General features: G+C 42.7%; 1 protein-coding gene, 1 non-coding gene and 1 pseudogene across 6 annotated transcripts; 1 reads left to right on the top strand and 2 right to left on the bottom strand.

Moving 5' to 3' along the window:
* Window positions 1-3,337: 3,337 nt before the first annotated feature.
* On the bottom strand, window positions 3,338-3,441 carry LOC131478676 (small nucleolar RNA U13). The gene has a single exon (XR_009244606.1). It is a non-coding gene; the product is annotated as a small nucleolar RNA U13 (small nucleolar RNA).
* Window positions 3,442-5,218: 1,777 nt separating this feature from the next.
* TAF1 (TATA-box binding protein associated factor 1) lies at window positions 5,219-108,524 on the top strand. 5 transcript variants are annotated; one of them, XM_058658678.1, is made up of 39 exons: window positions 5,220-5,470; window positions 6,616-6,730; window positions 8,196-8,312; window positions 11,584-11,703; window positions 12,825-13,066; window positions 14,174-14,392; window positions 14,799-15,017; window positions 15,355-15,562; window positions 18,953-19,129; window positions 19,454-19,581; window positions 19,673-19,780; window positions 19,905-20,078; window positions 21,172-21,345; window positions 22,266-22,370; window positions 24,381-24,581; window positions 24,756-24,897; window positions 25,257-25,387; window positions 26,027-26,107; window positions 35,904-36,053; window positions 36,229-36,348; window positions 37,911-38,086; window positions 41,624-41,802; window positions 44,461-44,674; window positions 45,777-45,942; window positions 49,813-50,024; window positions 55,559-55,667; window positions 55,885-55,983; window positions 56,256-56,433; window positions 63,409-63,476; window positions 63,890-64,012; window positions 65,249-65,341; window positions 65,425-65,509; window positions 88,362-88,429; window positions 88,679-88,795; window positions 93,272-93,397; window positions 95,723-95,879; window positions 96,485-96,662; window positions 103,102-103,145; window positions 108,221-108,524. In XM_058658678.1, the coding sequence occupies exons 1-39, from the start codon at window positions 5,351-5,353 to the stop codon at window positions 108,238-108,240; spliced, it is 5,463 nt and encodes a 1,820-aa protein (XP_058514661.1). In that variant the 5' UTR covers window positions 5,220-5,350; the 3' UTR covers window positions 108,241-108,524. The 5 variants fall into 5 exon arrangements, with proteins under 5 accessions (XP_058514658.1, XP_058514661.1, XP_058514660.1 ...); XM_058658675.1 differs by lacking the exons at window positions 103,102-103,145; window positions 108,221-108,524 and adding an exon at window positions 99,268-100,804 and having other exon boundaries at window positions 5,219-5,470; window positions 44,464-44,674; XM_058658677.1 differs by lacking the exon at window positions 103,102-103,145.
* LOC131478528 (non-histone chromosomal protein HMG-14-like) lies at window positions 31,782-32,142 on the bottom strand (annotated as a pseudogene).
* Window positions 108,525-121,896: the final 13,372 nt, after the last annotated feature.

The following is a 121,896-nucleotide window of genomic DNA, read 5'->3' as shown; positions in this document are numbered from 1 at the left end:
AGTGGAGCTGCCGGGATTAGAACCGGCGCCCATATGGGATCCTGGTGCATTCACAGCGAGGACTTTAGCCACTAGGCCATGGCACCAGCGCCCCAACACCCCAACTCTTGAGCTAACCAGCAGGGCTAGTATTTCCACAGGGTTTGGCCCACACATCCCCCACAGAATTTACCCCCGGAAACTGTTCTCTTATGTGCTGTTAATGTCATGTCCCTGCCTAATGTGATTGGTCTCTTGCTCCATCATTATGTCAGGATATGATCCTGCTAGACAAGCCCAGAGCCTTAGGTTTTGCATGGACTGCTGTTCAGTGGTCAGCATTGTTCAGTGATAACAAGTTCTACACAGGACTCAAAGGAGGCTGGTATATCAGTCTTATCCATGAAGATCATCTGGTCCCTCTCTCCCAAACTTCCAGGTCTCAGTACCATCGCTTACCTTCAAAGGAAAAGTTACTCCGTCGTTGGGAGTCTTCAGGATTGATTCACATCCCAGAAGCACAGTGGGCTCAACATGGAGCTACCTAAGCAGCGATTCAAAGCCCCAAAACCCCAGAGCTCACCGCCGCGTGTATGTGGTGGCTGGAATCAGGGCTTCCAGCATGAAGATGGATTCGGCATGGCACCCACCAGCAGCCAATAGGCTGCTGGAAGTTTTAACCCCCAGACCCCAAGGTCACCCCCTCCCCAATCCCATCCACCACACAATGATGGTGGTGGGTGGGGCCCGGGCCCACCCTGTTCTCCAGACTTTCCCCTTCGGTGCACTCACCATGAAGGGAGCAGCCTCTGGAGCTCGGGCAGGCCTGGGGACAGCTCACCGCATGTACGCGGTGGCTGGAATCAGGGCTCCGAGTATGAAGAAGGACTTGGCCTAGCACCCACCAGCAGCCAACAGACTGCTGGAAGCTTTAACTCCCAGACCCCAAGGTTACCCCCTCCCCAATCCATTCCACCACACAATGATGGCAGCAGGTGGAGCCCAAGCCCGCAAAACTTTTTAATTTCAAAGTCAGGGTTACAGACAGGCAGGGAATGATAGATTTTTCCATCTGCTAGTTCAATCCCCAGATGGCCACCAATGGGCAGGGCTGAGCTAGGTCAAGATGAAGGCAGAAATCAGAGGTCGGGAGCTTTATCTGGGTTTTCTAAGTGAATGGCAGGGGCCTAAACTCTTGGACCACCTGAAACAAAGCAGCAGGGAGCTGAATTGGAAGTGGGGTGGCTGGGACGTAAACTGGTGCTCATATGGGATGCCAGCATCACAGATTGCTGTATCCACCTCCACTACAACCTTGCCTCGGGGAGAGGATATTTATAAAGATATGTGACCGTGGGGCAGAGGGCACAGGTATGGGGTCAAGAATTTTCTGGAGAAGCCTTTTTATATAGTTCTGACTTTGAATAATGTAAGGCTCACATAGTCAAAAATAAATTCTATTAAGAGATACAAATATGTTGGGAAGTTAGAAATATGAAATGAGCAAGAACCTTGTGACACCAAATTTGAATCGGAGGTTTAACCAGCGTATACTCTTTATTTATGCTGCTTCCACTGAAACAGGGAACGATACCCCAATTTTGGATTCTAAACATGATTCTTAAGGGAATGAGGGCTCTTAGGAGAAATGGCTGATTAAGTAGAGGATGTACAGAAAAAGCCTGAACTATTGTATGCCAAAAAGCAGGAAAGTGCTCAATGAATAGCGGTCAGATTGAGAGGATGTAGGAGTTGTTCCCACAGGACATATCGGAGGAAGGGACAGTGTTGTGCTCCAGCAGCTTATGTATTCCTGGCTCAGAACACTGCTTAGAGTCCTGGCTGCTCTGCTTCCTATCCACTTCCCTGCTCAAGTGTCTGGAAGGCAGCTGAAGATGACCCAAGTGCTTGGGACTCTGCCACCTGCACAGGACACCCAGATAGAGTTCTGGAATCCTGGATTCAGCCTGGCTCAGCCCCAGCAACTGTCATTCAGAGAGTGAACCAGCAAATAGAACCCACTTCCCCCCCACCCTGTCATTTTATTTTAAGATTTATTTATTTTTATTGGAAAGTCAGCTATACAGAGAGGAGGAGAGACAGAGAGCAAGGTGCTTTGTCTGCTGATTTACTCCCCAAGTGACTGCAATAGCTGGTGCTGAGCTGATCCGAAGCCAGGAGCCAGGAGCTTCTTCCAGGTCTCCCACGTGGGCACAGGATCTCAAAGCCTTGGGTCGTCCTCGACTGCTTTCCCAGGCCACAAGCAGGTTGCTGGATGGGAAGTACGGTGCTGGGATTAGAACTGGCACCCTTTATGGGATTCCGGTGTGTTCACGGCGAGGACTTTAGCCACTAGGCCACCAGGCCAGGCCCCTGTTTTCTTCTTTTAAAAATCAAAATGACAGGGCCTGGTGTAGTAGCCTAGTGGCTAATGTCCTTGCCTTGCATGTGCCAAGATCCCATATGGGCGCCAGTTCTAATCCCAGCAGCTCTGCTTCCCATTCAGCTCTCTGCTTGTGACCTGGGAAAGCAGTCGAGGATGACCCAAAGCCTTGAGACCCTGCACCTGCGTGGAAGACCTGGAGGAAGTTTCTGGCTCTAGGTTTTAGATCGGCGTAGCACCGGCTGTTGTTGTCACTTGGGGAGTGAACCATCGGACGGAAAGATCTTCCTCTCTGTCTCTCCTCCTCTCTGCATATTTGACTTTGCAATGGAAATAAATAAATCTTAAAAAAAACCCAAAATAATAATGGTGATAGGTTATAACACACTGAAGTAAAGAAAAATACGAGAAATAAGGTAAACAAAGGGAGAGGTTTTTTTTTAAATATTCATTCGGGGGCCGAGCCAGATCCCATATGGGCGTTGGTTCAAGGTCCAGCCGCCCCACTTCCCATCCAGCTCCCTGCTTGTGACCTAAGAAAGCAGTAGAGGACGGCTCAAAGCCTTGGGACCCTGCACCCATGTGGGAGACCCAGAAGAGGCTCCTGGAACCTGGCTTTGGATCAGCTCAGTTCCGGCCACTGCGACCATCTAGGTGAGTGAAGCAGCAGATACAAGCTTTCTTTTTCTGTAATTCTGCTTTTCTAATAAAAATACAATAAATATTTCAAAGCATTTATTTATCTGAAAGGCAGCTACAGAGTGACAGCAGTGCCATTCATCTGCTGGTTCTTCCCCAAAATGCCTGCAAAAGCCAGGGTCCTGAGGGCTCAGCTCATCACCTGCTGGATGGGAAGTGGAGCAGCAAGGCCTGGAAGCGGCGCTCACACAGGGTGCCAACGCGGCAGGCAGCAGCCTCAGCACCAAAACCCAGCCCCCAGGGGAAAGTTCTTTCTTCTTTTTCTTTTTTTTTCCACGTCGGATGGGTAACGTGACAATGTCGTAACAAGGTTGGAGGGAGGCACATGTCACACAGCCGTGTGTCAACCCAATCATCACGCTTAGGAACCACAAAAGGAATTCAAGGTAAAAGTTCTTTCCTGGGGAATTTCAGCTAATCAATGTAGGAAGTAATTAAGAATTAGAGAAATCACTCTTTTGCACTCTCCTAATGTAAGTGACTCAGGTAAGGACTATCCATGGACAATAAGGGTGATGGGGAACAGGCCAAACAAACTCAAATTATCATCCCAAAGATCATTAACTCATTAGAGTTGACACTTTACCTCAGTAAAATATCTAACCTGATAAAGCAGCAGACATTTAAAACATGCGATGGTTTCAAGAAAACTTTCCTGTACTGTTCTAAAAGTACTTAGTGAAATGCAAGGCAGATGGATTCCACACTAAAGGAAGATCACCAAATACAACAAACCTTGAACGGACACTGTGTTGGATAAAATGTAAAATGCGACAAATCAGAAGAAGTAGGGATATACAAAGTATGGAAAGTAGGATAAATAACACTGACTTTAAAATATACATAGTGGGTCCTGCGCGGTAGCCTAGCTGCTAAAGAGCTTGCCTTGCATGCGTCAGGATCCCATCTGGGCGCCGTTTCGCATCCCGGCTGCTCCACTTCCCATCCAGCTCCCCGCCTGTGTCCTGGGAGAGCAGTCGAGGACGGCCTAAAGCCTGGGGACCCTGCATCCCCTGTGGGGGACCTGGAGGAAGCTCCCGGCTTCTGGCTTCGGATCGCTATGGCATGTCTCTCCTCCTCTCTGTATATCTGCCTTTCCAATAAGAAAAAAAAAAAATCTTTAGGAAAAAAAAAAGTAGGTTTCCTCCGCACCATGGAACATTCTATTTCGTGAAAATACAAGATTTATATAGTCACCTACTGAGTGTTTTTTTTTTTTTTTTTTTGCCTCAAGTGGCAGCATCAGGTCAGCCCATGCCTGCCCCGCCTCTGTCCCTTACATTAGCGGTATTATCAGTCCTGGCCACACTCCTTGTTAATGTACCTGGGAGAGCAGCACATAGCAAACCAAGTGCTTGGGACCCTGCCACGCAGGTGGGCGCCCGGCAGTGTTTCCAGGCTCCTGTTTTCTGACTGGGTCAATGTGACTATTGACATTTGGGGAGTGAAACAGTGGGTGGAAAACTCTCTCACTGTGATCATGCCTTTCAAAATCTGTGTGTTTAAAAAAGAAAACCACTTTTCTGGATCTTTACAATGGGTTGCAGGCATTTTTCTTGGCTCCTAAAAATAGACCTCTTTGATGTAACTAGGGTATTACTATCCAACTCTTGTCTTTTAATATTTTTAATCAAAAAAATATAAAAAAATACGGTGAGCATTTAGCCACTGAGCCATGGTACAGACCCGGGAACTACTTCTATGAGGAAATGTCTACTCAACTAAATTTACGCAGGTACCTTGGGCAGAGCTGAGGACTGTCTGCACAATTTACATGAAGTTTTCGTCTGGAACGCAGCGTCGCACAAGTAAGCTGAGCCACAACGGACAGACCGGTTCGAACTTTCACTTCCGTATTTGGTTACGCCATGACCTGGGGACATTGCCCACGTGATGCCACTGGCGCCTTGTCATTGGAGGAGAATCGGACGCTCTTTTCCGGGCGCAACTGAGAATGCGCCTAAGGAAATAAGCCTCAGGGGGCGGGACTAAGCATTTCTTTGACCAATCGCTTCCCACAGAGTCGGCGTTCTGGTCGCGTGCCCTCCAATCAAAAGCCGTTAGTAAAGTAGCACACCCTTGTTTCTGAAAGACATCCGGCTCTTCCGGTTATTGTCGGTTTTTTTTCCTTCGCTACGTAATTTTACATTTCTCTTCCGGTGGTATACGTGATAGGGTGAAAGGGTTCTATTAGTCATTTTTGTGCGACGAATTCTTTTAACTTCCGGGCCAGGGCCCAGATTGTGTTTGCCGCTACCTCTGGCTGCTGCCAGTGGCGGTATCGCCATCATGTCAGACACGGACAGCGATGATGATTCTACTGGAGGCGGCCCGTTTTCTTTAGCCGGTTTCCTTTTCGGCAACATAAATGGAGCCGGGCAGCTGGAGGGAGAAAGCGTCTTGGATGATGTAAGGGTGGGCGTTGGGCTGGACTTGGGAGTGGAGCCGTAATGGAGGGGAGGTGCGGTAAGGGGAATAGATGGGGTTCATTCGGGAGTGGCCGTGTAAGGAGAGCGCAGTTAACCTGAGAGAATCCCATCTTGAAGGAGTCAAGAGGAGGGGGTGCAGCCTTAGGATGCAAAGGAGAAAGAACAGTGGGCTGGCCCTCCCTGGGTGCAGGGGTTGGGTGAGTTGAGCTAACGTTCTGCCTAATGTGACAGAACAAATGGGTGGTTTAACCAGGTGAGAGAGTTTTCCGGCCGTTACCGTGGGCACATTTTGGAGACACTGCTTTTTGGCGACTGCTTTCTGCCGTCGCTGATCTGAGGTGGCTTTAGAGGCGGGGGAGTGGCCTGAACCTGCAGCCGATCCTGTGGTTTGGGTACAGGTGTTAGAAACGCGAATGTTGACCGCACCAGGGGCAGACCTGTTACGTCTCCGTGTATTATTTGAGTACCTTTCCTGGCGTGTTCACTAGCGTTCAGGATAAATTGTTTCCTGTACTTTCGTTTAGATGTTCTCAGCGATTAAAGCTAGCTGATCATTATTCCTCCTCCCCTGCAACAGAAGCATACAAAAGGCTGCGGGGCGCGGGTGATCTCCTGTACTTCCAGTGTTTTCACTTGTCTTGTTCTCTATTCAGAAAGTTACTGTTGCACTCCTTGCATCTGTTTGGTGGTTCTTTGAAGATGTTTTTATATTGAAAGTGCGGTCCCCCTTCTCCTTTACCTGGCTCTCCCCCCATCCTCCATCTTGCCCCTTCTCGTGCCCTGGCAGTCCCCCCCACATCCTGCCACCATGGCAGGAGATGTTTTCCTTCTTGCTATCTTCTGATACACCCCGCTCCCGTTCTTGCCCTGTTGGAATAAAGGACCTCTTAAGCAAAAAAAAAAAAAAAAAAAAGGTGCAGCAATGCAGTTGGGCATGTTGCTTTAATAAAGCCCCGATGCATGTGCAGTTCAGTGTCAGATGTACATTGCATTTCTTGAGTATGATGCCCCTTTGAGTACACTACAGAGCTTTTTTTGTATGTGTGTGGCTTTGGTGGTGGAGCAGAGGAATAAGCCTTGTGTCCTTAGTTGCGATCTTTGATTCTGCTGCTGTCCTTTCTGCAGGAGTGCAAAAAGCACCTGGCAGGCCTGGGGGCACTGGGCCTTGGCAGCCTCATCACCGAACTCACTGCAAATGAAGAATTGTCTGGAAGTGATGGTGCTTTGGTAAATGATGAAGGTGAATTCTGGGTCATGGGGAATGAGGTGGGGAAGGAGGATCGCCACCAACCATATGGGTACTTTTTATGTTTTTTTTTTTAAACATTGGTTAATTGATTAGAAAGGCAGAGTGGGGCCCGGCGGCGTGGCCTAGCGGCTAAAGTCCTCGCCTTGAACGCCCCGGGATCCCATATGGGCGCCGGTTCTAATCCCGGCAGCTCCACTTCCCATCCAGCTCCCTGCTTGTGGCCTGGGAAAACAGTCGTGGACGGCCCAAAGCTTTGGGACCCTGCACCCGCGTGGGAGACCCGGAGGAGGTTCCAGGTTCCCGGCTTCGGATCGGCACAGCACCAGCCGTTGCGGCTCACTTGGGGAGTGAATCATCGGACGGAAGATCTTCCTCTCTGTCTCTCCTCCTCTCTGTATATCTGACTTTGTAATAAAAATAAATGAATCTTTTTTTTAAAAAAAAAAGAAAGGCAGAGTGACAGAGTTCTTCTGTTCACTGCTTCACTCGGATAGCCACAAAAGCTGCAGTTGGGCCAGACTGAAGCTGGGGGCAAACAACTGTCTAGGTCTCCCACATGAGTGGCAAGAACCATCTCCTGCTACCTGTAAGGGTATACATTACCATGGAGCTAAATCATAAGTGGAACTGAACCTTGATCCCAGGTACTTCACAATGGGATGTGGGCATTCCAAGTGGTACCACAATGCCCATCCTAATCTGTGTACTTTTTTTAGGTTTACTTTATTGGAAAGTCAGATATACAGAGAGGAGGAGAGACAGAGAGGAAGATCTTACATCCAATGATTCACTCCCCAAGCGACCACAACAGCCAGAGTTGAGCCAAACCAAAGCCAGGAGCCAGGAACCTCTTCCAGGTCTCCCATGCGGGTGCAGGGTCCCAATGCTTTGGGCCGTCCTTGACTGCCTTCCCAGGCCACAAGCAGGGAGCTAGATGGGAAGAGCAGCTGCCGGGATTAGAACCGGTGCCCATATGGGATCCCGGTACGTTCAAGGCGAGGACTTCAGCAGCTAGGCTACCACGCTGGGCCCTCAATCCATGTACTTTTAAGTGAGAATTAGCTAAGTCTGATGTGATGGCCTAGTGGCTAAATCTTTGCCTTGCAAGCACAAGGATCCCACTGGGTGCCGGTTTTTGTCCCAGCTGCTCCACTTCCCTTACAGCTCCTTGCCTGTAGCCTGGGAAAGCAGTGGAGGATGGCCCAGAGCTTTGGGACCCTGCACCTGCATGGGAGACCCAGAAGAAGCCCCTGGTTGCTGGCTTCGGATCAGCTCACCTCTGGCCCTTGCAGCTAGTTGGGGAGTGAACCAGTGTACAGAAGATCTTTGTCTCTCCTTCTCTCTGTAAATCTGTCTAAACAATAAAAAGAAATAAATCTTAAAAAAAGAATTAGTTGAGGTAGTAAGAGTTAACTACTTGCTCTTTGTTGAGATACCCTCTCCCTCTTCTTTATAGGATGGATTAGGAGTACAGAAGATGCTGTAGATTACTCTGACATCAACGAAGTGGCAGAAGATGAAAGCCGAAGACATCAGCAGGCAATGGGGAGCTTGCAGCCCCTTTGCCATCCAGGTGTGTTTTTGGTCCGCTGTGTTTTGCCACAGTCTGGCTTGGCCTGTGGTTCTTGCTTTTTGCTGTCATTGGTGCTCTCTGTACCTTTACTTTTCACCCTTTGACAGCTAAGTAGCTGCTGTCCTTTGTGTTCTGGAGAAGTTTTACCATGCTCAGGCTTTTGTTCCTCATACTGTTCAAATACCTGCTCAATGACAAGTAAGAATACTTTCCTTCTTGTCACTTGGTATTTGAGTGCCTACAGGGCCCACACATGACACTGTTTTTAGATGTTTCTTCAAAGCGAATGATGGTGGCATGAAGCCATTCTTTATCTTAAGGATTTCATTTAAAAAGGTTTATGTGTATGATCTCCAGGCCCACATTGTGGTACAGAGAGTTATGCCACTATGCCACTTCCCTGCAATGCCAGCATCCCATATGGGCATTGGTTTAAGTCCTGTCTATTCCACTTTTCTTATAGTATGCTTCTATGGGAATTTCAGTTCATTATCCTCAGATATGTAAACAACTACATAGTGTAGTATTGTAGATGCTCTGTAAATTTTACCTGGCTTTAGAAAAGTGGTTGTTACTCTGAGTTTTTGTTTTTAACATTTTCAAAATTTATTTGAGATACAAAGTTCCAGTTTGCTGGTTCACTCCACAAATGCGTGCAGCTGATGGCTGAAGTCGGGTATTGGAAACCCAATTCAAGTGTCCTGTTATAGGTGACAGGAGCTCAGCTGCTAACCCATCATTGCTGTCTCTCACAGTAGACACTAGGAGGAGGGTAGAATCTGGAATCCCGATGTGGATATTGAGCCACTCAAGTACTCTGATGTTGAAAAAAGTGATTGAAGGATCACTTTTGAGTTTTAAAGAAATATGCAGCAGTAAGCATCTCAACTGTTTATTTAACCACTAGGACAGTTCCTGTCCTGTTTTGTAGTCTCTATTAACAAGAGTTAAGTGACAGAGTTACTAGTAGACTGTTCTTATGGGTTACATGTCTAGAAACCAGGGTATGGAGAAGGATGACAACAGTTGTGGAAAATGATAGCCAGGACCAAACTTGAATGTTAGCGGTGAGGCATCTGTTTTGACTTGGTGAAGAAGTATGTTGAACAAAGTTGATATTAAAACCAGTCTCAAAATTCTTTGATTCTTAAAGTTGTATTATTGAGTAAGTCACTTAATGTATGTGTCTCTGGGTAATTCTTTTTTTTTTTTTTTTTTTTTTTAATTATTTATTGTTTAACTTCAGTAATTACATTGTATTATGTGACACAATTACATAGATACTTGGGTTCTCCCCACCCCTCCCCAAACCCTCCCACCATGGTGGATTCCTCCACCTTGTTGCATAACCACAGCTCAAGTTCAGTTGAGATTCCCCCATTGCAAGCGTATACCAAACACAGAGTCCAGCATCTTATTGTCCAGTCAAGTTCAACGGCTTCTTAGGTAATTCTTGTTTTGCAGCATTATTGGGAGGATGGTATATGAATAGTTACAAATGCCCAGCATATAATAGGGGGGTCAATAAAAATGGAAGTTGGTATAATTATTTCTGTTAATGATTGATTGAAAACACACATTGCAGTTTAAAAGATCAGTGGAAGAGAAAATAGACTATATAAGCTGGGAAAGTGAGGTTGGATGTGGGATTGCAAAAACGAACTAAAGAGGTGAAGTTCAAGTGTTTTATAAGATATAATTGGAAATGGGCCTGGCGGCGTGGCCTAGCGGCTAAAGTCCTCGCTCTGAAAGCCCCAGGATCCCATATGGGCACCGGTTCTAATCCCGGCAGCTCCACTTCCCATCCAGCTCCCTGCTTGTGGCCTGGGAAAGCAGTGGAGGACGGCCCAATGCATTGGGACCCTGCACCCGCGTGGGAGACCCGGAAGAGGTTCCAGGTTCCCGGCTTCGGATCGGCGCGCATCGGCCCGTTGCGGCTCACTTGGGGAGTGAATCATCGGACGGAAGATCTTCCTCTCTGTCTCTCCTCCTCTGTGTATATCTGGCTGTAATAAAAATGAATAAATCTTTAAAAAAAAAAGATATAATTGGAAATGTTCTTTAGGCAACAAGTGTGGTAGAACATCAGATGTGGTAAATCAATAAGATGTTTAGACTTGAGTTTAATTTTAGGTAAAGATGGGCCCGGCGGCGTGGCCTAGCAGCTAAAGTCCTCGCCTTGAAAGCCCCGGGATCCCATATGGACGCCGGTTCTAATCCCGGCAGCTCCACTTCCCATCCAGCTCCCTGCTTGTACCCTGGGAAAGCAGTTGAGGATGGCCCAAGGCTTTGGGACCCTGCACCCGCGTGGGAAACCTGGAAGAGGTTCCAGGTTCCCGGCATCGGATCGGCGCACACCAGCCGTTGCGGCTCACTTGGGGAGTGAATCATTGGACGGAAGATCTTCCTCTCTGTCTCTCCTCCTCTCTGTATATCTGACTTTGTAATAAAATAAATAAATTAAAAAAAAAAATTTTAGGTAAAGATGATTCCTGAGAGAGGATTTGATGTGTGTGAGAATAATGAAGTTTTCAGGACCAAGCATTGAATAATGCCAGTGGCTAAAGAATAGTACTGCAGAAGATAGATGGGAAAAAATGTGTCAGAGGCTTGTGAAGTGAAAAGATAATCCATTTGACGCAAATTAATAGAAAAAGGCGAAAAATGTTCAGTTTTAAATTCCACAGGATAAAAAAAAATAAGCAATATAATCAGAAAAAGAAGAAAGTTTGAACAGCTCTTGTAAATACCCAGTATGTTTGAGATATGCCTAATATTATGGTGTTGGCTATGTCATGATGTCATCTCTTTCTGAAGACAGAAGCAGTATCTTTATATTCTTTTTTTTTTTCTTTGAGGTGTATTTATTGGAAAGAGTTACTCAGCAAGGGAGAGGGAGAGAGATCTTCCATCTGCCAATTAATTCTGCAGATGGCCACAATTTCCAGGGCTGAGCCAGGCGGGAGCCAGGCACCAGGAGCTTCATGTAGGTCTCCATGTGGGCCCAAACAGGTGGACCATCTTCCGTTGCTTTTCCCAGGCCATTAGCAGGGTGCTGGATCAGAAGTGAAGCATTTCGTACTCAAACCAGCACCCATATGAGGTGCTGGTATTGCAGCTCGTGGCTAAACACACAGTGCCACAATGCAGGTCCCTCCTTCGGATTCTTAAATGATACGCATGTGGTGCTTTAATTTGAATGGCAGGGAAGCTCAAGATTGTTGTATAAATGGGATTCTGATGTGATCACGTGACTTCTTGGTTTTATTAGATTATGATGAAGATGACTATGATGCTGATTGTGAAGACATTGACTGCAAGTTGATGCCTCCACCACCACCACCCCTAGGACCCGTAAAGAAGGAGAAGGATCAGGATGCTATTACTGGTGGTAAGTTGGAGACTGTCAATTTTTGTCTAAGGAAGTCATTTTCATTCATAAATTCAGACATTTTGGCATATGCATGGATTATTTTTAAAAATTATCCTACTAGGAAAACAAACATCAGAAAATTCTTCATACTGTCTCAGATTTTATTATTGAAGGGAAGTTTTGCATTTAAAACATTTGATAATAGTATTTTTACATGTTTTCAAAAAGTAGTTTAGGTTATCAATTCTCAAGTCTGGCTTCTTAGAAGAATCACTTTTGAGTCTTCTGAAGAAATACGAGTATCTGATTCTTACTCCTAGAGTCTGAGTCTAAAGATCTAGGTTGATCGCAGCAATTTTAACTTGTTTCCAAGTCATTTCTAATGCAGCTTGTCTGTGTAATGGTGGAAACTACCTGTACAAATGATTTCCTTTAAATGAAATGGTTTAATGGATAAGATAGCTTAGAATGCATGCATGTGCATCATAGAGTGTCAGCTAGCAGGGATTCAGAAACTTCAAAGGCTTGCCTGCTTCATCATCGGAAAGACATTTTTCTGGAGGCCGTTGTGGGGCCTGGTCATCACCCTGTTTTCTTTAGGGTAGAAACTTAGGGAAGGAGAAGCACCTTTGATCTGCTGTGTTTTGGTTTACAGTAACTTAAATTCCTTCTAAAGGAATTTGAGGTATTTTCAATGTTAGGCTGCAGGTTACATATGAATTGTTAACTTTGTGTCATAGACCTTATTTTATGCCAAATAATCTTTGTTGTCAACTTGTTTGTTTAAGAAAAAAGCCCCGGTGTCTGGGTTCCCTGAACTGGGCATAACAGGGCCTGACTGGTGTGAAGTATTATGTAATTTTGCTTTTGATCACGATGTTAGTCTCTTATAGAAAGTAGTGAATGTAGTAATAGTGTTTGTTTTCTCTCGTCACAACCCTAGGGTACCAGGTACAAGGTGAGTTGGGGATTGTGGGAGCTAATGAGTTGGAAGGAGTTTTCTGGGTTGCATAAAGTAGTGTGGGTGCTTGGGACTATATCCCCTGCCATTGAGCATATAGTTTAGAGTGGGTGTTGGCTGAATTTGAGGAAATATGTTCACAGTTACATGCCAAAGGGATTTCTTTTCCTTGTTGCAGTGTCAGAAGATGGAGAAGGCATCATCTTGCCCTCCATCATTGCCCCTTCCTCTTTGGCCTCAGAGAAAGTGGAGTTCAGTAGTTCCTCTGACTCAGAATCTGAGATGGGACCTCAAGAAGCAGCACAGGCAGAATCTGACGATGGAAAGCTGACCCTCCCATTGGCCGGGATTATGCAGCATGACGCCACCAAGCTGTTGCCGAGTGTTACAGAACTTTTTCCAGAGTTTCGGCCTGGAAAGGTACCTTGTGTAGATAATCCCCATGTTACTAACTTTTTCCAAATTGAAAGCTCTGTTAAGATGCTGAAAATGAAAATGGATAAAAAAATTAAGGATTTCTTTATTTAGTGACATTATTGGCTACTTAAGAGCTGTTTATACTATATTGAGTCTTTTTTTTCATACATTGTTTTAAATTGGAAAGTCAGATATAGAGAGAGGAGGAGAGACAGAGAGGAAGATCTTCCGTCCGATGATTCACTCCCCAAGTGAGCGCAACAGCTGGTGCTGTGCCGATCCAAAGCCAGGAGCCAGGAACCTCTTCCAGGTCTCCCACATGGGTGCAGAGTCCCAAGGCTTGGGCCGTCCTTGACTGCTTTCCCAGGCCCGAAGCAGGGAGCTGGATGGGAAGTGGAGCAGCCGGGATTAGAACCAGTGCCCATATGGGATCCTGGTGCGTTCACAGCAAGGACTTTAGCCGCTAGGTCATTGTGTCGGGCCTGAGTCTTTTAGAAATCATATACACTAATATATGTTGTTGTATGCTGATAAATGTGTTATAGCTGTACTCATTGGAAATTGTCCTGTGGTTTTACTTTGAATTAATTGTTAAGAGACCACTCCTTTACTTTTTTTTTTTTTTAAAGATTTATTATTATTGGAAAGCTGGATATACAGAGAGGAGGAGAGACAGAGAGGAAGATCTTCCATCTGATGTTTCACTCCCCAAGTGAGCTGCAACGGGCCGGTACGCGCCGATCCGATGCCGGGAACCAGGAACCTCTTCCGGGTCTCGCACGTGGGTGCAGGGTCCCAAGGCATTGGGCCATCCTCGACTGCTTTCCCAGGCCACAAGCAGGGAGCTGGATGGGAAGTGGAGCTGCCGGGATTAGAACCGGCGCCCATATGGGATCCCGGTGCATTCAAGGCGAGGACTTTAGCTGCTAGGCCACAACGCCGGGCCCCATTCCTTTACTTTTGTGGCAGATATTATAAATCCAAATGGAGAACACCTAGGATACTTCCCATACAGTTGAAAAGGTCTTTCAAAAGAATTTCCAGGCAAGGGGCCATTTTCATAGCTGATATTTGAATTTCCAACACATAATAGTGTGTTCTATATTCCAGGTTTTACGCTTCCTTCGGCTTTTTGGACCAGGAAAGAATGTCCCATCTGTTTGGCGGAGTGCTCGGAGAAAGAGGAAAAAAAAGCACCGGGAGCTGATACAAGAAGAGCAGATCCAAGAGACAGAGTGCTCAGTAGAATCAGAAGTTGAGCAGAAGTGTTTATGGGACTATGACTACGCTCCGCCACCACCTCCAGAGCAGTGTCTTTCTGATGATGAAGTAGGCAAAATAGAGCCCTGGGGATAAGGTTTAACAAAGGGAAATACATTAAATCTCTCTAACGTATGTCAAAATTATAGGTAGCGCCTTAGCAGGCACAAGTTTGTGCTAATTACCAGTGAGTAATCAGTAATTTTATCCCAGTTGGCTGTCCCCTTTTACTATAGGAAAGTATAGGGCGGGGCAAGGGGAGGAGGTCAGATACACTGTACTAGTAAATAGGAAGATTTGTATGATAGGCCAAACGCTTTCACTGTAATGCCAGGCAAAGATTCCTGTTGAAGAATCTTTGTTGTGGCTCTTCTGAGTTCCCCTTTGTGACTTGTAATTTCCTGTAGCCTTAGAACATCTGGGATTGGCAAATCTATCCCCTCTCCCACTCCCCTCCAACTTTGTTCTGTTATAGATCACAATGATGGCTCCTGTGGAGTCCAAGTTTTCTCAGGCAACTGGAGATATAGATAAAGTAACAGATACCAAACCAAGAGTGGCTGAGTGGCGTTATGGGCCTGCTCGCCTGTGGTATGATATGCTGGGTGTCCCTGAAGATGGCAGTGGATTTGACTATGGTTTCAAATTGAAGAAGACTGAACATGAACCTGTGATGAAATGTAGAGTGGTGGAGGTAAGCAACATTGATACATAGGAAAGAAATCAGTGTGTCCAGGGCTGTATACAGCTTTTACTACCTTGTTTTTTCAGTTGGGTAGATACTGGAGAGGGTGACTTTGGTGGATTTAGGTGCCTAAGCCTTTTGTTTATTGTGTGTTGTGTCACCCTGGTTACTTGGGCCATAGTCCAGGCATTTTGTTTGTGTGTAAGTTTTGTTCCAGACCAGATAAAGTTCAAAATGGGCAGATACAACTCTTATGAAGTGCCTCATGTATCTCTGATATGAAATTTGGATTGGAAACTTTTACTAGTGATCAATTGGATTTGTTATTCCTTTTCTACTTTTACAGGACTTGAAAAAACTTGAGGAAAACAATACTACTGATCTTCTGGCTGATGAAAACTTCCTGATGGTGACCCAGCTGCATTGGGAAGATGACATCATCTGGGATGGGGAGGATGTCAAACACAAAGGGACAAAGCCTCAGCGTGCAAGCTTGGCAGGCTGGCTTCCTTCCAGCATGACTAGGAATGCCATGGCTTACAATGTTCAGCAAGGTGTGCTTCTGTGCCTGGTGTCTAGCACACTACCTTTCACCTTGGTTATTTAAGTAAGATTAAATATAAGGTTTTGGGCTGCTGAGTGTTAGTGGAATGCTTTAGTGTGTAAGCCTTGATTCCAAGCTGTAGTAGTTTTTTTGACCCATAATGGAGTCTGGTTTCTTATTAGGAAAATGTGAAAGCCAATTTTACTTTAACTTTTTTTTCTTCAAGATTTATTTATCTTCTGTGCGCTAGTTCCCTCCAGACAGCCACGATGGCCATGGCTGAAGCAGGCCAAAACCTGAACCAAGAAATCCATCTAGATCTTCCATGTGCTGGTAGGGGTCCAAGCGCTTGGGCCATCTTCTGCTATTTTCCCCAGCTATTAGCAGAGGGCTGGATCTGAAGTGGAATGGCTAGAACATGATTCTGAGCCCATGTGGTAATGCCAGTGTTGACGAGTAGTGGCCTTCCCCGCTGCACTACAATGCTGGCTCCTGAAGTTAACTGTTTAAACTATATAGTACATTTTGGTTTATAAAACTCTTTTTAATTCTTAGATTTTGTTTAATTTCTTCTTAAATAGGTTAAAAATATGTTCCATTCTTAATGTAAAAACCTTTGAAAATATAGTCTAGTGTCCCATAAATCACTGGTAATCTGTATAGAAATTGTCAACTGTTATCTTTTTGGCCTATTTTTAGTCTTATGTCTTTTCTAAATGTTTCTAGTTGAACTATTCTTTTTTTAAAAAAAAATTTATTTATTTATTTTTATTGCAAAGGCAGATATATGGAGAGGAGGAGAGACAGAGAGGAAGATTTTCCATCCGATGGTTCACTCCTTAAGTGGCCGCAATGGCTGGAGCTGAGCCATTCTGAAGCCAGGAGCCAGGGGCTTCTTCATGGTCTCCCAGGCGAGTGCAGAGTCCCAAGGCTTTGGGCCGTCCTCAACTGCTTTTCCAGGCCACAAGCAGGGAGCTGGATGGGAAGTGGGGCTGCCGGGATTAGAACCGGCGCCCATATGGGATCCTGGCATGTTCAAGGCAAGAACTTTAGCTGCTACGCTATTGCGCCGGGCCCTGTATTTGAATTTATTGTATATGTATAGTTTTGTGTGCTGTGCCTTTTATTTACAGATATTTTTTGTGTCATATGAAGTTGTTCCTAAAATAACATTAACACAGGAAGTTGATTGGATAATAGGATATTAAAGCATATTTTATATTTCATTTATTTTTAAAAATATTTATTTATTTTGTTGGAAAGGCAGATTTAGAGAGAAGGAAAAACAGAAACATTTACCGTCTACTGGCTCAGTCCCCAAGTGGCCGCAACCGCCAGAGTTGAGCCAATCTGAAGCCAAGAACCTGGCGCTTCCTCCGGGTCTCCCACATGGGTACAGGGTCCCACGGCTTTGGGTCAACCTCCACTGCTCTCCCAGGCCACAAGCAGGAACTGGATGGGAAGTGGAGCAGTCGGGACACGAACTGGTGCCCACATGGGATCCCAGTGGATGCAAGGCAAGGATTCAGCCACTAGGCTGTCACACCAGGCCCATGATATTTCATTTATAAAAATTAAACAAAAGCAGACTGCATGAACTTGGAAAACTGTCTAAAAGGAACTATATGAAAGGATTAGTTTATTTCTGGTTTGTAAGATTGAAAACAGTTTGTTTTCTTTGTACCTTTCTGTGTTTTCTGAATTCTCGTAAGTTAATCTGAATTCCCTTTGTAGTTCAGAGAGAAAACAAAGTGTAAATTTTATGTATCTAAAAGAAAGGCTTATTGCGTAGTAGGAGGACTTATAGATAATAATTTAGTTTTTGTTTTTAAAAAAGGATTTTGAATTTTCATCATAAGTTAAATGGTCAGATTTTGAGTAGATAGGTTTACTCTGATTGGACATTACATAGTGTTTACATGTATTGAAATACTTCATGGAAATCCATAGAATGTAAGACTTTTTAATTTTTTTATTTTTAGAACATAAGACTTTCTTCTGTGTCAGTTTAAAATAAAATTGCAGTGGGCACAATGGCTCAATTGCCTAATCTTACACCTACATATGCCAGCATTTTATATGGGCACCCGTTTGTATCCCGGCAGCCCTGCTTCCCATCCAGCTCCCTGCTTGTGGCCTGGGAAAGCAGTAGAGAATGGCCCAAAGCTTTGGGCCTGTACCTGCATGGGAGACCAGGAAGATCTCCTGACTCCTGGCTTTGGATCAGCTAGGTTCTGGCCATTTAGCCATTTGGGAATTGAACCAGAGGATGTAAGATCTCTAAATCCTTCTGTGTATATGGCTTTCCAATAAAAATATGTACATCTTTTAAAAAAATATATATGTATATAAATCTTTTTTTAAGTTCCTATTTAATAAATAATTAAATTGAAAAGACCAGATTTTTCCCCTCTCGTCCCCCAAAACACTTTTTGGGTGTGTATTATACATGTATTCCATAGTTTTTTATTTGCTAGTGTTTATCACATTTGTTTTAAAGATTTATTGATTTTTATTGGAAAGGCGGATATACATAGACGAGGAGAGACAGGAAGATCTTCCATCCGATGGTTCACTCCCCAAGTGAGCACAATGGCCAGTGCTGCGCCCATCCGAAGCCGGGAACCTGGAACCTCCTCCAGGTCTCCCACACGGGTGCAGGGTCCCAAAGCTTTGGGCCGTCCTCGACTGCTTTCCCAGGCCACAAGCAGGGAGCTGGATGGGAAGTGGAGCTGCCGGGATTAGAACCGGCGCCCATATGGGATCCCGGCGCGTTCAGGGCGAGGACTTTAACAGCTAGGCCATCATGCCGGGCCCTGTTTATCACATTTGATATACCTTTTATTTATTGTTAGCTTATTTTCCATTTTGCCTGTTAACCTAATTTAAACAGTTCCTTGATAAAATTTAGACTGTTTGATGTATGTCTCTTAATGTATAATCTTGCAATATCCCAGTTTTGTCTGAGATTTTTTAATATTTTTGTTTATTTGAAAGGTAGAATCAGAGAGAGGAAGACACAAAGCTCTTCCCTGTGCTGGTTCACTCCCCAGATGGCTGCAGTAGTCAGGGCTGTGCCAGGGTGAAGCCAGAAGCCTGGAGCTTCATCTGCATCTACCATGTGGGTGCAGTGATCCAGATACTTGGGCCATCCTCTGTGCTACTTTCCCAGGCACATTAGCAGGGAGCTGGATCAGAAGTGGAGCAGCTGGATCCTGCATTGGTGCCCATATGGGATGTCAGCACTACAGGTGGTGAACCCACCCCCAGTGCCACCACACCAGCCCCCGTGATATTTTTTAAAGTAAAAATTAGTATCCATTAGGTTCCTTTTCAATGACCACATGGTATCCTGAGTGAAAGGGATATAAATGTTTTCTTATTTCCTTTTGTTTTTTAGGTTTTACAGCTACTCTGGATGATGACAAACCTTGGTACTCTATTTTTCCCATTGACAATGAAGATTTGGTATATGGACGTTGGGAGGACAATATTATTTGGGATGCTCAGGCCATGCCCCGGCTGTTAGAGCCTCCTGTTTTGACACTCGACCCCAATGATGAAAATCTCATTTTGGGTATGTTATTGATAGACACATACATGTTCTTTTCCAACCGGATGGCTTGCTGCTGATGTTAATTGAGGTCTAACCTGGAAACTTTTGTTGGAGGGAGGGAGTTGTGGCTGTTGGATTTTAGTATTTGTGTATTATTTAGAGAAGCTTTATGTTGGAATGTTGAAAAGTTAACCCTTGTGTTATTCGGGGTATAGTTACTCAGAGTGAATCATGTTCTGGGGGTGGGATGAAAGATCTCTAATAAAGCAACTGCAGATATGTCATTAAATAATTTGGCTCTTCAGGGGATAGCAATTCCAGTGTGATTCTTTGTTTCATCCTCAGAGATTCCTGATGAGAAGGAAGAGGCTACCTCTAATTCCCCTTCCAAGGAAAGTAAGAAAGAATCATCTCTGAAGAAGAGCCGAATCCTTTTAGGGAAAACTGGAGTCATCAAGGAGGAACCACAGCAGGTCTGTGAAGAGAGGAAGGGCTTGGTGTTTAGAATAAAGAAAGAAAATAAAAAGGGAAATCTAATAGGTTTATTTGATGATCTATCATCAGAACATGTCTCAGCCAGAAGTGAAAGATCCGTGGAATCTCTCCAATGATGAATATTACTATCCTAAACAACAAGGTCTTCGAGGCACTTTTGGAGGAAATATTATTCAGGTACAGATAGTGTCTTTTGTGATGAAGGGGAACACACAACATTATTCTTGGTACAAGATGTGAGATGAGTTCTACTTAGGCTGGAGTTAGTGCTTCATTTTAACCTTTCTGTCTCTTGTTTCAGCACTCAATTCCTGCTGTGGAATTACGGCAGCCCTTCTTTCCTACCCATATGGGGCCTATCAAACTGCGACAGTTCCATCGTCCACCTTTGAAGAAGTACTCCTTTGGAGCACTGTCTCAGCCAGGTCCCCACTCAGTCCAGCCTTTGCTGAAGCACATCAAAAAGAAGGCCAAGGTATAATTGAAGTCTGGTTAGAAAAACAATAGCTATAAATATACTTGGTTACAAATTGAGAAATGTTTTAAAATATTAGATTGTTTTCTCAGATATGATAGAGTTTCATTTTGGTTATTTGGGAGAACATTGTTTTTTAAACATGTATTTATCTTACTTGAAACAGAGAGGGAGAAAGGGAGATGTTCCACCTGCTGGTTCACTCCGCAGATGGCACTGGCCGAAGCTGGGCCAATCCAGGAAGAAGCCAGGAGCTTCTTCTGGGGTTCCCACATGGGTGCACAGATCCAATTCCTAGGCCATCTTCCATTTCCTTCCAAGGCCATTAGTAGGGAGCTCGATCAGAAGTGGAGCAGCCAAGACTCCATCTGGCAGATGTATGATATCCTGGTGCTGCAGGCAGAAGATTAATGTGCTATGCCACTGCACCAATCCCTGAGAATATTCTTTGGAGATGCATATGAAGCTACTTAAACGTGCAGTGTTCATAATGAATTCAGCTTTCAAATATGGTTCAACAAAATGTGTAGAAACAGTTAAAAATGAATGTGGCGGGCCCGGCGGCGTGGCCCAGCGGCTAAAGTCCTCGCTTTGAAAGCCCCGGGATCCCATATGGGCTCTGGTTCTAATCCCGGCAGCTCCACTTCCCATCCAGCTCCCTGCTTGTGGCCTGGGAAAGCAGTTGAGGACGGCCCAATACTTTGGGACCCTGTACCCGTGTGGGAGACCTGGAAGAGGTTCCTGGTTCCTGGCATCGGATCGGCGTGCACCGGCCTGTTGTGGCTCACTTGGGGAGTGAATCATCAGATGGAAGATCTTCCTCTCTGTCTCTCCTCCTCTCTCTGTATATCTGACTTTGTAATAAAAATAAATAAATCCTTAAAAAAAATGAATGTGACAAGATAGAACCAGTTACATCTGAGGATGAGATAATAGATATTGATGGTATTTTAAACTTTATGACTTTTTTTAATGGTGAACTTTAAAAATAGCAAGTAGAGTCCTTGCTGATGGGTTTAACTTGAATTGAAGGATATTCTTATATGTTTATTGTACTGTTAGGAGTTGGACTTTATTTTCTTTGTTCTGACAGATGAGAGAACAAGAGAGGCAAGCATCAGGTGGTGGAGAGATGTTTTTTATGCGTACACCTCAGGACCTCACAGGGAAGGATGGAGATCTCATTCTTGCAGAGTACAGTGAGGAAAATGGACCCTTAATGATGCAAGTTGGTATGGCAACCAAGATAAAAAACTATTACAAACGGGTGAGTGTGCTTAAAAAATTTTACTATAGCTATAGCTAGAGAGCTAGTGATAATCTGTAAGCATGCACTTTTTTCTTACGTTTTTCTGAAGGTAGAGGGAAAGATTTAGTCAGACACAAAACTTCCTTCCTCTGATTTACTCCTTAAACACTTCCAGTGACCAGTAATGGGCCAGGCTGAAGCGGGGATCCTGGAACTCAATCCAGGTCTCCCAAGTGGGTGACAGGGACCCAAGTATTTGAGCCATCACATGCTACCTTCCAGAATCTGCATTGGCAGTTAGATGGAATCAGGAGCTGGACCCAGAGATTGAACATTGCATTCCAGCATAAGACATTGGTGTCTTCATTGCTAGATCAGTTGCAATCCTCAATCCATAGCTTTATATATATATAATATCTAAAAACACATATGTGTTATATATAATTATATACTATTTATATTGTATATATCTTTGTATTTGGGAGAATGGCATTGCAGTTAGTCATATAAGTAGGTACTATGATCATGGAATACTTTGTGTAGGTTTATTTTTTTTTTTAAAGATTTATTCATTTTATTACAGCTAGATATACACAGAGGAGGAGAGACAGAGAGGAAGATCTTCCGTCCGATGATTCATTCCCCAAGTGAGCCGCAACGGGCCGATGCATGCCTATCTGAAGCCAGGGAACTGGAAACCTCTTCCGGGTCTCCCACGCGGGTGCAGGGTCCCAATGCATTGGGCCGTCCTCAACTGCCTTCCCAGGCCACAAGCAGGGAGCTGGATGGGAAGTGGAGCTGCCGGGATTAGAACTGGCGCCCATATGGGATCCCGGGGCTTTCAAGGCGAGGACTTTAACAGCTAGGCCACGCCGCCGGGCCCTGTGTAGGTTTATTGATTGTACTTGTAGTAACTGGTTCTCCTGTGTTCCTCTTAGAAACCTGGAAAAGATCCTGGAGCCCCAGATTGTAAATATGGGGAAACTGTTTACTGCCATACATCTCCTTTCCTGGGCTCTCTCCATCCTGGCCAATTATTGCAGGTGAGGCATTCTTTCCTGTTTTTACTTTTTCCTGAGGAAGTTCGCAAGTGAGGAACTAGCATAGAAGGAAGTGATTCTCGTTGATTCAGAAACTATTCTTACTATCAAGTATGTGGAAGATAGATCTAACACAAAAATGCTTTGTAGGAAGTCTTTTAAAACTGACTCCAGTGTATGTTATTTTTAGGCTAAATATAAGGTTTAGAAATATGTTTTTATATTCATTTGAAAGGCAGGGTGACAGAAAGAGATAGAGAGGGAGGACACTAGCATCCTCTGTATGCCTGTAACAGTTGGGGCTGGGCCAGACCAAAGCCAGGAGCCTAGCATTCCCACCTGGATTTCCTACATGGATGGCAGGGATCCAAGTACTGGGCCATCGTCTTCATCCTTCCCAGGTGCATTAGCACAAAGCTGAGACTCAGGTTCGGCACTGATAAGGGATGCAAGTAACCTGAGTGGTGGCTTACACAAGGCTCATGTTCTCCTTTCCCTCATGTATCAGGTTTACTCTATTGTTAATATTCCTTACTCTCCTAAAGTATTTGAAAAACCCACTTTTCCCTTTATCCTTTATATCTGCATTCCATTTCTCACCAGGATTTATTTTACTTTTTTCAATTTGAAAAAGAGAAAGCTTTCATTCAATAGTTCACCCTCCAAAAGGTGTCATTGGCCAGGGATGGACCAGGCAGAAGCCAAGGGCCAAGAATGCATGACAAGTGCTCAAGCACTTGGGCCATTTTCTGTAGCTTCCCATGAATTGACACTCAGACATGGCACGCCAGCATCATAAGCAGTGGCTTAACTTGCTGTACTACAGCAGTAGTCCTTCCTACCATGTTTTGGGTATTACCTTTATGCTGTTCTTGGCGATCCTGTTCTGTAACTTAATTGTGAAATTTTCTGCCAATTCATGTCCCCTCCTTTTATTTTAAAGATTTATTTAATTTTATTGGAAAAGAATAATTTTACAGAGAGAAGGAGAGGCAGAGAAAGATCTTTCATCCCCTGGTTCACTCCCCAAATGATTGCAAGTGCCAGAGCTGAGTTGACTTGAAGCCAGGAGCTTCTGGGTCTCCCACATGAGTGCACAGTGCCAAGGTTTTGGTCATCCTAAGTGCTTTCCTAGACTAAGCGGGAAGCTGGAAGGGAAGTAAAGCAGCCGGGACACGAACCAGCATTGGGTGCCGGTGCTTGCAAGGGGAGCATTAGCTAACTGAGCCGTTGTGCTGGGCCCCCATCCCCTTTTTGTAACTGCTTTTGTAGTTTCTTAAATTCGTTTGGTTTCTACTTAAACTGGCTCCAATGTTTCTGCTCTGCTGTCTTTCTGGTTTCTTTTATTGACTCCGTCCTCTCTAGCATACTTTCTACATGATTATTTTTTGTTTTTGTTTTGTTTTTTATTAATTCACTGGTATAGTCCATAGTTTTTTTTTAATCTCACCTGTTATAAGAGGCTATGTTGGAGTAGTAAAGTACTTGCTGGTTTATAAAGGCACTTGAGGTCTAAGATAATATTTTAGTTTATAAAATGATTTTCACATGTACTTTTGTGTGAGGCATAGGCATTGTAAGTATATCCCATTTTGTAGATGAAGAAAATATAAGCTTAGAAAGTTTAAAGTTTGTTTATATAAATAAGTTACATGTTTAAAAAGTAACAATAAGTGGGGGGGATTGGGGAGGGGATAAGGGAAATCCCAGGAGCCTATGGAACTGTATCATAAAATGACAACAATAATAAAAAATTTTTAAAAAGTAACAATAATTTGTCAATGTATAGTTAATGAGTCCAAATCTTGATTTTTTTCCTACTAACTCTAAAAGAGATAGTGGCTCAAAAATTGCGTCTTTCCACCCAATACTCAAAAAATCATTTACTAGATACGGATTTGAGATGGCAGAAGGAAGATGGAGAGCAGCAGGCTTGCTTTTCCTATATCATTAGCTGACTGCATTTTCTGGAGCTTCTTTGTTTATAGTTTTTGTGTTTTTTACTTCTTTCAGGCCTTTGAGAACAACCTTTTTCGTGCTCCAATTTATCTTCATAAAATGCCAGAAACTGACTTCTTGATCATTCGAACAAGGCAGGGTTATTATATTCGGGAATTAGTGGATATTTTTGTGGTTGGCCAGCAGTGCCCCTTGTTTGAAGTTCCTGGACCTAACTCCAAAAGGGCCAATACACATATTCGAGACTTTCTACAGGTAAGAATGGGAGTATAAGCAGAGTAGGAGTGGGAAAGCTGCAGTGCACATGGAAAGGAATTTGGGGATGTGTCAGAAAAGATGAGAACAAATTGGAGGTTAGGGGAAGGGACCTTGATCAGATCTTTTCATCCCTTACTGTGCGCAATGAAATGCATTTGGTTTGTTGGGCAGGTCTTTATATACCGCCTGTTCTGGAAAAGCAAAGATCGACCACGGCGGATCCGAATGGAAGATATAAAAAAAGCTTTTCCTTCCCATTCAGAAAGCAGCATCCGGAAGAGGTTAAAGCTTTGTGCCGACTTCAAACGCACAGGTCATCATTCGTGATTAGTTATGTATCTGTCTTTCTAAGAAATGAATTATGATGGCTTTTCAGTTAAAGGATTAATATACTGCTAATAAAAGATATTGATAGTCATGCAAAGAATAAAATAGCACATAGTCTAACTGTGGAGGGTCTGATTGCTTTTCTGATATTGTTGCCAGGAAATTCAAAATGATTTTTACAGGAGATCCAGCAGCAAGGGTGTCCTTGGCTAGATAATCATACTAACTATGGCCCAACCTATTACAAGGGCATTACCTGGTTTGGTATTGGTTTCCTGTAACTTTTGCTGCCAGTGAATGTCAGGGCCTATGGAATTCAGAATGGTCTTTCTGTATCTTTTCTAGGCATGGACTCCAATTGGTGGGTGTTGAAGTCTGATTTTCGTTTACCAACCGAAGAGGAGATTAGAGCTATGGTGTCACCAGAGCAGTGCTGTGCTTACTATAGCATGATAGCTGCAGAGCAGCGGCTGAAGGTGATCACCTTCTTCTTAAGTATTGCATATGCCTGTGGGCTTTGTTTTCAGAGAAATGAGAGAAGACTGGCTTAGAGATGATGGTTGCTAGATGATTATCAATGGCTTAAAAAAAAGACCAAGTAAATTAAGTACTTTCTATGTTTTTGAGTTCTGGAGAAAGCTACAATGTAGATAAATATCCATAAAATGTGTAATGAGGAAGTTAGGGCATACTGTTTGGCTTAGAAATGGTTGCTGGTCCCTTAGGGTGGTAAATAATGTCTTCTTTACAAGAGAAGTATATAAGCACAGAAAGTACTTGTCAGCCTCTCGGAGGAGCAGAGTTACCTCTGCATGTGTGATTTAGAGATAGGATGTCCTTGTTAGGCTATTACAGAAAAGGTTCAGCTTTGGTGGGGAAACATAGCTCTGTTCCAGTAAGTTAATGCATGTTGCTAGTGAGCTTCCACGTAGAGCTGAATCACCAGCTGGGAAGCTCCTTGCGATGTGGTAATAATGTATCTTCTAATAGCTTAAGGATGTACAGTTGTGAACACATGACAGAATCTGTTCTCTGCAAATACCTTTTTTGTTCTGCACTTGGTACTCAAAAATTTGCATTTTAATTGATTTATATATGAATTTGTTTGCTGTCAGGATGCTGGCTATGGTGAGAAGTCTTTTTTTGCTCCAGAAGAAGAAAATGAAGAAGATTTCCAGATGAAAATTGATGATGAGGTAAGACTTTACATTAATTCTTTTCTTTTTTTTTTTTAAGATTTATTTATTTTTATTGGAAAGGCAGATATACATAGAGGAGGAGAAATAGAGAGGAAGATCTTCCATCCGATATTTCACTCCCCAAGTGGCCACAACAGCTGGAGCTGTGCCGATCTGAAGCCATGAACCAGGAGCTTCTTCTGGGTCTCTCACATGGGTGCAGGGTCCCAAGGCTTGGGGCCATTCTCCACTGCTTTCCTAGGCTACAAGCAGGGAGCTGGATGGGAAGTGGAGCTACCGGGATTAGAACTGGCACCCATATGGGATCCCTGCGCGTTCAGGCCGAGGACTTTAGCCGCTAGGCCACGCTGCCTGGCCCAATTCTTTTCTTTTTAAACATTTATTTATTTTTATTAGAGAGTCAGATTTACAGAGAGGAGAGACAGGAAGAAAGACCTTCCATCTGCTGGTTCACTCCCCTAGTGGCCACAACAGCTGGAGCTGAGCCGATCCGAAGTCAGGAGCTGGAGCTTCTCCTGGTCTCCCGTGCAGGTGTAGGGTCCCAAGGCTTTGGGGCATCTTTGACTATTTTCCCAGGCCACAGGCAGGGAGCTGGATGGGAGGTGGAGTTGCCGGGATGTGAATTGGCGCCCGTATGGTATCCCACAACTTGCAAGACAAGGACTTCAGCCACTAGGCTACTGCGCCAGGCCCTTACGTTAGTTCTTGTGAATATGTCTCACTTTACCTTTTTAAATACTAATTTGAAGAGTGAGAGGAAGAAACCATTCTTCCATCTCTGGTTCACTCCCCAAATAGTTGCAACAGCCAAGACTGGTCCAGGTTGAAGCCAGCAGCTATAGCATTTTCCACGTGAGTGTCAGCGGCCCTAACTACTTGGCCGACTTCTGCTGCCTTCCCAGGCTCTTTAGCTAGAAGCTGGACTAGAAGCTGAGAAGCCAGGATAGAATCCAAACTGTTGCTCATATAGGATATCAGTGTTGGAAGTGGTGATCCCCTCATTTATCCTTTTTTTTAAGTTGCTTTTGAGATCAAAGATCAAATTTAAATATAATAAACCACATATTGTTTTCAAATTTTTTTATTTTTGACAATCTTTACATAGTTAATTAGGGCACAAAGGTTCAAGGGCTACAGGAAAGTGGGTAAGACTATTATTTCCACATTTTTTTCCCTGTATCTGGCTGGGGTAAAGGGAGAAACAAACCACATATTTTACAGATACTATTTGTTATGTTTTGACTTGTTCTTATATCTAGGAAATCCGTGCAACGAGATAATAAACAAGTCTGTCACCCCTAAAAGTTTTCTTTGTGGCCTTTTGAAACCTTATTTTTTTTTTTTTTGCCTCCCTTTTTCCTTCTGTCTTCTCTGTTTCCTGACAATTAGTGATCTAGATTTTGTCAATGTAGATTTCTTTGCCTTTTCTAGAAATTTAGGTCAATAAAATAATATAGTATATACTCTACGGTTTAGTTCATTGGTATTCAGTATGTTCACACATTATTTTGTAATCAAAGAGCAGAACAGCTCGCTGTGATTTTGCTTTACCCTCAGCCTCCCGCAGCCACCATTCTATTTTCTGTTTCTGTGAGTTTGACTATTACAGATAGCTGATAACATTGGACTCGAGAGTTTTTTTCTTCAATGACTGATGATATTGTCCTTAGTGAACAATCTGATATCCTCAAGGTTCATCTGTGTTTTTACATGTGTCAATTCCCTTTCTTCTTTTAAAAATATTTATTTATTTTTATTGGAAAGGCAGATATACAGAGAGGAGGAGAGACAGAGAGGAAGATCTTACGTTCAATGATTCACTCCCCAAGTGACTGCAATGACTGGAGCTGAGCCATTCCAAAGCCAGGAGCCAGGAACTTCATCCGGGTCTCCCACGCAGGTACAGGGTCCCAAGGCTTTGGGCTGTCCTTGACTGCTTTCCCAGGCCACAAGCAGGGAGCTGGATGGGAAGTGGAGCTGCTGGGATTAGAACCAGCACCCATATGGGATCCCGGCACGTTCAAGGCAAGGACTTTAGCCCTTAGGCCACTGTGCTGGGCCCCAAAACTTACTTTTATAATCACAAATGAAAAGAGAACAAACCCACTGATTTTTATTGTGCTGTGGCCATCTAGCACGTGAGCTTGTAAGTGTGCAGAGGTTGTGGAGTTTTGATTTATAGATTGCATAATTTCTAGTTACGCATGTAGCACCGAAAATGTCTCAGCCTACAAATGTCAGCAGATGCCATCACACAGGAATGGGTCCAAAGTTCCATTCTGCTCCTTCACTTCTGCACAGTGACCTTCCAAGCCCAGGCCCCTGCCCTTGGAACCCCGGAGTTTATAGCACTATAAGGCAGAGTGCAGTGCACACAGAGGGTGAATACAGTGTGAATCACTTCATTTGGCTTGACCAAAGGTGACTTACATAATAGAGACTTTGGAGTGGGCATGTGGAATGCTGGCTAAGACGCTACGTGGGAAGCCCAGATCCCACAGCAGAGCGCCTGGGTTCAGCTTCTAGCTCTGCTAATGTCCGTCCGTGCGGGAGGTGGCAGGGGGACAGCCCTCCATGGGGGAGCTCTTAGCTCCTGGCTCTGGCCTGGCGCAGCCCTGCCTGCTGTGAGCCTTTGGGAGGATGTTGTTGTTCATTCCTTAATCTTGTTGGTTTTATTTTTTTATTTTTTTATTTCATTTTATGACACAGTTTCAAAGGCTCTGGGGTTCTCCCAACTCCTTCCCAAGCCCTCCCCCCATATTGAATTCCTCCATATTGTTACAGTAGTACAGTTCATATCCAGTCATGATTCCTTCATTGTGGGCATGGACCATGCGGAGAGTCCAGCATCTTACTGTCCAGATAAATTCAACAGTTTCATTGGGAGACCATCCTTAGTCTGAAAGTAGAGCTGGTAGAATATCATCTCCTCCAATGAGATGTCACTACACAACTTCAACAATAGGAAGAAACATTGAAATTAACATCATGAAGTTAATTAACATGGTATTGAGTGACCAATATGTTAGAAAATGCAAGTGCTTAACCACATCCTGTAACTACTTCCTTGGTATCTCAATTTTAATATATATACAATCCGCTGCTATCAAGTTTTTTTTCTCCCAAGCTAACATGTTTTTGAGTTTAACCTAAATCAGAGTGGCACAAGAACAGTGGAAGGAACATCCATCATATATGTAACAGCTGAGTACAAACTTAACATCAGAGTTTCTATGCAGTTACATCTTGTTTAGCATTAACAGTCATAAATTGATAAAGTTTTTTGGGGAGAAAATGAAGTCACAATTTAAACTTTGCAGTATATAGTGGTTAAGCATGGTTTTACAGAACTTTGCTTTTTAACAGTTGAAGAATAGAAAAGTTTTAGGCAGGTGAGCAGGGAAATCCTCAACAACCCAGTGAGTGAGGAAGAATTTAACTCTATATCCTACCTAGTAAAGTCCAGGAGAAGCAAATAGGGAGCCTGACCAGTAAGTACAGGCTGAGTAATTATAGGCTAGTTGGCCTTTTCCCTGGCTGTTCCAGACTTTCTATATCTTTATGTCTCTCTCTGTCTATCTGAAAAGCCAAATGGGAAGCCTGATCAGTAAGGTACAAGCTGCGTGATTATCAGCCAGCTGACCTTTATTCGTCTCTGTCTATCTGAACTAATTTTGGGGCTCACAAGCAACCCTGATGGTCGGTGTAAGAAAGGCCTGGGAGCCAAGGCTGGAACTTAGTAAGGACCAGAGAAAGCTCCTCTCCTGAGTCCAGAAGGAAATTACAATCCTTTTATCTCTGAGTGTCACCCGGGGCTCCTGGCTGTAGTTCTGATGTCACCAGACCCTATGAGAGGGCTTGGGGCTGCTACCATCCTGTGTGGGAAATCCAATAGGAAATGACTAACCTCAGCGTTCTGAGCCTCCAAGGGCATTCATATTCCCTGTGACCTCCTAGGCAGTCGGGATACAGTTCTCGGTGTCCATACTGACAATCCTCGACGAAGTATCCATTGCTTCTGTGGCGAAAGCACTTGGGAGGCCTCCGGGAGTTTCTGGGACTAGGATACAGACCTCCTCTTATCCCCCTGTGCCACCCTGAGATCCTCTCCTGCTCTGTACGCACAACCTCCTTTTAAGAGGGTGTCAGGGTTTTTCTTGGATCCCACCACACATTTCTATGGCTCCTCTATTATCTAAGGCTGTTAAGAATTTGTTATCTATAAGTAATAAGTTACACTTAAAGTCTTCCTCAAACATTCTAAGAAGGTGGAGAATTTCTCTGCACTTCTAACCTGTAGTGGAACAAGAGGAATATTAAATTTAATTTTTTTAAAAGATTTGTTTTTTTATTACAAAGTCAGATATACAGAGAGGAGGAGAGACAGAGAGGAAGATCTTCCATCCGATGGTTCACTCCCCAAGTGAGCGCAACAGCAGGTGCTGTGCTGATCCAAAGCCAGGAGCCCAGATCCTCTTTCAGGTGTCCCACGCGGGTGCAGGGTCCCAAGGCTTTGGGCCGTCCTCGACTGCTTTCTCAGGCCACAAGCAGGGAGCTGGATGGGAAGTGGGGCTGCCGGGATAAGAACCGGTGCCCATATGGGATCCCGGCACATACAAGGCGAGAACTTTAGTTGCTAGGCTACGCCGCCGGGCCCAACAAATTTAGTTTTTCAGTTCTTAGAGGCAGTTCCACTGAGGGTTCCATCTTCTCCAGGGGCAGCGTTGTATTCAAGGGAGTTGCTGCACTTCCAAGGTCAGATGAGCCATAGGGAAACCCACAGTTTTGAGGATCCATCAGGGAATTCTAGGGACAAGAGCATAAACTTTCCCGTGGATTATTAGTGTTCCAGAATATCAATCATTCAGTTGTTTTATCAAATGCATCATGAGGTCAGGGACAGTTGTGCTTGATGCACCAATCTCTTAAAATCCTCCATGTCACCCGGTGTTGGGAGGAGTCTGGCCTCTTTCTCCTCCATTGTCTCCTTGATGGTGATGGCTCTTTCAGGATGAGGTCCAGTAAGACAATTTTGTGCACAATTCTTAACATACACACGGAAAGTCTCAAAAAGCATGAATTGTCATTTTAAAAAAGTGATTTCTGTGACTTTCCAGCTTCAAAAGTGGAGGCAGCTTTTCCTTAAGGAGTCTATCAAGTATCTTCAAAAGTTGCTGTCACATAAATTCCACCCATTCATAATTTGGATAGCACATACATGACATATTTAGGGTTTTCAATCTTTCATAGTATGCTAACAAAATCACTAGGAAAAATGGATTGCTGCAGCCAAAGGCATTATAAGGACACTAATGATTCTGATATCAACAAGAAGTGGTTTTCTGTAGGAAACAGCTCTTACTGGACAACATGGGTGAAATGGCTGAAAATAGTGAAGACAGATTAAAAGCACAATTGTGACTCCAAATTTCCATTTAGTATGCATTGTATTGTAGGATATGGAAACCAGTTGCACCTATGGAATATTAAGCTGACACCCAAGACAGTCAAAGCTCTCATAGTTCAGTATCCCACTATTTTCTGGTTGAATCAAAAAATAAAAGAACCAGCAAGTGAATTTTACTCCCTAAAAAATCATTTACACCTAAAAAGTGGGATGATGTGGGCTTCCCTTCTTAAAAATGTTTCTAGAGCTACTAATAACTTGCATTTACAAATTAGTTGATAAAAATATTCCTCTGGATTGTGCAAGAGAGAGGAAACCATTGGTAAGATAGGGTGTAGGATAATAATCAACCTTGGCTTCTTTCTCTTCTGCTTCATCAGAGACTGGCCTTTCATCATTTTTCGTGGCTCCATTTTCTGCCTGCAAGTCTAGTTTCTTGGTTGGCCACCTCGCTGTATCCCTGTTGCTTCTCTCTTCCCCTGTGCTTATACTGTTTTTGTCCAAATAAGTCATCCTTGCTGCCTGCCTTCTTGGGCTTTGCAGGAGGTTTAGCTGACAGCCTCACCATTCTTTTGCGCTCTCCCTTTGCTGCCCCTTTTGCACAGCTGTCCTACCGCTTCGGCATCTTGGCAGCAGGGAGGGCGTGTGATGGGGTGTCTAAGGGCGTGGTGCAACAAGAGCCTGCACGAAGCTCAGCTTCCTGGCCACTGCCCCTCCTCCCTGATAGTTTTAGTTTTCGTTTTCCCAATGATCAAGGTCTTTTTGTGCACTTGTTTTTTTTTAAAGATTTATTTATTTTTCTTGCAAAGTCAGATATACAGAGAGGAGGAGAGACAGAGAGGAAGATCTTCGTCCAGTGATTCATTCTCCAAGTGAGCCGCAACGGCCGGTGCTGTGCCGATCCGAAGCCGGGAACCAGGAACCTCTTCCGGGTCAGCCACACGGGTGCAGGGTCCCAAAGTCTTGGGCCATCCTTGACTGCTTTCCCAGGCCACAAGCAGGGAGCTGGATAGGAAGTGGAGCTGCTAGGATTAGAACTGGCGCCCATGTGGGATCCCGGCACATGCAAAGCAAGGACTTTAGCCAGTAGGCTACCACACCAGGCACAAGTTATTTATTTTGATTCTTAAGGCTTTTGGCCAACGTCCACAGCTTTCCCAGGCCACAAGCAGGGAGCTGGATGGGAAGTGGGGCTGCCGGGGCATGAACTGGCACACGCATGGTATCTCAATGCTTGCAAGGCAAGGACTCAGTCTCTAACCATCACACCAGGACCCCCATGTTTAGTTTGTTGTTGGGTGCTTGTTCTTACTGAGTTTTGGGAGTCTCTTTTTATGTATCCTAGAAAGATGGTTATAAGGAGTATGATTTACAGTATTTTTTCCCAGTCTGTAGCTTGTTGTTTTTTTAGTTTTAAATATTTTTTGAAAGACAAGACAGATCTTCTTTTTTCTGTTTTGCTCCCCAAATGGCTGCAACGTCTGAAAATTCCATCCTGGCCTCCCACATGGATGGGAGGGGGTCTCTGTACTCTGCCCGTTTTCTGCTGCCTTCTCAAGAGTGCTAGAGAGCTGAATTGAAAGTGGAATATCTGGAATTGGAACCAGCACTGTGATATGGTATGCTGCATTTGCAAGTGGTTGCTGGACTCACTGTGTCAGCACTCTTGCTACTGTGGCTTATCTTAATTAAGAAGTCTTATGGAAAACTGAAGTATGGCTTATCAGTATTCTTTGTTACTGTCTCAGTGAGTTGTCTAAGAAATATTTGTCTAACCTCAAGTCACAGTTTCAATTTTGTTTTGGATCCTGTATTTAGATCCACTTTCCAGCAGTTTTACATGGGATTCAAGGTATCAGTTAAGATTCATATCTGTGTATGACTTGCCCATTATTGCAGCATGTTTTTCTTTTTGGTAAAGATTTGTTTATCTTTTGGAAAGGTATATATACAAAGAGGAGATACAGAGAGAAAGATCCTCTGTCTCTTAGTTCACTCCCCCAGTGGCCGCAACGGCCGGAGCTGGGCCAATCCAAAACCAGGAGCCAGGAGCCTCTTCCGGGTCTCCCATGCGGGTGCAGGGTCCCAAGGCTTTGGGCCATCCTCTACTGCTTTCCCAGAACACAGGCAGGGAGCTGGATGGGTAGTGTATCAGCGACATGAACCTGCACCCATATGGGATCTGGATGCAAGGCGAGGATTTAGCCACTGGGCTGCTGAGCCAGGCCCTTCTGTTTTGTTTGTTTTAGTACTTGAAGAAGTTTGAAAAACAAAGAGATCTTCCATTTGTTGGTTCATTCCCCACATGGCTACATTGACCAGGTGCTTCTTCCAAGTCTCCCACATAGATGATAATTGCCAAAAACAATTGGGCCATCTTGCACTGCTTTTCACATTATATTAAAAGGTAGCTGGATTGGAAGTGGGGCACATAAGATTCAAACAGGTACCTATATGAGATGCTGGCATTGCAGGTGACAGCTTTGCTTGCTGTGCCACAACATTGGCCCCTGTCTTCCAAATGTTTGCACCTATTACGGCCCCTGCCTGAAATTCCTTTTTTTTTTCCTTTAACCTTCTACCATATTTCATTTCCAGATTGTATTTCATTTTTGTTAAGTTTTATTTATTTTTATTTGGAAGACAGATTTATAGAAAGGAGAGACAGATTATCTTCAGCCTGATGGTTTACTCCGCAAAATGGCTGTAATGGCCAGAGCTGAGCAGATTCGAAGCTAGGAGCCAGGAGCTTCTTCTGGCCTCCCATGCGGATACAGGATTCCGAGGACTTGAGCCATTTTCGGTGTCTTCCTAGTCTGTAAGCAGGGAACTAGAGCACCCTGGGCATCAGCTCTTGCCCCTGAGGAATGTTGGCACTAGCAGGTGGGGAATTAGCATGTTGAACCTCTATCACCAGGCCCTCAAATTATGTCTTCTTGGAACATTTCCCTGGTTGTTATTCTCATTCCCTCTCTGGGTTCATATTGGGTAGAATGGTCATCCTTCTTTAAATAACACCTTAAAGTTTGCTGCCATGGTGTTGATTATATAGTATTTAACTTATTCTTGAATAGAGAATTGATCATTTTCTAGTTAATCATGCATATTATTAACTGATTTTTATGGGTAAACATATTGACTCCCTTGTCTCAATTTTCTGCTTTGTAAGATCAGTAAATAAAATTTGGGATCCTTGGAGCGGGCAGATCTTTTTGGCTAAATCAGTAGCAGAGGTAAATTGGTTTTGATTTAGTGCTGCTTGGATTGGGGCCAGTACTTGCAAAGCGTGTAGATCATCTGAGAATAATAGTGACATTTTAAAGAAGCCATTTGAGTATTTCAACAGTCAAATGTAGTCATAACTCTTTTAAAAAAGTTATATTTTTATTGGAAAGTCAGATGTACAGAGAGGAGGAGAGACAGAGAGGAAGAGTTTCCATATGCTGATTCACTCCCCAAGTGGCCGCAATAATCAGAGCTGAGCCAATCTTAAAACAGGAGCCCGGCACTTCTTACGGGTCTCCCACACAGGTGCAGGGTCCCAAGGCTTTGGGCTGTGCTTGACTGCTTTTCCAGGCCATAAGTAGGGAGCTGGATGGGAAGTGGGACTGCCGGGACACGAATCGGCACCTATGTGGGATCCTGGCATGTGTAAGGCGAGGACTTTAGCTGCTAGGCTACCGTGCTGGTCCATTCATTACTCATAAGTTTGTATAGCATGAAGGTTGGTGTGATGCTTTCATAATACTCAATAAAGCCCAAAAGATACGCGGCTGAAGAGGTGTCACTCTTCCTCTTACTTTAACCCTGTACCCTGTCTGAACTTTTTTTTTTTTTTTTTTTTTTTTTTTTTTTTTTTTTGGTAACGATATACTTATTTGAGGTACAGAGAGAGGAGGAGAGACAGAGATTTTGGTTCCACTGATTCACTCCCCATTTGGCACAAAGGCCAGAGCTGGACCAGTCTCAAGACAGGAACCAGGAGCTTCTTTCAGGTCTCCCATATGAATGCAAGGGTCCAAGCAATTTTGCCATTTTCGTTGCTTTACCAGGCTATTATCAAGGAAGTGTGTTGGAAGGGGAGCAGACAAAACTTGAACTGGCACTCATATAGGATGCAGGTGCTGCAAGTGATGGCTTTACTTACCCTGCTGTAAGGCCTCCACCCTGGCTGAACTTTTGACTTCTAGATAACATGATTTCAACGTCATAGGAAAGAAGAACTTGAGTTTAGGCAGCCATATTTTATTGTTGATCTTTGTGGCCAATATAAGAAACCATGAAATCATTCATTATGTTGCTTCTGTTCTAGGCAGCAGTTAGATACTCAATACTTAGTTTCTATAGCTCTGAGAAACTCTTTTTCTGTCTTTTCCTGTGTTTCAGGTTCGCACTGCTCCTTGGAATACAACTAGGGCATTCATTGCTGCTATGAAGGGCAAGTGTCTTCTGGAGGTCACTGGGGTGGCAGATCCCACAGGATGTGGTGAAGGATTCTCCTATGTGAAGATTCCAAACAAACCAACACAACAGAAGGTGAGAGTGTCTGAGTTTCTTTTAACAAAAAATCAGTGGAAGAAGAAATGTGGGTTAAAGAGCAGAGATGAATGGAGTGGAAAGCCTGGGGAGAGGTTGAGGTGGCAGAATAATGTAAATATTGACTGCTAAGATTCTAAGGAGCCCTAAGACTCCCACTCTTTCTTTGATCTAGGATGATAAGGAGCCTCAGCCAGTGAAGAAGACAGTGACAGGAACAGATGCAGACCTTCGTCGCCTTTCTCTGAAAAATGCCAAGCAGCTTCTGCGTAAATTTGGTGTGCCAGAAGAAGAGGTAGGTGTTGGAAAGGACAATTTAAAGATCCTAAATATGTTAGATTGAACAAGGAAGGCTGGAAAGCAGATGTAAGAAATTATCTGGAGAACTTTCTAGTGTAAATTGCAGTACTCCAGATCTTGTCATTTTTGGCTTTTTAAGAATTTTCTGTTTAATTTGCTATAAGATGATGTCTTTAAGTAAAAAAGTTTAGTTGAGAGTTAGTTGTAGAATTACCCAAGTCAAACAATGACAGCAAAAAATCTCAGTGAATGGGAATTTGGGGATTGCTGTGTCAGCCAATGGACATTGGGAGGGTGGCTTCATCCTTGAATCGATGAAATCGACAACATTTCAGAACTATCCAAACCGCTTGGGCAGAACCTTCGGAATATGTACACATGGAGACCGTGGGTTGATATGAAGTGGCAGTTCCTCATCCCTGGGTACTAGGACGTTTGGAAAGTGATGAGTGGTTTCCCCTTTGTCTCTCCCCTTCCCCCAGAAACAATAAGAAGAAATAGCAAATTTGGAAACAATAAGTTCATGCAATTTTCTCTAAACCTTGATCCTTCCCACCCTGATCAACCATGTAATCATTATAAACAATACAATTTAAGAAAAAAGAAAGTTAGTTGTAGAAAGAGGGAGGGAAAGAAAGAGAGGAAGAGAGATCATCTATCTGTTCATTACACTGGTGTTTGCAATGGCCAGGGCTGGGACAGGCCAAAGACAGGTGCAGGAGCTTTATCCAGGTCTCCCTTGTAAATGGAAGGGGCTCAAACACTTGGGCTATCCTCTACTGCTTTTCTCAGACCCATTAGCAGGGAGCTGCATTGGAAGTGGAGAAGCAGGGACTGACCAGCACCCATATGACATGCTGGTGTCCAAGGTGGTGGCTTTACTTGCTATGTCCCTTCATTGGCCCAAAATCTCAGTGGCCTGAGTTGAGTCGCTCCGAAACCAGGAGCCATGAGATTCTTTCAGGTATCCCACGTGGGTGCAGGGTCCCAAGGCTTTGAGCCGTTCTATGCTGCTTTCCCAGGCCAGAAGCAGGGAGCTGGATGGGAAGTGGAGTAGCTGGGACACAAACTGACGTCCATATGGGCAAGGCGAGGATTTAGACAGTAGGCTATCAGGCTGGGTCCCCAAGATGATCTTTGTAAAAAAATATTTATTTATTTGAAAGTCAAAGTGAGTAGGAAGGAGAGACAGAGAAGACAACTTCCATCCATTGGCTCACTTCCCTGTGACTATAATAGCCAAGGACTGGGCCAAGCTGAAATCAGGAGCTTTTCTGGGTCTCCCACATGGATGGCAAAGATGCAAGTCCTTGGACTATTTGCTGCTTTTCCAGGCACATAGCAGTGACCCATGTTGGAAACAGAGCAACAGGGACTTGAACCAGTTCATGTATGGATGCTGGCATTGCAGGATGGCAGCTTAACATGTCATACTACTGCACTAAACCTTTGGGATGATTTTTATTATTGTACTATCTCTTATTGTGTGCCTTGATTTACATTTTGAAATCTCTAAGTGGTTTGTATGGGTATATTTGTGGATGTGTTTTCTCTTAGATTAAAAAGTTGTCCCGCTGGGAAGTGATTGATGTGGTGCGCACAATGTCAACAGAACAGGCCCGTTCTGGAGAAGGACCCATGAGTAAATTTGCCCGTGGATCAAGGTTTTCTGTGGCTGAGCATCAAGAGCGTTATAAAGAGGAATGTCAGCGCATCTTTGACCTGCAGAACAAGTATATTAACATTGCTAAAAATCCAAGCTGGAAAAGGGAGGGGTCATAGACACTACTGTTTAAAAAAAGATACAGATGCTTATTTTTTTGAAAGGTGAATTTATTGTGAGAACGTGACAGATCTTCCATTCATTAGTTTGTTCATTCCCCAAGTGGCCTCAGTGGACTAGGGCTGGGCCAGGGAAGCCAGTAGGCTGGAATTCCATCCAGGTCTCCCACATGGCTAACAAGGGCCCAAGCACTTGAGCTGTCTTTGTTGTTTCCCAGGCCTGTTAGCAGGCAGTTGAACCAGTAGTGGAGCAGTTGGGAGTTGAGCTGGTGCTCATATGGGATGCTGGCATTGCAGGTGGCAGCTTAACCTACTGTAGCACATGCTGAACACCCTTGACACTGTTTTTATGCTAAAAGAGGTAGTCAACTAAATTTTTGATGAAACTGTGAGGTCGGGTATCTGAAATGTCAAGATGGGTGTCTTTTTTCTTTTTTTTTAAAGATTTTATTTTATTTTTGTTGGAAAGTCAGACATCCAGAGAGGAGGAGAGACGGAGAGAAAGATCTTCCGTCCAATGATTCACTCCCCAAGTGACCGCATCGGCTAGTGCTGTGCCGATCCAAAGCCAGGAGCCAGGAACCTCTTCCAGGTCTCCTACGTGGGTTGCAGGGTCCCAAAGCTTTGGGCTGCCCTCAACTGCTTTCCCAGGCCACAAGCAGGGAGCTGGATGGGAAGTGGGGCTGCCGGGATTAGAACTGGTGCCCATATGGGATCCTGGCGCGTTCAAGGTGAGGACTTTAGTTGCTAGGCCACTGCACTGGGCCCTAGGTGTCTTTTAATAATATCACTAGAGTACCAGTTTCCTGCAAAGATTTTGAATGGCCAAAAGTGCTAGCCTCAAGCTCTAGGTCCCATTGAAGCTCTCAGAGTCTACTTGGGCCTTGAGCCAGAACCATGTTAACAGTGATAGAATTGTTTTCTGAAAGCGTAGTTCTGAGAGAATAGTAATATGCTGTTTGCAAACAACTAGTGTACCGATTTGTTTCTCAAGCTATTTCCAGGAATTGTAAAAGAGGTTTTTTTTTTTAAAGATTTATTTATTTTTATTACAAAGACATACAGAGAGGAGGAGAGACAGACAGGAAGATCTTCTGTCCAATGATTCACTCCCCAAGTGACTGCAACGGCCAGTGCTGAGCCGATCCAAAGCCGGGAACCTGGAACCTCTTCCAGGTCTCCCATGCGGGTGCAGGGTCCCAAAGCTTTGGGCCATCCTCGACTGCCTTCCCAGGCCACAAGCAGGGAGCTGGATGGGAAGTAGAGCTGCCGGGATCAGAACCGGCAACCATATGGGATCCCAGCGCGTTCAAGGCGAGGACTTTAGCTGCTATGGCACGGCGCTGGGCCCGAAAGAGTTTTTTAAAACCTTCCTTGTTGGGGTTGACATTGTGGCACTGAATAGCAACTTCAGCTGCTGCCTGTGATGCTGGAATTCTATGTAGGAACTGAAACTGGTTCAAGTCTTAGCTGCTCTTCTTGTGATGCAGCTGCCTAGTAATGCACCTGGGAAAGCCCCAGAAGCTGGCTCCTGTGCCACCAACATGGGAGACCCAGATGCAGTTCCTGGATTCTGGCTTTGGCCTATCCCTGGCTTGGCTATTGTAGCCATTTGTGAGTGAGCCAGCAGATGGAAGATGTTTATCTCTCTTTCTCCAGCTCAACCTTTCAAATATATAAAGTCTTTAAAAATTAATGAAACTTGTCCTGACTGAATGTCTAGGAAAACTTTGTAGAAATTTTCTTTTTTGATTATTTTTCCAGATCTATTTAAAATAAGGACTTGTGCATAAGTGAATTTTAGAAGTTTTTTTTTTTTTTTAAATGGGACCTGGTACAGTAGCCTAATGGCCACAGAACTTCCCTTGCTCGTGCCAAGATCCAATATGGGCACCGATTTGTGTCCTGGCGGCCCCACTTCCCATCCAGCTCCCTGCTTGTGGCCTAGGAAAGCAGTCAAGGATGGCCCAGTGCCTTAGAACCCTGCACCCATGTGGGAGACCTGGAAGAGGCCCCAGGCTCCTGCCTTCGGATCAGCGCAGCTCTGGTCATTGAGGCCGTTTGAGGAGTGAATCAACAGATGGAAGTTCTTCCTTTCTGTCTCTCCTCCTCTCTGTATATATGACTTTCCAATAAAAATAAATAAATCTTAAAAAATAGTGTTCAGGGCCCGGCAGCATGGCCTAGCGGCTAAAGTCCTCGCCTTGAAAGCCCCAGGATCCCATGTGGGCACCGGTTCTAATCCCGGCAGCTCCACTTCCCATCCAGCTCCCTGCTTGTGGCCTGGGAAGGCAGTCGAGGACGGCCCAAAGCTTTGGGACCCTGCACCCGTATGGGAGACCTGGAAGAGGTTCCAGGTTCCTGGCATCGGATTGGCGCACACCGGCCCGTTGCAGCTCACTTGGGGAGTGAGTCATCGGATGGAAGATCTTCCTCTCTATCTCTCCTCTCTGTATATCTGGCTGTAATAAAATGAATAAATCTTTAAAAAAAATAGTGTTAAATTTTGTTTTTAAGAAAAGCCATCTGTTGGTTCACTCCTGGTTGTCTACTACAGCCAGGGCTGAGCTAGAGTTCCGTCCAGATCTCCCATGTAGGTGCAGGGGCACAGGGACGTGGGCCATCTTCTAATGTTTTCTCAGGCCATTAGAAGGGGACTGGACAAGAAGTGAAGTGGATGGGGTTCAAACCGTGCCCATATGGGTTGCTGTTGTCACAGGTAGTGACTTTTTTGTTATGCCACAGTGCTGTTAATGGATTTTGAATGTTTTTTTTTAAAATTGGTGTTCTAATTTTAATCTCGTTTACAACTTTCTTTCCTTAGTTTTCTCTATACTTTTGTATTTCCCTGATATATTTTTTTAAAGATTTATATATCTATTTGAGACAGTTATAGAGACAGTGGGAGAGATGCAGAGAGCTTAGATCTACTGATTTACTCCCCAGCTGGCTGCAGTGGGCAGGGCAGGCCTAGACAAAAGCCAGAAGCCTGGAGCTTCAACTGTGTCTCCTGCATGGGTAACAGTGTTCCAAACACTTTGGCTATCTTCTGCTTTTTTTCCAGGCTGTTCGCTGGGAGTTGGGTTGGAAGTGGAGCATCCGTGCTGGTGGTAAAGGTACATAATGGCTTTACTTGATTTGCCACCACACTAGCTCCTGCCCCCGATCTTTTTTTTAAAGACTTATTTATTTTTATCTCAAAGTCAGATATACAGAGAGAAGAGACAGAGGAAGATCTTTCATCCAATGCTCCACTCCCCAAGCAGCCGCAGCAGCCGGAGCTGAGCTAATCCAAAGCCAGGAGCCCAGAGCTGCTTCTGGGTCTCCCATGCAAGTGCAGGGTCCCAAGGCTTTTGGGCCGTCCTCGACTGCTTTCCCAGGCCACAGGCAGGGAGCTGGATGGGGAAGCAGAGCTGCCGGGATTAGAACCGGCACCCAAAAGGGCCACTGCCCCCAATCTTAATTTAACATTGCTTCTTCTCTTTTAGAGTTTTGTCTTCAACCGAAGTTTTATCAACTGACACAGACAGCAGCTCAGCTGAAGACAGTGACTTTGAAGAAATGGGGAAAAACATTGAAAACATGTTACAGAACAAGAAAACTAGCTCTCAGCTGTCACGTGAACGGGAGGAGCAGGAGCGGAAAGAACTTCAGAGGATGCTACTGGGTGAGGCTCCTGGCTTCACAGATAAGAAAGATAAAGTTTGAAAAAAGAATATAAATAACTTCAGAGCATAACTGAAGTAAAGCTGGAGGTATAAATAATAGGAAATTTGCATAGATGAAGGAGCAGAGATTCCTACAAATTGTACTGGAGATTTGTTTCTAAGAAACAAATTGAAGAGATACTGGTAATCCACTACAGCCTCTGTATCAGGTGGTTGACCAAGCCAGGGCTGGGTGTCTTATGTTTCTTTCCTTTTATTTTAAAGATGTATTTATTGGGCCTGACGCAGGAGCCTAGTGGCTAAAGTCCTCATCTTGCACATGCCAGGATCCCATATGAACACCGGTTCTAATCCCAGTGACCCAACTTCCCATCCAGCTTCCTGCTTGTAGGCTGGGAAAGTAGTTGAGGACGACCCAAAACCTTGGGACCCTGCACACGCATGGGAGACCTGGAAGAAGCTCCTGGCTCCTGGCTTCAGACTGGCTCAGCTCCAGCTAAAGCAACCACTTGGGGAGTGATCCAGTAGATGGAAGATCTTCCACTCTGTCTCTCCTCTTTGTGTATCTGACTTTCCAATTAAAATAAATAACAAAACAAAGATATTTTTATTCGGAAGGCTTATTAACAGAATGAAGGAACCACTAGGGTACCATTATTCTATGCCCATGTGTTAATGTTTCAAATGAGGTAGCTTGAAATCATCCCAGAGGTAAAGGAAGAATGTAGAACCCATGGATAGGTTCTAAAATTATATGTAATATTCTCTGCAAATGTATGTGTTCTTAAATAGTTAGTTTGTTTATTTGAAAGCGATCTTTCATCCACTGGTTCAAACCCCAAATGGTTCCAGTAGGCAGAGCTGAGCCTCTAGAAGCCAAGAGCTTCTGGGTCTCCCATGTGGTTCTGGGTTCCAAGGACCTGAACCATCATCTGCTGGTTTTCCAGGTTAATTACTAGTGATGTGTATGACAAGTGGAGCAGCTAGACTCTACTCGGCACCCATATGGAATGCCAGTGCTGCAGGCGGTGACTTTATCAGCTGTGCCAAGTGCCAGTCCTTCAAATATGTATATTGAGAAGAATCATGATTCAGAAGATTTCTCAAAGGAATCCCTATGAAGTTAAAAAACACTAAGCAAAAGTATAGAATTTGGGTGCGACACTGTAGCCTAGTGGCTAAAATCCTTGCCTTGCATGCTCCAGAATTCCATATGGGCATTGTCTCTTGTCTTGGCTGCTCTGCTTCCCATCCAGCTCTCTGCCTGTGATCTGGGAAAGCATTAGAGGATGGCCCATTCCTTGGGACCCTGTACCGACGTGGGAGACCTGGAAGAAGTTCTTGGCTTCGGATCGGCTCAGCTCTGTTTGTGGCCACTTGGGAAGTGAACCAGTGGACAGAAGATCTTTGTGTCTCTCCTTCTCTGAGTTAATCTGCCTTTCAATAATATATATGTAAGTCTTTTTTTAATTGGAAAGACAGCTATACAGAGAGGAGGAGAGACAGAGAGGAAGATCTTCCATCTGATGATTTACTCCCCAAGTGAGCCGCAACGGCTGGAACTGAGCTGATCTGGAGCTAGGAGCTCTTCCAGGTCTCCCACGTGAGTGCAGGGTCCCAAGGCTTTGGGCCGTCCTCCACTGCTTTCCCAGGCCACAAACAGGGAGCTGGATGGGAAATGGGGCTGCCCGGATTAGAACCGGCACCCATATGGGATCCCAGCGTGTTCAAGGCGAGGACTTCAACCGCAATGCTATTGCATTGGGCCCAATATATGTAAATGTTAAAGTACAGACATCGAGAGTTGGAGTTATGATAAAGGCTTGAATTGGATTGGGCTATGATGTACTTTGGAATAAAAGGTAAAAATCAAAGCAACTTTGTAGAAAGGTGTTGGTTCCTTTAGTCAATACATTTCACAGAGAGAAGCAGACTTTAACAGAAAATGTGTAGTTTGAAGTGTCCAGTAACATGATTATAGATGTCAAGAATGCTATTGCAAGCATGGATGTAGGTGTCTTCTCTGTTTCTTCTTCTTTGTAATTGTGAATATCATTGTCATAATTATTTCTTTGAAATATATAGCATGCTTCTACCAATATGGTATGTGAGGTCTTTGCTAGTGGTTCTAGACCACAGCATCTACGTCACGTGGGAGTTGTTGAATCCGTGGAATTTCATGTCTCACTGCAGACCTGTATTAGGTTCTACATCTTAAGATTCTTACTTGTATTAACCTTTGAAAAGCATATCTGTGCCTTAAGACTGATTTATTTCATTGGTGTAATTTTCCCTCTAAGTGCTTTTTGGGGTACTATTCTTTAATATGACTATCAACTAGTTCCTGTTTGGACTTTCTATTGTCGTGTTGTTCAAAGGAATCAGAACATTTTAGCTGCTGCTCCCTTATTCCCTGTAAGAAAGAGGAAGAGGTTCTTTCAGAACCTTGTGTACCTTTATAACCGTGGCTATTGGTGGGGGGAGGGAGTGAAGTCAGGAAATCACAAATCAGTATGTTCTTGTGGCTAGTGATATCTTTGATGCTTTCTGGAGAACCAGTTTTGTTGCCGTTTGGACTTTGATGTCTCTGTTCGACCCCAAGAGTACAGCCATTTTGTTGGTGGGCTGATATTTGGAAATATTTTTCTACTTTGCAGCAGCAGGCTCAGCAGCATCAGGAAACAGCCACAGAGATGATGACACAGCTTCTGTGACTAGCCTAAACTCTTCTGCCACTGGTCGTTGCCTCAAGATTTATCGTACATTTCGAGATGAAGAAGGAAAAGAATATGTGCGCTGTGAGACTGTCCGAAAACCATCTGTCATTGATGCATATGTGCGCATACGGACCACGAAAGATGAAGAATTCATGTACGTTTGAATCAGCACTTGTGTTGTTTATTTCTTTTTTTAGAAAGGCAATAAGACAGGCACAGAGCTCCCGAATGCCCTCAACATCTGGGGCTGTGCTATTCCAAAACCAGAGACAGTCTTGGTCTCTCTCCCATGTTGATAATAGGGATACACCTACTTGAACGCTCTCCTCTCTGCTCTCCGTGGTGTACATTAGAAGGAAGCTGGACTCAGAGGCAGAGTCAGGACTCAAACCGAGGTATTGTGATATGGGATGCAGGAGTTCCAAGCAGCGTCTTTAAGTGCTATGCCAAGTGCCTACCTCAGATTCACCACTTTTTAATGTGATAGGTAAAATAATAGAGGGGCTGATGTTGTGGCAGGGTAGGTAAAGCAACCATATACAATGCTGACATCCTATGTGGGTGCTAGTTAGAGGCCTTGTTGTTCCACATCTGATACAATTCCCTGCTAATGGCCTCAGAGAAGCAGCAGAAGATGGCTCAAGTACTTGGGCTCATGTTACCTATATGGAAAACCTTGGAAGCTCTGGCGCTCCTGGCTTTAGCCTGGTCCAGCCCTGGCAATTGCAGCCATCTGAAGAATGAACCCGCAAAGAGAAGATATCTCTCCTCATCTCCTCCTCTGTCTCTTAAACTCTGCCTTTCAAAAAAATGATGTGTGAATAGTTAAGACAAAAATGGTGAAGAATGGGATGGGAAGTGAGTGAGTGGCTCTTAAGTTGTCGGATTCAGCATAGTTGTCCCTGAAAATCTGTCATATTTGGGAACTATCTTGCCTTTGTAGCTTTGGGTGTAAGTAACCAAATCGCAGGGAAAGTTGTGGGAAAATAAAGGCAAGCATACTTCAACCTGATTCCTTTGCATTTTGATTTCTTGGTTTGCAAAAATTTTAGGGATTATTCAGGACTTACTCTGAGAGAGGTACCTCTCTGCAAGTGGAGGATGGACTAGTGACTAGGGAGCTGGGAATGGCAGGTAGTTCCTTTTCTTTTTGCCCAGATGGATGATTGTTAGTTAGAGATGTTAGCTGTGAAGGCAATTTTCTTGCTTTGAGATTGCTTATGATTTTGTGGTTCTCCCCTGTCTCACCCATGCAGTCGAAAATTTGCCCTTTTTGATGAACAGCATCGAGAAGAGATGCGAAAAGAACGGCGGAGGATTCAAGAGCAACTTAGGCGCCTTAAGAGGAACCAGGAGAAGGAGAAGCTTAAGGGTCCTCCTGAGAAAAAGCCCAAAAAAATGAAGGAGCGTCCTGATCTAAAAGTAAGTATAATGTGACATGATCACAATTAACAAAGCAAGGGAAGGAGTTGTACCTTTTGCATAGCTTTTGGCATTGTCTAGTGCCATTGATCTCATTTGGTTTCATTTTGTACTTTGAAATACTTTATAGGAAGTGAGATAGGTTAGATTTTTTTTCTTTTTTAAAAAATCACTTATTTGCAAGTTAGGGGATCTGAGACAGAGATTGCCCATATGCTGCTTCACTCCCTAAATAGCTTCAAAACTCCATTCAGGTATCCCACTGGGTAGCAGGACCCAAATAAATGGAACTCTGCTGCCTTTCTAGGTTCATTAGCAGGTAGCTGGATTGTACCTGACTGGCACTGTAAGAAATGCTATTGCCAAAAGCAGTAGTTTAAATACTGTGCCACAATACCACCCGCGGTGGATATTTTTACATGTACATCTGTGGGTGTGAGAGTGTGTGTGTGTGTGTACTTTATTTAGAGATTTTTGGCTTAGTGGCTAAATCCTCGCCTTGCACGCACCAGGATCACATATGGGTGCCTGTTCATGTCCTAGCTGCTCCACTTCCTGTCTGGCTCTTTGTGGCCTGGGAAAGCAGTTGAGGATGGCCCAAAGCCTTGGGACCCTGCACCTGCATGGGAGACTCAGAAGAAACTCCTGGCTCCTGCCTCAGGATCACCTCAACTTGGGCTGTTGCAACCATTTGGGGAGTGAACCAGAGGATGGAAGATCTTTTTCTTTTTCTCTCCTTCTCTCTGTAAATCTGTGTTTCCAAGAGGAAAGAGTGATAGAGGGAAAGAGAAATTTATTATATTCTGGTTAATTTACCAAAGGCCTGCAACAGCCAGAGCTAGACAAGGCTGATACCAAGAGCCAGGAGCTACATTTACTTTTTCCACATGGGTAGGCATAACCCAGGCACTTGGACCACAGTCTGCTGTATTAGCAGCAAGCCTAGAGAAGTTGGGACATGACCCAGTTAATCCAGTGTGTAATGTCAGTATCCCAGGCAGCGGCTTAATGCACTGTACTATGATGTCTGCTCCTCACATACCTTTTTCTTTAAATAGGTTTATTTTTAGTGTTTTAAATACTTGTTTTTAGATTTTATTTGAATGGCATATTTTCAAGCTGCTTGTCCATTCCCCAACTGGCCAACATGGGAGAGGCTGGACCAGGCCAAAGCTATGAGTCAGGAACTCCATCTCTGTCTCCCATACAGTTGGCAGAGATTCACGTACTTGGGTCATCTTCTACTGCTTTCCCAGGTTTATTAGCAGGGAGATGAATTGGAAGTGGAGTGGTGGCATTCAAAACCTTGCTCTTATGTGGGGTGCTAGTGCTACAGGAAGTGAGTTAACCTGCCATAACACAACACTGGCTCCTATTTTTAATTGCTTATTAATTTGTATTTGAAGGGCACAGAAAGAGGCAGACAGAAAAACAGATCTTGAGTCTGCTAGTTCACTATGCAAATGCTTACAATACCTGACACTGGGCCATGATACAGTCAGGAGCTGGGAATTCAGTCTAGGTCTGCCACAAAGGTGATAGAGATGTAGGTACTTAAACCATCACCTGTTACCTCCCAGGATGTGCAGTAATGGGAAACTGGAGTCAGAAGCAGAACTGTGACTTGAACCCAAGAACATATGGGCTCAGCGGCGTGGCCTAGCGGCTAAAGTCCTCACCTTGAAAGCCCCGGGATCCCATATGGGCGCCGGTTCTAATCCCGGCAGCCCCACTTCCCATCCAGCTCCCTGCTTGTGGCCTGGGAAAGCAGTCGAGGAAGGCCAAAGCTTTGGGACCCTGCACCCGCATGGGAGACCTGGAAGAGGTTCCAGGTTCCAGGCTTCGGATCGGCACAGCACTGGCTGTTGCGCTCACTTGGGGAGTGAACCATCGGATGGAAGATCTTCTTCTCTGTCTCTCCTCCTCTCTGTATATCCGGCTTTCCAGTAGAAATGAATAAAAAAAAAAAAGAACATTTATATGGGATATGAGCATCCCATGTGCTACCTTTTTTGTTTTTTAAGATTTGTTTATTTATTTATTTATTTATTTTTTAAAGATTTATTCATTTTATTACAGTCAGATATACACAGAGGAGAGACAGAGAGGAAGATCTTCCGTCCGATGATTCACTCCCCAAGTGAGCCGCAACGGGCCGATGCGCGCCGATCCGAAGCCGGGAACCTGGAACCTCTTCCAGGTCTCCCACGCGGGTGCAGTGTCCCAATGCATTGGGCCGTCCTCGACTGCTTTCCCAGGCCACAAGCAGGGAGCTGGATGGGAAGTGGAGCTGCCGGGATTAGAACCGGCGCCCATATGGGATCCCGGGGCTTTCAAGGCGAGGACTTTTAGCCGCTAGGCCACGCCGCCGGGCCCAAGATTTGTTTATTTTTATTGCAAAGTCAAAAATACAGAGAGGAGGAGAGAGGAGGATCTTCCATCCAATGATTCACTCCCCAAGTGACCTCAATGGTCGGTGCTTCGCCAATCTGAAGCCAGGAGCCAGGAAATTTCCTCCAGGTCTCCAACACGAGTGCAGGGTCCCAAGGCTTTGGCCGTCCTCGACTGCTTTCCCAGGCCACAAGCAGGGAGCTGGATGGGAAGCGGGGCTGCCGGGATTAGAACCGGCACCCATATGGGATCCCGGTGCATTCAAGGCGAGGATTTTAGCTACTAGGCCACTGCGCTGAGCCCCCCCCCCCCCGTGTGCTGTCTTAACCATTTCACCAAACAGCCACCTCTATATATATATATATATATATGTATATACACACATATACACACACACACATATATATATAAGTATATATATATAAGTATATATATATATATATACTTTGTAAAAATTACATGTTTTAAAAGAAGCAACAGGCAGCTGTCATTGTCGCTTAATTGGCTAATCCTCTGCTTACAAATGCTGATTAAGACATACCACACAGCTTATTTTTGTGTAAGTTATGCAAGAGCCCTAATCTTCAAAACAGAAGTTCTAGGTTGAGTCTGATTCTGTCTTTGATAGCCCTGTGATTTTAATTTTTTCAAACCTGTTTTCTCTTCAATAAAATACCTGTATCACAGTGTTGTAGTGAATAATATTATGGATGGGAGGTGCTTTATAAACTATAAAATATGTAGCAGATGTTAAATGCTTTTAACATATGCTGAAGTCAGTAAGTACTTTGATGTTTCCTGCTTTTATGTATGGTATTAGGTATGATATAATATAGACCCCATTTGACAGATAAATCTAGACTCTAGTTACCAAAGTCTCTCAGCGCAGAGCTAAAGGGTAGAGTGACAGGGAGAGAAAAAGAGATCTTCAGTTTACTGGTTCACTCCCCCAAAGGCCTGCAGCAGCCAGGGTTGGGCCAGGCCAAAGCCAAGAGTTAGAAACTCCAACTAGATATCCAGTATGGGTGATGAGGAACTAAATACTTGAGCTGTCATCTACTGCTTCCCAGGTGCATAAGTAGGAAACTGTATTAGATTCAGAAAAGCTAGTACTGAAACAAGGCATTCTGATATAAGATGTGAGTATTCTAAATTTTTTTTAATTATTTAGTATTTTTAATTCATTAATTACATTGTGTTATGTGACACAGTTTCATAGATACTTGGGTTCTCCCCACCCCTCCCCAAGTATTCTAAATTTTTAAGCCTAAATTTGGGATGAAAATCTTGTTCCTTTTGTTCCTTGATTTTCAAATAAATGTTTAGCCTCTGGATTTCATTTTGTTTTTTTGTGTGTCATTCTCTGTATATGTGCTTTGTTTAGTGGCTTCTGGTGCGTACATTGTACTACAGCAGAAGCTCTGAAGCTCTCCTTGCTAACTGCTTGCTTCTGACGTGTTGGAACTTTTTTTTTTGCAGCTGAAATGCGGTGCCTGTGGTGCAATTGGGCACATGAGGACAAACAAATTTTGTCCTCTTTATTATCAAACAAATGCTCCACCCTCCAACCCTGTTGCCATGACTGAGGAGCAAGAGGAGGAGTTGGAAAAGACAGTCATTCATAATGATAATGAAGAACTTATCAAGGTTGAAGGGACCAAGATTGTCTTGGGGAAACAGCTAATTGAGAGGTGAGAAATAGGAAGTGCTGTAAGGGAGAGCTACTGGAGGTTGGTGATGTTGGTGGGTGGCAGGGGTACATGGGATGTGTTCTCCAAAGCAGAATTGATGTTACAGAAGTTTTGTTGGATTTCCCATACTAATTGTGGCCAGTTATGAAATTTCTAACTGTGCCTGTTGCCCTTAGATGTGCTACCTAATTTTTTCTTTTTTTGAAAGATTTATTTTTATTTATTTGACAGGCAGAATGACAGGGAGGGACAGAAACACACAAGAGAGTTCTTTCGCCTACTGTTTTACTGAGAGAGGGAACTTCCCTCCACTGATTTCCCTGGGCTGGGCCAGCCAGGAGACTGGAACTTCATCTGAGCCTCTCATGTGGGTAACAAAAGCCCAGATATTTTATCCACTACAAAGCACCCAGGACTCAAATCAGCTCTCTAGTATGGGATGCCAGGTGGCTTAGCCCATTGCACTAAGACATCAGCCCCTACCTGAATTTTTAAAATCTTAGCTTCCTTATTTACAAGATGAAAGTGCTCTTACCAGGGTAGCTAACACAGTAAACAGGGGCCAGCATTTTGACCTAACTTATAAAGCCCCGTCTGCAACACCAACATCCCAATATACTAAAAACATATTTTGTAATATATTGTGGTGGGATGGGTAAAGCTGCCACCTCTAATGCCATCATCCCACTAGGTGCCGGTTTGAATCCTGATTAATCCACTTTGGATCCAACTCCCTGCCTAATAGCCCAGAAAAAAACATTGAAGATGGTCCAAGTAGTTGGGCTCCTGCTATCTACATGGGAGGCCTGAAAGAAGCTCCTGGCTTCAGCCTGGTCCAGCCCTAGCTGTTATGGCCATCTTGAGAAGGAACCAGCAGATGGACGATATGAGTACAGTGCTTGTCATACCAAGTAGTTCCTCAGTAGATGTTAGTTTTCTCTTCCTATTCTGTTTATACGTATTCAGTATTTATGAGGTCCTTAATCTCAGAGTGATGGACAATCCCAAAAGACTGAGGAAAGAAATGATACTTAAGCATGTTTCTTTTCTTCGAAGAGCAAAGAGTTTAGTAGATAATAAGTTGGAGAAGCTTAAGTTATTTTCTTTCTAGTTTGAAAATTGTAAACCTTCAGAATAGAATACATTATTCTTCTCAAGTTGACTACTTGTTAACATTTTAAAAAAATATTTATTTATTTTTATTGGAAAGGCAGATATACAGAGAGAAGGAGAGACAGAGAGGAAGATCTTCCATCCGATGGTTCACTCCCAAAGTGGCCGCACTGGCTGGAGCTGAGCCAGTCTGAAGCCAGGAGCCTCTCTCGGGTCTCCCACGCAGGTGCAGGGTCCCAAAGCTTTGGGCCGTCCTCGACTGCCCTCTCAGGCCACAAGCAGGGAGCTGGATGGGAAGTGGAGCTGCCGGGATAGAACTGGCACCCATATGGGATCCCGGCACATTCAAGGCGAGGATTTTAGCTGCTTCGCTATCACTGGGCCTAACATTTTTTTTTTCATTTGCTTTATCTTTGTTATACCTCAGATTTTTTTTTTTAATGTGGAGAGGACTGAACTAATTGGGAAGAAGCTGCAGATACCATTAACATTTCCCTCCTAATTTTTTGGATACAAATCTTTTCTAAGAATAAGGATATAGCAAAAATATACTATTATCATATGTAAGAAATTAACATTAATTCACTAATATGCAATACGTAGATCTTATATTTTCTGTCTTGTCTTAATGTCATTTAATGTCACCTTCCCTGGATTCTGGGTGTAGTTTTAGTATAAAGATGTATTTCAAAATTTTTTTTTTTTGAGATGGATTTGTTTGGAAGAGTTACAGAGAGAGTTGGAGAATGAAAGGGAGAGGTCTTCCAGCCACTGGTTCACACTCCAAATGGCTGTATCAGCTGGGACTTTGCCAGGCCAAAGCTGGGAGCCTGGAGCTTCTTCCAGGTCTCCCACGTGGGTGGTAGGGGTCAAAGGATTTGGACCATATTCTACTGCTTTCCCAGGTACATTAGCAGGAAGCTTGATTGGAAGTAGAGCAGCTGACACTCAAACTAGCACCCATGTAGGATGTCGGCAGCATTGCAGGTGATGACTTAACCTACTATACCGCAACACCAGCCGCATTGAATCATAATTTAGAACTGTCCTCTCCATTCTTTATTGTTTGTATGTCATTAAATTATTTGAAGAACTCAGGCCACTGTAGTCTGAAAGTTTCCTATATTTTGGCTTTGTCTTACTGTTTTCTCATTGACTGGATTCAGATAGTATGTTTTGGGAGTGATATTTAACATCATGTAGTATTATGTATTTTGCTGTACCAAATTAGAAAGTACATGATATTAAGCTTTCCCAATATTTTGATCTTGTTCTTCAAAATGATGATAAACAGATCCTATAAATAATATTTTTCCATTGTAATTAACATGTAAATGAATATCCCTTTTCCTAACAACTTTTTATAACTTTAGCACCCATTAATGATTACTGCCTGACTCAGTAATTTACTGAGGTTACAAAATAGTGATTTTTCTAATGCTAGTATTATGTACTAGCTGGCATTTTCTTATAATAAGGTTGCTTCTCTCCCTGTTTCATATATTACTGAAATTCTTTCCTTTGTAAATTTAATGTAATTCATTAACACCATTAATTTTGATGCTAATATAATGTCCCAAATTTGATTCTTTTTTTAAAAAATATTTATCTATTTTTTATTACCAAGTCAGATATACAGAGAGAAGGAGAGACGGAAAGATCCTCCATCTGCTGGTTTACTCTCCACATGGCCGCACTGTCTGGAGTTGAGCCAATCCGAAGCCAGGGATCAGGATTTATTCTTGGTCTCCCATGTGGCTACAGGGTCCCAAGGCTTTGGGTTATCTTCCACTGCTTTCCCAGGCTACAAGCAGGGAGCTGGAAGAGAAGTGGAGCAGCCAGGATATGAACCAGCGCCCACATGGGACCCAAGCAGCACATGCAAGAAGATGAGGACTTTAACCACTAGGCTACTGTGCTGGGCCCTGACCTGTATTTTTTAAAATAAAGACTTATTTATTTTTATTTGAAAGGCAGATTTTACAGAGAAAAGAAGAGACAGAGGAAGAGGTCTTTCACCCACTGGTTCATTCCCCAAATGGTCCAATGCTGAACTGATCCAAAGTTGGGAGTCAGAAGCTTCTGTCCAGCCTCATGGACAGAGTGACCCAAAGCTTGGGCCATTCTCTGCTGTTCTTCCAGACCATAAGCAAAGAGCTGGATTGGAAGTGGAGCAGCTGGGACATGAATTGGTGCCCATATGTGATACCAGCACTTGCAAGTGGAGAATTAGCTTGTTGCACGACTGTATAAGCCCTAATACTGTTTTTTTTTGTTTTGTTTTGTTTTGTTTTGTTTTAGATGATCTATAAATCTTTGAGAATGGTCTTGGCTTTCTTGCACAAGGTTTTACAAACTGTCCTTCAATTTTCCTTCTCCCAGATCTATAATTGGCCATTTCATCTAAGAGTTCAGTTACTTTTATTAGGGAGTAGTATTTAAAAACCAAGATATAGGTACTAGATATACTCATTGCCATTGAGATGTCATTGCTTATAGGCTGTTTTGTGAACAGAGCTAGGAAATACTTATTTTAAGGTACAACTTTTACCTACATTTCATATTTGTATCCTTTTTTCTTATTCCCTGCATCAAGGTACAATTCATTTATTTTATCCAGTGATTGGTATAGAATAGTTTCAGAATTGCTGTACCAGAGAGTAGGCATTGGTATAGAGGTTGGTTGCCATTTGAGGTGCCCCATTCTATATCAGAGTGCCTTGGTTTGAGACCTGGCTCTGCTCCCAATTCAAGCTTCCCGCTAATGCATATCGTGAGAGATAGCAGGTGATGGTGATGTTTCTTTGTCTCTCTCTCTCTCCATTTCAAGGAATATTTTGTAAAATAACTTTGAATAACAATGGAAAAAGAATTGCTATACCCATAACACTACCCAAAAGAAATCAATTTCAGGTAGTTTTTATTTGGAGGGTTTTTTTTTTCCTATTTTGATTGATTGACTTGAGTGACAATGCTATCTTTTCAACTGGTTCATTCTCTGAATGCTGGCAACAGCCAAGGCTAGACCATGCTGAAGCAAGGAGTCTGGAACTTCATCTGCTTCCTGCATGAGAGGCAGAAACCAGAGTGCCTAGGCTGCTATCTACAGCCTCCCTGGCTTGTTGTTAGCAGGGAACTACATGGGAAGCACAAAGCAGGCATCTCAGGTGGCAGCTTAACTTGCTGTGTCACAATGCTTATTGTGTTCTTTGTAGTTTGTTGATCTTGGACTATATGCACAAGTTGTGTAATCAGGGCATTATGTTCAAAATAGAGTTGAACTCTTTGTATAGAATTTAAAATCATTTTGCTCTATTTAGACTGATTTATTTCCTATTTGTGTTTAGTTTTAGTCATTTCTTTCAAAGCGCATTAGAAAAAAATTTAATATTTTGATCTCTTACAGTGGAAGGGAAGAAGGTGTTGGTCTTCAATGACTGGTGAAAAACCTTTTTATTTAAGCTGGGTTTTAATTTATTTCTTACTGTCATTGTGAATTATTCAAGTTTTTTGGCCCTTTAGCATAAATGCTTAGCTAGGAGGATTCTCAAAAATTTCTTTAATGGTGTGTGCTGTGGTATCATAATGGCATGCTACAGGGACATGGGTTTGGTTTCTCGGCTTCTCCACTTCCAGTCCAGCTCCTTGGTAATGGCCTGGGAAAGCAACAAAAGATGGCCCAGGTGCTTGGGTTCCTGAACCCAAATGGGAGAACTGGATGATGCTCCTGGCTCCTGGTTTCAGTCTGGCTGAGCCCTAACCATTGTGGTTATTTAGGGAGTGTTCTGTCTCTATCTCTTTTCTGTCTGTCTCTCTCTCTCTAACTCTGATGTTGAAATGAATTCCTTCAGCCTAATTCTCTTATTCCAAATGTGAAACTAAGGTAAAGTTCTGACTTTCCTGATTCCTTGTTAATTTGGAAATCCTATGAGGCCTTGCCTGATAAGAACTTTAGAAGGTGATGCCTGGTTCATGTTTATAAATATATATACAGTTTGTTTGAATGGCAGAGTTACAAAGTGAGGGGCAAAGACAGAGATCTTCTGTCTGTTGTTTACTTCCTAAATGGCCACAAGAGCTGGAGCTGGCTGGTCTAAAGCCAGTAGTAAGGAGCTTCATTCAGCAGGTCTCCCATGTGGGTACAGGGTCCCAAGCACTTAGGCCGTTTTCCAATGCACATTATAAGGGAAGTGGATTGGAAGTAGCTGGGACTAAAACCAGTGCCCATATGGTTGCCAGCATTGTACGTGGCAGCTTTATGCACTACACCACAGAGCTGCCCTGATGTCTAGCCTTTGATTTGGTTCTTGCTCTTGTCCCAGGCTCGTGCTCAGGTACTGGGCACTTTTTCGTTGTAATTGCTTTTTTCCTCTGGGAACTGGAAATAGTGCTGTATAATAAGAAAGTGTTATTGCTTGCAGCGCGGATGAGGTTCGCAGAAAGTCACTGGTTCTGAAGTTCCCTAAACAGCAGCTTCCTCCCAAGAAGAAACGGCGGGTTGGAACCACTGTTCACTGTGACTATCTGAATGTAAGTGCATTAGTGCCCTCTGATCAATTAATTCTCATTGTTTTTTTCCAATTTTATGTGCTGTAAATACTCTGATACACTTAGATTTAGATTCACCCTTTGGCTTTCCCTAGAGATTTAGCTGTATTGTTCATTGCAAAATTTCTAAGATATGCTTGTCTAGTTTAAAAAGTATTGGATTTTCAGGTCTTAACAAAGGATTCCAATTTCTTCCTAGAAACCTCATAAGTCCATCCACCGGCGCCGGACAGATCCTATGGTGACATTGTCATCCATCTTGGAGTCGATCATAAATGACATGAGAGATCTTCCAAATGTGAGTCACTGCTTCAGATACCTACAATAAGGATGATAAGGCCTTTTGTTCTGAGTCCAGATAGTGGGTAGTCATTTATAGACCAAGGTACCTGGAACTTCTAATTCTTTGGGTATAAGTTGTTTTGCTTTAACAGTTTAGCAGAGGGGGTAAAAGGACCTACTCAAAGATTCCATGGAGAGTAGATAGCCCAGTAGAGAAGTAAGATGAGAGAGTCTCCAGGAGTTGTCTAGTCTTTGCTCATGAGTAATTTTTAGCTTTTGTTTTCACAGACCTACCCTTTTCACACTCCAGTCAATGCCAAAGTTGTGAAGGATTACTACAAAATCATCACTCGACCAATGGACCTACAAACACTCCGTGAAAACGTACGCAAACGCCTCTACCCATCTAGGGAAGAATTCAGAGAGCATTTGGAGCTAATTGTGAAAAATAGTGCCACCTATAATGGTAAGAATCACCTCACCTGTTCCTTGACTGGGAAGATCAATAGCAAGATTGGTCTTGTCACTTACTGTCCTAAATTCAGAATAGATTGGACTGAATTTTAGGACTGTAATGTATGAGTTCATTTAGGGATATCAAATGAGTACATTTTCAGGCGTTTAATGTGAGAAATCCTCAAAAGTTTGGAATTAAGGGATAATGTGAAGTTTCCGTGACTTTTTGAAGCCCCCTTGTAAATGTTGCCTTTTTTTAAATTCCCACTGCTTAATATAGTCTCAGTTTGTCAGTTGAAATGAAAACAGCTGAATGAAGAGCAGTGATAGGAAGAAATGAGTTTAGGTAAATATCAGAGAGATATTTAGTGGGAGTACAACTTGTACAGAGTGTGTGAGTCTTTGGCTTGATCTATAGATTCATTAAAAAGGTTATTATGTATTCACTTTTCTTGAAAGCCAGAAAAGGGGCCCATCAAGATAGCTCAGTGGCTAAATCCTCACTTTGCAAGCACTGGGATCCCATATGGGCGCCAGTTCTAGTCCTGGCGGTTCCACTTCCCATCCAGCTTCCTGCTTGTGGCCTGGGAAAGCAGTCGAGGATGGCCCAAAGCCTTGGGACCCTGCACCCACATGGGAGACCTGAAAGAAGCTCCTGTCTTGGATTGGCTTAGCTGCAGCCTTTGTACCACTTGGGGAGTGAGTGAGTGAGTAGACATAAGATCTGTCTGTCTCTGCTTCTGTCTGTAAATCTGCCTTTCCAATAAAAATAAATAAATATTGAAAGCTAGAAAGGCAAAGAGGAAGAAATCAGAGTCTTAAAAATTTATTTTGAGGGCCCGGCACAATGGCCTACTGGCTAAATCCTTGTCTCTTGCATCCCGCCAGGATCCCATATGGGCGCTGGTTCATCTCCTGATGGCCCAACTTCCCTTCCAGCTCCCTGCTTGTGGCCTGGGAAAGTGCTGGAGGACTGCCCAAAGCCTTGGGACCCTTCACCTGTGTGGGAGAACCAGAGGAGGTTCCTGGCTCCTGTTTTCAGATCAACTTAGCTCTGGCCTTTGTGGCCACTTGGGAGTAAATCAGTGGATGGAAGATGTTTCACTCTTATCTCCCCTGTGTATATCTGCCTGAGAAAAACATTTTTTTAAAAAAAGATTTATTTATTTTTATTTGAAAGTCAGATATACAGAAAGGAGAGACAGGGAGGAGGATCTTCCGTCCGATGGTTCACTCCCCCAAGCGGCCGCAGTGGCTGGAGCTGAGCCAATCTGAAGCCAGGATCCTCTTCCAGGTCTCTCACATGGGTGCAAGGTCCCAAGGCTTTGGGCCGTCCTCAACTGCTTTCCCAGACCACAGGCTGGGAAGCGGGGCTGCCAGGATTAGAATCGGCGACCATAAGGGATCCTGGCGCGTTCAAGTCGAGACCCTTAACCACTACGCTATCATGCTGGGCCCCAAAAAAACACAAATTTTTAAGAAAATAAATTTTAAATGCAGACTGACAGAGAAAGGAAGAAAGAAAACTGGTAATCTTCATCTGCTGGTTCATTTCTCAAATGGCTATAAAAGCCGGCTGATCTAGGTTGAGTCCAGGAGCCTAGACCATTGTCTAGGTCTCTTACACGGGTGTTAGGGTTCCAGGCACTTGGACCATATTCAGCTTCTTTCGCAGGTGCATTAGCAGAGAACTGGATTGTGAGTAGAGTAGCTGAAACTCAGACTGACACCGTAGATATAGAATGCTAGTGTTATAATACGTGATCCCTTGTATCACAATGCTGCAGGTTATTTCTGGGTCTTTTTTTTAAAATTTTTATATATTTTATTGGAAAGAACAAAAATAATTCAGCTTCTGCTTATAAGGGATTAAGTTTTTCAGTTTTCAGTTGCCTTTTGAGCATAGAGTCATAAACCTGGGGATACAGAATACAAATGGAATATGAATCCTGGCTCTTCCACTTACTAACTGATTTATTGTGGATATATTGGTTAAGCCCTCATAGTCTCCTCAATTTTCTTATCTGTAAGCATGGTACCAGAGACAGAGCACCTAGATTTCAAAACCTTTCAGAAGAAAGCTGAACCCATTTATGTAGTCCCATCTGCAATGCCTGGTTCCCATAGCTGGTGTAGACTCTTAGCACATTGACCACTGTGTACTGAATATCCTGTGCCATTTCTGCATACTGCTTTATGGTCTTTGTCCTCTCTCTGTAATGCTTTTTCTTCCCTTCAGTGCTAAATTTCCACTCATACTTTCAGACTACTTCATGTTTTTTCATGGACTAACCAAATTACTCAACCATTTTTTTTTTTTAAAGATTTATTTTATTTTTATTACAAAGTCAGATATACTGAGAGGAGGAGAGACAGAGAGGAAGTGGAGCTGCCGGGATTAGAACCAGCAGCCATATGGGATCAAGGCGAGGACCTTAGCCACTAGGCCACGCTGCCGAGCCCCTACTCAACCATTTTTGTATCCTCTGTGCCTCCCCACCGCAAATAGTTAAATCAACTCTCTTAATTCTTGAGCACAGGCATAATTATTTATATAACTGACTATATCCTCCTAGAGGGAGTACATCTTGTTTGTTCCTATTTTCCCAGGGACTAGCAGAGTGACAGAAATATATGAGGTGTCTTCAAAAAGTTCATGATATGCATGATTTCAAAAATTTTGTAGCAAAACAAGCTTAGCACTGGGGCTAGCATAGTGGCACAGCAGATTAAGTTACCGGGTTATCACTGGTATCCAGTATCAGAATACAATTTCCAGTCCTGGCTATTCTTCTAATCCAGTTTCCTGCTAATATACCTGAGCTACCTGGCCATTGTGGTCATTTGGGGTGTGAACTAGTACATGCAAGATACCTTAATTGATGTTTCTCCCCGTGTCATTTGGCTTTTCAAATATATGCTGAAAATCTTTTCTATTTAATTTTTAGAGATTTATTTTTATTGGAAAGACAGATTTATACAGAAGGTGAGATGGAAAGATCTTCCATCCGCTGGTTCATTCCCCAAATGGCTGTAATGACCAGAGCTGAGCAGATTTAAGCCAGAGCCAGGAGCCTTTTCTGTGTCTCCCTTGTTGGTGCGGGGTCCCAAAGTCTTGGGCCCTCCTCTGTTTCCCAAGCCACAAGCGGGGAGCTGGATTGGAAGTGGAGCAGCTGACACACAAACTGAAACCTATATAAGAAGCTGGCGCTTGCAGGTGGAGAATTAGTCTGTTGAGCCACCATTCTAGCCCTATAAATCCTTTTTTTTTTTTTTTTAAGAAAATAGAGTTAGTGGGCCCGGCGGCGTGGCCTAGCGGCTAAAGTCCTCGCCTTCAACGCCCCGGGATCCCATATGGGCGCCGGTTCTAGTCCCGGCAGCTCCACTTCCCATCCAGCTCCCTGCTTGTGTCCTGGGAAAGCAGTAGAGGACGGCCCAGTGCATTGGGACACTGCATCCGCGTGGGAGACCTGGAAGAGGTTCCTGGTTCCCGGCATCGGATTGGCGCGTACCGGCCCGTTGCGGCTCACTTGGGGAATGAATCATCGGACGGAAGATCTTCCTCTCTGTCTCTCCTCCTCTTTCTGTATATCTGACTTTGTAATAAAAATAAATCTTTAAAAAAAAAAAAAAAAGAAAATAGAGTTAGTTTAAAAATACAAATTTTGAATTCCATTTTTCCTATGATTTTTTTTAAAGATTTATTTATTTTTATTGGAAAGTCAGATATACAGAGAGGAGGAGAGACAGAGAGGAAGATGTTCCGTTCGATGGTTCACTCCCCAAGTGGCCGGAACGGCTGGAGCTGAGCTGATCCAAAGCCAGGAGCTTCTTCTGGGTCTCCCACGCAGGTGCAAGGTCCCAAAGCTTTGGGCCATCCTCGATTGCTCTCTCAGGCCACAAGCAGGGAGCTGGATGGAAAGTGGAGCTGCCGGGATTAGAACCGGTGCCCAAATGGAATCCCAGCGTGCTCAGGATGAGGACTTGAACCGCTGCGCCATCGTGCCTGGCCCCCTATGATGTTTTTAAAGTACACTCATGGGACTGATATTGTGGCACAGCAGTTTAACCCACCACCTACAATGCAGGTATCCCATATAGGTGCCAAATCGAGTCTCAGCTGCTTCATTTTCAGTCCATCTCCTCATTTTCAGTCCATCTGCTTAATGGGGAAAGCAGTAAAGGATATCCCAAGTACTTGGATCCCTGCTACCCATAAGGAAGATCCAAGTAAAATTCCCTACTCCTTGCATCCACCTGGTCCAGCCTCAAATGTTGTGGGCATTTGGGGAGTGAACCAGCAGATGGGAAAAGTCTGTCTTTTCCTCTCTCCGTCACTGTGCTTTTCAAATAAATAATTTTAAAGACCATATCCTTGTGCAAAGGAAAGTTTTTGTAAGGCCACCTGTTATACAGATTGGAAGAATCATTTTTTGAAAATCGAATTTGGGGGAGGATAGGAGAGGTAAGAATTGACTTTGAAGATATATGGAATTTGGGATCCCGATGTGTGATGAAGGTGAAAATGTTATTAAAAGGTAGAAATTTTAGAAATTCCAACTTTGATTTCCTGTTTAAACAGCTTCATTAAATGTAATTCCAGGGGGAGGAGGAGGCAGATGTTTTTGTATAGTAGTTAAGGCATCACTTGAGACACCTGTGGCCCATGTTGGAGTGCCTGGTATCAAATTCCATCTCTGCTTCCAAACCAACTTTCTTCTGATGTATACAATGGAAGGCAGCAGGTGAACACTCAAGTTCTGTTGTCTATACTACCCATGTGCAGGTCTAAATAGGATTTCTGGCTTCAGCCTGGTTCAGGCACAGCTGTTTGTGGGCATTTGGGTAGTGAACCAGAAAACTGAAGTCTCTATGTTTCTCTCTCTCTCTCCCTTTCCATATATATGTACACACACACACTTTTCTATTGTGAATTTAAATAAAAACAAATAAACTTAATATGTAGTAGATAGGGCAGTCTTTTCATATAGTGCTTGAAATTCCACTTAAGACACAGTGTTTCATATTCTATTTGTACTAATACCTTAAAAAACTTTGAAAATTTGAAAATTTTTAGGCTTACATAGAAATAGAAGAGAAAATAACAATGAACCCAGTTATTCAGTTCAACAATTTGTCAATCCATATTCAGTCGTTTAGTCCAGATTTTGTGTCATTTCATCCACAGATACTTGAAATACTTATACTGTTGTCTTCCAGGGATTTTTAAATTTTATTTTTATTTATTTGTAAAGCAAAGTGAGGCAGATGGAGATTGAGAGATAGAGATTTTCCATCTGATGATTGACTCCCTAAATGACTGTAAAAGCCAGTGCTGAGCAAAGCTAAATAAAGCCAAGAGTCTGTAACTCCATCCAGATCTCTCATACGGGTAACAAGATTCCAAGCACTTGGCCATTTTCTGCTTCCTTCCCTGGCGCATTAGTAGGGAGCTGCATTGGAAGTGAAATGTTCAGGGCTCAAACTGATAACCATATGAAATGCTAGTGTTACATTCTCAGCCCCAACCATGGTTTTATTTTCAAGTTATTTTATTTGATTAAACAAAATGATTTTATGTGGCAGGAATTCTGACTTATTTTTCTTCATGTTCAGGTTGTTGAACTTGTCATTGATAGTTGAATGCTTTTGAATGACTGATTATGGATACTGAATTAAATAATTAGTACTCACAAATAAGGCTAAGGTGAAGGCTCTGGGGAACACCAAAGCAAAAGGATAGATAGGATATAACCTAGAAAAAGATAGTGCAGGCAAGTAGTTGGAGTTGCTGGCTAGTAAAATTCTTTTGATGTTGAGTGAGGCATTTATCCACATCCTATATCAGAGTACCTGGATTGTATGTCTTACTTCTGACTTCAACTTCCTGCTAATGGGGACTCAGGAAGGCAGCAGTGATACCTCAAGTAGTTGGGTACCACCCACTGATTTCACTTTCTAGATGTCAAAATAGCCAGGACTGGGCCAGGCCGAAGCCAGGAGCCTAGAACTCAGTCCCAGTCCCCCATGCGGGAAGCAGAAATTTGAAGTATTTTGAGCCTTTACTTGCTACCTTCTAGGATCTACATTAGCAAAAAGCTGAATTAGAAGCAGAATAGCCTTTGTTACAAAAGAATCTCATGCGTTAAACAGTTGCCTTAATTTTCCTAAAAGTCTTTATAAGAATCTCAGAAAATCTTTAATTTTCTGATCAGTCTCTTAGTCTCTACGTATGCTGCCATAACGTATGCTTATTATAAGTGATAGTTAAGATATTTTTAAAAGAATTATTTAATTTTTTTAGGCAGATTTATAGAGAGAAGGAAATACAGAGAGGAAGATCTTCCTCCACTGATTGACTTCCCAAGCAGCCACAATGGCCAGAGCTGAGCCCATCCAAAGCCAGGAGCCAGGAGCTTCTTCCGCATCTCCCACGCGGGTGCAGCATCCCAAGGCCATAAGCAGGAAGCTGGATGAGCAGTGGAACAGCCAGGGCATGAACCGGTGCCCATATGGGATCCCAGGCATGCAAGGCAGGATTGAACAATTGAGGGCATTGCTCTGGGCCCAAGATATGTTTTCCAAAGATTTTAAAAATATTTATTTATTTATTTATTTGAAAGGCATACAAACACATACATACATATACACAGAGAGACAGAGCAAGCACCCATCTGGTGATTCACTTTCCAAATGCCCACAACAGCTAGAGATGGGCCAGGCCAAAGTCAAGAAGCTGGAACTCAATCCGTTTCCCATGGCAAGGAGCCAAGCAGGTAGCTGGATTGGAAGCTGAGTTATCTAGGACTTCAACCAGTCACTCTGATATGGGATGCAGGTGTCCTGGACATGCAGTAACTTAAGCATTGTATTAAACAGCCTCTTCAAACGGGTTCTTAAGTCAATGGACTAAAAGGATAGCAAGGTATTGGCAGTTACCATTTTTTTCATTCTTAAAGGTGCCATTTCTTATTGCTCCTCTTAGGGCCAAAGCACTCATTGACCCAGATATCTCAGTCCATGCTGGATCTCTGTGATGAGAAACTCAAAGAGGTAAGATATTTTACAATGAAAGAAAGGTGGTGGAACTTTAAGTTGCAGGGAGGTGATGGGTACTAATCAGTTGTAATGCTCAGAATTTCATCAGTAATTTTCAGTAACAAAAGTAGTGTGATATTAAAACCTAAGTTGATGAAAATGTTTTTGTTAAGGCCTAAGCTGTTGATACCTAGGGATGTATATTCTGTTGTACAAGAACAGAATGTAGAGAACCTAAGGAAGTTGTTGACACATTCCTTTTGATCATTTTAACTGGATTATAATTTGTCTGGGCCCTAGAATAACAGGCAATTCAGAGTTAAAGTTTTTGGGGAAGGGTAATAGCCACTGAGCAGAACCTTAATTTATCCTTTTCTATTGTGATCACACTTCAGGGAAACCCATGTTTTTGCTTTCTTTCATTTCAGAAAGAAGACAAATTAGCTCGCTTAGAGAAAGCTATCAATCCCTTGCTGGATGATGATGATCAAGTGGCGTTTTCCTTCATTCTGGACAACATTGTCACACAGAAAATGATGGCAGTTCCAGATGTAAGTGGTCTGTGATAAATATTGTGAACAGAGTGATGTGGGGAAAGGACAAGGTTTGGCCTGGCGTGGTAGCCTAGTGGCTAACGTCCTTACCTCATACTCGCTGAGTCCCATATGGGCTCCAATTTGTATCCCAGTGACCCCACTTCCCATCCAGCTCCCTGCTTGTGGCCAGGGAAAGGAGTGGAGGACAACTGAAAACCTTGGGACCCTGCACTTGTGTGGGAGACCCGGAAGAAGCTCCTGGCTTCTGACCTCAGACTTGGCTCAGCTCCAGCCATAGAGGCCACTTGGGGAGTAAATCATCGAACGGAACGTCTTCCTCTCTGTCTTCTCCTCTTTGTATATCTGACTTTGCAATAAAAAAATAAATGTAAAAAAAAAGGACAAGATTTGCATGCCCGTGCATGTTGCAGAGTCTTAACAGTAGTGTATGTCAGTTAAAACTACTGTATAATTTTAACTTCCAACCTTTTTATTTGTGAGTGCATTATCATTCAAAGAAACCCAGGTTTTGGGTGGCATCATGGCTTATGGGTTAAGCCACTACTTGCAATGCCAGCGTCCAACATGAGTCTTGCTTCAAATTCCAGCTGCTCTATTTCAGCCTCACTCCCTGCTAATGTTCCTGGGAAAGTGCTACAGGATGGCCCGAATACCTGGGTCCTAGCTTCAGCCTGACCCAAACCTTTGTTGTGGCCATTTAGGGTAATGAACCATTGTTTGGAAGATTTGTGTGTTCTATCTCTAACTCTGCCTTTCAAATATATTTTTAAGGAAAAAAAAGACCACTGGAATAGCTTTGGGGAGATTTGTTTGAGAAACTGAGTATTTGCTACTTTGATGAGCTGGGGTTTTTTTTTTTCGGTTTTTTTTTTTTTCTTTGTTGTTGTTATTGTTGTTTTGATGATCCTCCTCAGAAACTCTGAACTGAGTTGTGTTTTATATTGGAGAGGCATGTATTCTATCTACATAACGATGTAAATGCTTCTGGATATAACTGGAGAATAAAAAATTTAACTGGGAGTATAAATTAGGGCTTCTTACCCTGTCAGGACATGGGAATACTAAAGTCCTATGAACTCCTTAAATATCACAAAGTTTCATACTACTATATGTTTTGCTGGGAAAGGAGTCCATAGCTTTTGTCAGGAATGTTTGTGACCTAAAGAAAGCTAAGAATCCTTGGTATGAAAAATGCTTTCCATGTAATTTCTCCTGCTTTCTTTTTGCTAGTCTTGGCCATTTCATCACCCAGTTAATAAGAAGTTTGTTCCAGATTACTACAAAGTGATTGTAAACCCAATGGATCTCGAAACTATTCGTAAAGTGAGTGATTTCGTCTTATAAATGCTTTTTTGTAATTAAGTACTTTGTACATATATCTGAATGCCTAATTCTTTTTATCACAGAATATCTCCAAACACAAGTACCAGAGTCGGGAGAGCTTTCTAGACGACGTAAACCTTATTCTGGCAAATAGTGTTAAGTATAATGGTGGGTGCTTCTCTTTTTTTTACTCTTCTATTAATCTTTCCATCCTTTATCCATCTTACTTGATTAGCATTTTTAATGTTAAAGTGCACAAAGCAGCATTGAGCAGTTATAGCTGACTTGAATCACTCAAGTGATTTTTTTTTAGAAAACTTGTATTTTTGGTGTGTATTCCGTAACATTTGCAATTATATTTTTAGTGATGAAAGCTCCATATAATTGCTTTTGAAATTTTAGCACAAAAATGAGATGTGAATAAAAAGAAAATGGTTAATTAACTTTAAGCCAACACTGATTTTCCAGATGTGAAAATGCTCTTCTGCCCTTTCTAATAAAAATAAATAAATCTAAAAAAAGAAATCACATGATATGTTTAAGAAACACGTTGACATTGCAGTTAGGATGGCCTGTTGGTGAGTGGCTAAACAGAGAGAATTAATCAGTGGGAAAAAAAGAAAACAAAGGAGGAGCTAATGGCATTTAGAGTACTTAGCATACTGAGATCTTACCTGAGAGTTCACATGATTGTGTGACTCCTGTAATGTTTGTTTCTGAATGTGAATTTTCATATACTTGCACAGAGATAGTCAGGGAGACAGAGATTGTCCACCTCTGATTTACCCCCCAAAATTTCTAGAATATGAGGCAATCACCAGGAGCCCAGAACTCCATCTGAGTCTCCCACATGGGTGATGACCCCACACACCTGAACTTCTTAGGATGCCTTGGCAGGAACTGTATGCGAAATGTGGTACCCAAGATTACAGCTGCACAATCTGATAAGGGATGTAGGAATCCCAAGTAGCATCTTAACTAACTGTGCCACAATGCTTAACCTTTCCTGTAAAGCAACTTAAGAAGTGTAACTGTGAATTTGTCAGGTTAAAAGAGCCATAACTGTATGGAGGAGAAGGAAGGGACAATCAAAGACAGGAGAAAATGAGCATTTTGAGCAGAGAACAGAATGTTCTTTATCATGGAGGAGTAAAGAAACAGGATAAATTCAGGTAATTATATGAGAAGTCTTTTAGAACTTCATGGAAAATACGTATTGTTGAGAAAGTATACATAGATTTTAAAATTTTTGCACTAAATACATATGTGCATATATATATTAAAATTTTTTTGCACTAAATTTATCTTTAATTCCAATTTCCACGAACTCTTCAAATTACCCTTTTATTTTATTAGATCATATGTATTCACTGAGGGAAGCTGTAGAGGATCAATCTTCTGTGATTGTTTCTTCTGGATTGGGTTAATGATGTACTTTTGGGTGGGTATTGTGGCATTGCTAGCTAAGCCACTGCCTTTAGTGCAGGCATTTCATATGTGAGCTGGCTCAAGTACCAGCTGCACCACTTCTGATCAACTTCTCTGTTTAACAACTGGGAAGGCAGCAGGAATTGGCCTAAGTGCTTGGGTCCCTGCACCCACATGTGAGACTCAGAAAAACCTCCTGGCTCCTGGATTTGGCCTTGCCCACCATGGCCGTTGTGACCATTTTGCGAATGAACAAGCAAATGGAGAACCCTTCTTTCTTTGTGTGTGTGTGTGCGCGCGTGCGCGTGCGTATGTGTGTGTGTGTAACTCTGCATTTCACATAAACAAATCTAAAAAAGAATCTTCTTTACCCTTATTCATTTATTACTAATTGGAAATTAGAGAGCAGGAATGTTCTCATCAGGCTAATTATTTCTTTGGTACTGTTGTCTGAAAATAGCAGAAGCTAATCATTTAGAGTTGGGTAGTAAGTATTGGTAAGAGGCAGGCATTTGGCTTAATGATGCTGTTCTATGCCTATATCCCATATCAGAATGCCTGGGTTTGAGTCCTGGCTCTTTTTTTTTTTTTAAGATTTATTTATTTTTTTATTGGAAAGGCGGATATACAGAGAGGAAAGGGAGGAAGATCTTCCGTCCGATGGTTCACTCCCTATCTGGCCACAGCAGCTGGAGCTGAGCCAATCCGAAGCCAGGAGCCTCCTCCAGGTCTCCCATGCGGGTGCAGGGTTCCAAAGTCTTGGGCCCTCCTCGACTGAAAATGGGAAGCGGGGCCGCCAGGATTAGAACCGGCACCCATATTGGATCCCGGGCGTTCAAGGCTAGGACTTTAACCACTACGCTATCACGCCTGGCCCAAGTCCTGGCTGTTTTGTTAATTCAAGCTTCCTGTTCTTGTTTACTCTGGGAGGCAGCAGATGATGGCTTAAGTATTTGGGTCCCTGCCATCCATGTTAATGACCTGGATTGAATTCCTGTCTCCCAGCTTTGGGCCCAGTCCTGTCTGTTGAAGACATTTGGGGAGTAGATTAGTAGAAGAAATTTCGTCTATCTGCCTCTCAGACAATAATTAAATATTGATAGGCTTATAGAGTTTTTAAAAGACTGCATATTGCAAGTAAGAAGCAAAAAAATGTTGGAGATGGTGTTGTGGCACAGTGGGGCTACTATGCCTATGAGTACTGGTTCAAATCTCAGCTGCACTACCACTTTCTATCCAGCTCCCTGCTAATATGCCTGGGAAAGCAGCACAGGATGACCCAAGCCCTTAGCCCCCTGCACCCACAAGGAAGACCCAGATGGAGTTCCAGATTTCTGGCTTTAGCATGGCTGAGTCCTGGTCATTGTAGCCATTTGGGAAGCAATCAGTGGATGGAAGACTGTGTGTGTGTGTGTGTGTGTGTGTGTGTGTGTGTGTGTGTAACATTGCTTCCTCAAATAGATTTTTTTTTAATAGATTTATCTATTTTTTATTACAAAGTCAGATTATACAGAGAGGAGGAGAGACAGAGAGGAAGATCTTCCGTCCGATGATTCACTCCCCAAGTGACCACAACGGGCCGGTGCTGTGCCGATCCAGAGCCAGGAGCCAGGAACTTCCTCCAGGTCTCCCACACGGGTGCAGGATCCCAAAGCACTGGACTGTCCTCTCCTGCTTTCCCAGGCCACAAGCAGGGAGCTGGATGGGAAGTGGAGCTGCCGGGATTAGAACTGGCGCCCATATGGGATCCCAGTGAGTTCAAGGCGAGGACTTTAGCCACTAGGCCGTGGCGCCGGGCTCCAAATAGATAAATCTTTTTTTTTTTCTTTTTTAAAGATTTTATTATTATTGGAAAGCTGGATATACACAGAGGAGGAGAGACAGAGAGGAAGATCTTCCATCCGATGTTTCACTCCCCAAGTGAGCCGCAACGGGCCGATGCGCGCCAATCCGAAGCCGGGAACCAGGAACCTCTTCCGGGTTTCCCACGTGGGTGCAGGGTCCCAAAGCTTTGGACCGTCCTCGACTGCTTTCCCAGGCCACAAGCAGGGAGCTGGATGGGAAGTGGAGCTGCCGGGATCAGAACCGGCGCCCATATGGGATCCTGGTGCGTTCAAGGCGAGGACTTTAGCCGCTAGGCCACGCCGCCGGGCCCTAGATAAATCTTTAAAAGAAAGTTTTAACCAAAGACTGCTGGGCCTAGTGAAAGTTGACTTAAAACAGAACGTGGAGGCTATAGTGTGGTATAGCTGGTTAAACCGCCTTCTGTAATGCCAGAGTCCATGTGGGCTCCTATTAGTTCCCAGCTGCTCCACTTCCAATCCAGCTCCCTGCTGTCATGCCTGGAAAATGCAGTGGAAGATGACCAGATTCCTTGGGCTCCTATTACACCCACATGGGAAACCAAGGAAAAGTAGTTAGGTCCTGGCTTTGGTGTGGCCCAGCCCTAACCATTGCAGCCATTTGGGGAGTGAAACAACAGTGAAAGACTCTAACTGGCACTCTCCCCTCTCCTTCTTCTCCCTCTCTCTCTCTCTCTCTCTCTCTCTCTCTCTCTCTCTCACTTACTCCTTCCCTCTCTTTCCTTCCTTGTTTCCCTCCCTCCCCCTCCCTCTCTCTTCTCTTTCCCTCCCTCTCTCTCCCTCCTTGCTTCTCTCCCTCACTCTCCTTCCCACCCCCCCTTCCTGCCTCTCTCTTCCGCCCTCCCTCCCTGACTCCTTTCCTCTGTCCTTCCTTCCCTCTCTCCCCTTCTCTCTTCCTTTCTGTCTTTAACTCTGCCTTTCAAATAAATAAATCTTAGTAAAAAAGAAAAAAGATATAGGACAAACTTATGGGGAATATATGTAAATCTAACAAAAATCCAGCAGATGCTAATAGAAAAATAAGCATATGCCAGATAAACAAACCAGAGAAAATGAAAGATGAGTAACAAATATGAACAGTAATTCCATTGCATAGTAATTAAAGATTAAATTGCAATGGAAATGTATGTGATTTGCTTTAATCTATTAAATAAATGCATTCATTTGTGGACACTGGGGAGGACAGTCTAACTCTGGCTTCCTTTCAGATATTTTGTAGGAGCCAGTATTGTGGCATAGCAGGGTTATTTTTTATTTATTTATTTTTATTGGAAAGGCAGATACACAGATAGAAGGAGACATAGAGAGAAAGATCTGTCTGCTGATTCACTCCCAAAGTGGCCTACTCCAGGTCCCCCACACAGGTGCAGGGTCCCAAGGCATTGGGCCATCCCAACTGCTTTCCCAGGCCACACGCAGGAAGCTAGAAGGGAAGTGGAGCAGTCAGGATATGAACTGGCACCCATATGGGATCCCAGCATGTGCAAGGATAGGACTTTAGCCACTAGGCTACCACGCCAGGCGCTCATGGCACATTTTAAGCCTCTGACTACAATGCCAACATCTCAAAGGGACACAGGTTCAAAACCTGGCTGCTCCACTATTTTTCTTTTAAGGTTTGTTTTATTATTTCCTTTTTATTAGAAAGGCGGGTTTACAGAGAGGAGATACAGAGAGAAAGATCTTCCATCCACTGATTCATCCCCCAAATGGCCAGAGCTGAGCTGATCCTAAGGCAGAAGCCAAGAACCCGGAGCTTTTACCAGGTTTCCCACACGCGGGTGCAGGATCCCAAGGCTTTGGGCCTTCCTCTACTGCTTTCCCAGGCCACAAGGACAAACTAGAAGAGAAGTGAAACAGCTTGGACAGGAACTAGTGCCTGTATGGGATCCCAGCAGTTGTAACGTGAAGATTTATTCACTGAGCCATCACTCCGGGCTCATTGCACCTTTTTGTTTTTGGTTTTGTTTTGTTATTTTAAAGGCAGTGAAAAAGATGTTCCATCCACTCTTTCACTGCCAGAGCCCACAACAGCCAGGGCTGAACCAGGCCCATGCCAATAGCCATGAAATCAAGTCAGGTTTCCTGTGGGAGTGACAGAGACCCAAATACTTGAACCATCATCTTTTACCTCCCAGAGTGTACATTTTTTTTTTGTTTTCTATTCATTTATTCATTAATTACAGTGTATTACATGACACAATTTCATAGGTACTGGGATTCTTCCCCCCTTCACCCCAAACCCTTCCCCCATGGTGAGTTCCTTCACCTTGATGCATAACCACAGCTCAAGTTCCGTTGAGATTCCCTAATTAAAAGCTCACACCATACAGAGTCCAGCATTCCACTTGTCCAGTCAAGTTCAACGGCCTCTTAGGGAGGCCCTCTCAGGTTTGAGGGCAGAGCCAGCAGAGTGTCACCTCGATCAATTAGAAGCTCCAACGTATCATCAGCAACAATCCAGGTACGATGAGGCTGGTGCAGAGTCCACTGATTGACATAGTCCATCTTAGAGTTTCCCCTTGTCCAGTTTTTCGCTGCAAACATATAGCTGAGGTGGTTGATTGATCTACTCCATCTTCTATCTTTTCTTGGTTAATGTTTTGATTCCTCCATTTTGTTCAAGGGAATCCCCAAAGAAACTTTGAGGAGTTCCCAGTCCAGGCTCCTACATGTACTACTAGTAAGCACAGTACCCGGCACAGTCCATCACTCCGATCAGCTGGTGGTTGTAACCCCTGGGTTGGATCTATTCTGAGCCCCGACCTCCATTGGAACCGATGACAGAGTGTACATTAATAGGAATCAGGTTTGTCAGTGCCAAATTGCTACTACTGTGCTATGTATGCACCCCAAAACTCATACTTTCGATTCTATTTTTTTCTCATGAAGTTTTTGAAGTTTTCTTAGATGCATATATACATAGTTATCATCAAAAAGTTCTTGGAGAATAGAATTAATAGATGAAGCTTTTTTGAGATTGATTTGGTGTTTTAAAAAGTTTGGAAAGGCAGATACACAGAGGAGGAGAAGCACAGAGAGATCCTCCATGTGCTGGTTTAGTCCCCAAGTGGCTGCAATGGCCGGAGCTGAGCCGATTTGAAGACAGGAACCAGGAGCTTCCTCTGGGTCTCATGTGGGTGCATGGTCCCCAGGCCACAAGCAAGGAGCTGGATGGGAAGTGGAGCAGCCAGGATTAGAACTGGTGCCCATATGGGATCCTGGCGCATGCAAAGCAAGGACTTTAGCCACTAGGCTACTGTGCTAGGCCCGATTTATTTTTATTTGAAAGGCAGAGTTACACAGAGAAGGAGAGATCTTCCGCTTGCTGGTTCACTGCCCAAATGGCTGTGACGTCCAGAGCTGGGCTAATCTGAAAATGGGAGCTAGAAGCTTCTTCTGGTTCTCCCATGTGGGTACAAGGACTCCTGCCTTGGTGATAGCCCATAACTGCCCTCTGCTGCTTTTCCTGGCCATAAACAGAGAGCTGCATAATAAGTGGAGTGACTGGAGCTCAAACTGGTGCACAATGGGATGCCGGTGCCACAGGCAGAGGATTGAGGATTAGCCTGTTGATCAATGGATCAACAGCCCCAAAAGGTGAATTTTGATTGGTGCAAAAACAAAACAAAGCAAAACTTGAAATCCATGCATGTGTGGGATCTTTAGAGTTCATGGGAGGGGCCAGCATTGTGGCATAGCGAGTAACGCTGACAGGAGCAGAATCCCAGCTATTCCACTTGTGAGCCAGCTCCCTGCTAATGTTTTTGGAAAAGCAGCAGAAAGTTACCCAAGTGTTTGGACCATTATGTCAGTCTTTCTATAAACTTTGTCTTCATAAAAGAAAAAGTAGGTGCAAACCATTGGCATGAATATTTGTGGGGATTGGAGATAGATTATACATTTAAGTATCAGAGTAACTCAGAGTAATCCACCAATGATGGGAAGGATTTGGGGTGAGGAAAATTATGCCAGGAGCAAAGGTATTTTGTGAAGAAGTCAATAATGATAATTTAAAGGAGCAAGCTTATAGTCTAGTGGTTAAGATATTCATGTCTCATGATACAGTGTCTAGGTAAGATTCCACACTTAGGCTGCTGACTTCAGTTTCCCTCTGATGCAGAGAGAAGACAGCATTAATGAGTATAGTAAATGGGTTTCTGCCTCCCACATGGGAAACCTGGATAGTGTTTTTGCCTGTTGGCTTTGACCCTATAGCATAGTCCTAACCATTGTAGGCATCTGTGGACGGAAACTCACTTGATGTTTTGTCTGTCTCCATCTCTCTGCTTCTGAAATAAAAAGCTAAAAAGTAAATTGCTGTAAATAAAGGTAAGGAACCGAGACCTCAACTTGACTTAACAAATTAACAACTTTATAGGGGCCAGGCAAGTAATATAAGTTAATAAGGCATGACATGGCCAGGTAGGGATTGTGATAAATTCGGAGAAGAAATAATCCTTCTAAAGAGGCAGGCCCTTTACTCCATCTCATTTTTGTCCTAATGTAATGAATAAACGGTTGCTAGGTTATCACTTTTCAGAAGCTGGAGTTCTGGAATTTTAGTGTATTTTTAAAAGAATTATTTGTTTGAGGGCCTGCCATGGTATCCTAGCAGGTAGAGTCCTCACCTTGCACGCACTGGGATCCCATAAAGGTGCCAGTTTGTGTCCTGGCAGCCCCTGGGAAAGCAGTTGAGAACAGCCCACAGCCTGGGGACCCTGCACGCACGGGAGACCCGGAAGAAGTTCCCGGTTCCTGGTTTTGGATCGGCTCAGCTCCGGCCGGTGCAGCCACTTTGGGGAGTGAATCAACAGATGAAAGATCTTCCTCTCTGTCTCTCCTTGTCTCTGTATATCTGACTTTCCAATAAAAATAATTAAATCTTTTAAAAAATTTATTTACCTCAAAGGCAAAATTAAAAGGAGAGGTAAAAGCAAAGAGAGAGATCTTCCCTCCCTGGGTTCACACCCCAAATGGCCTCAACGATCAGGGCTTGGCCAGGCTAAAGCACAAGCTTCGTCTGGGTCTCCCACCATCAGTGGCAGGGACCCAAGTATTTGACCTGTCTTCCATTGCCTTCCCAGACATACAAACAGGGAGCTGTTGGGAAAACAAAAAAATGGGTTGAATCGGAAGTGGAGCAGGTAGGACTTAAACTGGCGCCCACATGGGATGCCAGCTCTACATTTAATTCTTCACCCACTCTACCACGACAGTCCTGATCTGGAATTTTTATAAACCTTTGCGCCAAAGGAAAACATTCTCTGCAGGCCAAATATGATTCCAAATTTTCAATTTTTGGCTTAGTAGAAAGGAGGCCTTAGTGTAGGAGAAATTTTTTTCCACGAAAAAGTAATGATTTAGTAGCAGCAGTGAATTGCCTAGAAGGCTGACTTTACCTCCTTATTGTTATTTTTTTTAAAGATTTATTTATTTTTATTGGAAAGGTGGATATACAGAGAGGAGAGACAGAGAGGAAGATCTTCTGTCCGATGATTCACTCCCCAAGCGGCCGCAACAGCTGGAGCTGAGCCAATCCAAAGCCAGGAACCTCTTCCAGATCTCCCACGCGGGTGCAGGGTCCCAAGGCTTTGGGCTGTCCTCCACTGCTTTCCCAGGCCACAAGCAGGGAGCTGGATGGGAAGTGGAGCTGCCGGGATTAGAACCGGTGCCCATAAGGGATCCCAGCACGTGCAAGGCGAGGACCTTAACCACTATGCCATCACGCCGGGCCCCCTCCTTATTATTTTTAAGATTTATTTATTTGAAAGACACACACCTCACCACTTCCCTCCCTGTGCTGGTTCGCATTCCAAATGGCTGAAGCAACCTAGGCTGGACCAGGCTGAAGCCAGAACCCTGAAATCCATCCAGGTCTCCTAGGTAGATGGCAGGGGCTCAGTTACTTAGGCCATCTTGCAGTATCTTCGCAGGCACGTCAACAAAGATGTGGATTAGGAACAGCAGCTGAAACCTGAACTGGCACTCCCAATATGGAATGCAAATAGATGTCATCCCATCCCCTCCTCCCCCTTAACCAGCAATACAGAGTAGCAATTTTTCTAAATAGGATTGTAAAGGTTAGTGTAAAATGTGATATCTTTTGTACTAGGGCATGGTGGAGTCATTGGGAAGAAATAAAGCATTTTTCCTACTATCAGTAGTATAAATACATACATTTGTTTACAGTTTTGTTGGTTCAAACACCTATGCTCTTTCCTCTGTTTTTGATTAATAGTAACGAATTTATGTGGACTTTACTCTGTACTTCAAGATTTTTATTTTCCAAAATTTTGTCAGGCACAATCAGTACAGTGGTATCTCTAATTGTTTTTTATTGATTACATTGCATTATGTGACACAGTTTTATAGGCACTGGGATTCACCCCACCCTAATTAATACTTTTTGACTGTTTCCAGTCAGATACTTCATATTTCCATAGCACTTTACATTGACTCTATCAATACATGGTTTATTAGTCTCATACTTCGCTATGAGTTGTATATAACCAGAGTACTTAGCAGTAAAGTTAGGGTCATTAGACATAAAACTCCATATAGAACTGCAAGTGCAACACGTATTAGAGGAATCAGTCTTGTATTTGATTAAGTGCTGACAGTGTACCTCACAGCATAGAATGAGTTTTTCCTTTAGTGTCCTTAATACCAAAGATAACTCTAGTAAGAAGCATCTGTGGGATGATCAAAAAATTGCCATTGTCACTGTGAGTCTTACTATCCACTTCCATATATAAGTTCTCATGAATTAATCATAAAAAAAAATTACTTTCTTTCCCTTACCTTTTCTGGAAGAAAAAGACAAGATTTCTTTCTTTCTTTCTTCTTTCTTTCTTTCTTTCTTTCTTTCTTTCTTTCTTTCTTTCTTTTTTTTTTTTTTAAAAGACAAAATTTCTAAGTGATTTTTGTTTGCTGGTTCTTTTTCTATTTTGGTTTTTTTACATTTTTGTTCTGATAAAAGGCTTAATTATTTTCAAAGGTTAATAATATGTTTATTAAATGAAATTATCTTTTTAAAAAGCCAGTTTTGGGCCCAGCGGTGTGGCCTAGAGGCTAAAGTCCTCGCCTTGAACAAGCCGGGATCCCATATGGGCGCCGGTTCTAGTCCTGGTAGTTCCACTTCCCATCCAGCTCCCTGCTTGTGGCCTGGGAAAGCAGTTGAGGACGGCCCAATGCATTGGGACCCTGCACCTGTGTGGGAGACCCAGAAAGAAGTTCCTGGTTCTCGGCTTCGGATTGGCGCAGCATTGACCGTTGCGGTCACTTGGGGAGTGAATCATCGGATGGAAGATCTTCCTCTCTGTCTCTCCTCCTCTGTACATCTCACTTTGTAATAAAAATAAATAAATCTTTAAAAAAAAAAGCCAGTTTTACATACTGCTATAGTCAACTGTAAAAAGCTTTGTGTGTCTTCCTCATAAAGTAGTATTTTTTTATTTTCATCCATTTACCATGATTCTATTAGTTTAATTCACTGATTTTATGAAGAGTGTTTGTATATGACTTCTTACCTTAAGATAGAACATTTTCAAAAAATCACTTTCTACTTATAACAGTGTCTTAGAAAGTGATTTAATTGCATTACAAACAAATCAGTTTATCATTCTCTCAAGCTTCAAAAATAGAAATGCCAAAGTAACATTTCATGTAGTGCTTTTTTGAACTTTCATAAAGAGAAATTTTAAACTGTGTTTATAATTCATAGTGCAAGTATTATATGAAAATACTTCAAAAAGTTTGCAGGAAGGGTATATGGCAAAGTGGCTAAAGTTGTTGCTTGGGGCACCTGTATACCTTATCAAAAGGCCTGATTTGAGTATTGGCTTCTTCACTTCCTGTCCAGCGACCTGTTTACTGCACATCCTGAGAGGCAACAGGTGATGGCTCAGGTAGCTCAGTTTGGATGAATTACAGACACCAGACTTTGCCCTGCCCCATCCCTTGCTGTTGGGGACCATTTGAGGAGTAAACCCAACAAATGAAAAGTTCTCTTTCTCTTTTTTCTCTCTGCCTTTCAAAATAAAAAATGTAAATGAATTAAAAGCTTCTAGAAATATAGGATTATCAGATAAGTTTATTTTGGTTCAGAATATTTTGAATCTGTGCTTGGTTTGTCCATAATACACATTTTCTGTGAATGTTAAAAACAGTTTTGATTTCACTTGACTGACAGTAGTGAATATTTCTATTCCCCAAATTCATTAATTTATGTAAAACACTATAGTAATAGGAAAAAACAACACTAACCCTGTGCCTGACTTTGTGAAGTTACATCAAATCCATGTGCAGCTTGTTGTTCAGGAGAATGCTAACAGAGCCTCAACAGAAACCTGCAACAGAAAGTCTTTATTTCCCTTGTCTTAGACATCACATGGGCCAGTGTTTATTGACTAATCCCATTGTAGTTAATCACATCATGGCATTTTTCTTACAGAAACCTTTATGCAGGTGGCTTTTATCATTTCCGTTGTGATTCTTGTTTTTTGGTATAATTGCTTAACAGTCATTCCCAATTTTTAAGATAGCCTACTATATTTTGTTCCAATATATAAAATATTTTAAAATATTTATTCATGGGCCCGGCGGTGTGGCCTAGTGGCTAAAGTCCTCGCCTTGAACAAGCCGGGATCCCATGTGGGCGCCGGTTCTAATCCCGGCAGCTCTTTTTCTCATCCAGCTCCCTGCTTGTGGCCTGGGAAAGCAGTCGAGTACGGCCCAAAGCCTTGGGACTCTGCACCCATGTGGGAGACCTGGAAGAAGTTCCTGGCTCCTGACTTCGGATCGCCATAGCACCAGATGTTGCACTCACTTGGGGAGTGAATCATCGGGTGGAAGATCTTTCTGTCTCTTCTCCTTTCTGTATATCTGTCTTTCCAATTAAAAAAAAAATAAAATAATAAAAAATAATGAAATATTGATTTATTTGAGGGACCAGTGCTATCACACAGTAGGCTAAGCCTCTGTCTGGCACCCACATCCTATGTGGCACCGATTCAAGTCACAGCTGCTGTACTTCTCATCCAGCTCGCTGCTTGCAGCCTGGGAAAGCAGCAGAAAGTGCTTCAAGTCCTTGGGTCCCTGAACCCGTCTGGAAGACCCAGAAGAAGCTTCCTAGTTTCAGATCAGCCCAGCACTGTCCACTGCAGCCACTTAGAGAGTGAATCAGCAGATGGAAAATCACTCTTTCTCTGCCTTAAATAAGCATGAAATAAATCTTTTTAAAGCATTTATATGAGAAGCAGGAAATGAGATATACTTCATCCCCTGATTCCCCACATGCCCACAACAGCCTGGACTGCGCTAGGCTGAAGCAGTACACCTTGAAACTCAATCCAGGTCTCTCATTGTGTGGCATGGGCCAAGCACCTGTTGCCTCCCAGGTTGGATTTTAGCAGGAAGCTAAAGTTTGCTGTAAAACTGGGACTCAAACCCAGGTACTCTGATAGGGAATACCGGTATCCAAACAGTCTTAATTGCTATGCCAAATGCCCCTCATATAATATATTACATATTTCGAGCCCGGCGTGGTAGCTCAGTGGTTAAAGTCCTCGCCTTACATGCGCCGGGATCCCATATGGGCACTGGTGCTAATCCCAGCGGCCCCGCTTCCCATTCGGCTCCCTAATTGTGGCCTGGGAAAGCATTTGAGGATGGCCGAAAGCTTTACATCCGTGTGGGAGACCTGGAAGAGACTGCGGGCTCCTGGCTTCGTATTCGTGCAGCTCTGGCCATGTGGCTGCTTGGGAAGTAAGTCAATGGATGGAAGATCTTTGTCTCTCCTCCCCTCTGTATATCTGACTTTGCAATAAAATTTTTTTTTACATTTTTAAATAAAAGCTCTAGTGTAAGATAAATAGTCAAGTTTTTTTTTCCCCTGAAATGTTTAACCAAAGTATCTGATTAGTTTTATGAGAGTCTGTCCTTATGTAATTGAAACAGACTTTACAATACTCCTTATATTGAATCTCTTTTACTGAAGGTTCTTTTATTGAACTTCTTTGGGAACTTTCTATTCTACCTTGAACTATTAGTTGGAACTGGTGTCAGTATCACTAGATAATATCATTGTTTTTACGTTTTTTATATTTATCACTAAGGCTTTATATTTTTAAATTTCTTGGGATTCTTCACATAATTATTTTAAATAAATTCTAGGATCACTTTCTTTTAAGATTTATTAATTTGAGGGCCCAGCAGCGTGGCCTGGCAGCTAAAGTCCTCGCCTTGAACAAGCCGGGATCCCATGTGGGCGCCGGTTCTAATCCCGGCAGCTCCACTTCCCATTCAGCTCCCTGCTTGTGGCCTGGGAAAGCAGTTGAGGACGGCCCAATGCATTGGGACACTGCACCCACGTGGGAGACCCGGAAGAGGTTCCAGGTTCCCGGCTTCGGATCGGCGCGCACCAGCCCGTTGTGGCTCACTTGGGGAGTGAATCATCGGACGGAAGATCTTCCTCTCTGTCTCTCCTCCTCTGTGTATATCTGGCTGTAATAAAATGAATAAATCTTAAAAAAAAGATTTATTAATTTGAAAGGCAGAGAGAGAGACTTTTCGTCTGCTGGTTCACTCTCCAAATGCTTATAAACAGCCAGGACTGGACTAGAATGAAGCCAGGAACCTGCAACTCCAGCTGGATCTCCCACATGGATGGTAGGGACTCAAGTACTTGAGCCATCATCTGCTGCCTTTCCGGATACATTAGCAGGGTGCTGGATCAGGACTAGCTAGTCCTGAATCAGAAGCAGGGAATCAGAGCAGGCACTCCTATATGGAATGCAGGAGTTCTAAGAAGCAGCTTATTAACCCACGACGCCACAACATTTCCTCTAGGATATTTTAGTAGAATCTAACTTGTCCTCAATCTACTTTTTTAATATGTGACTTTATTTGGAGAGAATATGTATCCTTATAATAGTGAGTTTTTTTTCTTTCTATTTGGGACCTTAGATTTCTCCGTTTCTTTTGCATTCCTTAGTTAAGGCTTTTAATTTTCTTTGTAGAGTTTCTAAGCATCTTTGCATCTACATTTATTCCTATATATTTTATAGTTTTGTTATTATTTTTTATTATTGAGTTTAGGTAATTTTAAAGTTTTGCTGCAGTTATACATATGGTGTTTTTTTTTTAACTGGTTTTTAAGTCTCAATGTTTGGTCAGTTTGATGTGTATCAACAGTAGATTGATTGTGGCTCATATGGTAATATAGTGCTTAAAGTGTTTCCATAATAGTAGTTTCTAAGTCTGTGCTATGAGGGCACTACAGTGTAAGTTTGGCCACTACCAAATGACAAGGTTCTTTTTTCCTGTCCATGATTGAGGCTGAGATAACTGCCATATAAAGGATAAATCTCTCCACATCATTGAAGAGAACAAAAACTCCTTCAGTCCTGCTTTAGCCTTTGTCTTTGTCTTCACAGCCAGACTTTCACTTGCTTGTTTCATATTAAGGTAAAATATACAGAACATAAAATTTGTCATTTTAACCATTTTAAAATGTATGCATCAGTAGTGTTAAGTACATACATGATATTATGCAACTATTATCATATCCCTTTTCACTACTTTTTTGTTATCCCAAACAGAAACTATCCCCATCAAATAATAATCTCATTTCTGTCAATTTTTCTGTCCCAGGTACCTCATGTAAGTAAAATCATGCAATACATAAATTATTTGTATTATTGTGTTTGGCTTATTTCATTTAGCATACTATTTTCAGATTTCATCCATGTTGTAACATATTTCTGCATTTCATTTTTTAAAAACCTTTGCATGTTCCTGTAACTATTTTTTAAGATTCATTTTATTATTTGAAAGGCGGAGTTTAAAAAAAGAGAGGGAGAGTCAGAGAAAGAGAGATTTTTTTCACCTACTGGTTCATGCCCCAAGTTAGATGTAACAACCAGGGAAGCACCAGGAGCTTTGTGGTGTGGGGACTCCAGAACTTGGGCCATCTGCTGCTGCTTCTTCCCCTGGCACATTAGCAGGGAACTAGATTAGAAGCAGAGCTACCGGGACTCAAACCAGTGCTCATATGGAATGCCAACACTGCATGTGGAGACTTAAGTTGTTATGCTACAGCGCCAGCCCTGTTCTTGTAACTTAAACTACTACTATTTTTTTATCTTTTGGTAACTCAACTGTTTTAGACAAAGGTCCATCCCTAATCAATTACTGAATGTGTGATTTTAGATGTCCCAGTATAACTTCAAATATATCTCAAACTCAAATTAGTGTTTCTTCCCCCTCCTATCCTGTGTTCATACTTTGTCCCTCTCTTCTTTGCACAATTGATGTACTATTTCCAGTCTGTTTGGTAGGACATTAGTGTCACCTAATAGCTACAACTAGAAATCTCAAAAAATTCTTCATTCTTTCCCTAAGTCCCCAAATCCAAATGTCACTACTTAATTCCTTCTAATATCTCATCCATGTTCTGTCAGACTTCTGTATGTGAGTGTGTTAGTTGACAAATATTGTCTGTATATATACAATATAATAAGACATTTCAATATTTATCACTTAGTACATTTGTCACTTCTTTCTGTTGGGGGCATTCAGACTCATCTCTACTAGCTATTTTGGAGTATGTAACTACCTTCTGTCTACCAAGTTGTCCTACCCATGTGATAGATTAGTGAGAGTTACTCTTCCCACCCAACTACACTCCTGTACACATTAATTCTCTCTCCAACTCCTCCTCCTCATCCATATCCTTTCCAGACTCTGGTAACTACTATTCTGTAAATCTCTTTTGAGATCAACTTTTTGTTTCCATGTAAATATTTGTATGGTAATTGTCTTTCTGTACTTGTCTTTTGTAATGTTAAATATTGCCCTCCAAGTCCATTAGAATTACTGCATGGCAGAAATGCATTCTTTTTATGGCTGAATAATGCTCCATTATATAAATTGCCCACACGTTCTTTATTCACTCATCCACTGAGGGAATATAGGTTGATTTCATATGTTGGCTATTGTGACTAGTGTCTTCTGTTTCTCTCATTACTTCTTTGCTTAAACATTCTTTTTTAGGCTATTGTGAATGTGATTATTTTCTTGATTTCTTTGTAAGCAATTTCCATTTTGATGTGTAAAAAACTACTGGTTTTTTGTTTTGTTCTGGTTTTGTAGATGTACTTATTTGTTACAGAGAAAGAGGTCTGCTATCTGCCTGTTCATTCCCCAAGAGGCCACAATGACCAGGGCTGGGCCAAGCCAGAACTAGGAACCAGGATCTAGGTCTCCTACATGAGTGCAGGGGCCCAAACAGTTGAACCATTTTCCACTGTTTTTACCAGGTACATTAGCAGGGGTTGGATTGGAAGCAGAGTAACCTGGACTACAGGTATTGGTTTAACCTGATACACTGGAATGCTGGCCTCAGCTACTTTTTTTTAAAGATTTATTTATGTTTGAGCCCAAAGTGATAACCTAGGTGGCTAAATCAATCCCTTGCATGCCTTGAATCCCATTTGGGGGCTGGTTTGTGTCTCAGCTACTCCACTTCCCATCCAGGGGCCTGCCTGTGGCCTGGGAAAGCAGCAGAGGATGGCCCAGAGCCTTGGGACCCTGCACCCATGTGAGAGACCTGGAAGAAGCTCCTGGCTTCTGGCTTCAGATCAGCTCAGCTCCAACTATTGCATCCTCTTGGGGTGTGAACCAGTGGATGGAAGATCTTTCTTTCTGTACATTTGTCTTTCCAATAAAAATAAATTTTAATAGAATACGTTTTTATTGGAAAAGCAGATAAAATTTACAGAGAAGGAGGGACAGAAAGATCTTCCATCCACTGCTTCACGTCCGAATGGTCTCAATGGCCAAAGCTGAGCACATCTGAAGCCAGGAGGTTCATCCAAGTCTCCCACATGGATGCAGGGTCCTAAGGCTCTGGGGCATTGTATTGCTTTCCCAGGTCACAAGCAGGGAGCTGAATGAGCAGTAGTAGAACAGCTCTGACATGAGCTGGCATGCATGTGGGATCCCAGTGTATGCAAGGTAGGATTTAGCCATTCAGCTATTGCATCAGACCCTAGCTACTGCTTTTTATGTCAATTTTGCTGGAGTCTTTAGGTTCTTATGCACGTATGTATGATGTCATGTTTTCTACAGATGAAGAAAATTTGGTCACTTTTTTTCCTGTTTAAGTGACCTTGATGTCTTTCTCATCTATGGATGAGCATTTGGGTTTTAGTTTCAGCTCCACTCTCAATTCTAGCTGCGTGCCGATGGATACTGTGGGAGGCAACAGCTCTAGCAGTTGAGGGTCTGCCGTGTTTGTGAGAGGTCTGGGTTGGGTTCCTGGTTTTTAGTTTTGGCCTGGCCAAGCCCTGGCTGTTGCTGACATTTTGCAAATGAACCAACAAGTGAGAGCTTGGTGTTTTTGGTGGTAGTGGTAGTGGTAGTGTTGATAGTAGCAATGAGAGTGCCTGAGTTTTTGTCTCAAATAATTCTTTTAAGTCTCATAAAAATGGTTACTCGGTTTTTAATTTTAGTTTTATAAAATTGTCATCTTTATACATACTCTGTAATTCTTTTTGCTTATTGAAGGTATTGATTCTCTTCTAACTATTTTGAGTTACAAGTTTAGGAAACTGCAAGATTATAATATAGAGTCTTTTACGCTCTTCATTTAGCTTCTTCCAGTGTTGATGTCTTACTCAGTTTTCACGCTTGAAAAATCTATTTTCCTGTGTATGAGCATGGTTAATATGTGGAGTTTTATGCAGTATATAGATTTGTGCAACCCATAGTACAATCAAGATTGGAAAGCCTTCTATTGCCACAAATGAACCTTCTGCTGTTTGTATTTGCATCCCCACACTTTGTCCATTCTGTTTTATCCATTCTACTTATCTGTACTCAATCTCCAGGTTTTTGACATTTGAGCACATTATACATGCAACTATTTTTGAATTTTTTTCACAAAACCTTGTTCCTTTTGAGATTTTAATTGTTGAGTGTTATTCCATTGATTGAATGTACCAAAGTTTGTTTAGTCATTTATTCTTTGAAAGACGTTGAAATTTTGGTATTTTGTTGACATAAATACAAATACCATAAACAGTCAATAGAGTTTCATGTAAATACCCAAGGATAGAATTCTAAATGTATGTTTTGTAAGAAACTGCCATAGTCTTTAAAAAGACTGATTGGTTGATTGATCAATCGATCGATTGATTATTGATTTGAATGGCTGAGTGGCAGAGAGGGTAACGTAGAATGAGCGAGATCTTCCATCCTCTGGTTGACTCCCCCAAAACCTGCAAAAGCCAGGAATAGGCCAGTCTAAAGCCAGGAACCCTGAGCTCCATCTAGGCTATCCAGTCCATCGAGGTCTACCACATGGGTGGCAGGAACCCCAAGTACTTGTCCATCATCATTTTCCTTCAAGTCTCATTAATACAGAACTGGGTGAAAAGTACAGCAGCCTTGGGCCCAACGCAGTAGCCTAGTGGCTAAAGTCCTTTGCTTGCATGCACCAGGATCCCATATGGGCGCCAGTTCTAGTCCTGGCATCCCCACTTCCCATCTAGCTCCCTGCTTGTGGCCTGGGAAAGCAGTGGAGGACGGCCTAAAGCCTTGGGACTCTGTACCCATGTGGGAGACTTGGAAGAAGCTCCAGGCTCCTGGCTTTTGATCGGCTCAGCACCGGCCATTGCGGTCACTTGGGGAATCATCGGATGGAAGATCTTCCTCTCTGTCTCTCCTCCTCTCTGTATATCTGGCTTCTAAATAAAAATAAATCTTTTTTTTTTTTTAAGTGAAGCAGCCAGAACTTAAACTGGCACACATGTGGGATGTTAGTTGGTGACTTAACTCACTGTGCACAGCAGCAGTGCCTCTACATGCTTGTTTACCATCGTATATTTCTTCTAATGAAGTGTCTGTTCATTTCTTAAGTTCAGTTTTAGTTGTGTTATTTTCTACTTATTCATGAGTTTTGAGCATTGCTTATAGTGGATCCAAGAACTTTTATCAGATACATAACTTGGCTAAGATTTTTTTTTCACAGCTGATGAAACTTGTTTTCTCAGCCTCCTGCCAGTGTCTTTCAAAGAATAAAAGTGTGTAATTTTATTGAAATCCAAGTCAGCAGGTTGTTTAATTTATTTAAATTATGAAAATTAATTTTATTTTAAAATATTTAGTTTTATTTATTCGAATGGAAGAGTTACAGAGAGGGAGAGATAGAAAGAGAGATCATCTATCTGCTTCTTCACCACCAATGGCCACAAGGCTAGGGCTGAACCAGACTGAAGCCAGGAGCCAGGAGCTTCATTTAGGTCTCTCACATAGGTACAGGCAATCAGGGACATGGGCCATCCTCCACTGCTTTCCCAGGTCCATTAGCAGTTAGCTGGATCAAAAGTGAAGCAGGGGGCCCGGCGGCGTGGCCTAGCGGCTAAAGTCCTCGCCTTGAAAGCCCCGGGATCCCGTATGGGCGCCGGTTCTAATCCTGGCAGCTCCACTTCCCATCCAGCTCCCTGCTTGTGGCCTGGGAAAGCAGTCGAGGATGGCCCAAAGCTTTGGGACCCTGCACCCGCGTGGGAGACCCGGAAGAGGTTCCAGGTTCCCGGCTTCGGATCGGCACGCATCGGCCCGTTGCGGCTCACTTGGGGAGTGAATCATCGGACGGAAGATCTTCCTCTCTGTCTCTCCTCCTCTCTATATATCTGGCTGTAATAAAATGAATAAATCTTTAAAAAAAAAAAAGTGAAGCAGAGCCAGGTGCTATAGCGTAGCAGCTAAAGTTCTTGCCTTGCACATGCCGGGATCCCATATGGGCACTGGTTCTAATCCCGGCAACTCCACTTCCGATCCAGCTCCCTGCCTGTGGCCTGGGAAAGCAGTGGAGGACAGCCCAAAGCCTTGGGACCCTGCACCTACGTGGGAGACCTGGAGGAAACTTCTGGCTCCTGGCTTCAGATTGGCTCAGCTCCAGCCGTTGTGGCCACTTGGGGAGTGAACCATCAGATGGAAGATCTTCTTCTATGTCTCTCCTCCTCTCTGTATATCTGACTTTCCAATTAAAAAAATCTTTAAAAAAAAAAGTGAAACAGGTAGAACTCAAAAGTTGGCACCCATATAGGGTGCCCATGATGAAAGAGATGGCTTTACCTGCTGTAACACAACATCTGTTCCTGTCAATTCTTTTCATGAGTTGTGTTCTTGGTGTTCTATCTCTTAAGATGTATTTGCCTAACCCAGTGTCATAAAGATTTTCTCTTACATTTCCTTCTAAAAACTTTTATTTAGCTGTAGTGTTTTATATATATATATTAAGTTTTGTGCATAGTATGAAGTTTACTTTGAAATACATTTTTTTCTTTCCCTAAGGAAGTACTGTTTTCCAGCCATCCTTCCCTTGTTGATTACTTTGTATGCTTCTGTCAAAGACAGTTTAGTGTGCTGTGTGCCATTTTTGTGTCTATCCTTCTTTCTTTCTTTTTTTTTTTTTTTTCTGACAGATAAGTTTATTTGCGAAGGGACCAAGTGAGCAGGGAAGGGAGGGAAGTGGAAAGTACCTCAGGAGAGAAAGCCGGGAGGTGGGGTGCCTCTCAAAAGAGGAGGGAGAGAGACACACCGTCTATCCTTCTGCATACTGCCTTAATTTCTGTAGTAGCTATATAGGAAGTCTTTTTTTAAGATTTATTTATTTTTATTACAAAGTCAGATATACAGAGAGGAGGAGAGACAGAGAGGAAGATCTTCCATCCGATGATTCACTCCCCAAATGAGCGCAACGGCCGATGCTGTGCCGGTCCGAAGCTGGGAACCAGGAACCTCTTCCAGGTCTCCCACGTGGGTGCAGGGTCCCAAAGCTTTGGGCCATCCTCGACTGCTTTCCCAGGCCACAAGCAGGGAGCTGGATGGGAAGTGGAGCTGCCGAGATTAGAACCGGCGCCCATATGGGATCCCGGTGCGTTCAAGGCGAGGACTTTAGTTGCTAGCCCACGACGCCAGGCCCAGGAAGTCTTATCAGCTAGTCTCCCTTACTCTTTTACAAAAATTTTATTTTCTTGTTTTGCCATTCTACATAACCTGTTGTAAGGAGATTCTCTTTACAGTCCCCAAAAAAGTCTCAGTGGAAATTTGATAAGAATGGAATTAACCGTATGTATCAATTTGGGGGAGAATTGACATCTTTCTTCATTGCACTTGGCCCTAAAAATTTATTTTATTTAAAAGAATTACAGGGCCTGGCAGGATGACTCAGTGGCTAAATCCTCACCTTGCAAGTGCCGGGAACCCATATGGGTGCTGGTTTGTGTTTTATTTACTGCACTTCCCATCCAGCTCCTTGCTTATGGCCTGGGAAAGCAACAGAGGATGACCCAAAGCCTTAGGACTCTGCAGCTGTGTGGGAGACCTGGCTTAAGATAGGGTGAGCTTTGACCATTGCAGCCACATGGGGAATGAACCAGTGGACAGAAGATCTCTCTCTCTCTCTCTCTGTCCTCTCTGTAAACCTGCCTTTCCAATAAAAATCAGTAAATCTTCAAAAAATAAAATTTATTTTAAAATGTTAAGAGTTACAGAAACAGGACCAAGCGCAGTAGCCTAGTAGCTAAAGTGCTCGCCTTGCAAGCGCACTGGGATCCCACATGGGCGCCAGTTCTGATACCAGCGGCCCCGCTTCCCATCCAGCTTCCTGCTTGTGTCCTGGGAAAGCAGTGGAGGATGGCTCAAAGCCTTGGGACACTGCACCTGCGTGGGAGACCTAGAAGAAGCTCCAGATTTTGGATGGGCTCAGGTCTCGGGCACTGTGGTCACTTGGGGGGTGAACCAGCAGGTGAAAGATCTTTCTGTATCTCCTTCTGCGTAATCTGACTTTCAACAAAAATAAAGAAATCTGACCCAGCACGGTGGTCTAGCCGCTAAAGTCCTTTCCTTGCAAGCTCTGGGATCCCATATGGGCACCAGTTCTAATCCTAGCAGCCCCACTTCCCATCCAGCTCCCTGCTTGTGGCCTGGGAAAGCAGTGGAGGACGGCCCAAGGCCTTAGGACCCTACACCCTCGTGGGAGACCTGGAAGGGGCTCCAGGCTCCTGCCTTTGGATCGGCTCAGACCATGCCATTGCTGTCACTTGGGGAGTGTGAATCATTGGATGGAATATCTTCTACTCTGTCCTTCTTCTTCTCTGTATATCTGCCTTTCCAATAAAAATACGATAAATCTTAAAAAAGTTACAGATACAGTGAGACAGGCAAAATCTTCCATCTGCTGATTCACTCCCCAGACGGTTGCAACAGCCACAAGTGGGCCAGTCAAAAGCTAGAAGCTTTATCTGGATCTCACATGTAGGTGCAAGAGCCTAAAGATTTAGGCCCTTGTTGCCGTATGAAGAGTAAAGCAGCAGATGAAAAATCTCTCTGGCCTGTCTCTGTGTTAAACTTTTGACTTTCAAATAAATAAACGTTTTTTTTTTTTTTTTTAATTCTTCAAGACTTAAACTGAACAAATTGTGGATGAAGGTGCTGGAATTTGCCTCAAAGTGTTTTGAAAATAGTCTGAGAAGTTGGTGTATAGGTTTGCTATGTATTAATATATTTACTATACTTATAGTTCACACCAAAAATCCAAGTTAAAACTGAAAGGTGATTATTCTGCGTCTGAGATAATGGGTCACAATGCCGGAAGCAGAATATAAAGTTCTGAAACTAAAGACTGCAGAGTCAGTGACATTTTGTTATTTTATTTGTAGGGCCTGAGAGTCAGTATACTAAGACTGCTCAGGAAATTGTGAACGTCTGTTACCAGACATTGACTGAGGTAGGTGGGAAAGACACAGCTCTCTTGTGATCTTGCTCTGAAATCCCTGAAGTTAGGAGTATTCCCTGACTCTCCTACTACCCTACCTGTCCTCACTCTGCCTCTCCTTTTTTCCTTCTTTATTTATTCTGATTACCACCTGTGCCTTGCCACTAGATTATAAAGACTGAAGTCTCATCTTTCTTGTTTACTTCTATACCCTTATACCTAAAATCCATGTTGAATGGATTCATTGATTTTATTTCTCAGTATGATGAGCACTTGACTCAACTTGAGAAGGATATTTGTACGGCTAAAGAAGCAGCTTTGGAGGAAGCAGAATTAGAAAGCCTGGACCCTATGACTCCTGGGCCCTACACACCTCAGGTGAGTCTAAAGACTAGGAACTTTATCTTAACAGATTTTTATTAAATTTGGAAATTGGGAATGTATTAATGGATCTATTTACTGAGATACCATTCTTCTCTGTCCTTCTTCATATGCCTTTCGTGTGCTTTCTTGTCTTCTCAAAGGCTAAGGTGAGTGAGGGCTGTGGGTCTTGGTGGCCTTGTTGAATTCAGAAGAAACAGCTGTGGGGTGAATGGGGTGGGGCCTTAGGTTGTATTTGAGAATACCAAATTCCCAACTGTTATAGCCAGAGACATCTCAAGTCTCTAAAGTACTCTTGTCCTTGAATTTGGGGGCTCTAGAGCGCAGACTTCTCAGTCATACATATTTTTCCTGTTACTTATAAACCTATTATTCGTTTTTCCAGAGGTATCTTAGTATAAATCAAGATGTTAGTCATTTTTCTAAATTGATTCTATCCCCTAGTAAATGAAGACATAATCTGGTACTTGGTGTTTGTGTTGGAGGCAGTGTAATAGAGTTAAAAGTACATGAAGTTTCACAAAAAACACACCTGGGTTTGAATCTTAGCTCTACTACTGTCTGATTTTGTTATCTCCAGTAATTAAGTTTTATCAGTTTGCTTTTCTCCAAAAACTACTTTTTAAGATTGCTGTAAACACAACTTGAGTTAATTTACTTGACACATGGTAGCCATTCAGTTAACGTTTGTTTCTTCTCTATATGAAGGTTATCTCTCAAGTCCCTGAAAGCCCTTTAAAGTTAACCAGATATTTTAATGCAGAAATTTACCAATTTCTTTTCTTTTTAAGATTTATTAATGTTTAAACATTTATTTATTTATTTTGGAAAAGCTGATTTACAGAGGAAAGACAGAGAGAAAAATCTTCTGTCTGTTAGTTCACTCCCCAAGTGGCCACAATGGCTGGATATGAACCAGTCCTGAGCCAGTCCGAAGCCAGGAGCCAGGAGCTCTTCCAGGTCTCGTACGCGGGTACAGGGTCCCAAGGCTTTGGGCCGTATTCCACTGCTTTCCCAGGCCACAAGCAGGGAGCTGGGGGATGGAAGTGAAGCAGCAGGACACTAACTGGTGTTAGTATGGGATCCCAGCACATATAAGGTGAGGACTTTAGCCAATAGGCTACCATGCCAGGCTCCAAGATTTATTTCTATTGGAAAGGCAGGTCTACAGAGAGACACAGAAAAATCTTCCATCTGCTGGTTCACTTCCTAAATGGCCACAGCAGCCGTAGCTAAACCAATCCAAAGTCAGGAGCCAGGAGCTTCTTTTGGGTCTCCCACATGTGGTACAAGATCTCAAGGCTTTGGGCCATCCTCCACTGCTTTCCCAGGCCACAGGCAGCGAGCTGGATGGGAAGTGGAGCAGCCGGGACACAAACTGGCACCCATATGTGACCCCAGCACTTGAAGGGAGAGGACCAGCCAATTGAGTCATTGCTCCAGGCCCAAATTTCCCGATTTCTATAAAAAGGGTTTTTTTGTTTGTTGGTTGGTTTGTTTGTTTATTCTAGCTATGTTTCATTATAACCTAATGTACCTGTGTGATCTCTGTTGGGTTGTTGCTGTCTCTGTGTCTCGGTCATGCTCCCTACTTTTTACTTTCTTTCATCCCAAAACCCAGGTTCCTGAGGGGCCGGGTATAAAGAACCCTCAGGTACTTCTTCAAGGCCCAGAACAAGTGGGCAAATTGGGTCAAAGGGGCTGTGGGTGAGTGATGTTGTGCAAGAAGTACCTATATGCCAATAGGCCCACAGCTTTAGCAAGGCACTTTTCTGGTAAGATAAAGCCAGGAGAGTCTAGCCCATTGAGTGCCAGTGGTTTGCTCAGGGTCTAGGATTATGGGTAACCTGATTCTGTGGTGAGTCAAAGCTCACGAACCAAATATCATCTTCGTTTCTTGCATCTATCGCCCATGCTACTTCATACAGCTGAGGAAAGATGTCAACTTGTCTCCCTTTTAAGTAGTAGTTTGTTGATTCAGTTAGCTTCATTATGAAACGTGCAGTAGAATTGCTTCAGTTTCCCTGTCCACCCTCTCATTCCCTTCACCTACATATAAATAGTTTAAGATAACAGCAAGTCTAGTTCATCATTGTACTTTAAGCTGGGGAAGGTGTACATGAGTCACATTGCATACTAAGACTCTCCAACCCCAAAATATTAGTTTTATGTCACTTTGACTGTCACTGTACAATTCTGGTTGTACAGGAACACGATGGTAATCATCCCTTACATTCCACTTCTAAATAATGGCAGTCAATGATGTATTTTCATTAGACTACTTCCACCTAGCTTGTATTGCAAGATATATTCTACTTGATACTTTGTCTGAAACTTATAGTTTCCCACACAGGTCTTCATACTTGCTATACCATGTTATATTTTGCAGAAATGCCATTACTTCATTTCCCCTTTTGTTCTACAGTGGCTGTTTAATGCTTTTTTGTTTTTAAGATTTATTTATTTTTTATTGAAAAGGCAAATTTAAAAAGAGAAAGATCTGTCCACTGGTTCACTCCCAAAGTGGCTGCAGCAGTCGGAGCTGAACCCATCTAAAGCCATGAGCCAGAAGCTTCTTCTGGGTCTCATGTGGGTGCAGGGTCCCCAGGCTTTGGACCGTCCTCCACTGCTTTCCCAGGCCACAAGCAGGGAGCTGGATGGGAAGTGAAGCCTCCAGCAACAAACCACTGCCCATAGGGGTTCACAGTGCTTGCAAGGCAAGGATTTAGCCACTGAGCCATCATGTCGGGACCTCTTTAATGCTTTTAATTCTATTTGCTTCTTTCCCAAAACCTTCTGAATCAGTCTTTTTTTCTTTTTTTATTCTTCACAAAGTAACAGGCATGTGAATTTTCTGTTGATAAAAACAACATGTTCACTAGGGAAAATTGGAAAAGAAAAACAGGAAGTAAGTTACTTGTAGTTAGTACTACCACTCAGAAAGAACACCAATTCCTGTGAATATTTGGAGTGTTTCTCACTTTTTGGATTTATTTTTGTTTGAAAGGCAGATCAGATTTATAGAAAGAAGGAGAGACAGGGAGAAAGATCTTCCATCCTCTGGTTCACTCCCCAAGTGGCTACAACGGCCAGCGCAGAGCTGATACAAAGTCAGGATCCAGGAGATTCCTTCAGATCTCCCATGTGGGTACAGGGTCTCAGGCCTTGAGCCATTCTCTGCTGCTTTCCCAGGCCATAAGCAGGGAGTTGTATGGAGAGTGGAGCAGCTGGGATTTGAACTGGCACCCATGTGGGATCCCATGCCTTGCAAGGTGAGGATTTAGCTTACTGAGCCATCTTGGCGGGCTTGAATGTTTCTTTTCATACTTACCATATGTCATTTGTGCTATGGACATACTTTTTTTTTTAAAGACTTATTGATTTTTATTACAAAGTCAGATATACAGAAAGGAGGAGAGACAGAGAGGAAGATCTTCCATCTGATGATTCACTCCCCAAGTGAGCCGCAACGGGCCGGTGCTGCGCCGATCCGAAGCTGGGAACCTGGAACCTCTTCCAGGTCTCCCACGCGGGTGCAGGGTCCCAATGCGTTGGGCCGTCCTCAACTGCTTTCCCAGGCCACAAGCAGGGAGCTGGATGGGAAGCGGAGCTGCCGGGATTAGAACCGGCGCCCATATGGGATCCCGGGGCATTCAAGGCGAGGATTTTAGTTACTAAGCCATGCTGCCAGGCCCTGGGCATACTTTTAAAGTGAGATTAACAAGTGAGATTTTATATTTTGCTCTTTTCCCTTTGTATTAGATTATATGCACTTTTTTTAATCCCTTCTTTCACAGATTAACTAATTTAATAAATATTCCTTTCAAGGGAAAGAAGAAGAAAAAGAATGTTAGTTATGACTGTAGGCATTGGGTGTACCTATCTTAATTGTCACAACTCTGTGTGGTAGTATCATCTATGTGTTACAGTTAAAGAAACCAGGTAATAGTTTTTGAAGTTATCAGCTAGGAAATAGAGCCAGGACTCAAACCCAGGACAGTTTTTCCAAAGTTCGTGGCTTTTTACCATGTTGTTTTGCTTTGTAGCATGTTATGATAAGATCATAAACTGTCAAACCATTCCATGCTCTCACTAAAATTGAAGTCCCATTATTTCCTCTTAAGTTTAACAGTCAAAATCACACATGTATAAAAGCCCTGGCCCTAAAAAATTGTGGAAAAACTTAGAAAAAAAATTAGGCTAATGAATAGGGAGACTGTTAGGACATAAAAGTGATCCTTAGTGTTGGTGATTTTCTGCTGCAGGCTTCTGATCACATACAACAGATACATGTCTGGTAGTCACCGTTTCTATGAGTCCCCAAAACCTGTCCATAAAGCTCTGTCAAACTCTGTTTTGTCTTCAGCTGGATTGCTCTGCATAACCTTTTTTGAATGACTGCTCTATAGGAGAATTTTCTGTATTTCTTTTCCTTCCCTAAATATGAGCTAAATTGTATGTTTTGTGCCACAGCCTCCTGATTTGTATGATACCAGCACATCCCTCAGTATGTCTCGAGATGCCTCTGTATATCAAGATGAGAGCAATATTTCTGTCCTGGATATTTCCACTGCTACTGCAGAAAAGCCAGTAATTCAGGTAGGATGTTTGTTTCTCTTTATGAGATTGATAGTATTCCGGGAAAGTGGAGATCGTATGTGCCATACATTAAGGGTTATTGTGCCCCTTGACCCTCATGATGAAGCCTTAAAGATATGATGTCAAGATGGGATGGTGAACAAGTTTCATCACTGACACTGTCCTCTGTCTGTCTGCGTAGGCAGAGTCCAACATAGAGAAAGATGCAAGTGTGAAAAAGAGTTCAAAGCATCAGAGTGATGTAACAGGAAAAAAAAAAAAAAACAGCCATACTCGAGAAAGATTCAGATTATTAGCTTGCTACTTTTTGTATGACACAAAATAATTTGTAAAACTAAGTTTTGAAAATGGGCCTTTCTGGAGTTATCAGAAAATTATGCTCAGGATTTTACTAGTACAAAATTCAGGACAATTTTTTTATCCCATGGAGTCTGGCACAATCTATAAAGAAAGTTTGAATTAGAAAGGAACAGGGCCCGGCACTATAGCGCAGTGGCTAAAGTCTTCACCTTGCACACGCCAGGATCCCATATGGGCGCTGGTTCTAATCCCGGCAGCTCCACTTCCCATCCAGCTCCCTGCTTGTGGCCTGGAAAAGCAGTGGAGGACGGCCCAAAGCTTTGGGACCCTACACCCGCGTGGGAGACCTGGAAGAGCTCCTGGCTCCTGGCTTCGGATTGGCTCAGCTCCAGCCGTTGCGCTCACTTGGGGAGTGAATCATCGGACGGAAGATCTTCCTCTCTGTCTCTCCTTCTCTCTGTATATCTGCCTTTCCAATAAAAATCAATAAATAAAAAAGAAAGGAACAGTCCTCCTGCTAATGTGCCAGAGAGACCAGTGAAATATGGCACTGTCGTGGCTCCTGGTTTTAGCCTGGCCCAGCTCTTAACATTTGCGGCCATTTGAGGAATGAACCACCAAGAGAAGATGTCTTTGTCTCCTTCTCTTTTTAAAGTTCTTCCTTTGAAATAAGTGTCTTACCAAAAAAAAAAAAAAAAAAAAAAAAAAAAAAAAGGATCTAGCCAGGTCAAATAGTTATTTTTCTTTTTTAATATACTGGTGTTATCGCACAGCATATTAAACTTCCACTGTGATGCCAGCATCCCATATGGGTACCATTTCAAGTCTCTGCTGCCCACTTTCTTTCTTTTTTAAAGATTTATTTTATTTTTATTGCAAAGTCAAATATATACAGAGAGGGGGGGAGACAGAGAGGAACATCATCCATCCAATGATTCACTCCCCATGTGACTACAATGGCCAGAGCTGAGCCAATCCGAAGCCAGGAGCCAGAAGCTTCTTTTGGGTTTCCCACGCAGGTGCAGGGTCCCAAGATCTTAGGCTGTCCTCTACTACTTTCCCAGGCCACAAGCCCCTGCTGCATGGGTAGTGGGCTGACTGGAATTAGAACCGGCATCCAAATGGGATCCCGGTGCGTTCAAGGTGAGGACTTTAGCAGTTAGGCCACCACGCTGACCCTACCTGCTCCATTTTCAATCCAAATCCCAGCTAATCTGCCTACAAAACCAGCAAAAAAGGACCCAAATACTTGGGCCCTTTCACCCACGTGGAAGATTCATATGGAGGTCCAGGCTCCTGGCCCAGCCCTTGCCATTGTAACTACTTTGGAAATGAACCAGCAGATGGCAACTCTCTGTGTCTCTTCCTTTCTGTAAACTCTGCCTTTCTCATAAATGAATCTTTTTTTTTCTCTTAAAGAAAGGAATAGTCATTTTTTTTGTGTGTGTGATGATATAGTAAGAATAGACCAAGGGACTTCCCTGTTCTTTGGTGTTTTTACTCTGGCAGTGATTTCCAAAGAATGACTTGGGAAAATACATGTGCCTTGAGCTGTGTTAACAGCCCCAACTAGCAGTCAAGTTGGCTGAGATATCAGGAGCATGCAACCTGGGTGAGAGCCCTTGGTTAACTCCTACAGGCATATCCCTTAATGATGTGTTGTTTATGTCCCTTACTCATGTGCCGTGGCCAAGTTAGACTGGTCAAAATACTGTTGTAGATATTGAAGGATGTGAGGAGGAGGAGGATGAGAAACCTAAGACTACAGTGTCAGTGAGTATGCTTGTAGAGGGTTTATGGCTATGTTTTACCCTTATATGGTAGGAGTCCCTATGGTATAGGGCAAGCCAAATCCCAGGTTACTATTAAGCATCTTCATATAAGCTCCAATCTGACTTCAATGCTGAATGAATCTATCCAAAGTTACTTAACTTCTTATGGTGCAAAAGAGGTTACTGGTGGTGGCTTCTGGTTGTTGACTTGGTCATTTTAATAAGAATTTGACCCCCAACTGGTCTCATTCAGGAATCTGAAAATGGAGATGGCGATCTTGCAGATGAAGAGGAGAGAACTGTGCAACACTCTCAAGCCAGTGTCCTATATGAGGATTTGCTTATGTCTGAAGGAGAAGATGATGAGGAAGATGCTGGAAGTGATGAGGAAGGAGATAATCCTTTCTCTGGTACGTCTTGATAATTCACTTCTATTCCTGAGTAGCTCACAATAACACTCTTAGACATGGAAAGAAGGCTGTTGGCCCTATATGCTGTGAGCAGAAGCAACCTCTTTTGTTGAAGTTAATAGACCTGAGTACTGAAGCGCCTAGTCAGATGATCTTGTCCATCAACTTAAGAGGACATGAAAATATAACACAGGTGGTACAGAAGATACTGGAAAAGGGAGTGCCCAATTTTGATCTGAGTACCTACTGAAAATGAGAACAAATATTAGGTGTGACTACAGTGAAGAAAAAGTAAGGGAAAATATCCTGTTTGAGAATGCTTTGTGGGTTTATGTCAGTGGTAGGGGAATAGTATTTGAAGAGATCCTAGGGCATAGGAAACAGGTTGAGAAGGAAGAAGGAGGCTGTTATTTGGATTCAGTTTCTAAAACACAAATCTTGCCACTGTTGAACCTAGGTAATTGCAAAACAGATCTGTGAGATGAGGAATATGGTCAAGATGTCTTTATTGATGTGTGAATGTAACTTGTTTCGAAAGATCAAGCCTTTATGTTCATTCTGTTAAGCTTATCTCTTGATGAACGAAGATCTGTGTCTTTCTACAGCTATCCAGCTGAGTGAGAGTGGAAGTGACTCTGATGTGGGATCTGGTGGTGTAAGACCTAAACAGCCCCGTGTGCTTCAGGAGAACACAAGAATGGGCATGGAAAATGAAGAAAGCATGATGTCCTATGAGGGAGACGGTGGGGAGGCTTCCCATGGTTTGGAGGATAGCAACATCAGGTAATGGGCAGCAACATGCTACAGGGCAGTGGCATCAGTGCCCAACTATGATGTCAGAGGGCCCAGCCTCAGATTACTTTCATCATCAAAGAATTTCTGAGCATCTACTAGGGCTGTGTACTGTGATAGGCCTTGGGGATACACAGAGGAGCAAGACATATACAGTGCCCTTGAGGGGTTTACAGTTTAGTGGAAAAGACTAACACAAACAAATGATAACCAATACAATGTGATAAGTGTTACAACATAAGTGAGTACAGAGTGCCAAGGTACCTCTAAGAGAAGGAAGTGTCTCATTGTGCTTGGAGAAAGGTTCACAAATGAAAGGAACATTTGAACTGGGCTTGGAGAATGAATAGAAGTCCACTTCCAAGTAGATATATTTACCGTGGGTGGGAAGATCCTTGGGGATATAACAATATGTTCAAAGCAGGACAAATATGAAGTATGTTACAGAGTAAAGGGAGGTTGGTGTAGGGGGCCAGTTTAGAAGCAGAAATAGCAAGGAATTAGCATTGTAGAGGACCTTAAATGGCACGCTAAGACATTTGGATTTTTTCTCCAAGTAATAGTGAGTCATTACTTTTAGGAAAAGGAAGTAGTATCTTACCCATTGAATAACCCTTAGTGCAATATTGAGCAGATTTGAGAATATCAGCAGAGATCTTCAGGAAGAAGGGGAGATAAAGGGACATATTTATCCAGAGGCTATTTAAAAGATATATCAGTTGGATCTAGGAGATAACGAGTTCAGGTAAATGATAAATAGGAATGTCACTGAAAAAAAAAAAAGGAAGAGCAGGTATTAGATGTGATATGAAAGGAAGGAAAAATGAATTTGCTTTGGGGACATGTTGGATTTAATGTATATATGATACATCTAGATGGCAGTGTTTTATTTATTATTTATTTATTATTCATTCAGTAATTCTTACCCTAAGTACAGAAGCAACTAAGACATGGCCACTTTCAAAGAGTTAAGTCTAGCGTAAAACTTAAAATTGGAACAAACAAAGTAGAATATGATTAAAAGGACTAGGATTTAAAATGAATTTAAACTGGGATTTTTAAATGGAGGAGGAAGAGAGGTGGTTAAAGAAGGAAACTGAGTAGGAATATTAGTTAGCTAGATGAAGAAGAAAGCAACAGACAGCCCGGAGACCAAGAACAGCATGTGTGAAGACCACGAGCATAAAACACTTCGAGAAAACTCCAGTCTCACTCAGCATGTCTGCAGCTTTTCATTATTCCCTGTAAGATGATCTTTACCATAGAAATAATTCAAAGAGGTAGGTAAGCCCAAAGCTTTGGGCAGGTATTGAATGAGATTGCTCTTTGTCTTGCCCACCCCCCCCAAATATGGACCAAAAAACATGAGCTAGTATTTCACAAAGGAAATGTAAATGGCCAATAAATACATTAAAAATTAGCTTCCCTAATAATAGAAATGCAGTAAAACAAGTATAGTTTTATACCTGTCAAATTGGTAAAGATTAGAACATGGGGATATGATTTTCAAATTACTGATGGTAATAAAATGATAAGATAGGATGGGTAGAGGAGAGATATAGGAATTTATTATTGTGATAAGTTTTTAAATGTCCATCCTCTTTAGCCCCATAATTCCATATCTAGGAGAGTATTCTATGGGAGTAATAAAACACGTTCATTAAGACATTTGTATAAGCATGTGTATCAGAGTGTTGTTTTCTAAAAGAGAAACTGGAGACAGCGTAAATGTTCTAGTGGAAAACTGTTGATATTACAACCATACAGTGGAAACCATGCAGCTATTAAAATGCTATAGATGTATGTTCACTGACATGAAAAGATGTTTGTTATTAGTGGAAAAAAGATTCCTGAAGAGTATAATAGAGAATCCCAATTTTGTAAATAAAATGTTTAAACAACTGCTGAAGTGTATAGATAAAGTTTGAAAGGTCATATAACCAAAAGGTTATCTCTGGATGGTGGAGTTATTGGTAACTTTTCCCTTTTTTGTTGTTGTTTTGTGATTTTTTTTGTGTGTGTGTACTAATTTTTTTAACCAGTGAATGTGCATTACTTGTGATTTTTAAAATAATAAACAAACAAACAAAAAAATAAAGAGCACTCTGGCAGAAGTGTGAAGAATTAATTGGAGGAGAGAAAAACTGGAGCCATGAAGCGTTATTTTGGCATTGCAGACCAGAAGTAACAAAGCAGTAAGCTAAGACAGGAGAGTAGGGATGGAAAGGAAGGTATAGAGACAAGATATATTTGGAGAAAGAATCTTCAGAATTAGTGACTAATTGATTATGTAGATAAGTTAAACTTAAGTGGTAGGTGAAACTGTCGGAGTGTTTATGGTTATGTTAGCTGGAAGTGTATGTTGTTCACATATAGAGGAGTTTCTTTCATTCAAATTCTTGTGTATGTGATGTTGGCAAGTTGATGTTTTTGAACAGGATCCTTTTTCTCTTGAGGATCTGTAGAATAGTCCAGAAACAATCACTTTAGTGTCCAGGGGAAGTGAGATGGGTTGATCCCTTGATGGCATGAGAATGGGAATGGTCAGTTAGAGGACGATGCCCGAGCTTGAGAGATGACATATTTTTCTTCTCAGTTATGGGAGCTATGAGGAGCCTGACCCCAAGTCGAACACCCAAGACACAAGCTTCAGCAGCATCGGTGGGTATGAGGTATCAGAGGAGGAAGACGAGGAGGAGGAGGAAGAGCAGCGCTCTGGGCCGAGTGTACTAAGCCAGGTCCACCTCTCAGAGGACGAGGAGGACAGTGAGGAGTTCCACTCCAATGCTGGGGACAGTGACTTGGACTCTGATGAATGAGGCTTCCTTTGGGCCTCCTTGGTCAGCCTTTCCTGTTCTCCAGCCTAGGTGGTTCACCATTCCCCAATTTAATTTGTTTCTATTTGTATGCTGTCTGATCCTGAAATCACTAGAATAACTAACACCTTTAGCCTTTAAAAAATAGTGAGTAACTAGGAATAAATCATCTCTCCTGGTCTGGGACAATGTTACCCTCTGATCAAAACAAAGCAACTCCCTTCCCCCTACCACTACCAGATAGAAAACAAGCTCGTTCTTCGTTGTCTTCCTTTAACTTCATTTGTTGCTCTTGATCTAATTTTCCTCTGGGAAGGAGAAATTATAAAAGGACTAATTATGTCCTCTTGATGTGTTAGGAATTTCCTAGCATAATATCATCTCAGTTTTCTAATTTGCAGGCTGAATAAGTGAGAGTTCCCCTGCTGGGACAGAGAATTGGGATCTGGGAGGCTCTGTGCCACATTTAACAGACCTGCTGGACAAACTACCGTTATTTTGTGATTTATTTGATTATGCAATGCCTTGTTCCTAAATGAATTTGAGGCAAATGACTATAGATTTTTGAAACCAACTATATGTCAGAAGCAATATGTGGTCTTATAATAAATGTGTTCTGTCCCCCACCCACCCAGGGGAAATAATAGGAAAATGGTAAGTTCCTTAGGACAAAATGGTAAGTTTCTTTTCATGCTTGGGATATGGTTCTGTGCATAGTAGGTACTCAGCAAATGTTCCTAAAGCATTGGTTCCTCAACAGTTAAATTACTGAGTACCTGCTCCAAGATAAACACTCCATCAGATCCTTTGGATGGAAAGGTAACTCAAAACATGTAAATGAATTACTGCAATACTGTGAGATAAGTACAATTAAGAAGCTAGCTATAAAGTATAGGGGTAAATAGAGAAGTGATTATGTCTTGAAAAAAGTTGGGAAGTCTTGTCTTCTAGAGATCATTTTTAAGCTGATTGTTGGAAGAATTAGGGACTTGCCAGATGGAAAAGTCCAGGCAGAATGTAACACAAAGTGAAAAGGCCAAAATCTAGGAATGACAGAGTGTGTTCCTAGTTTGTTTGTTTGTTTGTTTGTACTGCCTTTGTTTCAGGAAGAATTTAAGGTAATTTATGTTCCAGTCTTTTCATACTGGAGTGGTTAGAGATGAGACTCAAAGATGGCAGGAAGTATATTATCAAGAGTTTTGTAATTGATGCTTGAATATGAATTTTATATAATGGAAAACGAACCCAAGAGGACTGATAATCAGATTTGTTGTGAATTTTCTGTATATTGAATGAATGAAGATAGAAATTGAAGATCAATATGTACATTTATATGATTTCATTTTTGTAAAAGGCAAAAGTGCATTTATGTGTGTTTATATATACTTGTATATACAAAGGAAAATGTTTTCAAAGGATATACTTTAACTTGTTCACAGTGATAACCTCTGGGGAATGGGATTAGAGGGAAGGGGATTTATGTGGCTGTCTGTATACTGGGTGGGATATTGTGCTTTTATTTCTGTATTTGAATTTTTAATAAATATGTATTATTTATAATAAAACTTTAAAAAATTACAGCACTAGTGTGGAAAATGGTTTGGAGGGGAGCATATTTAGTTCATGAGGGGAGTGGAGGTCAGACTAGATTTGAGGCACTGAAATAGAAGAGGGATGAATATGAGAGATCGTTAGGGGGTAGGATAAATTGGACTTGATGGCCAAAGGATGTTTGGGGGTGGGTAAGAAGAAATAGGGAGAGGTGGCTTCCAGAATTTTGGTTTGGGAGATGGAATTGAGTATAAAATATCCCTACATTTACTTCAACAATTATCAAACTTTTTAGTTGAGCAGTTTGCCAGATGCTGATATGGAAGTAAGATACCATTTCTGATTACAAGGCACTTACTATTTATGCAGAATAAGAGATAAAGGAATAAATAAGTTTAATAAAAAGTGATTGTTGCAAAGTAAGTAGTTATTTACAAGGTCCCATGATGGGGAAGACTTCTCCACTTAAGAACAGAGAGGCTTCACAGAAGTTACCCTTAAAGATCATAGAGAGAAAGGAGTTTACTAGAGACTTATAGGAGTGAGGGCAAGAGGGCATTCTAAATAGAGAAAACAATGCTTAGGAGCATAAAACAACATGTTCATCGTACTACAAGTAGTTCTGAGTGCCTGTAACAAAGTATCTGGAGCATAATGACGATAAGCTCAGAATGAAATGCTCATTTTAGAACCATCACTTTGGCAGCAGTGTGACAGAAGTGATGCCAAATGAGAAATGTTAGAAATTATGAGCTAGTAATAGTAGGAATGGGATAGGAGGAGTGTCTTAGTGACTGCATGATGCAGAGACTGGAACCTGAATTTCTTATGTAGATGACTACAAAAAAGTTATTTCATTCACTAGACACATTGATAGTGGAAGATAGGGGAAACGGCTAACTTCAGTTTGCAACATGTAAATTTGAAGGATGATAGCATTTAAGCAACCCTGGGAGATCACCCAGAAAGCATGCATAGAGTCAGAAAAGGATGGAGAATGGGGTCTTTGTCAAAATCAATATTTAGGGACAATCAGAAATGGAAAATCTGAAGAGAATGAGTTCTTCCCAAGGAAAAGGTTTTTATGGAGTAAAGGAGAAAAATAAAACATACCTCAGAGAAGTAAACTCAAGGCCTGAGAGAGAACCTTTGGGTTTGGCAACTAGTAGGTCCCTGGTGACCTGAGCCAGCGAACAGTTTTAGCAGACCTGTGAAACTGGAATTCCAGTCATTGGCAGTAGGAGGAACAGATGGGAGGTAAGGAAGTGATGATAAGTGATCTGGACAGAAAGCCAGGCTGTAAAGAATAAAAGATGAGAGATAAATATGTTTTACATAGCCTAGGGGGAGAAAGCCAATAGAGAAGCAGAGGCTGGAAAAACAAGAGAGGCTAACTATTGGAAGGATCTGTAAAAACAGGATGTTAGCTAACTTAAGTATGGAAATGTGCCTTATATAGGGAGAGGACAAATGGATGCAGTTACATTAGTTGAAAGAGAAGTTCCTAGCTTCAGTGTCCTCTGTGAAGTAAGGGGTAGCATTCTGTGACAAAGTGAAGTTGAGTGAAGTGTTGAATCACTGAGGAGGATAACAAAAAGTTGGAAACAAACTCGGTCAGTGTCCATCCATAGCAAAGTTGAATTATTGTGTGTCCATTCATTGTAAAATGTGCAACTGTTAAAGGGAAATCAATGTGCTAGTGTTCAAAGATTTTTAAAACTAAGTCCTAGAACAGTAGGAAGGGCTTGGTTTCATTTGTTTGGAGGACAAAGAAATAGGAATTCTTGTTTCCATACAGAATGTGTAAAAAGACTGGGCAAGATATTTCATACTGTGAGCATATCTAGCAGCAAGGTAAAATGTTGGGGCAGGCTCATTCTTTTCACCCTAAATCGTTCTGTTTAACTTGGAACATTTTGCTTAGTAATTTTTTTTCGTGGTCACAGAGCAAAGTGGGACCTGGAGCTGACTGTGGGTCCCTAAAAAACGAGTATTCAGTCCCCAATTGAGGCTAAAGACTATTGTTTTTCAGTGACACTATTTATTGTGTGGTTCTTCTCCAGAGGTGCTTCAGCAACACAGCTGTCAGGGAATGGAAGCAGAAAAGGTAATGCCATCTCAGGTGAAGACCTGATTATCAGAGAAATTGGCAGATTTTATTTCATTTCAGTATCCTTTTCTTGACTACCCTATATCAAGCACTGTGCTAGGTGCTGTGAATACAAACTGGTCTGCTGTTGGGCAAGTCCATGCAAGAGTGTGATAAATAAAACGATCAAATACATACACTGCACTTTGAAGGTACAGAGGAGGATATAATTCTAACTCTGGACCGAAGGAAGACCTTACCATGGATGACGAGTGTTGAGTTAGCTGTACTGAGAAGGCATTGGGGAATGGGCAGCAATGCATGCAGAGAAAATAGAATGTATATGCAAAGAGTATGTGATGGTGAATAGTGAGGAATGGATGAGAGCATGGTGTACAAGGAAGGGGCTGGCAAGAAGTGAAACTGGAATTAGCTGGGGTTGGGCTTGATCCTGAAGACGATAGAGATCTATTGAAGAAGGACTATGATGACTTTAGTCAGCAATTGTAGAATTTAGTTGCAGCAGTCTTGTAAGCAAGGTATGAGTCAGTTTTAAGTGGGCAGAGATGTGATGGAATTTTTAAGAGGGAGATGTAAGACTTGGTGACTGATGAAATGTGGGAAATAGTCATTGACTCTACTAGGTACCAGGTATCTGAATACAGCAGTGAATGAAATGAACCCTGAAAAGAACTTAAGGGTTTAGTGTGCGTTGGGGGCGGTAGACGTTGAACAAGAGTAAGAGTTATTGGAGACATGGGGAGTGAGGGTATTAATGTAATACTACATTAGTATTTAGAGCTGCCTTGCTGAGTAGTTGTCTTTTGCATATAAATATGCATGTATGACTTTGGTAAAATTAAGACCTTTTTAATTTGAAAAGGTAAGCAATGAAAGAACCATAAAATATTTCTTTTTTTTTTAAAGATTTATTCATTTTATTACAAAGTCAGATATACAGAGAGGAGGAGAGACAGAGAGGAAGATCTTCTGTCCGATGATTCACTCCCCAAGTGAGCCGCGACGGGCCGGTGTGCACCGATCTGAAACCGGGAACCAGGAACCTCTTCCGGGTCTCCCACGCGGGTGCAGGGTCCCAAGGTTTTGGGCCGTCCCCGACTGCTTTCCAGGCCACAAGCAGGGAGCTGGATGGGAAGTGGAGCTGCCGGGATTAGAACCGGCGCCCATATGGGATCCTGGCGCGTTCAAGGCGAGGACTTTTAGCTGCTAGGCCACGCTGCCGGGCCCCATAAAATATTTCTTCAACTGGCCAGAGAAGTAAATGGAATGAATATGTGCTGTTTTAAAGCAGGCCAGAGGAGAAGAGTTTCCAAGGATGGAGGAGGCAGCAGAAAGGTCAGTCAGAAAAGGAATGAAATTTGGCATTTGGTGAACCAAGTAAAAACCATTTCTTTGGAATGATGGATACACAAATCAGATGGCAAGTGGGTTGGAGAACTGAATGTGACAAAATACAGATGGTTTCTAGGAGGATGATTTGATTGAATAACTATCATTTTATTGTGCCAGCCTCTTTACAGAGTGCTCTACTTTCTTGACCACATTTAATTCTAATCTGTGAGAGCAGGTTTTATAATTTCCATGTTTCCAATAAGGAAACTTGTTCAGGTAGAGAGATCAGCCTTAGACCCAGGGCAGCCTTTCAATTAAGGCCAGAAAGATACTTATCAAAGATAGTATAAACAGTTGGAAGGGAACAAACCCTGCCACAGAGCTTTGTATGCCCCATTGAGTTTTTGTTTTTGTTTTTTAAAGATTTATTTATTTTCATTACAAAGTCAGATATACAGAGAGGAGGAGAGACAGAGAGGAAGATCTTCCGTCCAATGATTCACTCCCCAAGTGACCGCAACGGCCAGTGCTGTGCCGATCCGGAGCCAGGAACCAGGAACTTCCTCCAGGTCTCCCACACTGGTGCAGGGTCCCAAAGAATTGGGCGGTCCCCGACTGCTTGTTTTTGTTTTAATCCTGAAAGTATAGGGAAATTTCAGTGGGAGTGTGGTAGAACCCAGGAAGTGATCTCAGGTTTGTGTTTGTAAAACTATATGAAAGTGGGCTTGGCAGCGTGGCCTGGTGGCTAAGGTCCTCACCTTGATCCCATATGGCCGCTGGTTCTAATCCTGGCGGCTCCACTTCCTCTCTATCTCTCCTCCTCTCAGTATATCTGACTTTGTAATAAAAATAAAATCAATCTTAAAAAAAAGTCTTTAAAAAAAAAGTATTTGAGTAATCACTTAAAAAAAAACTATATGAAAGTAAGCAGTTTCTTGTGTGTTTTTTTTTAATAAAATGCCATCTTTTTCTTAAAGATTTATTTATTTGTATTGGAAAGTCAGATATACAGAGAGGAGGAGAGACAGAGAGGAAGGTCTCCCATCCGTTGATTCACTCCCCAAGTGGCTGCAATGACTAGAGCTGAGCCGATCCAAAGTCAGGAGCCCAGAGCCTCTTCCAGGTCTCCCTCTTGGGTGCAGAATCCCAAGGCCACAAGCAGGGAGCTGGACGGGAAATGGAGTTGCTGGGATTAGAACTGGCATTCATATAGGATCCTGGCATGTACAAGGCGAGGATTTTAGCTGCTAGGCCACTGCACCACACCCAATTTCTTTCTCTTAAAGATGTGCTTATTTATTTGCAAGGCAGATTTACAGAGAGAAGGAGAGACAGAGAGAAATGGTCTTCTATCTGCTGGTTCACTCCCTAAATGGCTGCAACAGCTGAGCTGAGCTGATACAAAGCCAGGAGTTTCCTCTGGGTCTCCCACGCAGGTATATGGTCCCAAGGCCTTGGGTTATCCTTTATTGCTTTTCCAGGCCATAAGTAGGGATCTGAATGGGAAGTAGAGCAGCCAGAACACAAACCAGAGCCCATATGGGATCCCAACACTGCAAGATAGAGGATTAACCCAATTAAGCCACTGCGCCAGTCCCCTTGTGTTTTTTTTTTTTTTTCTATTACTATTCCTTTTGCTATTCTGTGTCCTTAGGAACTGCAGTACAGTGTTTGCTAAATACAGTCATATTCCTTCCCTCAATTTGAGGATAAACAACTGCCATGCTTGTTAACAACAGCACTGACACCTAGACCCTAATTTAGTCCTTTTGAATCAGAAAATCTAGGGAAGAAGGTAGTCTGTGTTTTGCCACAGGCCAAGTGATGTGTTTTAGAGATTTATTTATTTAATTATTTAAGATGGATTTATTTGAAAGGTAGTGTTACAGAGAAATAAAGATATTGTCTGCTGACTCACTCCCAAAATGGCAGTGGCTAGGACTGGGCCAGATGGAAAACCAGGTCTCCCATGTGAGTGACAGGGACCCGCATACCTGGGCTGTGATCCATTGCTTTCCCAGGCCATTCTCAAGGAGCTGGTTTAGAAGTGAAACAGGAGGAAACCAGCCCCAGTATATGATGCCTGCATCTTAGGCAACAGCTTAATTTGCTATGCCCACAGTATGAACACCCAAAATGATGAGAAGTTTGAGAAACTGTGATATAGCAACATTGCCAAATAAATGTTATCCTTTCTTTTGGCTATTAAACTAGTGCGTGTCAAGTGAGGTAGCAGTTTCTCAATGTACATTTCTATTCTTAGACTTAGAATATGCAGTTATGATATGCATAACTGTATATTTGGCACAAATATTTCCTAAGTAATAGCAGTACTATTAGCAGTAATCCATTGGTGAGGGCCTGGTGTGATGATTCAGTAGCTAAATTCTTTTTCTTTTTTTCTAAAGATTTATTTTATTTTCACCACAATGTCAGATATACTGAGAGGAGGAGAGACAGAGAGGAAGTGGAGCTGCCGGGATTAGAACCAGCGGCCACATGGGATCAAGGCGAGGACCTTAGCCACCAGGCCACGCTGCCAAGCCCAGTAGCTAAATTCTTGCTATGCATGCCTGGGATCCCGTATGTGTACTGGTTCATGTCCCAGCTGCCTCACTTCCCATCCAGCTCCCTGCTTGTGGCCTGGGAAAGCAGTGGAGGATGGCTCAAAGCCTTGGGACACTGCACCTGCGTGGGAGACCTGGAAGAAGCTCCAGATTTTGGATGGGCTCAGGTCTTGGGTACTGTGGTCACTTGGGGGGGTGAACCAGCAGACGAAAGATCTTTCTGTATCTCCTTCTGCGTAATCTGACTTTCAATAAAAATAAAGAAATCTGGCCCAGCACGGTGGTCTAGCGGCTAAAGTCCTTTCCTTGCAAGCTCTGGGATCCCATATGGGCACCAGTTCTAATCCTAGCAGCCCCACTTCCCATCCAGCTCCCTGCTTGTGGCCTGGGAAAGCAGTCGAGGATGGCCCAAGGCCTTGGGACCCTACACCCATGTGGAAAACCCAGAAGAAGCTCCTTGCTCCTGGCTTTGGATCGGCACAGCTCCAGCCATTGCAGTGACTTGTGGAGTGAATCAACGGGCAGAAAATCTTCCTCTCTCTCTCTTCTTCTCTGTATATCTGACTTTGTAATAAAAATAAGTTAAAAAAAGACCTATATTAAATAAGTAAATAATCTTTTTTTAAAAAAAGAAAATATAGCAAAACTTTAAAATTGCCAGGTAGATTAGAAAATTGTCCTTTTTTTTGGCTCATAACTTAATTTTCAAGGATTTTTTTAGAAGAACAAATTGCTCTTACTTTATATTTCATCTATCCCTAAATGCCATGCATAAGCTGTAATGATTAAAAATAGGAATAAATGATAAATTCTGTGTGTTGGTTTAAATGATTGTAAAACTCTCAAAATTATTTCTTTTAAATTTTACCTACATGGGTTTGAGTTTACCACATTTTGGTGACTCGAAATCTAGTGTTTTTTAGGCAGCTCTGTTTTATAGCTTTTCAACTTCTTTAAATATTTATTCATTCTGATTTGCAATAAAGTTTAAGTGTGTGCTTTTAAGTTTGTGAGTCTATCACGTAAGGTGTAAGAACTTACCTCAACCAAAAAGTTGACTTATTGTCATATAGGTAAGTAGTAAGCAAGATTTAAAATTTATTTGAACAGATGTAGGGCATGTCCTATCAATGATCACAAAATTACTCTGTCTTCTTCTTTTTCCTTTTCCAGTGATACCAAGAATACACTAAGTACGCTAAGGGAAGGAAAAGGCTATATTGGAAAATTGGAAGAGATAAATGACCAAACCTGGAGAAATAGTTAAATACCTAAGAAGGAAAAGAATTTATAAATGAGAAATGAGAATTACTAGGGTGCCAGAGATACTTTGCTTCAATTCTTCAAACTGGAAAATATATCAGTAGTAAGTGTATCAGAAGCCATTTGTTTTAGACAATTCACTTCTTGAATTCCTTAATCCTAAATGTGCACCATTTGTCTATTTTTGAAAATAATACCAGCATAATGCAAACCAACCTTATTGTTTGTTTCTCTTTTAAAAATTTTTAACAGATTCAATGTAGTTTATAGACACAGTAATGACTTTTTCCTACCTTTTCTCCCCCTTCCCTCCTGTTCCTTTCTTTAAAAAATGTAGAATACATCCAATGCCATCCTTGCTCTAGAGCCTTGCCAATCTGCTCTTTCAATTGTAGTATGTGTGTTGCGGGGCCCTGTTTCTTTGTTTCTTTGCCCAGTGTGCCTGAAGGTTTAAGATAAGCTTTCAGGGCAAAAAAAAAAAAAGATTCTCAAGGCGGAGAGATCCTATCAGATACCTGGTGGGGAAAAGGGGGGGTTCTTTTTAAAGCTTCCAAGTGACTGTCCCCCAATCCCTCAATACCTGATTTGGACAATTTTGTGAGGTTTCTCCAATATTGCTAAATTTCAGCTGTAAGAAAAGCTATGAACTGTCCCAGAAAAATACATTTATACATAAAGTTTTGTATATAATACCAGATTATGTCTACAGCTCCTGCTTAAGAAACTAACAACTTGGGGCGGGGAGACCTTGGGGAAGGGCACAGGCAACCCCAGAGCCTATGGAACTATACCATAAAACCAAATACTTAAAAAAAGGAAACTAACTTAAACTAACTAAAGAGAACAATTTACTGAGGTTTCAATTATTCTCCCTCAAAAGATGCCTTAAATTTCGAACAACAGAGCATGATTTAAATGCTTCTGTATCTTAACAAAAAAATGTTAAACAAATTGCAAATAAGTAAATAAACAAAAATCCCATTTCGGAATCCATGTAATAGTATGCTGGTTTTAAATACAAGCTTGAGTGTAATGTTTAAACTGTTTACTTGTGACCTTGAGGAACTCACTAAGTTTTTCTCAACAGTAATGATAAGAATCAAGGGAGATTCTGCCTAAAAGTGCTAGGGCCTAGCACCTAATAAAACACTCTATAAATTAGTGTTATTATTATGTATTTTGAATAAATAGAAATGTAGACCAACTTAAGTTATTCTGTTCCTGCTGTGAATTCTTTAGGTTACATTTGGAACACTAGTTATTTATCTTGTACTCCAGATTAGACTGAAATCCTAAAAAAAAAAAAAGTGGGGAGTGGGGTACTTGTCAGAACTATCTTGGAGACTTTTCAGAAATTCTCATATCCCCATTAGTCCTCCCCATGTTCAAATTTGCTTTCCCTGTCACCTAGAGCTGTAATGCCCTTTGACTGGAAACAGTGCTTTGGAGAGCAGCTGTTACAGATGAAAATGCATAGTCAGTGGAAAAGCCTCAGAACCACATAACTGACTTCATCTCCAAATTCAGGCAGGACTAGGAAACTAAGTTTTCAAGTTATTTGACCTTCCTTTAATATAAACTCCCCTTTCATGATACTATAAAATAAAAGTAAAATATAAACATGAGAGTTCTAGACAACTCATACTATAACACAGACTGTTGTAAATAATAAAAAGAATATGATATTGTTCATGATTAAATTTTAAATTTGGGTGCCTGGGCATAATAGCGTAGCAGTTGGAGTCCTCGCCTTGAACGTGCCAGGATCCCATATGGGCACCAATTCTAATCCCGGTAGCTCCACTTCCCATCTAGCTCCCTGCTTGTGGCCTGGGAAAGCAGTCGAGGACGGCCCAAAGCTTTGGGACACTGCACCCGCGTGGGAGACCCAGAAGAGGAGCTGAGCTCCTGGCTTTGGAATGGCTCAGCTCCAGCTGTTGCAGTCACTTGGGGAGTGAATCATCGGATGGAAGATCTTCCTCTCTGTCTCTCCTCCTCTCTGTATATCTGACTTTACAATAAAAATAAATAAATGTTTAAAATATTTGTTTTAAATTTAAATATTGTTAGCTTTTCTTCCAAGTTGCATAACACATTTCCAAACTTTAAGGTCAAAATTAAAATATTTTAGATGGTTTGATTTTCATTTCATTTTCTTATTTCATTTTTAAATATTTATTTTTATTGGAAAGTCAGATATATATAGAGAGAGGAGGAGAGATGGAGGGAAATATCTTCCATCTGATGATTCACTACCCAAGTGACCGCAATGACCGGTGCTGTGCCAATCTGAAGCTACGAGTCAGGAAATTTCCTCCAGGTTTCCCATGCAGGTACACGCCAAGGCTTTGGGCCATCCTCTACTGCTTTCCCAGGCCACAAGCAGGGAGCGGGATGGGAAACGGGGCTGCTGGAATTAGAACCAGTGTCGATGTGGGATCCCAAAGCATTCAGGGTGAGGTCTTTAACTAAACACTAGGCCATGGCGCTGGATACTCATTTCATTTTTTGTCTCTGGATCAGATTGTAATTTGCTGGATTTAATTCTCAGATCACCAAGTATTTTAAGCAACCAAGATTAGAATTTGCTTACTAGAAATTTTTTTTTGAAGATTTATTGATCTTTATTACAGCCAGATATACACAGAGGAGGAGAGACAGAGAGGAAGATCTTCCGTCCGATGATTCACTCCCCAAGTGAGCCGCAACGGGCCGATGTGCGCCGATCCGATGCCGGGAACCAGGAACCTCTTCTGGGTCTCCCACGCGGGTGCAGTGTCCCAATGCATTGGGCCATCCTCGACTGCTTTCCCAGGCCACAAGCAGGGAGCTGGATGGGAAGTGGAGCTGCCGGGATTAGAACTGGCGCCCACATGGGATCCCGGGGCTTTCAAGGTGAGGACTTTAGCCGCTAGGCCACGCTGCCAGGCCCTTACTAGAAAATTTAATGCAAACTTTTTAAAATGTAAAATGAAGAAATTTCTCACAATTTAACTAGATGCTGTTCTCTTTAACTCAGTCCTAGCATAATGGTTTGTAAATCAGTATTTAGAGGCAAATCAATATATTAAATTATATCATTTCATTGTATTATATTATATTTCCAGTGTAGTCAGTTGACTTCTAATTTCCAATTTCCAGGGCTCCTTATCTCAGAACATGTAAGTTCTCGATTTTTCCATGTAGACTTCTCATGATTAAACTTGCAAGTTTTTATACTGTCTTATTTTTATTTATTATTTTTTGATCTTTTCAAAAAAATTTTTGTTATACTGTCTTAATGTAAAGATAGCCTGGATTTTTCCCCAAATATGAAATTTAAATCTTTTTTTGTTTAATTTTTTTTATGCTTTTACATAGTTCATTAGGGTAATACAGGTCAAGGGCTACATGAAGGTGGGTGAGACTTTTGTTTCCACATTCTCTTTTTTACCTTCCTGTAACTGAGGGAAGGGGGAGATAAGGGGAGAAGCCACCCCAGCCTCCCCAAAGCCTCTGTACCCTAGGATGGAGGACAGCCAAACACCTGACAACACTTCAGGTCCCCAGTGTGGGGCACGCTCCGAGGGTCCTGCTGAAGAGGTTTCAATAGTTCAGCAGTCTGAATTGCTGCTGAATTTGCCACTCCAAGCACGATGAAAGCTCTCCAGAATCCACTGGCTGACACAGTCCACCTTAGAGTCTTCGTTTGCCCGGATGTTCACTGCCAGCACTTGGCTGGCGTAGTTGATCCACCAAACACAAAGTCTTAATCGTAGCTGGTGCCCAAACCTTGGAGTATAGTTTATGTAGGTGAAACAGGCTATGATACCTAGCATACCTTCCCTTTCCCGTGCACCTCCTATTCATTTCCATTAATTCTCTTCTTTTTTCCAAGGCATGTTAGCCTTCTGCATTTTGCCAGAGACCAGTTTGTTTGCCCAGTTTGTAAATATGCTGCTTGTGAGCCGAGAGACAGTTCAGAGATACTCATTTTTGTGCGTGATTTGTGCAATAATGAATATTGTCTCAAGCTGATATTAATGCCTAAGAGCATGGCTGTGAAGTTTCTGATGCTCAAATTCTGCTCCTTTAGGCAAGTTCCCCAAACCTGTTTCTTCCTCTGTGACTGTAGAATCATTGTAAAGAGTATGTGAAACAGTATACTGTATAGTGCTTGGAATAATATGTGGCACATAGTAAGCACTCCGTAAGTATTATAGTTTTATTATTAGAGATAAGGATGACACTATAATTTTAATAATGAATTTAGAGGAAGGGAGGTGAACTTACCTTATGATTCCACAGCTCATCAATTCCTAAATCACAAACTCTTAGTGTTGCTGTTCAAATAAAAAAGTAGGATACACTGGTGAAATACTGAACACAGAATGTTTGAAGGTAGTAGGTCCACTCAGGGGAGGCCAGTTAATTGAACACTGGTAGCATATGTTCTTACTGACAGTCTTAAGTATTACCAGTCAGAAACAATGTCCCAGCTGGATACTGATACATAAATATTCACCAACTTATTAATAACCTACAGTGAGAAAATTAATAGCTACATCTTCATTTTTGTACATCAGCACATTCACTCCTACTTGACAAGTATCCATGTGAGAAGACATAATTAGAATATTTCTCTGTGAATAAATCAGAACCAGGACACTGATTTGGATTTTATTTTTTAACTTTTTACCTCAGAAAATTTCAAATATATTAAAAGGTGGAAAGAATGATGTATGTATTTATTTACTTTAAAAGATTTATTTATTTTTGGGCCTGGTGCAATAGCCTAGCAGCTAAAGTCCTTGCTTTGCATGCACAACGATCCCATATGAACACCGATTCTAATCCCAGCAACCCCATTGCCCATCCAGCTCCCTGCCTGTGGCCTGCTGGCTCAAAGCCTTGGGACCCTGTACCCACGTGGAAGACCCAGAAGAGACTCCTGGCTCTTGGTTTCGGATTGGCACAGCTCTGGCTATTGCAGCCACTTGTGAAGTGAATCAACGGGCAGAAGATCTTCCTCTCTGTCTCTCCTTCTCTCTATATCTGAGTTTACAATAAAAATAAATCTTTTTTAAAAAGTAACATCTTCAATAAATGATACTGGAAGAGCCATCTCAAATTACATTGTAATTTTTTCTCTGATCATGTGACTAGAAGTATGTCTTTTTTCTTTTTTAAAGATTTGTTTATTTTTATTGGAAAGACAGATTTAAACAGAAACAGAAAAATCTTCCATCTGCTGGCTCACTCCCATAATAGTCTAAACAGCTGGAGCTGAGCTGATCCAAAGCCAGGAACTAGGAACTTCTTCTGGGTCTCCCACATGGGTGCAGGGTCCCAAGGCTTTGGGCCGTCCTCGACTGCTTTCCCAGGCCACAAGCAGGGAGCAGGGATGGAAAGTGAACATCTGGGACACCAGCCGTGACACCAGCCGGCACCTGTATAGGATCCTGGCACTTGCAAGGTGAGTATTCAACCACTGAGCCATTGCACTATGCCCTAGGAGTATATCTTTTTAATAAATATTTTACTGTTTTAAAAAGACTAAGTGTTCATAGATTTGAAAAAATCTAAGAATATGATAATTCTCCTTCGTTCCTCTTTTTTCCCCTTTTTAGCTTACACGGTAACATATTTTTAGCTAGCTTTGTAATCACAGTGTTAATACTCAACTAGGAGTATGTCTTTATGTTCTGTGTATAATTATTTAGTCTTTTATATTTGTGATGCACTTCAAAAAATCTGAGGTAGTTATTAGTAAGAACAAAAGAAGCTACACTGGGCCTAGTGCAATAGCCTAGTGGATAAACTCCTTTGCCTGGATCCCATATGTGTGCCGATTCATGTCCTGGCTGCTCCACTTCCCTTCCAGCTCCCTGCTTGTTCCCTAGGAAAGCATTGGAGGAAGGCCCTAAGCCTTGGGACGCTGTGTCACGTAGGAGACCTGGAGGATGCTCCTGGCTTTGGCTCAGCTCAGCTCCAGCCGTTGTGGCCGCTGGGGAATGAACCAATGGATGGAAGATCTTTATGTCTTTCCTTCTCTCTGTAGATCTTTCTAATAAAAATAAATAAATCTTTAAAAAATAAAAAGAGGCTAGGCTGTCCTGGGAAGGAGGATGATAATTGTGTTCAACGGCTTTTTGTTAATTTAACTAAAATAGTTCAGAGGAGCTTCTCTGGAAAGAAAAAGTGAATTTCGTCTGACAGCTGGAGGTGACAGGATGGGGTGGGTCCCTAGTCTGGCCTGTGGTGGAATCTCGCCATAGCACAGCAGGGACAGTTTCACAATCCCATAGTGGGGAAAGAAGCACAGGGAGAAATAGGCCGAACCAAGTCGTCACACCACTCTCTGAGGACACGCCACTAGTGACACGAAGACCTCCCATCAGCCCTCCCAGTCACCACAGTTTCATCCAGTCTTCACTTCCAAAATGTGAACCATTAAGATACTATAGTTTAAACAAGTACATGAGCTTTGGAGAGACAGGTCCTACTGCACTCATAATGATGATAATTGCTAGAGGGAAAATTGGTGTCACTAGAAGAGCTTTTTTAAAAAAAATTGTGTTTCTGGGTATTTTTTAAAGATTAATTTATTTTTATTACAAAGTCAGCTATACAGTGAGGAGGAGAGACAGAGAGGAAGATCTTCCGTCTGATGATTCACTCCCCAAGTGACCGCGACGGCTGGTGCTGCGCCGATCCGAAGCCAGGAGCCCAGATCCTCTTCTGGGTCTCCCACTTGGGTGCAGGGTCCCAAAGGTTTGGGCCGTCCTCGACTGCTTTCCCAGGCCACAAGCAGGGAGCTGGATGGGAAGTAGGGCAGCTGGGATTAGAACTGGCGCCCATATGGGATCCTGGAGTGTTCAAGGCGAGGACTTTAGCCACTAGGCCACCATGCTGGGCCCTTTGGGTATTTTTAAAGGTTTATTTTATTTATTTATTTATTTATTTTTGGCAAAGACAAATATATAGAGAGAAGGAGATACACAGAGAATGATCTTCCATCCCGTAGTTCACTCCTCAAGTGGCTGCAGCTGGCAGAGCTCAGCTGATTTGAATCCAGGAACTTCCTCCAGGTTTCCCACAGAGGTGCAGGGGCCCAAGGCCTTAGGTCGTCTTCCACTGCCCTCCCAGGCCACAAGCAGAGAGCTGGATGGGAAGTGGAGCAGCTGGGACACAAACCACCATCCATATAGGATCCTCGTGGATGCAAGGTGAGAATTTAGCCACTAGGCTATTGTACCGGACCCACCAGAACTGTTTAATAGACTTGCAGGATGTTAGCATGTTTGTTTACAGGCTTTGTTAATTCACTCAACAAATATTTATTGAGGGCCTGGCACAATAGTTTAGTAGCTAAATCCTGGCTTTGCAACCACCAGGATCCCATACAGGGATCCTTATAAACTGGGCTCATTATAAGCTGTGCCTAACTTGCATAACTACAACACCCAGCCCTGATTCCAGCTTCTTGACTGTACAGCCCTGAGGGGCAGCAGTGATTGTTCAAGTCCAAATTCGATTAGTATGTACCAGTGCTTCATTCCTTTTTATGGATGAAAAACAGTCCATTGCATGAAGTATGAATATACCATTTATTGTTTATCTTTTTTTTTATAAAGATTTTATTGTTATTGGAAAGCTGGATATACAGAGAGGAGGAGAGACAGAGAGGAAGATCTTCCGTCCGATGATTCACTCCGCAAGTGAGCCGCAACGGGCCAATGCGCGCCGATCCGATGCCGGGAACCAGGAACCTCTTCCGGGTCTCCCACGCGGGTGCAGGGTCCCAATGCATTGGGCCGTCCTCAACTGCTTTCCCAGGCCACAAGCAAGGAGCTGGATGGGAAGTGGAGCTTCCGGGATTAGAACCGGTGCCCATATGGTATCCCGGGGCTTTCAAGGTGAGGACTTCAGCCGCTAGGCCACAACGCTGGGCCCTATTGTTTATCTTTTGTCCGTTGTTGAACATATAACTTATTTCTGCCTTTTTTGCTATGTGACTAATCCTGCTGTGGCTTTCATATCGAAGCATGTTAATGTTTAAGTTTCTGTTTTTAGTTCCTTTGCGTATATAATTCCTAGTGGAATTGCTGGGTTACAAGGTAATTTTGATCTCATTTCATTTTGTTCGAAAGACAGAGACAGAGACCTGTAGAGAGACAGAAGGAGAACTTCAGTTCACTGATTTTATTTTTCAAATAGCTGCGACAGCCTGTGCTGGACCAGGCTACAATCAGGAACCTGGACTGTTCCCCTGTGGCTGTCAGGGACTCAGGTACTTGAGCCATCTCGTCTGCCTCTCTAAACAAACTAGCCGGAAGTTGGAAGAGGGGCAGAGGCTTGATCATAGGCATCACAAGCAGCATCTTAACTGCTGGGCCGAATCTTCACACTTGGCTTAATCTTTTTGAGGAACTGCTGGACTGTTTCCCACAGTGGTTGCACCGTTTTGCATCCCACTAGCAATGCCCGAGTTTCAGTTTTTCCACCACCTCACTAGCACTTGCTGCTTTCTGTATGTTTTAATAGCCTCCTTTAATGAATGTGAAGTGATACCTCACTGAGATTTAGATTTGTGTTTTTCCATTGAATAGTGATGTTAAATACCATTTCATGTGCTTACTGGATGTTTGCATCTCTTGCTTGAAGCAATGTCTATTCAAATCATTTCACCTTTTTTTTTTTTTAAAGATTTATTCATTTTATTACAGCCAGATATACACAGAGGAGGAGAGACAGAGAGGAAGATCTTCCGTCCGATGATTCACTCCCCAAGTGAGCCGCAACGGGCCGATGCGCACCGATCCGATGCCGGGAACCAGGAACCTCTTCCAGGTCTCCCACGCAGGTGCAGGGTCCCAATGCACTGGGCCGTCCTCAACTGCTTTCCCAGGCCACAAGCAGGGAGCTGGATGGGAAGTGGAGCTGCCGGGATTAGAACCGGCGCCCATATGGGATCCCGGGGCTTTCAAGGTGAGGACTTTAGCCGCTAGGCCACGCCGCTGGGCCCAAATCATTTGACCTTTTTAAAAAAGATTTTTTTTTTCTTTTTTTGCAAAGTCAGATATACAGAGAGGAGGAAAGACAGAAAGACCTTCCGTCCGATGATTCACTCCCCAAGTGAGCACAACGGCCAGAACTGAGTTGATCAGGAGCCAGGAGTTTCTTCCAGGTCTCCAACGCCGGTGCAAGGTCCCAAGGCTTTGGGCCATCCTCGACTGCTTTCCCAGGCCACAGGCAGGGAGCTGGATGGGAAGTGAGGCTGCTGGGAGGTATTAGAACTGGTGTTCATATGGGATCCTGGGCGTGTTCAAGGCGAGGACTTTAGCCGCTAGGCCCCAACCCCGGCCCAAGGGTCTTCATTCTTTTGCGTATGGATATCCAGAGTCCCTAGTACCATTTGCTGAAGAGAGTATCCTTTCTCATTGAATCATCTTGGCATTCTTTTTTTCCATTTATTATTATTATTTTATGATATAGTTCCATATGCTCTGGGATTTCCCTTACCCCCTCTCCAACCACCCCCGCACTGATTTCTCCTATATTATTACAATAGTATAGTTCTTCATAAACAGTCCTAAGTCCACCACTGCAGGCATGAACAATGACAGAGTCCAGGATCCTCTTGTCAAGATATAGTTAACAGTTTCATGGGGAGTCCATCTTTGATCTGGAGGCAGAGATGTATACTGCATTATATCCTCACATCTGGATATGATGTTCTCCATTACATGGTTACTACAATACATACCCTTAAATGAAAAGCCAAAAAACAAAATCCACAACAGAAAGAAAAATAGAAATTTACAATGACTTGAAGTTAAATAACATTCTACTGATTGACTAATATGTCGCTGAAGAAATTAAAACCAAGAACCTTCTTGAAGAAAATGATGCTACAGTGTGACTCATGGGTCAGTGAAAGATTCAATGAGGAGGAAAACTTCTGAAGAAATGAAAATATAAAAACAAAAACATTGAAATCCATGAGAGAGATTCTGCTGAACTTTGTTAGTGAAATGTGTCTCCTGTAGGCAACAAATAATGTTTTTTTGTTTTAATCCAGTCTACTAATCTATGGCTTTTTTTTTTTGTTTAAGATTTATTTTTATTGCAAAGTCAGATATACAGAGAGGAGGAGAGACAGAGAGGAAGATCTTCCGTCCGATGATTCACTCCCCAAGTGAGCCGCAACGGGCCGATGCGCGCCGATCCGAAGCCGGGAACCTGGAACCTCTTCCGGGTCTCCCACGCGGGTGCAGGGTCCCAATGCATTGGGCCGTCCTCAACTGCTTTCTCAGGCCACAAGCAGGGAGCTGGATGGGAAGTGGAGCTGCCGGGATTAGAACCGGTGCCCATATGGGATCCCGGGGCTTTCAAGGCGAGGACTTCAGCCGCTAGGCCACGCCGCCGGGCCCTAATCTATGGCTTTTTAAAAAGATTTATTTATTTTTTATTGCAAAGTCAGATATGCAGAGAGAAGGAGAGACAGAGAGGAAGATCTTCCGTCCGATGATTCACTTCCTAAGTGAGCGCAACGGCCGGTGCTGTGTCAATCTGAAGCCAGGAGCCAGGAACCTCTTCCAGGTCTCCTATGTGGGTGCATGGTCTGGGCTGTCCTCCACTGCTTTCCCAGGCCACAAGCAGGGAGCTGGATGGGAAGTGGAGCTCCTGGGATTAGAACCGGTGCCCATATGGGATCCCTGCTTGTTCAAGGCGAGGACTTTAGCCACTAGGCCACACCTCCGGGCCCTATGGCGTTTGATTGATGGGTTTAAGCCCATTCAGGGTTAATATGAATGGGTGGTAGGTAACTTGGTCCTGTCATTTTAGGAATGGGTTGTTCATTGGTTTAGTTTTCTGTTGTCATTTTACTGGGATGTTCTTCCCATTTGCCTTTGGTTTTGGTGGGTACTATTCCTCTCCTCTGTCTAGAGAACATCTTGAAGTATCCTTTGTAGGGCAGGTTGGAAAGAGGTGTATTTTTTCAACTTTTCTTGACTGTGGAAGAATTTTATTTCATTTTCAAAGACAAAAGAAAGCTTTGCTGGGTATGTTATCCTGGGCTGACAATTTTTTTGCTTTTAGAATCTGGAATATGTTGCTCCATTCTCTTCTGGCCTGTAGAGATTGCTGTGAGAGGTCAGCTGTAAGTCTGATTGCCATTCCTCTATAGGTCAATTGATCTTTTTCATGTGCACATTTAAGGATCCTTTCCTTATGTTTGATTGAAGAGAGCTTGACTATCAAGTGTCTTGGTGAAGCTCACACTTTTCGTCAAGCCTGTTGGGAGTTCTGTGCCCCTCCTGTATTCTGTTTCCCAATTCTTTCTCCAGATTAAGGAAGTTTTCCTTTATTATTTCACTGAATACATTTTTAAACCCAGCTTCTCTTTCTGTACCATCTAGAACTCCCATAACTCTTTTTTTTAATTTTGATTTTTTATTTAGTTTTATCTCTTCAGAACACTTTCTCATTAAATTCTTCACTGACTTGTAGATCATACAGTAGCCTCATTTTCTTCAGGAAGATTCTTGATTTTATTTTTCCTTTCTTCTTTTTCATTTCTTCAGCGACACATTAGTTATTCAGTAGCATGTTATTTAACTTCATGGCATTGTAAATTTCTGTTTTTCTTATTGATTTTGTTTTGTGGCTTTTCGTTTAAGGGGAGGTATAGTAACTGTAATGGAGACTGTCATATTCAGTAGAATGTTATTTAACTTCAAGGCATTGTAAATTTCTGTTTTTCTTGTTGATTTTGTTGTGTGGCTTTTCATTTAAGGGGAGGTATAGTAACTGTAATGGAGACTGTCATATTCAGTAGAATGTTATTTAACTTCATGGCATTGTAAATTTCTAGTTTTCTTCCTACTGTTGATTTTGCATTGTGCCTTTTCGTTTAAGTGGATATATAGTAACTGTGTGATGGAGACTATCATATCCAGATGTGAGGATACAATGCTGTATACATCTCTGCCTCCAGATCAAAGATGGACTCCCCATGAAACTATTAACTATGTCTTGATGATATGATGCTGGACTCTCTTGCATTGTCCGTGCCTGCAATGATGTACGTATGGCTGTTTATAAAGAACTATATATACTACAGTAAAAATATAGGGGAACTCAGTTGCGGGGGAGAAGAGACTTGGGGAAGGGTTAAGGGAAATCCCATTGCCCATGAGACTGTATCATAAAATGATAATAATACTTTTTAAAAGTAAAAAAAAAAAAAAACATGGGATGGGGTGCAGAAACTAACATAGAAATTTTAAACAACAGCAAAGTGAGGGAATTTTATTTTTTTGTTCATTTTGTTCATTGTTGGTGGTTTAAAAGAAAAAAACTTCCCCCATGTAATTATTGTGAACACCTTGCTTTGTGGTCACTATAGCATTTGGCGGGTGGGACAGGGAAGAAAGGCAGCTAGTTCACATATTCGTGGCATCTGTGCAGAGCAATGTGCAGAATGTAATGCTCTTTTGTAAGAAATATTTTATGGTTTCAAAAATAATATCAGTGAACCTAAAAAATAAAAAAGCAGTCACTTGTGCCACTCCCTCCAGTGAGTTTCAGGTCTGAAATCTTGTGTTAGGCTTCTACTATAGTCTGTATAGCCCCAGCTCCTGGCTTACCACTTTATACCCTCTGTGATCCTGTGCTGTGGCCACACCATTGCCTGCACAGTCTTTCTCACACTCTTGGTTTGAGCAGTTCCCTGGATTAGAAAGACACCAGCTATTCTAGATCACTGGGTTGTCAGCAATCCTGGATAGTGGGTCTTGTTGGAATCTGCTGGCTGCTAGGTGTGAGGGCCACCCAGACCTGTTTTGGGTGAAACCCATAGGATATCAAGTCAGAAATGTTTTCCCTGTGAGACCAGTGCAACACATTGGGCCAGAAGTGAGTTCTCTCCTAGATCATACCTGTGCTATTCATTTTAACAAAAGCTGCGCTGTTGTTCTTTCAGCCCCAGAGCGTTTTCCTCAGTACACAAAATGGTACCCAATGTGGCATTGGTAGGGGGTTATGAACCATGATATCCACCCTGTCCCTGCACCACCTACCTGGACTCTGTCACTCTGCTTCTACTCATGGTGGAATCAAGCAAATCAGCAGGACAGGCAGTTCTATGCCCTGGCTCTCCTCCTGAGCTCCCGGTGAACTCCCCTTCCACCTGGCTGCTGGTGGAGCTCTGATCACTGATCACTAACCACCTCTAGAGTATCTGATCATGGCATCACCACTCTGCTATCTCTGCTTGCTTCCCCTGCCCAAGGGTCTACTGGTGTCACTCTGCCATCAGCCTGTCCTCTCTTATTTCCTGGAACCGAGCCCTCTCTGCCTCATCCTGGCTAAGGATTCTCTGTTCAAACGTGTCCTTACCCTATTCAGCCATAACTCTTACCCTTTTAATAGTGTCTTAATTATGGAATACTTTTTTTTTTAGCTTGACCCAGCTCTGCTTCCAGCTTTTTGTTTGCTTCCCCCTGATGACAGGAAGTATCTTCCAATTCTGAGATTCTTTCTTCTGCTTGATTCGTTCTATTTTGGAGACTTCGCATGGAATTTTTAATTTGCTCCAT

Source organism: Ochotona princeps, chromosome X (genome assembly GCF_030435755.1).
Source record: "Ochotona princeps isolate mOchPri1 chromosome X, mOchPri1.hap1, whole genome shotgun sequence".
Lineage (NCBI taxonomy): Eukaryota > Metazoa > Chordata > Mammalia > Lagomorpha > Ochotonidae > Ochotona > Ochotona princeps.
Note: the sequence above shows the minus strand (reverse complement) of the source record. Positions and strands in the feature narration are given on the sequence as shown.

Excerpts from the sequence above, each read along its gene's own strand:
- TAF1 (XM_058658674.1), top strand. The coding sequence starts at position 5,351 with ATGTCAGACACGGACAGCGATGATGATTCTACTGGAGGCGGCCCGTTT. Across the intron at positions 41,803-44,460 it reads ACTTCAGAGGATGCTACTGG|CAGCAGGCTCAGCAGCATCA; the intron begins GTGAGGCTCCTG and ends TCTACTTTGCAG. Across the intron at positions 50,025-55,558 it reads GGGAAACAGCTAATTGAGAG|CGCGGATGAGGTTCGCAGAA; the intron begins GTGAGAAATAGG and ends TATTGCTTGCAG.